Raw genomic sequence first — 144,179 nt, forward strand, 5'->3', positions numbered from 1 at the left:
CTGTTTAAATGCAGGGCCAGGCAAGCCTAGCTCCACAGGAACATAACTAACTGCTTCCCCTTGAAGGAAAGAACACCATTAAAATTTCTAGGGCCCATCGGAACTGATTTTTAAACCAAAGTGAATTAAAATAACAAATTGAATCAAGATATTAGGTCAGGGAAATCCATGCAGTGCCTGATCAGTGGGTTCTATCTTGAAATAGGCTGGTGGAACTGTGGGACTGGGCAATGTCCAATGCTGTGGAGATGCATCCAGAGGAGGGACACTATGAGAATTTCAGGGAGGGTTGGGCCACCCACACTGATTTTTGAACAGATCAAACCAAACCAGCAAACGTAATTAAAGAATAACATTACATTAAAATGGTGAGATCAAGAAATAAAAACAAAGATACCAAGCAGTACCTATTGCTCACAGAACATGATAAGTGGGTGTCCATCAGAAATGGTGGAAAAGGAAAATCAGAGGAGAGTGGTTATTAACCCTTCACTGAGGGTGTTCAGTGTGAAACTATTATTAATGAGACTAATCACACACTAAGTTGCATGTCAAAGAGATTTGCCTGTGTCAAAGCGAGTTATTCTAACCTTGTGTAGATTATTGGTGAGATCACATTTGGAATATTGTGCACAAATTTGGGTACCTGATTTTCAAAAGGGACACATGTGTTGGGGACGATTCAGAAAAGAGCAAAAAGGGTGATTCTGTGATTTATTCCCAGGTTATGAAAAGGACTCAGAGAAAAGGAGATTAAGAGGGAAGGTGATTCGGGTTTCCAAAGTACTCAAAGGAATGGATTACATGGATGCAAACTTAACTTGGACTATGAGCACAGGACAAGGGCACATGAATAACAAATCAACAAACCTCAAGCAAGACTTGAGTTAGGATTATTTTTTCCACGGTGGATGTGTAGAATTGACTCCCAGTAAGAATGGTTAGTGTTGTACGAATTATCATCTTTTTTCAAAGTATCATTATAAGTACAGATAAAGATGTTGGATTTCTTTGTGGAATATAAAGAAATAAAAGAACTTGCATTTATATAGCGCCTTTCACAACCCCAGAACATCCCAAATTCTTTACTGCCAATAAAGTACTTTTGAAGTGTAATCAGAGTCAATGTAGAAAACACAGCAGTCAATTTGCGCACAGCAAAGTTCCATAAACAGCAATGAGATAATGGCCAGATAATTTCTTTTTTAGAGATGTTGATTGAGGGATAAATATTGACCAGGATACTGGGGAGAACTCTCCTGCTCTTCTTCGAAATAGTGCCATGGGATCTTTTATGTCCACCTGAGAGGGTAGACAGTGCCTCAGTATAACATCTCATCTGAAAGTCAGCACCTCCAACAGTGCCGCACTCCCTCAGTATTGCACTGGAGTGTCTAAATTTTGAACTCAGATCTCTGGAGTGGGACTTGAACCCACAGCCTTCTGACTTAGAGTAACTACCATTGAGCCAAGGTCTTGACCTCTGGCATCATGCTAAGGAAAACAGCCAGTGAAATATCAATGTCAGCTGTGGCTCAGTTGGTAGCACCCTCACCTCTGAGTTAGCAATAGTTGTGGGTTCAAGTCCCACTCCAGGGACTTGAGCACATAAAGCTAGGCTAACACTCCAATGCAGTGCTGAGGGAGTGCTGCACTGTCTGAGGTGCTGTCTTCCAGATGGAATGTTAAACTGAGGCCCCGTCTGCTCTCTCAGGTGGATGTAAAAGATCCCATGGCACTATTTTGTAGAAGAGCAGGGGAGTTTTCCCCGGTGTCCTGGCCAATATTTATCCCTCGACCAGCATCACTAAAACAGATTATCTGGTCATTATCACATTGCTGTTTGTGGGAACTTGCTGTGCGCAGGTCATTATCACATTGCTGTTTGTGGGAACTTGCTGTGCGCAGGTCATTATCACATTGCTGTTTGTGGGAACTTGCTGTGCGCAAATTGGCTGCTGCGTTTCCCACATTACAGCAGTGACTACTCTCCAAAAGTACTTCATTGGCTGTAAAGCACTTTGAGACATCCGGTGGCCTGAAAGGCGCTTTATAAATGCAAGTCTTTCTTTTAAGATGTAAGGTCAGATAGACAGTCTGATATTTTCTATGGTGTGGAGATGCCGGAGTTGGACTGGGGTGGACAAATGTAAGAAGTCACACACAACACCAGGTTATAGTCCAACAGCTTTATTTGAAATCACAAGCTTTCGGAGCGCTGCTCCTTCTTCAGGTGAAGTGGGGAACACTTCAGCAGTCAAGGACATTCAGCCTCCGATCTTCGGGTAAGCATTCTCCAAGGTGGCCTTCGAGACACACGACAACGCAAAATCGTCGAGCAGAAACTGATAGCCAAGTTCCGCACTCATGAGGACGGCCTCAACCGAGATCTTGGGTTCATGTCACGCTACATGTAACCCCACCTGATGCAGGGTCATCCAGACTCGAGTCGACATTGGCTTGTTCTCTCTACACAGATGCGGCCGGACCTGCTGTGATTTCCAGCCAAAAAAAATGTTTTTTGTCTGTTTTTTTGTTTTTCATACAGACCCCAGCATCTGCAATATTTGACCCCTTGTGACCCCACCTCATTGTTCTTTGATGTAATGTTTCCCTGACTGACCTGTTTGGACACCATTCACACCTTTGACTGCTGTGATTATCTCTCTGCCGAGGTGCGATAAATGGCAGTTGGAAAGGTTACCTGTAAACATCTGACATGATTCTCTGACTATATAAGCTGTGTCTTTATGCATTTCTCCACTTCACCTGAAGAAGGAGCAGCGCTCGGAAAGCTTGTGATTTCAAATAAAGCTATTGGACTATAACCTGGTGTTGTGTGACTTCTTACATTTGATATTTTCTAGATTTACATTTGGGGACAGGGAGAGACTTTTCAAAGACTTTCCTCTGGAGATCTGAATTGGGTGTCCTTGACACAGGGATTTGTGAAAAGAATGAACTTGATAGGCAGTGATAGACAGTTATTAATAACATTGTACACTTTAAATTAATAAAGCCAAACAAAATAAGAAACCAGGAGACATTTAAAAAATCAAAATAGTGGACGGCCAAGAGATTGCTTGTGTGCGGAGTTAGTTTTGCTATTGTTCGTAACACGCCTTGACTTGCTGGAATACACGAACCAGGCGCTAAAATAAAACAAAAATACAACCTTATTATCAGTGCAGGCGATATTCTCCGCCCTGTCTTAATCTGTCACTAACTCAGAATTGTTAACTACTTGGATTTTGTATAAATGTACAGTTTACATGTAGTGGATGTAGTTATACTGACATCATTTGCAGGTAGGCGTTTACAAATGTTCGGGGTCAAGGTACCAGTAACACGGCTTTGCGATTTCATGCCACAAAGCAGCATTACTGATCAAACTTGAAAGGAACTACAAACTAAATACAACGTTAAAAAGAAAACCAGGAGCACTGGAAATCTGGAATGAAGTAAGTTCCAGTATCGGTAACATAGAACTTAAAGACTAGACAGATATTCTAGCGCTTCCTACATTACAACAGTGACTTCAAAAACACTTCATTAGTTGTAAAGTGCTCTGGGCCGTCCTGAGGTCGTAAAGGGTGCTATGGAAATACAAGTTCTTAACTTTTTTCTTACTTCCCGTTCATTTTTTTCAGCTTGGAAGGAGACACTGGTAGAAACATCCCCTCGGGAGATTAAATAGTTTGGTTTGAGTGTTCTGATGAAGTGTCACACCCCATATATTAGCCTGTAGTTGTTTTAATAATGGTTTTAGGGGGTGCTTGTGCTGCCCGCTCCCTACACACATTTTCCAGTTCTGATGATAGGTCATCGACCTGAAACGTTAACTCTGTTTCTCTCTCCACAGAGGCTGCCTGACCTGCTGAGTATTTCTGGCATTTTCTGTTTAAATTTCAGGTTTCCAGCACCCGCAGTATTTTGCCTTTGTATTAGTATTTAATCCCCTGCCACTTCTCTTCCAGGAATGCTCACCTTGAAGAAATTCTGCTCTTTCATCTGACGGGATTTCCCTGGGTCTCTTTTACCTTGTTTAAACCCTGTTACATCAGTAACGTTTTCCAGTTCTGATGAAAGGTCATCGACCTGAAACGTTATCTCTGTTTCTCTCTCCACAGATGCTGCCTGACCTGCTGAGTATTTCCAATATTTTCTGTCCCTATATACAGAGGGCACTGGTACTCCCCAAGTAAAGTTACTGGATGAACTGAACCCAGTGAGGGCTCCCGGGCTGCTCTCTCAGCGAATCAGTTAGAAGGCAGCGTCCCTAACACCCCACGGGACCCAGTTATTAAAACAACGATTGATTCTCTTTCAACCTCTAGCGATCTGCTGTACATCTCTAAAAAAAATCTCGTTTTATTTAAAAAAAATACATATTCAAACTTGATGTAAAAAAACTTGATGTTATCCAAGAATCAAAGACAGGCAAGTTATAGGGACAACCCCCAATCTGAGGCTCCTGGAAACTGTTTAACACAAACTGAACTCTCCAGAGCCCACGAGGCTTGAACCTCCTCTAGTTATTGACGATTATCTGAAAGTTCTCGGCCAGTTATCAGCCCACCCTGATTTATTGCATGAAATCACAAGCGGACTAATACACCATAGTCTGTCTGCACTGAGCAAAACTTTTCCAAGATTCTTGAGAAATGTAACTTCAAACAACTTTTATTTTTAATGGACCCATTTCACGAATAACCGCGATGAGTTCTCTCCTCAATAGTGGCTGTGCTGAAAAAATTAACCTGTTTCAAAATATGCTTAACAGAATTAAGGGAAGTGAGTCAAATGGTGTCTCCGTGTGATCATTCCCTCAAGTGCAACCACCACCGATAGCTGTAAATACCTTTACTGTAGAAGGAGAGGAATTCACTACTGGGCACTGGCAGACCCGACACGGGCAGAATAAAACACAATAGACACATACCTGAGGAGAGGTGACAGATGAAAGTGATCAAAGTAAGATTCAGCGAGCGTGCCTGTTTCGAGCACACACTCTAGATTTAAAGTTACAGCTTTCTGTACTTCAGCTACGCGAATGAAAGAGTTTCTTTTGAACTGATCGTGCATGAATATTCTAATGATACTCTGCTCCAACAGAGAAATGACCCGTTTGTGCTGACCCACCTGAAAGTCTTTTTTTTTACTTAAGTTGTAACTAATGGGCTTGCTGTTTAATTTCGTTGTGCATTTTAACGTTGTACGACAACCGCCGGCAAAGGATGCTGCCTGTTCGGTTACTCTCGACTTTCGAGCTCAGTGCCGGTTCTCGACGTGCGATTTGTGTTTTGCTGCGTGTTTTGATGGAAGCGGATCATTGGGATTCCAGTCTAAAACGCACCGTTTAAAAATAGTCATCGCGGGGAAGCAGAAATGCGACAGAACGTTTAATTTCTCCAACAACAAAAAAACAAAGGGCGTTCTTGATTTTTTTTTTCGCATTTGAATTTATAGCTCATAACTTTTTTTTGAAGATGCTGCGTGTTATAAACGAGAGCTGTAAAAATGATCTAAAGGACGTGAGATATTACTAAACGCCAATATTTATTGCCAGTCCTTCATTTTTTTGTGTATTGATTAAAGTAATCAGGATTTTTTTTTTTAAAAAGGAAGCCGAGATAAGAGAATTTCAGCATATCATTAAGGATAACATGCAGTTAATTTTGCATGAATGTAATCGTGCCTGTAATGAAGTGTTAATTTGCATGAGATACCGAGCCCAGTACAAGAGGACAAAAATCACTAATTAGGATTGCCGAGTGTCTTGTAAGCTTCAAGCACTGTTTCAAGTGCTGGGGTGATGCAGAAACGCTTTTATGCAAATCTGTGGCAGGACATTACAATTTGAATTTTTATAAAATAAATGATTATGTTAATATATATAATATAGAGAGAAAAATGATCATTCAGATATTAGTGGGGGTTTTCGCGTTTAATTAAAATAGGGAACGCACTAAATTCAAATCGATCTCTAGTTTAAATTCAAATGCTAAAAAGAGAAGTATGAGGCCGAGGAGCGATTGGGAGGAAAAGGTCTTTCACTGATGAGGGTAAATACTCTGCTAAATGCGCACTCCTTTATTAAGATCAGCACCGGGAAGGAGATGCGTGTTAACGTGCGATGTGACACAGTCAAAATGGGTTTTAGTTACTTATCTGCACTTGAACACGTCCTTATGAAGCCAAACCCGCAAAAAAAGAAACTGCGGTTATATATTAAATATATAAACTAACACATGAAAGTGTTAAGCACTGTAGCAAAAATTGCAAAAAAAAAGACATTTAAAAAACTTTGCGATTGTTGCAGAATTTTAACAAAAAAGATCTTGAATTTGTCAGATGTCAATAAAACCACTCGACTATCCTGAATTCTGTTGTGTGCAACTAATTTTAACATCAAATGCAACAATCAGAGACTAAAGGTTAGACGGCAGAGGAGAAGGAGAGGGAGATGGTCCGGGATGAGGGAGCGGGGATCTCTTATAATGTTCCTGATATCACAAACAGAGATCAAAAATCATCAGTTATGTAAGGCCTCGAAGATTCTTTTTAAAATAGGCAATTATATAACTGTAGCTATTTACAGGGCTGGTCTGTGCACAGCGAGCCGAGTATAACTCTGAATTGCAAGTTGTCCAGTGTCCTTAAAATTATACGGTGGAAGGCTGTGTGACTATTCCTAATCCTCCAGACTTAGCTCTGTTTATTATGTACAAAGGCTCCGTATACCGTGTTAATATGAAATAAAGGCACTCTATATGTAATGGTAATAGTGGATGGGAGATGGGGGGTTTGTGCCAAATGTGAGATCTTTGAGTCTAAAATATTACTCTATACGTCGTGTGAGTCTCCCAACCCACCACGACCTCATATTCTTCTCTAGGTGTCTGACTCGAATGACAAAATAGCTTATTTTTCACTACATAGCTGGGAAATGTAGTGACTGATAATAGAGATTTCTCTTTCATTTTTTACGCTTGACTTAGTTATTGTTGCTTTTCTCTTCCCGTGATTCCTTCAGAGGATTAACTCTGACTTCACCACCATTCGCGGTCAAAGTGCCCCAACTCCAGATGACAATTGACGTGGATCAAGGGATTGCTAAGAACTGATTTGTGCCAGCCAACTCATCAAGTAGGCTGTTTGAGGCGCATAATAAAGGCGTTTTTGGTGAAACGTATTCAGTGGAAAAAAAAGGGATCCGCGCAAATTGCCTCTAACGTTTTAAAAAGTAACGCTCAGTTTTCAATAGCTTTTTTTTTCCTGACGGATTACAATTCTGGGAGTTGGGAAGTGGAGCAAAAGTGCCAGTGTTTTCAGTACACAGAGACTACAGTCATATACTTCATCTGCTTGGGAATTAGATAGATAGATAATTAATACATGATATTTAGCGATGGAAAAATAGCTAAACAAAAAGAAATGAATAAGTAGGTAATGGGGTATAAGGGGAATCGACAGTGACTTTCACGGTCTGAAGAGTTTTTATTGTGTTAAATATACTGAGTGCAGATTTTAAAAAGTAAGTAATCACCTTTCATTTTTATTGCCAGTTTATTTGTGGACACTCGTAGGGGCCTCGAGTGAAAAGTTGTTGAGGGATGAAGTTTTTTTTTTATTACCTAATCAAAGTTAATCTTCCCTAAGTGCGTGCTGTCTGCCTGCTCAGTAAACTGGGTGGTTCTCTGGGGGTTCAGACAGGGGGATAATTAACAAACACGCAGCCGAGAGAAGCGCACAAAGGCGGCTTTGACTTCCTCGCTGCTGGTCGCCTCAAAGATGGTAGCACATCTACTGCTCGCCCAGCTTGTGTCGGTCATTCCCACACCCCACCCCCTTGAGAAAAAAAAGACACACAGGAGTGAGTGGGAGACGTCTTGTTTCATAACACGACACGAAACGGACTTGCTTCAACTCTGCTAAACTGAGAATCAAACCTTGCTGACAAACTCTGCTAGTCGGTGACGTGGTGGGGGCGGGAGGCGGGGGGGGGGGGTGAAAAAGTGTAGCGCGCCACACTCTGGCCCACAGCAACACAGACTTTAGCAGCTTGCAGATCAAACTAATCAAACTTGTCAGCACAGCGCCGAACGTTATTACTGCAGTTCAACCCCCAACTCTCCAACCACCCCCGCCTCTCTCTTCCACACACAGATACACAAGTCATTCGCGGTTCATTCTGCAGACTCCTGGAGGTAGCCCTCTTCCAATTAGTACTTGCCTAAGCAGCTAGCGCAGTTTGCCAGAGCACCTTCGAGGTGGCGCATCGGTTTGCACTTTCGTGAAATTGCTCTTTAAATAACTGTTTACCTCCTTGTTAGTGGCCAAGTCTCAACCTTTGAAGAACAACGAGCTCGCATTTTTTTGCGTCAGGGCTCATTCACTCGGGTTCTTTGGTAGGACTTTCTTCTTTTCAATTCTCAGTGTGTTACACCAATTAAAGGACGACGTGCTGTAAATGTAATGGGCTGAGGGGTGATTGTTTTTGACAAGCAACAAAACACATAGATCCACCCATCAGATTAGGCGATTCAAGGGAGGTTCATGCTGGTCAATTGCTTGAATGGTTCATGAACTGTAATTCTGGGACTCGTGTGAAAAGGTCTCTTTGAAAAGGGAACGCGCAGCATCTGCAGGGAATGAGTCTAGCAATGGTCCTGGCTTGTCATTAGGAAAATAGATACCATCCACCTCGTTTCATGATACTAAACACACAACTGCTAGAGATGACTTTCTGAAGAAGAAAAAACGTACCTGGATTTTAGTCACTTTAATCTTCAAATAGTAATCATTGAGTCGCATTTCAACACAAACGCCTTTTAAATGTCTTAAAGTTGCGGTAATGTGACTTTTCCTGAAAACCCGCGGCCGAGGTCTGAGACCTTCAACAAAAGACTGGCCTTTAAATATCCGCTTAGCAATTATTAACTTCCCTACCGCTTCCTTCCAGTTGTTTTGAATCATTCTAAATTATTAGAGCATATTTTTGTCTTGGATTAGATGGCGGCTATAAATTCTGGACTGCTCAGATGTGGAGTTGTCACTTAAGGGGTTTCAAGTGTAAGAGAGCGAGAGACTGCCTGAGGTTTCAAAGTGGGTTCGATACCCCCATTGTCCCTCATACTTTTAATCACGCTACAGCATATTGGACTTTAATAAATCATATCAGTCTCATAGTCAGCGAGAGTAAATTATACCGAAACATATGTATAAGCCACATAAAGACAACATCACAATAACCCCATTTCCTTCGCTTTATTGTACTTATTCCAGTATGTTAGAAACATAGTCAAACACTGCAAACTATGAATACATAGAGACAGGTTGCTAGCAAGCCAATCAGTCATTCATTCGTCTAGGACTGGAATGGCATTTTAAACAATGTGCAGTGTGATCATGTTTTGTAGAATGACCATGTTTTTCATACCTTTTTAAAAAGCAAATACCAGCATAACAATATCGTTTAGGAATAATAAAAGGCTGGAAAGCCAAAGTGACTTAATATTTGTGTATATGTGCCTACATTGGTGTGTGTATATAACCCTACACACGCACACATGCTTATGAGTAACATTGATTGATCATTTCAGTCGTTTTAAATGTAATTTGTACCATTGAGATCGATGCATTTTGATGCATGGTGACGGAATTCATATCTGTTTTATACTATAGACTTATAGGTGTGATGCTCATCGTTTCGTTCATATTCAGTTTTGACACCTTTTACGTGAAGATATGTCTTTCTATGCAACCTGAATTCCGCTGTCTATTCCTAAATTTCTCAAAAAGTAATTCATTCTGTCCCAGCGTCTCAAAACTGCTCATTTCCTTCAATCTTTCCCTTCTGGCACAATATGCTAAACTTGGCGTTGTCTTGCCAACTCTTGTCACCATAGGTAGCATCCTGCGCCGTGGGCTTTGTCTTTTCACCTCGGATTCTCAATTTAAAAACCTGAACTTATATTAATCTAAACTGAAGTTAACTGAATCTTGCTGCCGGCCTGTGTGACATTAATGCCTGTAGACCACATGTCACTCGCTTAAGATAGACAGAATATTTATTCACGAAGACTCTAATTGAGTGATTATGACGCCTGGTACGCTGCGCACACTGGGCTAACACTGATGTACAAAGCCTGGTGTTTACTAGTCCATGTCTATTGTTGCATTTGGAGGTACTTTCGATGTAATAATAACTCTTTCAAATGTTTTAATTGAGTGTAGACAGACACTAATGAGAATTCAACAAACGCAGCATAGGTAACAACTGTGTTTGGTGCGATTGCTGAATGTGTCCTATCAAGGGACGGGGAAGGGGAGGGGGAATGGACAGAATGCAGAGCATTGCCGCAAAATAAATAAATAACTCAGAGTACGCGCGTGTCAACAATGCGCCAAGGGAGGCAACCTTCCACTTGGAGCAATTAAAAATCAGTCCTTACAATTTCCAATCTGAACCAAGCCTCTTAGAAACGCTTCATGCCCTCTGTTTCTATGATTCAATGGTCGCCACAAGTGTACAAACTGGAACTGCAGAAGTGGAGGCGCGGGTCACCTCCCCGGTGTGAATCCTGAGAGCTACAATATTGATTAATACTTCACTTTATCAATTTGTAAATGAATTAAATGGAAAAAATATACCATTACACCAATCTATGAACTGTTGCCTGTGAATGCTCCGCTCCTGTAGTTACTATAGTTGCAATGTCAGATGCAATGGCCATAACATAAATGTTGGTGTTTGTCACATAATGAGTTTTAATTGGCGTGGGGACGCTTTTATGATTTAACAAATCAGGGAGTATTGATATAAATATAAAATGTAGCGCCCCATCAGTACGAGAACATAACAGAATCGGTGAGTTAATTAGACACAAGCAATTAAACTATATTTCTTCCCTTCGGTTTTCAGTACTGAAAGAATGTTTTCCTGCCTTTTCGCATTAAAAACAGCCGAGGTCCGTTGAGAAGGAAGGAGTCCAACAAGCTGTGCCTGAGAACCGTAATGTTAACTTTCAATGGTCTGCCAGTTTACCGGGGCTGCGTCTCTCCCCACAGGTTCAGTCGATTACATCATGGACAAAGTATGCTTGGATGCCTTGAGAATCAAAGCCGTGACAATTGTCGGCTATTTAATTCGACTGTATTCCTTGCAACTCATACTCACCGATTTTGAACAGGGGGGAAACTCTCCCCTCCTCAGTTTAACTAAACGACATTATTGTCGAGACGGGGCTGATCAAACCGTTGACCGCCGACCGCAGGTTTTTCTACACTACAATAAAGCCACCTTAACGATTTTCCTAATTAATAGATAACATCTTCCACTAGATGAGAGCTGATGTATTCTGCTCCAGCTTATTCTTTGTTAACCTCCTAATTAACTTTCGGAGGTCACTCAGGTCTCCCCAACCTAAAAGTGAAGGGAGGCTTTGTGCTACGAGTTGTAAACTTACTCTTTTTTTTGGCCCGAACGAGAGATTAAGCACAAAAAGACTCAATTTAGGCCTGATTGTGTCTGCACACAGCATATGCATTTCTGCCAGGATCATAAACCCATTTTATGTTCACTATTCTTCGTCAGTAATTGCGGTTTTAGAGAGGAGTGAGTTGCCTTACTCCTCTGCATTATTTTGAAATGACCGCAAACACATGTGGAATGCTTTATATTAATTGTAGTAAAGGTCAATCAATAGTTTCGCTAAATGAACTGGGTAAAGTAATGTTACAAGCCGCCATATTCAGTGACGGGATTCCTGAAATTGTTCTGTGCCGAACCCAAAATTGTACAAGTAACACGTAACAGAGGATTGCGAATATAAAGAAAGCTGCCAGGCCCAGGTTCAAACTGCAAACTGCAGTTTAGGAGCGTTCTCCCTCTAGTGATGAATGAAATCTAGCATTTGGCTGTACAGTACACCGCTTTTCATGTGATTTGCAGCAAATCCTTTGCACTTTCCGTGTGCCAGTACATTCCTGCACTTGTGTCTGTAAGAAAAGGCGATTTTCTCACACTCATTAGAGACGTACCTAGACGCAAGGGAGAGTCAAGCTCCGAGCCTGTCCGCCACTCCGACAAGTCACCTCATAGAGCAAAAACACGGGGATGATTTTGAAAAGAAATTGACTTTTGTTTCGAGTTTGTGAAAACTCGGAATCAGGCCGGGGACAATGGGACTCCCCGTGGTGCTGAATGACTGGAGCCATCTCGAATCAGTCAGCCAAGGCACCAATTAATCCGCTCTTTGTGAGCTCCGAGCCAGCTCGGCCACAGCCACCACACTGCATTCGGCCATTGTTCAGACCTTCATGTGGCGGGATTTATCCATTTCAACAGGAAAGTTTTGTCTAAAATAGTTCGAGCGGAAGTTTCTCACTGACAATTTGCCCCAAATAGATAGATTTGCCGTGGCCCGACCTGCAGCAGGTTCGGCAACAGTGTTGTGCTATATTGCAGAGGTAAACCTGAGTTCTGTTTTTTAATTTTCTAATTTAGCGTACTGGCACCTTTAAGGTGTTAGTGCTGGCGGCAATGTATTATTAAAGGGGAGTGGCCCTTGTAGCTGGTTTATCAAACTGAACGGCCTCCTCGGACTGTCACCTGTAACCTTATGGTAACCCTATTGTACCGTCTCCATTTAGTTTTAACAGCTGTTGCAATGCTAAAACGTATCGTAAAATCATAAAAGGCTACAGACATTTAATATTACAGTATTGCTATTATATACTGTAATTAATTTTATTAAATATTATTATTATTAGCGCCGTTCGTTGTTAAACACAGTAACTCTCTTCCTAGGGAGCTGGTATGAAATGTCTCTTCGGGGTCAAGTTGGTTCCAAGGTATAACACAACAACAACTTAGATTTGTATAGCGCCTATAACGTAGTAAAACGTCCCAAGGCGCTTCACAGGAGTATTATAAGGCAAAAAAAAATGTACACCGAGCCACATAAGGAGAAATTAGGGCCGATGACCAAAAGCTTGGTCAAAGAGGTAGGCCTGCCAATGGGAGAACATTCCAACGCCTACTGGAAAATCCAATGCTTGAGCGAAGCAAAGTCACCCTATTCCAGGGAGCCCTGGATTATCGATCAGCTCGACTGGTCCTGCCGCTGTGACTGGGTTCTTCCTACTTCGTGCCTTGTTAAACCCGCAAACCAATGTTCTAAGGCGTCGGGTGATCCTGGCGGGAAACGTTGCGGTGCTCAATGTCCCCAAACTGCATGCTTGGAGCTTGTTAAACTCCAGCATTGCCCTGCCGACACTTGCGGCCCCGAAGGCTTTCCTGTTACCAATTTGTTCTTGCATTCTTTAGCCTTAAGTAAGGACAACATGGAGAAAATGTTCACTCCCTATTGGGCAAACAAGAAGTAACTGTGTGGATTCCCCAGTAGTTGGGTTTGGAGATCGTTAAGCATGTTAATAGTTTCTTTACGTATCCGAAACTTTACAAATATGGTGTAAATGACCCAAGGTAAGTTACTTGACTTTTACATGAAAACTAAAGAAACACTTGGTACTATCTCATTAAGTGTAACCATGAAAACTGCCACTGTCACTTTAAGAAATCATTGAATTTGTATCCTTGCACTGAGTTTCAATTGGTTGTAGGTAAATGTAAATCAATCACATAATGCAACCCAGAGCAAAAACCCCGAGATGGATTTCACTGAGCGATATTACTCCCTGTACAAAAGGCTATAAAAGAAAGACATATTTGCATTTATATAACGCCTTTCACATTTCAGAAAGTCCCAAAGTGATTTGCTGCCAATGAAGTATTTTTTAAAGTGTAGTCACTGTTGTAATGTAGGAAACACGGCAAAGTGCCCACAGCAAGATCATACAAGATCACACATTGTGATAATGATCAGATAATCTGTTTTGTTAGAAATGTTTGTTGAGCAATGAATATTGGCCAGGATACTGGAGAGAACTCTCCTGCTCTTCTTCCAAATAGTGGCATGGGATTTTTATATCCACCTGAGAAAGCAGACGGGCCTCGGTTTAATGTCTCACGCAAAAGATGGCACCTCCGACAGTGCGGCACTCCCTCAGCACTGCACTGGAGTGTCAGCCGAGATGTTGTGCTCAATATCGGAAAAAAACTATCAGGGTAAATGTATTAGGGAGGAAGGTGAGTGTGTGTGTTACAAAGATCGATGTTAAATTAATTGATTACAACGTAAATGTGGAATTTTCTTCTAAATAGATGGAGTTGAGATATCATTTGAAAATAAAACTGAAATTGCTCTTCAACCGCACTGGATTGATGTTTGAAGTAAGATAAAAACTGGTCACCAGGACAATACATTTCAGATATGTGGTATTTTGAAGATCTAATATATTTTCATTTGCAGCAATAAAACCAGCATTTCTTGCTCGAGTTTTTTCAAGACAAACCTTGGATTCGGTTAATTTATTGACCGAAGTTATTGCGCTCTTTACCTGGACGAGGAGAATGTAAGATCGGCGCGGGTGGGTACTAGCCTCTGCAGATTGCGGCATCTTGCTGTCCATGTCAAGGTGCTAAGGGTGTCACTGGAAATGCAATAGCTGGAACTGAGGCAAGGAATACACTGTGGAGAGCATATTTCACATCAAATTCGTATAATTTGCACTACAGGTAGGCCTGTTTGTTTTTAATCAATGAGACACAACAATGAAACCTCTTAGATTTGGTCAAGATAGATAGATCGATAGTTAAACAGATGGCCAGTCAAATACATACTGATTTTCTGCAATGACTTTTAAAATACGCTATAATGTAACAATCCAGCTCTCCCTGTCGATCTAACTCGGCATTCTGCGTTGTCAATGAAATCCGCACCAATAGTTGCTTAACTTTTCTTTGTGAAGAAATTGAGTTTCATGTATTGATTTTATAACATTATAGGGTTCAGTTATGATTGACCCTACATTCAGTATAGTACCGTGCTGTAAGACTTTCCGTTTCTGTTACAGATTTGCTCTAAAAACTTCCAACTATTCGATAGATTTCGTCCCAAAATCAGCGCGTGCGTGTTTGTTAAGGGATTGGAGACACCATTTCAAATTTTCAGTTATTAAATGTCTTCATCGCCCAATAAGTATTACTTTCTGGTCCCTTCAGCAAATCAGCTCAATAGTTTGAAAGTGTTGGAAAGTTAAAAACTTTTTTTCTGCACTGTTACAGTTTATGATCAAACGCGATGATTAACCTGGTGAAGACTACCATTCCCCAACACTGTGCAGACACCAGCATGTTTTTTGTCATGACCTAATATTTCATTTAATGCTGAATATTCTGAAGGCCGGTGAAAAATTTGAAGAGCCCAAGGAAAGAAAGTTCAGAATAAATTATTTAGTGACAACGAAAATTCCCAGAATTATTTCAGAAGTGTTGCTTTAAAAAGATGTCAGATTTCGCAAGGGGTGCTTTGCAAAAAATAAATAAAACGATGCACTTGGTCATATTTTATGTGTGTGTGTAGTTTTCGTCTGCGCGCTGTTCAGCCTAATGTGTTGCTGCTTTAAAGCACCATGAACAATCGGAGTGATAGCATAATTTGAAGTCCAGGATTACAGAGGAACATCATGATAGCATAACCTCACTGCTCTGCACTCAAATTTCCAAAATGGCATTAAACTATCTTCATAATGTGGGATTTTCGCAGGTCACGTGACAGGTGATGCTCGATGGGGGCGGGGGGTGACTGGCTGCCACTGCATTACTCGAAGGAGATTTATGTCACTAATAGAGCAAGAGAGATAACCGAGATCACCTAAAGGGGATCACAGTCAAACTCCTCGATAGATTTGGACAAGAGGATTTGCGCCAAAGCCAAGCACGTCAGTCTAACCGTGACCGATGTTACAGCGCAGTCCACTGCGGCAGAGCCGCGGGTCCCTGCTCGTTATGTCGTTAGTAACTGTAGCAGATTAAAGGTGTTGAAACTTTTAGTAAGATTTGCGGCGCCCCGGGCCAAAACATTCCCAAGAACGAACAAGAACAATACCCTGAGCCTTTAATCGTGAGTAGACGATCGAGTGATAGCTCAGGAAAACGTATCGAAACACACAGCTCCATCAGATAGGCTCGCAACCTCTTGCCTCACAGGTTATCACCACTCGGAGGGGTTGATTCGACTTTAATTTCAACATGAAGAGCTGGGCAAACTCTAGCGGGGGGAGGGGGGGGGGGGGTCTTGCCCCCACAGCAGTTTCTGCATCATTTGAAATCGGCAGTAGATCATTTACCGAGGGATTGATGACCTTTTCATATTGCATTAAATTAATGAACAGTTTATAATAACCGTTATATTGTTATTTTCATTGCTACCACACTATACAACAAAAAGAGATGTTTAGGTATTAGTAGCACATTACAAAGTCACTGCATTTGGCTCTATGATTCTATGGAGACCATCCAAGACTTGACTTCCTGCATTGCACGGCGTCTGGCAAAACATTCAGAAGTTTCTGCTCCAGTTTTGTTATTGTAGTTGTCAGTCTTGGTGATAGCAGCCTCTGGCTGGAGAAACCCCTCAATAATATACGTTAAAATCGCGGGAAGGGACTGCGAGGTGTAATCATGATACTTTCTGCTAAGGTTCACCCATAAGTAACAAGCAAATATATAATTGTACACATCTATATACATTTCTACTCACCGGGTTGAGGTCTATAGCCAAGAGCTGTAGCTTTAAATGACATTTTATTGATAGGAAATCATTCTGCCAGTTTTATTGCTGAGGACGGTGTAGGAAGCAGTACGTGTGCCTGCTCCTGTTCTCGCTCCAGTTTCAGGGACATGGTCAGTGTGCCTGAAGCAAAAGAGAAACATTTTACTGGGGAGATTCTTTTTTCTATTTGGAGTAGATGACAAAGCAACAGCTTCCCCCTCCCATTCCCTTCTCCCACCCCACCAAACTCCCCCCCCCCCCCCCCCCCGCCATCCCAAAAAAAGTCTTCTTGTAACTTTAAAGCCTCGGGAAAGCTCAGAAATGCCATTGGCATCTTAAAAGCTGAAGAGTGCTGACGTAACAGTCTAATGGGGTGAAAGAACAGGCAGTGAGATGCACCATGGAGACTGGGGAAGGAAGTTTGTACCCGCGCTGATCGCTCGCATCCCGTGTCTGTGTGAAAGCACTGGTGTTCTAACCCAGATCCAGGAGCGCACAGTCACTAGACATCGTCCGAATGCTTAAAAAACAAATCACAATAATTTGGTTCACGTTACCGGAAGCTGCTTGCAACTTGTTCCTTTCTGTCCCGATCAAATCGAAAGTCAGGACTCTATTTTTTTTTGATCCGCTGACAGCTCTGAGGATCGGAACTTCCAAAGGCTTGATGTATGACGGATGGACCTGGTGAATCAACCCTTCCTACTTTACAAGAGAGAGAGAGAGCGAGAGCTGGCCACCTATGGACGTCACCGGCTGAAGGCTGACTGGTGGGAAAGCGCCTGATATTATTAGAAGTTACCGTTCGGCTTGTTGTGAGCGGAGAGCCGCCGGTGATCAGCGGAAAGAGAGTTACCGGATTCACTGTGTGCACGTTGTTGGACCAGCTACCGCCTCATGATACAGCCTGATATAAAATAAAGGACATCCCAGCCATTCTTAGATCAAGGACCGCAAGAATGAGCAAGCCCGCCGGATCAACAAGTGGGTGATGTGTATCAATATGGATTTGTTTGGTGATTTCAGCCTCTGGCGGGAGAAACGGCTCAATAATATGTTAAAATTGCGGGTACGGGAAAGGGAGTGTGTGTGTGCTAGATTTAATTGCGGTACTTTCTCCTAAGGCTGTCCATTAGTCACAAGCAAATGATCATCATGTTTATTGCTGCATTTTGCGATCGAAGTGCAGGTTGAGAATTTTGTTCTCGCCGGGCCTTCAATTAAATTAATTCACTTCTGGGCCAGTTTTAAGCCAGACAATTGCGACCGGCAGCACAGGGTGTGGTGAGGTGAAATACACGGCGGCTCAATCGCTAAGGTTTTATTTGGTGGTTGGGGTGGGGTGGGGGGATTGGTTCCAAGTTTGCGGATCCCAGTTTTTGGCCGCTAACATTATATCGCTTTTACCAATTCTATTCGCAGCTTAGGCCGTTTTGTAGACGGGTACGTGGTTAACAGATAGAAGTTCGGATTCCAGTTAGCGAGGCCCAGGATCCGGGTAGTGTTACAAAAGTTTTTCTCTCTCTCTCTTTTAGCTCTGATAACACTTTTTGAAGAGAGTAGGCGTGTTTAGAACCTGTTGGATTTCTTCCTTCACAACAGCAAAGTTGAATTGGGAGATTCCCGATCTAAAATAAGACCGGCGGTTCTACCAGCAATCGGTTATTGTCTTCTGTTACATCTCAAACGCATGGGTCGATGTTTACCTTGCGAGTCTTGCCTAGTGTGTATTCACCATTTCAGAATGATTCAGTATTCTCAGTTCAACGTCCATCTACAAATCCAGATTCTCCAGCTACATGGCCGGAGCAATCAATACATAGGTATATATACGTGTACAGAATATGTCGAGGTTTACTACTGAAACCACACATACTTTATTTAGGATAATACATACACACTTCTCCATTCGCTTGTCATGGTAATGAAGCATTGTTCAGTGGTATTTCTCATTTCTTAAACTAGAATGCAGTGACCTGATTAGGAGATTCTACCATTGTACAATACTGATTCCCTTTATTTAACACTTTTTGTTTCTAAATCCAGACTTTGCAGGCCATATCTGCCGGTTAATATCATTGAAGGGAGCGAGTAACAATTTCACATTTTCCCTAATTCTAAATATGCTCTCAGTACTGAAGGATTTGAAGTAAGGGTAAAATGTAGTCCAAAAATCGCGGTCAAAACCAAACCGCAGACAAATGGCCTCTATAAGGAAATCATTATTAAGCTTAACTGCACTTGGATGAGATCAATCAAAATGCCATGTAGGGAAACGCTAAAATAATTCGAGGTGTTACTGAGGGATTTACAATGAAGCCCATCGAGCATCCCATAGAGTAAAGTTATGACTCTATGAAAGTATTTTATCCTCTACATAATGCACACAAACTCAAAAAGTCAAAGCTTTAAAGAGCAGAACCGTTGCTAATAATGAAAGATGTGGCATTGCAACTAGATTATAAAAGACACATTCATAAATCGACATCAGCATTGAGGTTGAGATGGAAATGAACGCATTTACAAATGTCAATGGTAAATAAGAAAATTGTCCCCCTATACCGTATATATCTGGATACAGTGGGTTTGAAAACAGGGTTAACCCTAATAGAATTCAGTATCATAAAGAAAGAAAACTTATAGATTAAATACAGGGAATGTAAATAAAGAAGAAATAGAGATATTCGTGATTAGAAGAGAGAGTTAGATAGATAGATGAATAGAAAATTGTATTGAAACAGATGAAAAACTAACAGATAACGAAACGACCTTATTGTCTCCAGTTCCCCAAGTTTTGTATATATTCCCATTGTTGGAGCTATTTCATCCTTCACACATATACTAAGAGAAACATACTACAATAAAAAGGCGAAGTCTAATTGGTGCTTCAGAATTGATTTTATTTCAGCAAATGTAAGTTAGTGTAACGAGATGATTAATTTGAAATGTTAACTTTAGAACTGGACAATACAGCAAGAGACCACACTCTTGCCAAACTGAGATGTACTCGGAAAAGCGATTGCTCCAGTGGAGTCCATTATTGTGTTATGTAATTTATGTTTTTTTTGTGTGTAGGGGTTTTCACTCCCCACTTTCTATGACTTAATGTAATTATTTCCAGTGGTTTTTATTGCTTAGCTGTGATTTGCTAAGTGCTTCTATCCAGAGTCAGTGAGTTTGTGTTTTTTTGGTCTGATGGGCTGTGGCGACACAAGTGAGCTTTTTCGAACTCTGCCGGTTAGTTTATGTGAAGCACAAACAAGGGCGCTGTATGGGTGGCAATAGAAACCGACTCGTCCCCCCAACAATCACTTTCCTTGAATCAAAGATAACTTCTTTCAACGGCTTATAACGTTGATGGTAATTACAGTAATAGAATATGCCATATACTTTTAAGTAATTATTACACACAATAAGTGTCAAATGACCCCCTACTGACAGAAGTTAAAGGCATGTTTCCTAGTGAATAAAATCCTGTTTCTTTTTAGTCTACACATGTCAAGACTAAAGCAGTCGATCACCTGATTAGACATTTGCTTTGCTAATAATGTTGCTAGGTGAGCCTGCAAATGTCCTTTTTCTTTCAAAATCGCTCTCCTCGTCTGGAATTGATTTAAGTTATATTCCTAACGCCTGCGGTATTATAACCGAGAAGTTCAGAAACGAAAAGATGGGGTGCTGGAAATGATGCGTTATGAGTTGGAATGGAATCGAAAAAGCGTATTGGTTCCGCCAGACGCAGTATTACATAGTATTGAAATAAGGGGATTCATAAATAATTTCCATCGCTTGTAAGTTTTACATCGAGCTTTTCTGTAATGAGAATTTTTTAAAGGCTTTTTAATGGGTTAGTTTGAGCACAGATGCACGGTTACTTACATTTATTTCTATATACGCAAAAGAGACACTGAATAGTGAGTAATAACTTAACATGCTTGGAATTATTTCATTTAAAAATATTCAATATGGAATTGCTATCTGTTCTTCATAACATTGTTCGCGTGAATTTGCAGTGTTACATCCAGTTTTGAGCACCAAATAAGCAAAGTCTTTTGCAGATTAAAGTTACTTTTCCCCGAGAAACCATTTACATATATCTAAAGAAAGGAAAATATTAAACTTGGTGAAGTTACGAACAAACGAGCAATAACATCGATAAATTACGGCAATGAATGCGCCGAGTGTCAATCAGATCTTTTATTTTCAACATTAAAAAGTTAACGTGTGGGCTGGGCTTGCCAATGTTAACTGAAATTGACGCCACACGATTGGACCTTTTCCCTGTATGTCGATTGCTTTTCCCTGGATGCATGCTGGCATTTCCGAATTCCCATGCTACCGTTTTTGACGGGTCACTGGTAAATCAATGGGCAGGTGGGAATATGTTCACATAATTACACATTTACCAAATTATTTCATTTCCACTAGACACTGACGTTTATCCAGATATCCGACAGAATAACTGTTTAAATGTGGCTTGATGTTCTATACCTTTCCTGTCCTGGCTCATTGTGCTACTTTTGAATTCCCATCTTTGGAGAAGGTTTTAATCCCCCACACTATAGTCCTGTTTTTCTTCAGCTCTTGTATAAAGCAGCTGTCGGGACTCATTTAAAAAAAGTCATGACAGCTTGTCCTCATTGGGAGCAGTCAACGAGTTCAATGGGACATCATTAACTCAACACTTTCTCCCCAATGTCCCGTCTCGTAGTTTGGCCATCCCAGACATTGTTGTAGCTTCTGCTGTCTGTACAGATCCAGTCTCCCGAAGTCCCAACCTTTACATTCCCATGGTCTGCGAACGCAACCTGCGATAGAAAAGTTCACACAGTCGCACCGTGCTGAGCAACAGCCCCTAAAGGTGCGACAAGGACCCAATGCAATGATGCACATTATAGGACTGCAGACAGTTCGACTAATGAGGCTTTTCCAGCGTTATCGACGATAGACTAGTTTTTAATATCAACTGTCTACTCTGGCAAATGACCTAATTATTGCTAACTTGAAGATTCTCGGTGCAAAATTCAATTTACAACGGAATTTGTTTTCCGCGTCAAGAAATCACCGTTGTTTTTCCCTCGTCTTTTATGTCACTTTTTTCCTGCCAGAAAAGAATATTATTTTGTAATTGTTCTGGGGATGTGGCAAGACCATATTTATCGCCATTCCTATTTTCCCAGAGAGGCCGCGGCCGAGCCTTCTCCTTGAAACTCTACTGTCCTTGTGGCGACGGTGCTCCCACCCATGTAGTTAGACCCTTAAAGACCCTCCACCTTTAGCCTGAAGTCAGTATATTCGCCTCCACTTTCACATTTTTTCGTCTGCATTTCCCAATCAATAGACGATGGCCCCCGAAGTAACATCTTGACACACTGAAGTGACGTGGTCGGCGAATTGTGTCCAGTGTTTCAAATGAAGGAACACAAACGAGTGTTAAAACGAATCTTCTAAAATAGGTGCATGTTTCTATCTTTCCCGATGCAAACCTGTCCAGCGACCAGTTTAAAATGCGCTTTTCTTTTTATATTTTTAAGCTTTTTAAGAGCCAAAGCTGGGATTCGTTTCTGACTCTTTTAAAGTGGCATAAAAGTATAACGTTACTTTTCAGCACTTTCTGCAAGCTTATTTTCAACAACTTGTTTTTAAAGGTCACAAGTTGATTGATAGAACACAAGGAACTGCTGTCAAACTCAATATGATTATCCCGTCAGTGAATGGTTCTTGTTTTTGGTCAGAAAGTAAATCGATTCCATTTAAAAAAAATGAAAATCTTTTAATTTTTCTGCAAGATGATTTATCCTTCGGTCCGCTTCAGATGTTGACATTTACACTGGTGTCTGCAAACCGCTCCTAGTTATGCTGGTTTAACCCACTTGCAGCCATGTTTATACAATCTCCTCCGAGTACAATGTCTGAAGGAATCTCATTGCCGCAAATCTCCCGGTTTGATACTAATTAATCCTGATTGATTACTAATGTTACATGCAATGTGGCTGAAAGTACCTCTTTGTTATTACAGGTCCCGACCTATTGCATATGAAATGATTTCGATGGGTTTAAAATGATAAGATGTCAGAAAGCAGTGTTTTAGCTGACAAACCAGACCTGGTGTTAGTTACCTCACGTCATTCTTAATCGGAGCGGCTTGCTTGTGTATTTCACTTCTTTCCTTGTGGGAAGATACGTTTGTGGTTGTAGGAATCCGAATATTAGACAGCTATTGTATTACGAAACATCACAAAGTGCTTCAATATTCTATCTGGAGGCTCATCGCTCCATGACTTGTAAAACTTTATTTTCAGATTCCGCGGTTTTGATATTTATTTCGTTATTCCCAATGGGACCCTGAACCCGTGCTCAATGGTGTTACTGATCTGTGACTTTTTTTTGAGATACTTGCGAGGCCGGTCGACGAGAGCTTTATATTATAAAACTTAAACCGACCAATTTGGCTTTTTAAAGGTCGCATTTTGGATATTCCGTGCAAGGTGTGTGGGGACCGCAGTTCTGGTAAACATTATGGAGTTTATGCTTGTGACGGCTGCTCGGGGTTTTTCAAGCGCAGTATTCGCCGGAACAGAACCTACGTCTGCAAATCAGGCAACCAGGTACAAACCAGCCCCTGCGAGCTCTGACTCCACAGCGTTACCTTCCACACCCTGTGCTTGGGGTGCAGTCAAGCACGGGGAAGAATCAGGATCCATTAAAAAAAAGTGTTTTGTTTCTCTTTCGAAAGGAGACCATTTAACGTCACTTCAAAAAGTAAAGGGACATCTATTCCTATTTATTTGTGTGTTAGGCTTTAATCATTGTCACCAAGCACCCTATAGAACGCGTGCCTGAGCCCAGTTATTACCTGGTTCAGGTGACTGAGGTATCCAGAAACTCTGATTTGGAGTGATTATTAATCCGGATTCTAGCAGCGATAGAACAAACTGTCCTAAATTATTTCAATGTCTTTTTTTGAAAAATTGTTGAGTTAATCTTCGGTTAAGACAGGACGGTGGCGCCACTTCCTATTGGTTACTAAGTGGGGTGGTAGTTTTTGGGGTCGGTGATCTTTCTTGCTCTGTTGCCTGGCCTCTATGTAAATCGGTTGTGAGACGGGCGGGGAATGTGGGATCGCTCCACGCCTCCCCTGAACAGGAGCGACGCTGCAAGAATCCCAAAAGTTTGAACAAGTTTGATAGGACTCACTTACCTTTCAGACTATTATAGCACTTGACTATGGTCAGTCCATAAACCGCATTCATAAGTTATGTGTATATAATGTGTACCCGTGTATATTTTCTATATATATAGAATTATGGGATCACAGAAATGTACGGCACAGAAAGAGGCCATTCGGCCCATCCTGTCCGTGCCGGCCGAAAAAGAACTATCCCGCCTAATCCCACTTTCCAGATCTTGGTCCATAGCCCTGTAGGTTACGGCACTTCAAGTGCATATCCAAGTACTTTTTAAAATGCACTGAGGGTTTCTGCTTCTACCACCCTTTCAGGCAGTGAGTTCCAGACCCCCACCACCCTCTGGGTGAAAAAAGTTCTCCTCAACTCCCCTCTAATCCTATATATATCTTGCATATGTAACTATTCATGTTTCAAGGGAATTACAGGCAGTTTGTTTCTAGTTGACCTGTCAGTCATAAGTATAACATTTACACGTTCACCTTCCTTAAAACAATTATCTGTGATAGTACCTTGAAGTTGTAAAACATTTTTGTAACTAGCGAAGCACTTACATCTATACAATGAATATAAACATGTGATTTAAAATGAAATATGTTTGATCTGTGTGAGGTATTGTGCGGTTCATTATTTTGTTTTTATCTTTTAAAGGGGGGCTGTCCTGTAGACAAGACTCACAGAAATCAATGCAGAGCCTGCCGGCTGAAAAAGTGTCTTGAAGTTAATATGAACAAAGACGGTAAGATTTTTTATGTCATATTCCAGTCCCGCCACTCGCCCCACCTGCCTGAGTTTGTTTGAAGTCTTTGTGTGTGTGTGTGAAATGAAACAGATTAAAAGACAACCTTCCTTTTAAATATTGTGCCCCTCGCCAAACATAGCTCACATCCAGAAAATGCATCTTTTATTTTGTCCCAGGTCGAAAACACGCCCTTTAGAACCTTATTTAGAACAAACAAGATCAATATCCCTTTAGTGAATCAGAAGGCACGTCAGTGGACCACGTGCCTCAGAACACTGTCCGGTCACCGAATCAACTCGATCCCTTCCCAACCCTGCTATCACTGCCTTATTCTGTCTTATTTTCTTCCTGGGAGCCCTGCATTGCACACTTTTTTTTTTACAATAACGGAAATTCTATCATTGCTCGGTCATTTTTTAATTAAAAAATAATTGCAAATTCCAACTTTTATCTGAAAACAACTATTATGTCATGTTAAGTAGAAACAGAAAACTCCTCACAAAACAGCCCGCAGATTATTAAACAGATTATTAAACAGATTATCTGGTCATTTGTTTCGTTGCTATTTGCGGGCACTTTGCTGTGTGCAAATTGCCTGTCCGTTTCCCTACATTACAACAGTGACTACACTTCTTACGTACTTCACTGGCTGTAAAGCGCTTTGGGACGTCCTGAAGACCTGAAGGGAGGCTACAGAAATGCAAGTCATTTCTCTCATACACGCAGACAGACACGCACACGCAACGCAACGCAATCTATACATTCTGTTACAGCCCCCTTATAATACAGAATTTAAGGATTTGGAATTACGACGTGGCACATTAAGTCTCCTTAAGATCAACTTTACATTGATTTTAATGGATTTCTTTCACAAGTAAGCAATCTTGTTGCGATTGAGGTTGGAATGTCATTCTTGTGAGTTTCAATCTCTTTGTTCAACTGGACAAGGTGGAAGTAATTCTAAAAATCGGCATGAATGTATTTCTGCACACAGTCCAGGTGTCATTTAAAGATGGGAATGGTTAATATACTCTTGCAAACATAATTTCTAATCAAATTGTTCTGCGTGGAAAACCGTAATGTGCTGTTGCACTATCGTTTTGGAATAGATTACAAATATATTAGAAACTATAACATTTTTTTCGGAGTGCTCTGCCCCAACCCCCTCCGGATATTTTTTTAAGTTAGGCAGGAGGGGTTCTGTGTTAACATTATAATATTGAAAAGTAAGTGTCAGTAGTTTAAACTTGGTTTGGAACCAAGCTGGAGTTATTCTGCATCCCTTGCCAAGCCCTGGCACTTTCTGCGTTCTTTGATATCTCCGCTGTCTTCATCTCTCTGTCTCTCTCCCTCACACACACACACATGTTCAAAGTACCCTCATTTCTTTTGGTTTTGGTGCCCGATGTCTGACCGAATTCTTAAATTATACTGGACGGCCGTCGTTCTGTGGTCGCTGTTCACCTGAAACCGCTGTGCACGGGCATCAAGTGGATAGTATACACCGAGGAAGTGTATGATACAGGTGGTTGGAAATATTCATGTCTTTATTCCATCCACCACCTATTTCGCTTGCTACAAACACTTCAGATGAAGCCGAAGACCAGTCACATCCCGACCCGTGATTGTTCGCTCAGCTGACGAGTCCACGATTCAACCTCCCAGCTACACGGATTGAAATTGTTAACTGTATATTTTCAGGCTGTTTCTCTTATATAATATTTATTTATTTACGGGATGTAGACATCGCTGGCAAGGCCAGCATTTATTGCCCCTTGAGAAGGTGGTGGTGAGCCGCCGCCTTGAACCGCTGCAGTCCATCGTAGCAGAACTCTTTTGATATGACAGATTGTTTGCTAGGCCATTTCAGAGGGTAGTTCAGAGTCAACCTCATTGCTGTGGGTCTGGAGTCACATATCGGCCAGACCAGGTAAGGATGGCAGGTTTCCTCCCCTAAAGGGCATTAGTGAACCAGATGGGATTTTACAACAATCTGGTAGTTTCATGGTCACCATTCCAGATTTATTTATTTAACTGAATTATAAATTCCTCAACTGCCGTGATGGGATTTGAACTCACGTCTCTGGATAATTAGTCCAGGCCTCTGGATCACTAGCCCAGTAACATTACCACTATGCTACCGTACCGTAATTAACGCCAAATGAGCAGCTTGCTAAGATTTAATTGGACGAGTACATGGAGACACTTGCAAACATCTCAAGTTAAAATACGGATGGGTGTCACTTAATTGGTGTTTCGTTTCTATGATTAAGACAACTGGTATGATATATGCAGCAGCCAGCGGATGACATTCACTGCTCATAATAGAAGCACAATGGTGTGGGAGATTCGGCTATTTTGGTACTGCAGATGTTTAGAAACATCTCATCTGCTTCTCGTATCGACGGAATGTTCATTCAATTGGATCTTAGGAATAACCTGCGCTTTCATTGCATTCGGTTTAACAGTTAAATCGGACGATCGTCAACCACACTAGCATTTCGTGGCTGCTTGTTAGACGAGTATTATTAGAGTAGAGTTTGTCATTGTCGTTTGCTAAATCTAAACTGAGCGATATATCTGAATGGTAACTGCGAGGGGCAGCAGAATATTTGGCCAAGTGTTAGGAACTTCCTATGTCTATAAATCGCAAATAACGATTGGATTTCACATCTAATTTTAAAGGTGTGCCTGGTTTAATGCTGCAACAATTAAGTTTCCAGTTCTGGACCAATTTATTTTTATTACCTGGTTTTGTTTGTCGCACCAAATGAGGAGACAGCAAACCACGAGGTTTAGTGCCGGAACCGAACATAAATGGTATGGTGAATAGAACTAAGGGGTAGCTCGTTCAATAAAACCAGCACAAACCTGATGGGCCGAATCTAGTGCTGCAAAATCTAGGATTCTCTGGTGAAATACCACTTTGTTTCTGCCATGGCGACATTCCCTTTTAATCTCACCCAATTACCAGGGACGTACAGATAGTAAAGGTTACTTAAAGAGGGAGAATCACCTCCCATCAATATTCCCTTTAAAAAAAATCGGATTTGATTTGTGCGAATTGTGACAGAGGTGTGTTGGGAGTTGAACTGGCGCCGGTTTATGTACACTCATTAATCGAGGATATTTCCTTGACCTTGGCACAGCCCTGAAAGCTGGGAGGTTTACCCTGATGATAAGAGGGTGTCTTTATAAACTCACGCCCCTTTTCAACTTTTCCGGTTTACTCCAGCTTAATTTTCCACAAAACCACCAAGACCAGGTTTAGACTAAAGAACTTAAGCTTCGCCAGTCTTTCCTCATAGCTCATTCCCTTTACAGTTGGGATCATTCTTACTGGTGTTTTTTGCATCCTTTCCAAAGCATATATGCACATTTTAAAGTGTGCTGAGCAAAACTGTACAAAGTACTCCAAAGATGGTGTGATCAGTGCATTATAACCATTACATATCTGCAATTCCACTGCCAACATTCTACATGCTTCTTCACATTGGCTAATTATTAAAAGTGATGAGTGTACTGTTAGTCCCAGGTGCAGTTAAAAGTCTCACTCTAATAATCCTTCTTCCTTCACTTCTACTTACATTGCTCACTTCATCACCCAATAGGGAGTATTTTGCCATTCTCCAGTTAGTGCCCAAATTAACAATTGATCAATTCATCAACTGCATCCCACATCCCTTCAGCCCTCGCTATTTTAGTGTAATCTGCTACTTTATTGAATTCACAATTATTTTCTGCATCCAGACATTTATGCAGCTAAGAATCAACAAGGGTCAAAGAACTGACCCAATTGACACTCCAACCAGCATCTCTCCCCCTGTCCGAGACTATGGCAGTCATGAGCAGTCCCTGTTTCCTATTTATTATCCAATGTTTCATCTAGTGCAAGTTTCTACCATAGAATCCCCTGTTTTTAGTTTTATTAGAAGCTTTTCATCTGGAACCTTGTCAAAGGTGTTCTGAAAATCCAAGTGAACATAAGAAATAGGAGCAGGAGTTGGCCATATGACCCCTTGAGCCTGCTCCTCTATTCAATAAAATCATGGCTGATCTTCTACATCAACTCCACTTTCCTGCACTATCCCCAAATCTCTTGATTCCCTTAGTGCCCAAAAATCTATTGATCTCAGTCTTGAATCGACTGAGCATCCACAGCCCTCTGGGTTGGAGAATTCCAATGATTCACAACTCTCTGAGTGAAGAAATATCTCCACATCTCAATCCGAAATGGCCGACCCCTTAGCCTGAGGCTATGACCCCTAGTTCTAGACTCGCCAGCCAGGGGAAACAGCCTCTCCGCATCTACCTTGTCAAGCCCTCTAAGAATTTTATACATTTCAATGAGATCACCACTCATTCTTCTGAACTCAAGAGAATAGAGGCCCGTTCTACTCAATCTCTTCTCATAGGAAGGCAAATAACCTTTATTGCAAGGGGGTTGCAATTTACTTTAAAGAAAGAACTTTCATTTACATAGTACCTTTCAAAACCTCTGTCATCCCAAAGTGCTTTAAAGCCAATTAAGTACTTTTGGAGTGTAGTCACTGATGCAATGTAGAAAACATGGCAGTCAATTTGTGCCCAGCAAGGTCCCAAAACCAGCAATGTGATAATGACCAGATAATTTGTTTCAGTTATGTTGGCTGAGGGCTAAGTATTGTCCAGAACACAGGGGAGAACTCATTATCTCATTGCTGTATGTGGGAGCCTGCTGTGGGCAGATTGGCTGATCCACTTCCTACATTACAACAGTGACTGCACCTCAAAAATTACTTCATTGGCTGTGAAGCACTTTGGGACATCCTGGGGTCATGAAAGGCGCTATAGAAATGGAAGTTTGATCTATCTGAACACCCCTGCTCTTCTTCAAATAGTGCTATGGGATCTTTTATGTCCAAGGGAGAGGGTAGACGGGAGACGAGGCCTCAGTTTAATGGCTCATCTGAAAAACAGCACCTCGGACAGTGTAGCATCAGGCTAGATTTTGTGGTCAAGTCTCTGGAGTGGGACTTGAACCCATAACCTCTTGACTCAGAGTTGAGTATGCTACCACTGAGCCAAGGCTGACGCCTATTTGTAGCACCCTCGATGAATTGGAAAAGATTTGACTTGTAGCTTCTTAAACCTTCCAAATAGATGGTGACATTTTTTTGTAATTTGCTATTCTGGCACAGGCACGATGGGCCGAATGCCTGAATGGCCTTCTTCAGTGCTTATCATTCTATGATTAGGTACCCTTCTAGACTAATCCTTAAAATAGTTTTTATTATCCTACCCTTTGCTTATCTTAGGCTAATGGTACTGTAACTGCTGAGGTCAGATATGTCCCTATTTTTAAAAATAGGTATTACCATAGGTTCCTGTGGAACCTCTCCTGTACCCAATGATTTATTCATGACAACAGTTAGTGCCCCACAAATTTCTCCCCTCTTCTTCAGCACCCTAGGATATATACTATCTGTTATTCTTAAATTTCCTTAACCTAAGGTAGCAAACGACTCGGAGAATGAATGATCAGATCACTAAATAAAAATACACCTGATTCATTTTATTTTGCCTCCTCCCATGCCTTGTTCTGATGTGTTTTCCTCATAGCTGTGCAACATGAAAGGGGTCCAAGGACATCGACGATAAGGAAGCAGGTAGCCCTGTATTTCCGGGGCCACAAGGAAGTAAATGGAGGTGTCACCCCATACCCAGCAGCTGCTTTACCCGGACCAGCTTTCTTCACTGCTGTCACCCAGTTAGAAACGCATAACATCGATCTGACTGCTGGATCCGATCGTCAGTCGTTGGTGGGTTTACCACAGCCAACTCCAAAGGTAAATGATCGCTTCTGCCTTTGGACACCAAATTGCTGCTTTCGGATCGCAACAAAGAAAATCAGTGAACAAGTGAGGAAATTGATGCAATTAGTCATTTCTCCACCGATGAGTCAATACGGCCAGATTCCTGAGACAGGAAGGGTCGGTGGTGCCCATACAGAATAGTTCTCTGGCTATTTAGGCAAAAATTATTTGTGCCAGTCTTATCTTAAGGGAATCCAGTTTTAACTTAAATATTAATAGTTGCAGAACTCAAAATATTTGTCCTACCCAATCATAGCTAAAGCTTGCATTCTGATCAGATTTTCTTTTCAATGAGATTATGATATAATTAGCAAACACACGATACCCACACATGTATATAGACACACAGACATACCCATGATACCCATACACATATATAGACACACACATGATAGCCAGAAACATATATAGACACACAGACACACATGATAGCCACACACATATGTAGACACACAGACAATACCCACACTTATATGTAGATACATATAGACACATGCACACACATATGAAGTGCTTTTCCACTGGAAGGGTGGATGTAAATCATAGGTTCATAGAATTATAGAATCATCGAAGTAATCATGAAAGGAATCGGCAGCAGAGGCAGCAGCAGAGGATAAAGAGCGTGGGGCCGCCGAATTCCAAAAGAACAGCAAAAGCAAGGAGTGACGTCACAGGACTGCAGGTAGGTGATTAGTGAGTGAGTAATAGTGTTTTATTCTCTCTAACATAACTAGATAAACTAATTAATATAACTATAGATAATCGTGTGAATAAAGACTTTAACTAAGAGAGTGAGAGAAGCAGCTGAAGATAAGGGTAGGTCCGACTTTTAAGACTCTTAGGGGGAGAAATTCGGCTGCACCCCCTTTGGGGTGCTAACTTCGCTGGGGCACTACTTTTAGCGCCCCAAAAAAGTTAGCACCTCTGCACCATAAATTAAGTGGTAGCACCCCAAGCAGGAGGCGGGGCGCTACTGGAAGCGCTCCCTATCCTTCCTGGGGCGCTACCATTCAATATCGCGGCGCTACATGCAACAGCGCCACACGCATCAGCACATAGGCCTCCCTCCCCTGATTAAAGGGGAGGGGCCTAGCGCAGCGCACACCGGGGCCCTGCTGGAGCACCAGGGAGCGGGGTGCCGGGAAAACAGCCCGGCACTCAAGAGGAGTGGCGGGCTGACCGATCGCAGCCGAAACCCCGCATGAGGAAGCGAAAGGGGGCAGGTGCTGGCAGGCAGCCCAAAAAAAATGGCTGCCTGGCACCTGCCCTTTAATTTGTGCTGCCACAGCCACAAAAACACCCCCCCGACCCTGTCGGACATATCGTATGGGGGTGCAGTTGAAGTCTACGGCCGGGGCATGAGCGGGGTGCTGCGAACGGCGATGATGTCATCACTGGAGGCACAGCACCGAAAACTGCTGCCAGCTACCGCTGCCACTAACCTCCCACTGAATTTCATGGGAGGTGTTAGTGGCACTGTGCCCAGGCGTTAGGGGGGGCACTAACAGGAGGCGCAAAGCAACCCAATTTTTCCCCCTTAGTCTTAAGTTTATTTCTGTAAGTTAGTTAACAGTCTATTAAATAGAGGCAGGGCAAGGCAGCTCAGTCCCACGGAATACACATCCTGTGCCATGTGGGACATCCAGGATGCTTCCCATGTCCTGGACAACCACGTGTGCAGGAGGTGTCGTCAGCTGGAGGAGCTTGAGCTCCAGGTTTCAGAGCTTGAGCGGCAGCTGGCGTCACTGCGGTGCATCCGCGAGGCTGAGAGCTAAGTGGATAGCATGTTTCAGGAGGTGGTCACCCCACCGCTAAGGAGTGTGCAGGCAGAGAGGGAATGGCTGACCACCAGACAGAAGAGGAGGACCGGACAGGTAGTGCAGGAGTCCCCTGGGTGCATCTTGCTCTCCAACCAGTATTCTGTTCTGAATACTGGTGAGAGTGATGGTTCCTCTGGGGAGAACAGCCAGAGCTAAGTCCGTGGCACCGCTGGTGGCTCAGCTGTACGGCGGGGGGGGGGGGGGGGTGGAGGAAGAAGAGTGGGAGAGCAATAGTGGTAGGAGATTCAATAGTTATGGGAGCAGACAGGCATTTCTGCAGCTGCAGATGTGACTCCAGGATGGTATGTTGCATCTCTGGTGCCAGGGTTAAGGATGTCTCTGAGTGGCTGCAGAACATTCTGAGGGGGGAGAGTGAACAGCCAGAGGTCGTGGTCCATATTGGTGCCAACAGCATTGGTAGAAAGATGGATGAGGTCCTGCAGGCAGATTTTAGGGAGCTAGGAAAGAGATTAAAAAGCAGGACCTCAAAGGTACTCCCGGTGCTTCGCGCGAGTGAGTACAGAAATAGGAGGATAGAGCAGATGAATGTCTCGCTGGAGAGATGGTGCAGGAGGGAGGGCTTCAGATTTCTGGGGCATTGGGCCAGTTCTGGGGGAGGTGGGACCTGCACAGGCCAGAAGGGTAGCACCTCAACAGGGCCGGAACCCATATCTTCATGGGGAGATTTGCGCGTGCTTTTGGGGAGGGTTTAAACTAATTTGGCAGGGGGATGGGCACCAGGGTGTAACATTAGAAAGGGGAAATAAAGCGCTGAAAGGATTGGGAGAGGCAGAGAGCACTAAAGTAAGAAATGGTAAGGTATTAGGTGGGTTCAAACTAAGAGGGAATACAGGATGGTCTAAGATGGGTTTACAGTGTATCTATGTAAATGCATGAAGGGTAGTAAACAAGGTAAGTGAGCTGCAGGCACAAATAGCCACATGGGAATATGATGTCATGGCAATAACTGAGACCTGGCTCAAAAAAGGGCAGGATTAGGTATTAAATATTCCTGGTTATAAGGTGTTCAGAAAAGATAGGGAAGGAAAGATAGGAGGTGGGCTGGCAGTATTGGTTAAGGAGAATGTTACAGTGCTGGAGAGGGAGGATGTCCTGGAGGGGTCAAGGAGAGAATCTATATGGCCAGAGTTAAGAAATAATAGAGGTCCCATTACACTAGTGGTGTATTCTATAGACCACCAAATAGAGGGAAAGATATGGAGGAGCAAATTTGCAGAGAAATTACAGAGTAGTTTATAGCAAGAACTATAGAGTAGTAATAATGGGGGACTTCAACTATCCTAATATAGACTGGGATCATAATAGTGTAAAGGGAAGAGAAGGGGAAGAATTTCTGAAATGTGTTCAGGAGAACATTCTTGATCAGTATGTTTCCAGCCCGGTGAGGGAGGAGGCATTGCTGGATCTGGTTCTGGGGAATGAGGTAGGTCAAGTGGAGCAAGTGTCAGGAGATGAACATTTAGGGAACAGTGATCATAGTATCATAAGGTTTAGATTAGCTTTGGAAAAGGACAGGGAACAATCTCGAGTAAAAATGTTTAACTGGGGCAAGGGCAATTTCAGTGGGATGAGAATGGATCTGGAGCAGATAAACTGGAATCAAAGATTAGCAGGCAAAACTGTAATGGAACAATGGGCTGCCTTTAAAGAGGAAATAGTTCAGGTACAGTTGAGGTACATTCCCACTAGGTGGAATGGCAGGGCAACTAAAGTCAGGGCTCCCTGGATGAGGAAACAGATAAAGAGTATGATGAAGCAGAAAAAGAGCGTGTATGACAGATGTCAGGTTGCAAATACATCTGAGAATCAGGTTATATATAGAAAGGTCAGAGGAGAAGTGAAAAAGAAAATAAGAGGGGCAAAGAGAGGGTATGAGAATAGAATGGCAGTCAACATAAAAGATAATCCAAAATAGTTCTATAGGCATATATATATTAAAAGGGTAGTAAGAGGAGGGGTCAGGCCGATTAGGGAGCAAAAAGGAGATCTATGCATGGAGGCAGAGGCTATAGCTGAGGTACTAAATGAATACTTTGCATCTGTCTTCACCAAGGAAGAGGAGGAGAGTGATAGACTTCAGGAAGACATAGACAGGCTGGTGAAATGGGCGGACATGTGGCAGATGAAATTTAATGCAGAAAAGTGTGAAGTGATGCATTTTGGTAGAAAAATGAGTAGAGGACATATAAACTAAATGGTACAATCCTGAAGGGGGTGCAGGAACAGAGAGACCTGGGAGTATGTATGCACAAATCATTGAAGGTGACAGAGTAGCTTGAGAAAGCAGTTAAAAAGGCTTACAGGATCCTGGGCTTCATAAATAGAGGTATAGTGATGAACCTGTATAAAACATTGTTTCGGCCTCAGCTGGAGTAGTGTGTCCAATTCTGGGCACCGCACGTTAGGAAGGATGTGAAGGCCTTAGAAAAGGTGCAGAAAAGATTTACGAGAATGATTCCAGGAATGGAGGACTTCAGTTACGTTGATAGACTGGAGAAGCTGGAGTTGTTCTCATTGGAGCAGAGAAGATTACGAGGAGATTTGATAGAGGTGTTCAAAATCATGAGGGGTCTGGACAGAGTAGATAGAGAGAAACAGTTCCCATTGGCAGAAGGGTCGAGAACCAGAGGACACAGATTTAAGGTGTTTGGCAAAAGAACCAAAGGCGACGTAAGAAAACACTTTTTTACGCAGCGAGTGGTTAAGATCTGGAATGCACTTCCTGAAAGGGTGGTGGAGGCAGACTCAATCTTATCTTTCAAAAGGAAGTTGGATAAGTATCTGAAGGAAAAAATGTTGCAGGGCTATGGGGAAAGGGCGGGGGAGTGGGACTAGCTGAGGTGCTCTTGCAGAGAGCCAGCAGGGGCTCGATGGGCTGAATAGCCTTCTTCCATGCTGTAACCATTCTATGATTCTATACATAGATGGACATGCACATATGTACATGCAATGCATACACACACACAGAAACACGCTCACATACAGCTATGCAGTTACACACACACAGAATACACATGCACATAGCTGCAAGTACTTATATACACACACACATGAGCATGCAGATACCCTTACACACATAATGGGCCAGAATTTACTGTAGGTGACGAATGAACGGAACCCGTCATTCGTTAGACTTGCCCTTGCCCGTTTAATTTCCATGAGCTTTGGCACGGCAAATTGTGTTAGTGGGAGAGTGATACAACGCGGTGCCCTCTACAGAGCCCTTGGGACCTGTGTGAAGAAGCAAGCAACTGTGTGTCTCCTCAACCAATCAGATTGAGGAATTGCTAATGAGCAGCACAGAGTCTGAACCAGGAAGTGTCAGCTTGAATATTGAAATCAATGTCAAATCAGGTACAGAGAGCAAAATAAAGAGAGGGAAAGAAATATTGGATTAAGAGAGAAAAAAGAGACAGAAAGTTTTTTAATCTCCAACAATTAAAAGCTGAAGGAATGAGACTCCACACTTTTAAAAGTTAATTTTCAGTGGCAGATGATTATTTGGCAGTAATTAAGACTTACCACACCATTAAAGAGACTGAAATGGACAAGCCCTAACCAATGTTCCCTCTAATTGTTTTTCCTGCGCGGGCCCTTTAAATTTGCCGCGCGGTATCTCTTCCAGCGGCAGCATTGGTGAGCGGCCTGCGCGGGACCGCGTGGTTGCTGGCCGCGCGCACCTTAGGTTGGGAACACTGGCCCGATCTATCTGTGGCCAGTTTAGTTCATATCTACCATGCAAGTACAGGAACTTCACGCCATTCAATACATTTGAGTGCGGAGCCAGACGACGAGATGCCGTTTTCGTGCAGTTTATGGAGGAGCGGCGTATCTTGGACAGTAACATCCGGATTTTCGCATTTAGCCACGCGTCTGCACTCGCCTGAAGTTGCTGTCCGATTTGCGCCTCTCTAACGGTGAGCGTTGTTGTCCTCAATGTTATTTTTACAGTAAATTCTGGCCCATAGTCACACACACAAATATAGTCACAAGCACACAGACAGTCAGTCACACAAATATAGTCACAAGCACACAGATAGTCACACACAAATATAGTCACATGTACACAGATAGTCAGTCACATACATATAGTCACAAGCTTACATATAGTCACACACAAATATAGTCACATGTACACAGATAGTCACACACACAAATATAGTCACATGTACACAGATAGTCACACACACAAATATAGTCACATGTACACAGATAGTCAGTCACACACATATAGTCACAAGCTTACATATAGTCACACACAAATATAGTCACATGCACACAGATAGTCACACACACAAATATAGTCACATGTACACAGATAGTCAGTCACACACATATAGTCACAAGCTTACATATAGTCACACACAAATATAGTCACAAGCACACAGATAGTCACACACACAAATATAGTCACAAGCACACAGATAGTCACACACAAATATAGTCACAAGCTTACATATAGTCACACACAAATATAGTCACAAGCTTACATATAGTCACACACAAATGTAGTCACATGTACACAGATAGTCACACACACAAATATAGTCACAAGCTTACATATAGTCACACACACATATACATACACAGAGACCAATTGACATAATTATATTTGTTTGTGGACATTTTCTATAATACAAGAAGGACGATGGCAATAGTTTATACCAGCAAATGTCTATTGTTGCTTGCTATACCCCGAGGCTGAACCCACGCTAACCCCATGTGAAAAGATTATCAGTTGACTAATCCGTCATCGGAATATGGAAGCGCGGTAGTTTTCTTTTCCCTTTGTGGCGTTGTGTTGCAAACCAGCTCCCATTGATTCGAGCACAATATATCTGACTACAGTAAAATGCTGATTGACTCCAGTGCAACACGATCCCATCAACTGAAAACGATCCCAGTTAACGGGGCCAAAAACTAGCCACCACCTTTAACTCCAACAATGATATCATAATTCCGTTCTCAGACTCAACCCGCATATGTACAGTTTAAAAAGAACACGAAGCACTTTAAGTTATGTAAATATATAATTGTTGCCTTATTTAAAAAAACCAGATCGCGTTCTGCAAGCACAGGCATGTTGCTTGCTTGCAACGGTCCATTACGGCGCTTGTATCAATTTACTTCAAGCAGTTTTTAGTACAGCTATTGCACATTGACGGCAAACCATTATCTCGCTCTTCTTGGCTGTGTCAACATGGGGAGGGGGGGGGGGGAAATGACCACATGGTCTCAACCCCTATGAGGAGTGGGCTGATGCTCTGTTTCCGTTCTGACAATGCACCTCCCCTCAGCAAATTCACCCCGACCCTACTAACGAAAATCCGCTTTCAAAGCTCACGGAGCGCTCTGTAGGTCAGTGGCTCCCTGCAGCTTCAGGGGACCCGAACGCAAACGATTGCTGAGCAATCCAGCGGCGTTCATCTGGAACAGAATTTGAATAAAGACGGGCAAATGGTGTGTGCTCTAAGCTGGTTTGGAGAGAGCTCGATTAACTGCTGCTGCAGTAGTTTTTGTGTGTCTTAGAATGATCTATTTAATATCTCGCCAATTGTTACTTGATTAAAGCATATAAGACATTTGGGTGAGCGTGGGCTTTGGCGGTACTGGAAAACGGGCGATAGTGAATCGGTCGCCAGTTTTACACCCGGCCAGATTTTCTTTTGATTGACGTCCTTATCGCCCGTTTTGCGCTACCGCCGAAGACCGAATTCACCCTCCAAATTGGTATCAAGCTGCCCTCTTGACAATCTTACTCTAGTACAAGAACTTGTAATAGGAGGCTTATGACAAATGTAAGGTTCACAATACAGTAGAGAACCAAGCTGAATATAGAAAGTACAGAGGAAATCTAAAAAAAGGGGAATAAGAGTAAAGTGAGAGTATGAGAATAGATTAGAAGCTAACTTAAAAGAGAACCCAAAAGTATTTTGAAAGCATATAAATAGTAAAAGGCTAGACAAAGGAAGGTTGGGGCTGATCAGGGGCAAACAGGAAATCTTCTTGTGCAAGCAGAGGGCATGGCTGAGGTACTAAATTAATACATTGCATCTTAGAATCATAGAGGAGCCAGTAGCAATATTGGATGGATTAAACATAGATAAAGTAAAACGGTTGGCCCTCCTCAAAGTAGAATAGTCACCTGGTCTGGAGGGGATGCGCCCTAGGTTACTGAGGGAAGTAAGGATGGAAATTACAGCTGATTGATCCAATCCTCCTTAGCTATGGGCCGTGGAGCCAGAGGACTGTGGATTGCAAATGTTACACCCCTTTTCAAAAAGGGGGAGAGGGATACACCTGGCAACTATAGGCCAGTCAGCCTAACGTCGTTGGTAAGGAAACTTTTAATAATCCAGGACAAAATTACTTGGCATTTGGAAAAGAATGGTCTAATAAATAAAAGTCAGCACAGATTTGTTAAAGGCAAATCATGTTTGACTAACTTGATTGAGTTATTTGATGATGTAACAGAGAGGGTTGATATGGGTAATTCGATTCATGTTTTGTATATGGACTTTCAAAAGGTGTTTGATTAAGTACTACATAATAGACTTGTTAGCAAAATTAAAGGGCACAGGATTAAAGGGACAGTGGCAGCATGGATACGTGGGAAATTGACAAAGGGATAGAAAGCAGAAAGTAGTGGTGAACAGTTGTTTTTCAGACTGGAGGGAAGTATACTGTGGTGTTCCCGGGGTCAGTGTTAGGACCACTGCTCTTTTTGATATATATTAATGACCTGGACTTGGCTATACAGGGCATAATTTCAAGTTTTGCAGATGATACAAAACTCAGAATGTAGTGAACAATAAGGAGGGTAGTAACAGACTTCAGGAGGACATAGACAGACTGGTGAAATGGGCAGACACATGGCAGATGAAATTTAATGCAGAGAAGTGATACATTATAGTAGGAAGAATGAGGAGAGGCAGTATAAACTAAATGGTACAATTTTAAAGGGGGTGCAGGAACAGAGATACCTGGGGTGTATGTACACAAATCTTTGAAGGTGGCAGGACAACTTGAGAAGGTGGTTTAAAAAAGCATATGAGGTCCTTGGCTTTATAAATAGAGGCATAGAGCACAAAAGCAAGGAAGTTATAAAACACTGGTTAGGCCTCAGTTGGAGCATTGTGTTCAATTCTGGGCACCACACTTCAGGGAGGTCTTGGAGAGGATGCAGAAGAGATTTACTAGAGTGGTACCAGGGATGAGGGACTTCAGTTATGTGGAGAGACTGGAGAAGCTGGGGTTGTTCTCCTTAGAGCAGAAAAGGTTAAGAGAAGATTTGATAGAGGTGTAAAAAAGGAGAAATAACAACAGAGAATGCTGGAAAAACTCAGCAGGTCAGGCAACATCCGTGGAGAGAAATCTGAGTTGACGTTTCGGGTCGAAACCCTTTTTCAAAACTGGAAAGGAAATAAAATAGATCGAAGGCAGGGCTGCGATCGAACAAAAGAAGTAAAAGAGACATTAAAAGGTATTCAAAACCAGACGAGATGGTAATAGGCCAGTGGAGACAAAAGACAGCTGAGATTAGGTGTGAAGTGTACTGGCAGGATAGGAGACAGCTGCCAGGTGGGAGAGAGAAACAAAAGGAAAGGGGGGTGGGAGGAAGGAGGACCCAAAACAAAGGGGTGGAAAAAATTATAAGTAAAAAAGTAATAGGGGCCGAGGTTATGATCTGAAATTGTTGAACTCGATATTGAGTCCGGAAGGCTGCAAAGTGCCTAATCGGAAGATGAGGTGCTGTTCCTTGAGTTTACGTTGAGCTTCCGTGGAACAATGCAAGAGGCCAAGGACGGTGAGGTCCGAGTGGGAATGGAGCAGTGAATTAAAATGACAGGCGACCGGAAGCTCGGGGTCACCCTTACGGACTGAACGGAGGTGTTCCGCAAAGTGGTCACCCAATCTGTGTTTGGTCTCCCCAATGTAGAGGAGACCGCATCGTGAGCAGCGAATACAGTATACTAGTTTGCAAGAAGTACAAGTAAATCACTGTTTCACCTGGAAGGGGTGTTTGGGGCCCTGGACAGTGGGAAGGGGGGAGGTATAGGGGCAGGTGTTACATCTCCTGCACTTGCACGGGAAGGTGCCAGGCAAAGAGGAAGGGCTGTTGGGGGTGATAGAGGAGTGGACTAGGGTGTCTCAGAGGGAGCGGTCCCTACGGAATGCTGAAAGGTGAGGGGAGAGGAAGATGCGTTTGGTGGTAGGATCACTTTGGAGGTAGCGGAAATGGTGGAGGATGATCCGTTGAATGTGGAGGCTGGTGGGGTGAAAGGTGAGGACAAGGGGAACCCTAGCGTGGTTCCAGGAGGGAGGGGCAGGGGTGAGGGCAGAAGTGCGGGAGATAGAACGGACACGGTCGAGGGCCGTGTCAACCACGGTAGGTAGTCCACTCCTCTATCACCCCCAACAGCCCTTCCCCTTCGCCTGGCACCTTCCCGTGCAAGTGCAGCAGATGTAACACCTGCCCCTATACCTCCCCCCTTCCCGCTGTCCAGGGCCCCAAACACCCTTTCCAAGTGAAACAGCGATTTACTTGTACTTCTTGCAATCTAGTATACTGTATTCGCTGCTCACGATGCGGTCTCCTCTACATTGGGGAGACCAAACGCAGATTGGGTGACCGCTTTGCGGAACACCTCCGTTCAGTCCGTAAGGGTGACCCCAAGCTTCCAGTCGCCTGTCATTTTAATTCACCGCTCCATTCCCACTCGGACCTCACCGTCCTTGGCCTCTTGCATTGTTCCACGGAAGCTCAACGTAAACTCGAGGAACAGCACCTCATCTTCCGATTAGGCACTTTGGAGCCTTCCGGACTCAATATCGAGTTCAACAATTTCAGATCATAACCTCGGCCCCTATTACTTTTTTACTTATATTCTTTTCCACCCCTTTGTTTTGGGTCCTCCTTCCCCCCCCCCTTTCCTTATTTTTCTCTCTCCCACCTGGCAGCTGTCTCCTATCCTGCCAGTACACTTCACACCTAATCTCAGCTGTCTTTTGTCTCCACTGGCCTATTACCATCTCGTCTGGTTTTGAATACCTTTTAATGTCTCTTTTACTTCTTTTGTTCGATTGCAGCCCTGCCTTCGATCTATTTTATTTCCTTTCTAGTTTTGAAAAAGGTTTTCGACCCGATACGTCAACTCAAATTTCTCTCCACGGATGTTGCCTGACCTGCTGAGTTTTTCCAGCATTTTCTGTTGTTATTTCGGATTTCCAGCATCTGCAGTATTTTGCTATTGTAAAAAAGGAGAAACTGTTTCCAGTGGCAGAAGGGTCGGTAACCAGAGGACACAGATTTAAGGTGATTGGCAAAAGAACCAGAGGCGACATGAGGAAACATTTTTTTACACAGTGAGTTATGATGATCTAGAATGCCTTGCCTGTAGGGGTGGTGGAAGCAAATTCAATAGTAACTTTCAAAAAAGAATTGGATAAATACTTGAAGGGAAAAATTTTACAGGGCTATGGGAAAAGAGCAGGTGAGTGGGATTAATTAGATAGCTCTACCACAGGCACAGGCACAATGGGCCGTATTGGTCACCTTCTGTGCTGTACCATTCTATGATCCTATGATTTATATAATGCCTTTAACATAATTAAAAGACCTAAGGCGCTCAGACAAAAATTCTCACTGAGGCAAAAAAGGAGACATTAGGACAGGTGACCAAAAGTTTGGACGAAGAGGTAGGTTATAAGGAGGGTCTTAAAGGAGGAGAGAGAGGGGTGGAGAGATTCAGGGAGGGAATTCCAGAGTTTGGGGCCTAGACAGCTGAAGACACGGCTGCCAATGATGGGGTGAAGGAAGTGAGGGATGCACAAGAGGCCAGCATTGGAGGAACAGAGTTCTCGGAGGGTTGTAAGAGGTTACAGAGATAGGGAGGAGCGAGGTCAGGAGGACGAGAATCTTAAACTCGAGATGCTCTGGACGGGGAGCCAATGTAAGTCAGCAAGCACGGGGGTGATGAGTGAACGGGACTTTCTGCGAGTTAGGATAGGGGCAGCTTTAGTATAATATCCAATTCATAAATAAAGATTTCAGTCGGTAAATGGATGATAATGGCGCAAATCTGTTTATATTGGCACAATCCTTTCAATGAGTACCTTGCACCACAAATATGCTGCACTGCTCTGCCAATTCCCATCTGAACAGGACATGACACTGTGACCTTTTTCCGCAGTACCCTCACGAGGTTAACGGCGCACCCATGTACCTGTACGAAGTGGCGACTGAGTCGGTCTGTGAATCCGCCGCGAGGCTTCTCTTCATGAGCATCAAATGGGCCAAGAGTGTGCCCGCCTTTTCCACACTTCCGTTCCAGGATCAGGTTAGTGGAGTCAATTGTCGCCTAACCCCCCTCACCCCCACCTCCCTCCCTCACCCCCACCTCCCTCTTCCACACACAAACATCTGACTCTAGCTTTAAGAAGTCATAACCGATTACACCGCCAATTGCTCCTGGTGAAGACAGAGGCATGCGGCTGTGACAATGAAAAGCGGAGGGCGGCTGAGCAAATTACTCAGATCAAAATCTAAATGAAGATGCTTTCATATATTCATTAAACGGGTTACTCTTCTGTAGGAGGACATCTGTGTCCCTTTCGTCAGTAAATATACAGCTACAAAGGAACTAGTCTGGGAGTCAGAGTTCAAGCTCACCGAATAATAGGAAGGAATTACAACTTTTAATATCGACATAATTTTCAGCGAGGTTGAGACGGGAAGCCTGATATATAGTCCCCTGCCACCAAGGGAAGGGCGAAAATAAATAGTTCATTGAAAAAGGTTCTTATTATTTTAATTTCCGGCGTTTATTGAAGAAGTACATTCCAATTGAAAAAATAAATCTATTTTTAAACGAACACAGGGTTCCTTGTATTGGTCTCCCCTGTTGTGTCTGAGACCGATGCCGACAAGCCACCTGCTCCCAGGTCTTGGTGAATGTTGGAATGAGAACACGCCAGCTCCCCCCGGTTTTACCTGCACCGTGAAGAATGTGTCGAGCCCGTGTCCAGTGCCTCCCACAGCAGTGGGGTTGGGCTCAACAGATCACTGTTCCTGGAGACCACAACTCAGCCGCCACACACTGGCGCTCCGACACTTTACCACACCCACCATGCAATTCCCATGTGGAAATGGGAAGGGATGGAAAGTTAAGTGCTACAAAAGCCCCCTCAGCCATGACTTCCACACACTAATTTCAGCTTAACTTCGATTCTCGGAGAATGGACTTTTAAGATAATCATATTTTACTAACAAGTATTTTTGTAATCCTTTAGTTCGGATTAAGACTGCATATTAAGTGGTTTATTTATTTTTTAAAAAGAGGTGGGTGGAGAATTCCAATTCATGGGTTCTGTTCTGGGGCACTAGTGTTGAATTACACACAGCTGGAGTTATCGCTCCCCAAGACATACCGGAGAAAGGAGCGGAGCGAAGAGGCCAGAGAGCGGATCGGATGTGAACCGGTGAGAGATTGTGGAAACACGGGAGGGAGGGGGGAGGACGGGGGAACCAGGAAATCCGGGGAGACCGAGAAGAAACTTGAGACCCCACAGGATGGCCGTGTACACAGTAACACCGCCTGAAAATCATCGCACCGTTCACAGCGGGGAGAAACCGTACTGTTGAGGTCGCTGGAAATCAACAGGCTCTGAGACTTTTGTTACAGCAAAGGCAGCGTTCCTACATTTACAACAGGCGCTCCACCGATTGACAGAAAATAGGAACAGCAGTGGGCCATTCAGCCCTTCGAGCCTGTACCGCCATTCAGTGAGATCATGTCTGACCTGGATCTTAACTTCACCCACCTGCTTTGACTCCAAATCCTTTCCTAACCCTGTCTAACAAAAAGCTATCGATCTCAGATTTAAATTATTAATTTAATTGGCAAAAGAACCAGAGGTGAGATGAGATTGGGAAAGGTCGGCCGTTGAGGCCGAATCACCGACAGAAAGTAAGTTTCCAGAACCGATTTAACTCGAGGTGGGGGTGGGGAGAGAATAAAATAAAATACAAACCTGAGAGACAAAACTGCATCTTCACTGAGGACAGGGCGGTGGTTTGTGGCAACACGGCTCTGCTGACCCGGCCCGGGGCGCCCAGCCGGCGCAGAGAGGTGGAAGCTACGAAGAAAGTTCTGGAAGACCTTAATTTTAATGTCGTGGAAATGACAGATGAGACAGCAACTCTCGATGGCAGTGATATCCTGTTCACAGTTGCTATTGTGATGGAGGCCATGATGACCCGCTGTAGCATGGCGGCCGGCAGCTCCTCGGCGGGAGGCTCAGAGGTCGAACCGGTAGGAGGGGAGGCGGCCAGCGGACTGAGGGCGGGAAAAGCAGGCCCTGGAAAGTCAGACACCGCGGGAGGCTCGGAGGTCAGACCGGGTGGAAGGAGAGCCAGGGAGAAGCAGGCCCCGGGATGTCGTTACCACGGCGGCTGAAGATTGTCGGGCAGGAGTGCGGGAAAGGCGGATCGAGGTGAGAGCAGACCCTATTGTGATGGCACCGATGAAGACGGCTGCCATCCTTGCGGGCTCCGTGCGTACCAGGAGTGTCCTTTGCTGCTTGGTGCACTCAGCTCGTTAAGAAAAAAGCATTTCACTGACTGGATTTCACTTGTTGTATTTGGTTATGTGACAAATAAAATTGGAATTGAAATTGAAATTGAAAGATGTCCAGTGGGCCATCCAGAGAAACAGGCCGCTGTTCACTTACACAGGGACCAGAGAGATTTGGGGAGAGGTGGAAATCAGATAACCATTTAAAAACATAGGATTCACTCTAGAGAAACGCGTTTAAAATCACATTCAAGTTTGTGCGTTTAAACCAGCATTCCAACAAGCAGCAACATTTAACCGGGAATTTCCAAAAATAATCCAGTCGTTCATGATTTTTGTCTCACTCTAGCTAATTCTTTTGGAAGACGCCTGGAGGGAACTCTTTGTTTTGGGAATAGCGCAGTGGGCCATTCCAATCGATTCCAGTACTTTGCTAGCTGTATCTGGTGAGTTGCAGCATGCTTTTTAATAAGGTAATAATTAAAATTAAAAGATGGCATCTATTTGTCATTCTAGATAAGTGGCATTTAAGTTGGTGAAATCGTCTCAATACACTTGTTTCAAACTTATTTAACATTCTACAAGTCAAAGGTAGTAATCTCTGGATTACTCCCAGTGCCACGCGCTAGTGAGTATAGAAATAGGAGGATAGAGCAGATGAATGCGTGGCTGGAGAGATGGTGCAGGAGGGAGGGCTTTAGATTCCTGGGGCATGGGACCAGTTCTGGGGGAGGTGGGACCTGTACAGGCCGGAGGGGTTGCAATTCAACAGGGCCGGAACCAATATCCTCGCGGGGAGGTTTGTTAGTGCTGTTGGGGAGGGTTTAAACTAATTTGGCAGGGGGATGGGCACCAAGATGTAACATTAGAAAGGGGAAATAAAGTACTCAAAGGATTGGGAGAGACAGAGAGCATTAAAGTAAGAAATAGTACGGTATTGGGGAGGGGGTCAAATTAAAAGAGAATACAGGATGGTCTAAGATGGAGTTACAGTGTATCTATGTAAACACACGAAGCATAGTAAACAAGGTAAGTGAGCTGTAGGCACAAATAGCCACATGGGAATAAGATGTTGTGGCAATAACTGAGACCTGGCTCAAAAAAGGGCAGGATTGGGTATTAAATATTCCTGGTTATAATGTGTTCAGGAAAGATAGGGAAGGAAAGATCGGAGGTGGTGTGACAGTATTGGTTAAGGAGAATGTTACAGTGCTGGAGAGGGAGGATGTCCTGGAGGGGTCAAGAGCAGAATCTATATGGCTAGAGTTAAGAAATAATAGAGGTGCCATTACACTACTAGGTGTATTCTATAGACCACCAAATAGTGGGAAAGATATGGAGGAGCAAATTTGCAGAGAAATTACAAAGAGGTGCAAGAACTATAGAGTAGTAATAATGGGGGACTTCAACTATTCTAATATAGACTGGGATAGTAATAATGTTAAGGGCAGAGAAAGGGAAGAATTTCTGAAGTGTGTTCAGGAGAACTTTCTTAATCAGTATGTTTCCGGCCCGACGAGGGAAGAGGCATTGCTGGATCTGGTTCTGGGGATGAGGTAGGTCAAGTGGAGCAAGTGCCATTAGGTGAACATTTAGGGAACAGTGATCATAGTATCTTAAGGTTTAGATTAGCTATGGAAAAGGACAGGGCGTAATCTAGAGTCAAAATGTTTAACTGGGGGAAGGCCAATTTCAGTGGGATGAGAATGGATCTGTCCTGGGTAAACTGGAATCAAAGATTGACAGGCAAAACTGTAATGGAACAATGGGCTGCCTTTAAAGAGGAAATAGTTCAGGTACAGTTAAGGTACATTCCCACTAGGTGGAAAGGCAGGACGACTAAAGTCCGGGCTCCCTGGATGATGAAAGAGATAGAGAATATGAAGCAGAAAAAGAGCATGTATGACAGATGTTAGGTTGCAAATATATCTGAGAAACAGGTTATATGTAGAAAGTTCAGAGGAGAAGTGAAAAAGAAAATAAGAGGGGCAAAGGGAGGGCATGAGAATAGAATGACAGCCAACATAAAAGGTAATCCAAAAGTCTTCTTTAGGCATATAAATAGTAAAAGGGTAGTAAGAGGAGGGGTGGGGCTGATTAGGGATCAAAAAGGAAACCTATGCATGGAAGCAGAAGGCATGGCTGAGATGCTAAATGAGTGCTTTACATCTGTCTTCACCAAGGAAGATGATGGTGTCATAGACATAGTAAAGGAGGAGGTAGTGGAGATACTTGATAGGATTAAAAATTGATAAATCATAGAATCGTAGAAATTTACAGCATGGAAGGAGGCCATTTCAGCCCATCGTGTCTGCACCAGCCGACAAAGAGCTATCCAGCCTAATCCCATTTTCCAGTTCTTGGTCCATAGCCCTGTAGGTTACGGCAGTTCAAGTGCACATCCAAGCACTTTTCAAATGTGGTGAGGGTTTCTGCCTCTACCACCCTTTCAGGCAGTAGGTTCCAGACCCCAATCGCCATCTGGGTGAAGCAATTTCCCCTCAAATCCCCTCTAAACCTCCTACCAATTACTTTAAATCTATGCGCCCTGGTTGTTGACCCCTCTGCTAAGGGAAATAGGTCCTTCCTATCCACTCTATCTAGGCCCCTCATAATTTTATACACCTCAATAAGGTCTCCACACAGCCTCCTCTGTTCCAAAGAAAACAACCCCAGCCTATCCAATCTTTCCTCATAGCTAAAATTCTCCAGTCCAGGCAACATCCTCATAAATCTCCTCTGTACCCTCCCTAGTGCAATGACATCTTTCCTGTAATGTGGTGACCAAACTGCACGCAATACTCTAGCTGTGGCCTAACTAGTGTTTTATACAGTTCAAGCATAACCTCCCTGCTCTTGTATTCTATGCCTTGGCTAATAAAGGCAAGTATTCTGTATGCCTTCTTAACCACCTTATCTACTTGGCCTGCTATCTTCAGGGATCTGTGGACCTGCACTCCAAGGTCCCTTTGTTCCGCTACACTTCTCAGTGTCCTACCATTTAATGTGTATTTCCATGCCTTGTTAGCCCTCCCCAAATGCATTACATCACAATTCTCTGGATTAAATTCCATTTGCCTCTGTTCTGCCCACCTGACCAGTTCATTGATATCTTCCTGCAGTCTACAGCTTTCTTCTTCATTATCAACCACACAGCTGATTTTAGTATCATCGGCAAACTTCTTAATCATACTCCCTACATTCAAGTCTAAATCATTGATATATACCACAAAAAGCCCACAAAAGTGGAACCCCACTGGAAACAGCCTTCCAGTAACAAAAACATCCACCAACCATTATCCTTTGCTTCCTGCCTCTGAGCTAATTTTGGATCCAACTTGCCACTTTGCCCTGGATCCCATGGACTTTTACTTTCGTGACCAGTCTGCCATGTGGGACCTTATCAAAAATCTTGCTAAAATCCATATACATTACATCAAATGCACTACCCTCATCGACCCTCCTTGTTACCTCCCCAAAAAATTCAATCAAGTTAGTCAGACACGACCTTCCCTTAACAAATCCATGCTGACTATCCTTGATTAATCCGTGTCTTTCTAAATGAAGATTTATCCTGTCCCTCAGAACATTTTCCAATAATTTCCCACCACCGAGGTTAGGCTTACTGGCCTGTAATTACTTGGTCTATCCCTTTCTCCCATTTTAAACAAAGGTACAATGTTAGCAGTCCTCCAGTCCTCTGGCACCACACCTGTAGCCAAAGAAGATCAGAAAATGATGCTCAGAGCCTCTGCTATTTCTTCTTTTGCTTCTCTTAACAGTCTGGGATACATTTGATCCGGGCCTGGGGATTTATCCACTTTCAAAGCTGCTAAGCCCCTTCATACTTCCTCTCTCGCTATGTTTATTTCATCTAATATTTCACACTCCTCTTCCCTAATTGCAATGTCTGCATCGTCCCTCTCTTTTGTGAAAACAGATGCAAAGTATTCATTAAGAACCATATCCACGTCTTCCACCTCCACACACAGATTATCTTTATGGTCTCTAATAGGCCCTACTCTTTCTTTAGTCATCCCCTTTGCTTAATGTATTTATAAAACATCTTTGGGTTTTCCTTGATTTTACTATAGTACATACCCAGCAGTGTGATCGCCCCTTTTTTGTTCTTCAATTCAACCCATATGGCCTCATTTGATGATCCTTCTAATATATCACCCCTCCTCACAGCTGTAATTGTTTCTTTAATCAATACTGCGACCCCCACTCCTTTTTTACCCCCTCTCTATCCCATCTGAAAACCCTGTAACCAGGAATGTTGAGCTGCCATACCTGCCCTTCTTTCAGCCATGTCTCAGTAATAGCTATAATATCATGCTCCCAAGTGTCTATCTGTGCTCTCAGCTCATCTGCCTTATTCTTTATACTTCCTGCATTGAAGTATATACCATTTAGCACTGCCAAACTCCCTTGTTGTCTATTTTCTAGCCCTTGCTTCCTCTGTCTTCCAAATTCACTTTCTACTTTTCTGCTTTCTAATTTCAGCTTTGCTTCTCTCCCTTCTGAATCTATTGTCAGATTCCCATCCCCCAACAGCACTAGCAACCCAGCGCCCCCACCCCCCCCCCCCCCCCCAGCGAGGATATTGGTCCCGGCACTGTTGAGGTGTAACCCGTCCGGCTTGTACAGGTCCCACCTCCCCCAGAAACAGTCCCAATGCCTCAGGAATCTAAAACTCTCCCACCTGCACCATCTCTCCAGCCATGCATTCATCTGCTCTATCCTCCTATTTCTGTATTCACTAGCACGTGGCACCGGGAGTAATCCAGAGATTACCTAAAGAGGAGGTATTTGAAAGGCTGGCTGTACTTAAAGTAGATAAGTCACCAGGAGCGGATGGGATGCATCCTAGGATGCTGAGGGAATTGAGGGAGGAAATCGCAGAGGTGGCCATAATAGCCCAATCCTCCTGAGATACGGGGGTGGTGCCAGATGACTGGAGAATTGCAAATGTTACACCATTGTTTAAAAAAGGGTGTAAAGATAAACCCAGCAACTACTGGCCAGTCAGTTTGACCTCGGTAGTGGGAAAGCTTTTAGAAACAGTAATCAGGGACAAAGTTAACAGTCACTTGGACAAGTGTGGATTAATTAAGGAAAGCCAGCATGGATTTGTTGAAGGCAAATCATGTTTATCTAACTTGGTTGAGTTCTTTGATGAAGTAACAGAGTGGGTTGATGAGGGTAATGCAGTTGATATTGTGTACATGGATTTCCAAAAGGCGTTCGACAAAGTGCCACATAATAGGCTTGCCAACAAAGTTGAAGCCCATGGAATAACAGGGGCGGTGGCAGCATGGATACGGAATTGGCTAAGTGACAGGAAACAGAGAGTAGTGGTGAATGGTTGTTTTTCAGACTGGAGGAAGGTATACAGTGGTGTTCCCCAGGGGTCAGTACTGGGGCCACTGCTTTTCTTAATATATATTAATGACTTAGACTTGGGTGTACAGGGCACAATTTCAAAATTTGCAGATGACACAAAACTTGGAAGTGTAGTGAACAGTGAGGAGGGGAGTGATAGACTTCAGGAAGACATAGCCAGGCTGGTGAAATGGGCAGACACATGGCAGATGAAATTTAACACAGAAAATTGTGGGTGAAAGAATGAGGATAGGGCATATAAACTAAATGGTACATCCTGAAGGGGTTGCACGAACAGAGAGACCTGGGGGTATGTGTGCACAAATCGTTGAAGGTGGCAGAGCAGGTTGAGAAAGTAGTTAAAAAGACTTACAGGATCCTGGGCTTCATGAATACAGACATAGAGTACAAAAGTGTGGAAATTATGATGAACCTGTATGAAACACTGGTTCTGTCCCAACTGGAGTATTGTGTCCAATTTTGGGCACCACACTTTAGGAAGGATGTGAAGGCCTTAGGGAGGGTGCAGAAAAGATTTATGAGAATGATTCCAGGAATGAGGGGCTTCAGTTACGTTGATAGACTGGAGAAGCTGGGGTTGATCTCCTTGGAGCGGAGAAGATTGAGAGGAGATTTGATAGAGGTGTTCAAAATCATGAGGGTTCTGGACAGAGTAAATAGAGAGAAACTGTTCCCATTGGCAGAAGGGTCGAGAACCAGAGGACACAGATTTAAGGTGATTGGCCAAAGAACCAAAGGCGATGTAAGAGAAAACTTTTTTACACAGCGAGTGGTTAGGATCTGGAATGCACTGCCTGAAAGGGTGGTGGAGGCAGATTCAATCACTGCTTTCAAAGGGGAGTTGGATAAGTACCTGAAGGAAAGAAATTTGCAGGACTACAGGGAAAGGGGGGGGGGCTGAAGTGCTCTTGCAGAGAGCAGGCACAGGCTGGACGGGCCGAATGGCCTCCTTCTGTGCTGTAACCATTCTATGATTATATGATTAAAAGGAGGTACAATATATACATCAACGGAATCTTCCATTGCACAGTTAGACACTCGGTGCGAGTTTGTGTCGACATTCCTCCCGTGCAGGGAGATTTCTCGGATTCCCAGTCTTATAAATCAACTGTTACGGACTTTAGACTTTTTTCCAATGAGAACGATATGAGGAACTTGGCTGAATTAATTTCTGGTCGGGTGTCCCGATCTACACGCTTTGGCCATACAATTCCTCTGTGTCTGTCAATCCCGCGGCACACTGTATAATGGGGTGGACTGTCAGCATGCTCCCAGACTGTGCTTGAGCTCCTGTTGGAAAACAACTCCTGGTGAAGGGAGACGCCACCGACTTCAAGCTCTTGGCTTGTCTGCTGGGAGTAAGTCGCTGCCTCGAATGGTGGGGGGGGAACGGTTCTGAGTTTTAGACAACTCTCCGTCAACGGCACAAGAAATACATTAATTGCGCAGGTATATATATATTATTTTTGCGCTGTCTCCACCCTTTCGGTTACATATGGTGTAAAGATGCACCCACGTACACCGACCTGATTCCCAGGTGACGGCAGATATGAGCTCCAACTTTGTTCGACCCCGTTAACTTCACTTGTGGAAATTCCCAAGTTGTACAATGTATGCTGAGTAAATAGTTGCCTTGATGACTCACAACATTCACGACAAGTATGGATCATGTGTACCCACTCGGACAGTGTCGGGTGTCTGATGATCCATGCGGGACTGTTCTCAGATCAGTTACCCCCTCCGGTGTGGGTTTGTAAACGCGCGAAGCTAGCGAGAGAGGTGCAGCGTCTTTTCCCCCGGGAACAGTTAGCGTGCTACTTAATGGCAAAGATGAAATCTCACCGAGTACAAGTATTGGTTACTTACATTGTGCAAATTTATTCGGCGCTGTTCAGTTCTTTCAAGACTTCATCATGAATTTAAAAAAAGGGTAATTCTTGAGTTTTTGTTAAAATCACAGGCGGTGCTGTTAATTTTGAAGCTTTGTTTTACAACCCTGGGATCGTTGTAGATCGCTGAAATAGATTTGGAGGCTGGAGATCAGCGTGTGTCCCTGCGGGCTATCTTCATTCCGTGAAATCCGACATTCGACAAACACATCCAGCCCCCGCCGCCTGATTTCAAGAATTCGGCCGACACAGTTGGACAGTAAACTTGCAGATTTAGTGACTCGCTGCGTTTCTCTCGTTTTTTTTTTCAAGGAATGAACAGTGACAACACCGACTCCCAGAAGTTGAACAAAATCATTGCGGAGATCCACGCTTTGCAGGAGGTGGTGGCGCGGTTCCGGCAGCTCCGTGTTGACGCCACTGAATTCGCCTGCTTGAAATGCATCGTGACTTTTAAAGCCGGTCAGTCAGCAGCCTGTTCCTCGGCGCCAACTTTCAGCCAGACCTTGTCATTCATATGATCGCCTTGAGGGCGGATTCTCATTTTAAACCCGCGAGCAACATTGCAGCGGGTTTCCAGTGTGCGGGATTTTTGGGATCGGGACCAGTATTTTTCACATTCGGACTTATTTTGGGACAAGGGCTGGGGTTTTTCGACTGAGCGTGTGGTCTTTGGCACTGGGACTCGCTTTAGGGGCTGGGATGGCAACTCGATTTAGGATTGGGATCTTTAACACTGGGACTGACTTGTGACAATGGGGTCTTTGGACATAGATTGGGATCTTTGACACGGGAACTCGTTTTGGGATTGGTGTTTTTGGTACTGGGACTCGCTTTGAGAAAAGGATTGGGGTCTGAGGACACCCAGCTCTACCTCACTACCTCTTCTCTCGACCCCTCCAAGGTGTCTAAATTGTCAGACTGCTTGTCCGACATACAGTTCTGGATGAGCAAAAATTTTCTCCAATTAAATATTGGGAAAACCGAAGCCATTGTTTTTGGACCCACCACAAACTCCGTTCCCTAACCACTGACTCCATCCCTCTCCCTAACATCTGTCTGAGGCTGAACCACACTGTTCACAACCCTGGTGTCATATTTGATCCTGAAATGAGCTTCCGACCACATATCCACAGCATAACAAAGACCGCCTATTTCCACCTCCGTAAAATCGCCCGTCTCCGCCCTTGCCTCAGCTCATCCGCTGCTGAAACCCTCACCCATGCCTTTGTTACCTCTAGACTTGACTATTCCAATGCACTCCTGGCTGGCCTCCCACATTCCACCCTACGTAAACTTGAGGTCATCCAAAACTCGGCTGCCCGTGTCCTAACTCGCACCAAGTCCCGTTCACCCATCACCCCTGTGCTCGCTGACCTACATTGGCTCCCGGTTAAGCAGCGCCTCGATTTGAAAATTCTCATCCTTGTTTTCAAATCCCTCCATGGCCTCGCCCCTCCCTATCTCTGTAATCTCCTTCATCCCCACAACCCCCTGAGATATCTGCGCTCCTCTAATTCTGCCCTCTTGAGCATCCCTGATTATAATCGCTCAACCTTTTGTGGCCGTGCCTTCTGTTGCCTAGGCCCTAAGCTCTGGAATTCCCTGCCTAAACCTCCCAGCCTTGCTATTTCTTTCTCCTCCTTTAAAACGCTCCTTAAAACCTACCTCTTTGACCAAGCTTTTGGTCACCTGCCCTAATTTATCCTTATGTGGCTCGGTGTCAAATTTTTTGCCTTAAAATATTTCTGTGTAGCGCCTTGGGACGTTTTACTATGTTAAAGGTGCTATATAAATACATGTTGTTGTTGTCTTTGGGTTGAGGTTGGGATCTTGGGACACAGGAATGGTTTTGGAATTGGGGTCTGGTACTGGGGCTCGCTTTGATTCTGGGATAAAAATCACACCCTGAGCGTCAGATCCTCGAACTGGAGGAACAGTGAAAGCACAAACTGTAAAACCCCTGGTGCTCATACTGATTTCATAATGGTTTAAGCCAGCCTTGGTCCTCAATAAACGTGTTGGGCTCCAAGGCTTCGGTTAATGGGCCGCGACTGAATTACGAGGCTCAGTCGCTCCACTTTGAACCCAGTACTACTACCTTGAATGGCTGATGTAGATTAGAGGAACAGCTATAATTTTACAATTAGGTGGTTACACCAGATAATTGCGCCAGGAGTAGTGGAGTGTTTCGCTGTGATGCCTCCTTCGTATCTGTGACTCGGGCATTGAGCCATTACATGTTCCATGGTCTGTTCTGGGTGACCATAGTCGCACACTGGAGAGTTTTTAATTCCCCATTTGTGCAACAGGTAACCGCATCTGCCATGGTTGGTGCGGCTGCGGTACAGGGTTGCTCATAGGCTTCGCGGAAGATCGACGCAGGGGATCTTCCGCCTCACGTTAGTTGTTGGTTTGTGAGTTCTTGTGAACTCCATTCGGCTTTTCAAGCATCATCAGGGTTGAAGTGGCAATGTCGAAGGTTAAGCGCGTGGGTCCAAAATGGGCGTGGGGCGTTGTTGAGATCTGGTGGATGAGGAGACGTTAGTTTTCCATCATGTGTTGGACTTCCCGGAGTGTTGTGGCATCGCGGCGAATGGGCGGGCAGCGATGCGCGATAGCGTGGGCGGCCAGGGCATTGGGGTCGCCTTCAGGATTCCAGTGATGAACGGCATTGAAGCGTTCAGTTGGACATCAACAAGTCGAGTGCGGCTACTTCTGGTCCATACCGAGCACAGTGCTCAGCTACAGAGTACACAAAGGCCTTCGCTGATGTCCGTGAACCCCGTGCAATACCCAGAGCACAAAAAACCTCTTACTTACACAGCAAAACACCCTCAAACTGTCAAAGCTAAGAACAGACAAGTAATTAACACGGGCCCTGTGGAGTACATTTATATCAGATTCACATAGTTGAGCTTAGTATCAAAAGACTTGGCGCAGTCTTCACACATTGAAAACAGATTGACCTGTATCTCTCCAATATTAGCAGGTTCGTGGGTTCCATTTGGAATGGTGCAGGTAAACTGTACGTTTTCCTCGGTTGAAATCAGTTTTGGCAAACTACTGATGTTAGAAAAACGCTCTATAACTTCCAAAAATAAAAGGTGCTGGAAGTGTACCGCAGACATTTCGCATGTGTACCGCCTTTTTTTTGGACAAAATCCAGCGATGGAAAACTGATTTTTGTTCCCGCTGTTCGGGTTCAATCCTGATAAATGAGATGTCTCTCTCTCCTCCCCGTCAAAACAAAAATAGGGATGTCTGGTTGAAATCAGATGGGCGGCCAATCCTGGTCAAACCTTTGATAACTTCAGCTTAACTTTAGTAGTTCCAAAGTCTGGTTCACGGTATCGCGTTTTCCATCTGTTTTTCAATCAGAATAAGCAATGTGCTTCCATTCTGTTTTCGAAAGTTTACACAGGTGTGTAACTAGGTTTACAATTTCTTCCCCGAGAAGATTTACACGCGAATTATTTCCTGTGTTTCTTTAACGACACATTTTAAAAAAAAATCCCGCTGTAAGTTCACGAAGCCTTCAGACAGAACACTTCACCGCAGAGATAAGATCGCAGGTTACAGTCTTATTGAGATTGATACCAATTCGGTTTTCACGTGAAATTAAGAGCAGATTTGTTATTAAGTGCGTGCCGTAGCTTACTCTGACGCAGGGTCTGTTTTTCCCCTTTGTTGCTAGTTCCTACTCAGAGTGGCTCAGAGCTGAGAAATTTCCGCAATGCTTCAGCAATCGCAGCTCTGCAGGACGAGGCGCAGCTCACTCTCAATAGCTACATCCACACCAGGTAAGGGAGGGCCGGCTCGCGCACGATTTGCACCCACGCTGGAATAAATGCTTAACGCATCTGGGGCAGGATGGTGCAACATGTTTATTTCAAGGTTGATTCACTCCAGATGACCTTCAGATTTGCTTTTCTGCGCAAGTGATCGCACCATAAAATCCCCAATTTATGGCAAATATAACTGAAAAATGTGCTCACTTTTTACACTGTGCTCAAAAAACATCCGTCAAGCGTCCTGCTCCTGTGCTTACATTCGAATGCTTGTTTCTGATAAGTCCCATTCCTCTTCAAGGGCGAGCTTTCAAGAATCACTAAGCACATAAATCTCTAAAGGTGGCAGGACAAATTATTAAAGCTGTTTAAAAAAAAAAGTGCACCGGACCCGTGTCTTTATAAATAGAGACATAGAGTACAAAAGCCAGGGTACCTTTATAAATCACTGATTAGACCTCAGCTGGAGTAAGAAAAGAAAGACTTGCATTTATACAGCGCCTTTAACGACCACCGGACGTCTCAAAGTGCTTTACAGCCAATTAAGTACTTTTTTTTTGAAGTGTAGACACTGTTGTAATGTGGGAAACACAGCAGCCAATTTGCGCACAGCGAAGTCCCACAAACAGCAATGTGATAATGACCAGATAATCTGTTTTTGTTATGTTGGTTGAGGGATAAATATTGGCCAGGACACCGGGAGAACTCCAATACAAAAAGAAAATACTGCAGATGCTGGAAATCTGAAATAAAAACAAAATGCTGGAGATATTCAGCAGGTCAGGCGTCATCTGTGAAGAGAGAAACAGAGTTAACATTTCAGGTCGATGACCTTTCATCAGTTCTGTTTTTATACCAGGGATAAGTCCCCTGCTCTTCTTCAAAATAATGCCATGGGATCTTTTAGGTCCACCTGAAAGAGCAGACAGGACCTCGGTTTAACATCTCATCTGAAAGACAGTGCAGCTCTCCCTCAGCACTGCACTGGAGTATCAGCCTAGCTTTATGTGCTCAAGTCCCTGGAGTGGGCCTTGAACCCACAACCTTCTGACTCAGAGGCAAGTGTGCAACCAACTGAGCCACAGTATTGGCCCAGAACTTGGTGCCGGGGGCTTGCCGCGCGTGCAAGCCCCCGATGTGCACTTACCCGGCGCGCCGACATCTGAAACATGGCCTGCAGTGGATTTCCTGTCAGTGGCCTGGTTCTGATGTAGGCGCGCTGTGCAAACCTGACCCAGCGGCGTAGTTAGTGCGATGTGCCGGCTGGGATCAGGTGAGCACTGTTCAGCCAATCGGGGAGGGGAAACTTCATTCATAAGTTTGAGAGTAAGAACTGTCAAACTCATGAAAAGTACGGCACCCCAAAACACTACTTAAACTTTAAATAACATTTTAAAAACATCCCAATAATTAAATTAACTATGAATAACTTTAAAAAACTATTTTAAACAATTAATAAAATTTTTGAAAAAAGTAATTTTTTAATAAATCGGGTCTAAAACGACACTTACCTTACTGTAAAGTCCTTAAAAACAATAAAGCTGTGGAAAAAATGTAATAATTTTAAGTTAAAGACCACTTACTTTCAAGAATGAAGTCCTTGCGTCTCCTTTTTACATTCGTAAAAAGGAGAGGCCCTTACACACGCGCAAACCTGTCAAAAAACAGGAATTCCATTGCGCACGCGCTGCCTGTCAATCCGTATGCGTTCCGCCCCTTAACCCCTTGGGTCAGAGGACAGGAAATGCCGGTTTTCCCCGCATGCACTGTGCATGCTGAAAAACGGCAATTCCTCTGGGCCCACGCGTGAGTACCCCGTCCGTACTCACGCGTTGGGACCCGAATTTCTGGCCCATTATGTTCAATTCTGGGCACCAGACTTTAGAAAGGATGCCGAGGCCTTGGCGAGGATGCGGAGGCGATTTACCAGAATGGTACCAGGGATGAGGGAATTCAGTTCACAGAATCACAGAATCACAGAATCTACAGTGCAGATAGAGGCCATTTCGGCCCATCGAGCCTGCACCGACACATATCCCACCCTATCCCCGTAACCCCACGTATTTAATCCCCTAACACTAAGGGTCAATTTATCATAGCCAAATCAACCTAACCTGCACATCTTTGGACTGTGGGAGGAAACCGGAGCACCCGGAGGAAACCCACGCAGACACGGGGAGAATGTGCAAACTCCACACAGACAATCGCCCGAGGCCAGATTTGAACCCGGGTCCCTGGTGCTGTGAGGCAACAGTGCTAATGGGGAGTTATATGGGGAGACTAAAGAAGCTGGGATTGTTCTCCTTCGAGCAGAGACTGTTAAGGGGAGATTTAAAGAGGTGTTCAAAATTATGAGGGGTTTTAATAGAGTAGATAGGGAGAAACTGTTTCCATGGGCAGGAGGGTCGGCAACCTCTACAGATTTGAGATAATTTGGAAAAAAGGTCAGGGGGGAGATGAGGAGAATTTTTTAATTTAATGAGTTGTTATGATCTGGAATGCACTGCCTGAAAGGGAAGTGGAAGCAGATTCAATAGTAACTTTCAAAAATGAAGTGGATAAATACTTCAACAACTACAACAACTTGCATTTATGTAGTGCCCTTAACATAGTAAAATGTCCCAAGGCACTTCACAGGTATGTTATCAAAGAAAATTTGACACCGAGCCACATAAGGGGATATTAGGGCAGATGACTTAAAAAGAAAAAAATAGAGGTCTGCGGGGAAAGAGTAGGGGAGTGGGACTAATTGGATAGCTCTTACAAAGAGCCAGCACTGGCATGATGGGCCGACTGGCTTCCTGCTGTGCTGTATCATTCTATGATTCCTTGTATGAGTCTATATAGTGATGTTGTGCTTGCAGTGATTTCATCACTACCACACAGCCCGTACACACTCGTAGGCATCGGAAAATACGGCCCATTATAACTAATAGTGAGCAGTGACTTCAGGCTTTGGCCACAATTTTTCAATCCTCCTTAAATAAGTCCTCGGGATGGATATATTGGCCTTGGTGGGGGTACAGCACAGATTCACCAGAATGTTTTCGAAGCTTGAAGAGTTAAATTATGATGACAGGTTGTATAAACTTGGCTTCTATATCCTTGAGATTTGAAGGTTGAGAGGTGATCTGATTGAGATCTTTAAAATGATAAAGCAATTCAATGGAGTAGATATTATTTTCTCTGATGGGAGACTCGAGAAGAAGGCGGCATAATCTTCAAATTAGAGCTGGCCGCTCTGGAGTAAAATCAGGAAGCACTTTTTCACTCAAAGAATAGTGGAAATCTGGAACTCTTTCCCCCAAAAAACTGTGGATGCTGGGTCAATTTACATTTTCAGGACTGCGATTGTTAGATTTTTGTGAGGTAAGGGTATCAAGGGATACTGAACAAAGGCAGATAACTAGAATCATAGAGTCATAGAATGGTTACAGCACAGAAGGAGGCCATTTGGCCCCTGCCGGCTCGCTGCAAGAGCACTTCAGCTAGTCACAATCCCCCACTCTTTCCCCATAGCCCTGCAAATTTATTTCCTTCAGTTACCTATCCAATTCCCTTTTGAAAGCTACAATTGTGCCTCCACCACCCTTTCAGGCAGTGCATTCCAGATCCTAACCACTCGCTGCTTAAAAAATGTTTTCCTCATGTCGCCTTTGGTTCTTCTGCCAAACACCTTAAATCTGTGTCCTCTGGTTCTCGACCCTTCTGCCAATGGGAACAGTTTCTCTCTATCAACTCTGTCTAGACCCCTCATGATTTTGAACACTTCTATCAAATCTCCTCTCAACCTTCTCTGCACTAAGGAGAACAACCCTAGCTTCTCCAGTCTATCCAAGTAACTGAAGTCCCTCATCCCTGGAACCATTCTTGTAAATCTTTTCTGCACCCTCTCTAAGGCCTTCACATCCTTCCTAAAGTGCAGTGCCCAGAGTTGGACACAATACTCCAGTTGAGGTCAAACCAGTGTTTTATAAAGGTTCATCATAACTTCCTTGCTTTTGTACTCCATGCCTCTATTTATGAAGCCCAGGATCCTGTATGCTTTTTAAACTGCTTTCTCAACCTGTCCTGCCACCCCCATGTCTCTCTGTTCATGCACCCCCTTTAGAATTGTACTTTTTATTTTATATTGCCTCGCCTCATTCTTCCTATCAAAATGTAACACTTTGCACTTTTCTGCATTAAATTTCATCTACCACGTGTCCTCCCATTCCACCAGCCTGTCTATGTCTTCCTGAAGTCTATCACTATCCTCCTCACTGTTCACTATACTTCCAAGTTTTGTGTCATCTGCAAATTTTGAAATTGTGCCCTGTACACCCAAGTCTATGTCATTAATATATATCAAGAAAATCAGTGGTCCTAGTACCGACCCCTGGGGAACACCACTGTATACCTTCCTCCGGTCCAAAAAACAACTGGTCACCACTACTCTCTGTTTCCTGCCACTTAGCCAATTTTGTATCCATGCTGCCACTGTCCCTTTTATTCCATGGGCTTCAACTTTGCTGGCAAGCCTATTATGTGGCATTTTATCAAACGTCTTTTGGAAGTCCATGTACACCACTTCAACCGCATTGCACTCATCAACCGTTACCTCATCAGCTGCTGTCCGAAAAAATGGGAGCAGTGGTAATGATCTGAAATTGTTGAACTCAATGTTGAGTTTGGAAGGCTGTTGAGTTTTCCTTGTAGATTTTGGCTGCATCTCCTAGGTCCTTGGTCCACCATTAGTTTAATGTTATCTATGAGTTAACTAGCTTGAGTTGAGACTACAATTCTAAGTTGCTTATGTGCACCAACAATAGGAGAAATCCTAACATGGATTGTTGGGCATCCCGCTGAATACATCCCCTCTATGCCCCCCACCCCGCCCCCTACATTGAGACCTATCTTCCTTTATGACCACCCTCTGCTTCATTCTCTTGAGCCACTTACCAATCCAGATATATGTCTTACTCTTGATATCTACTGACCTTAATTTGTAAAGGAGCTTTACTTTACCAAAGGTTTTGGGGAAGTTCAGGTACATTACATGGTATGGCTGCTCTCGTCAACTTGTGATTTCAGTTCCTCAAAGATTCTATGAAGTTGCTAGTCAAGTTCTGAAGCGAAACAATCAATGTGTCCAAGCGAAGATTTAAAGGCAGTGCTATAAGTAAACACATTATTGATACAGCATTTAAATACATTGTTTTTCTTCAATTCATACCTCTGAGTCCGGATTTTAATTCAGCCCAGAACAATGGGATGACAATCTTCTTTGGCAGTAAAAGGCCTTACATGAAATGAGTTTAGGTTATCTCAGCCCAGTTCTTACTGATTTGGCAGATTCCACCAGGAAAGTGCCACAATTCATCATAAATTGTCAGTCTCGCTGCAGTGAGGTGGGAAGTGGAAATGTCACATTGATGGAGTAAGTTTTAAGGTTTACAGCAAGTGGGATTGTTAGGGACAACGTACAGGAATTTGCCCTTAAATCTAAGCTGGCCAATAAAAAGCCGAAGGATAAGGGGTAAGCCATTTAGGACAGAGATGAGGAGGAATTTCTTCACCCAGAGAGTGGTGAACCTGTGGAATTCTCTACCACAGAAGGCAGTAGAGGCCAATTCATTAAATATATTCAAGAAGGAGTTAGATATATTTCTTAAGGTTAAAGGGATCAAGGGGTATGGGGAGAAGGCAGGGACAGGGTACTGAATTTGGATGATCAGCCATGATCGCATTGAATGGCGGAGCAGGCTCGAGGGGCCGAATGGCCTACTCCTGCTCCTATCTTCTATGTTTCTATGTTTAAAAGGTGGGAGTGATTGATGCTGATAATTGCTGAAAGAGGGGAAGGAAAATGCTTTATTCCCAACTCTATATCCTTAGCGTGGAGAAAATAATTTGAACATTTTCTCTAGTTTAAAAAATATATTTTCTTTTCTGCTCTTTTAGGTCGTTCCAACCCGCCCCCCGTTTAGCGTTACTCTTTAACGCGGTAGCAGACGGTACACATGGGTTGGCTCCCTCCAGACATCTCTGGCAAAGAACCTTCAGCCGGTACCTATTGTGGTTCGCCCCAGTGAGGTCTGCCACTGCCCAACTGGGCAATTGTGGGCACAAACCTGCGTCTTATAACTCGGCGACGAGGCAGGACAGGAGACCAAGCCTCCACCGCCATGCCCCACTGTCATTCCCACAATCAGTGCGGCGCTTCTTTCGACACCGCACGGTGCGGCCGGTATTCTCCGCGTTCAAAATGCTAACAGGTCTCTTTCTTCTGTACATTCCAGGTACCCAACACAGCCGTGCCGTTTTGGCAAGTTACTTTTACTTCTGCCAGCTTTACGCTCGGTGAATCCCTCCACTATTGAAGAAGTGTTCTTCAAGAAAACCATTGGGAACGTCCCTATCACAAGACTATTGTCAGACATGTACAAATCCAGCGATATTTAACTCGAAAACTTTCCATACAGATAACCAACTTTACCGGTATTATAAGTGAAACTTTCTTATGCTTGTGCATTATGCTGGACTAACAGAATTCGTGGCTATCACTGTTAAAAGATGTTCCATACACCTATATAAAATGTGGCCCGGGGTTGTTGATATTTGTGTAGCACTCCATTCGCACCTGAAACTTGCCTGTCATTTAAAATGATTTCTGTTTGAAGTTCACCCTGATTAGTGAGTTCAGTCCTGAATGATTCTTTTTATTTTCTTTTTTTTTTTTAAAAACTAGAAGGTTGGCGCACCCGACATTTCTCTGTGAGCACATTAGGGAGTGAGGTTTTCCTACCGCTAGCGGTGCACGGATTGTTAAAATCGGTATCAGATCCTCGGGTGATCGGTGACCTGTCGCACTGCCCATCTGATCTGCGCTTCGGTCTGAACGGAATCACAAAGGCGGCCGTGGGTGCCTTCAATGTGGCAAAACTGAACACGTCCCACACGATGTGTTTCCAATGCAGTAGTACATGCCAAATCACAAGGTGGCCTTCAGAACAGATGCTGCAGTTCTGTAATGGTGAACCCCACGCTGTAAGGAAGCAGCAGCTTAGTCTATACGTGAAAAGGTCCCCCTGCATGGTTGTACGGTAGTGCTGTCCCCCAGTACACTTACTCTTGCAATTATTAGTAGGTCGTTTTAATTTTCCTTTCTTTTTAACATCTCAAAGATGCTTTGCAGAAGTGGGTGTTTGCCCAACACGTGTAAATTAGACAAACCAAATGTGAAGTGTGAAATGAAGGATCCAGCCGGCTGGTTGCTGTTCAGTGGCTTAGTGCTGAAACCAAAGGGGATGACAGCTCGACTCTCGATGGGCAAACCGCGAGAACAAATCCTGCAGCCAGGTCCGGAAGCCCTGAGGTCAATTCTGCAGCTCTCCGACAAGATGGAAAGACTTTCATTCTGGGCAGAGGTCCCATTGGAGAACGTTCGGCTAATCACAGACTCCTTTAGAAGTGCCTTTAAAAAAATTTCTTAAGGTATTTGGCTAAACTACCAGAACAGTTGGAACTCGGTAGGGAAGGAGATCCCACTTTTAGCCAGGGACACCGAGGCGCCGTTTATCGGGAAAGTTCATGTCATCTTTCAGCGAGGAGCCTGGAGTAAATGAATTACTTCTCAAATAGCACTGAGGAAATCAGCACTTGGATATTTTTTTTCTAACAGAACGTATGTTGAGTCGTTCTGCTGTATAAAGATCAAATGTAACGGAGTTGTCAAAGCCAGGACTCTTGTAATTCATTTGGAATAGAGTTTAATTATACAATTAAATATCAATGTTCAGAAGTGGTAATGGATGCCATGTTAAATTACTGAAACTACCAATAACTCGGAGTCAGAAGACTGCTTTCTACTCCACTTTTCTGCAGGTATATTTTTGACATATGTTTAATACCAATATATGTTTCTTTCTGGATACTATAAGAACGTGTTATTATCTAAATAATTTGGTGTGAATCCTAAAGTTACAACAATGAAAACCGTGTACTGAGTGTACAATTGGCCGACATGAATTAGTGATTCTCTGCACAGGTTCTGGTTTCATGTCTGACGACAGATTCGGCACAAATACTGCTCAGAATTACTTCTGCTGCACCACAGCCTGAACCAACACTTTCCATGTAAGTCAATGGCGCACTATATGATATGACCAAATGTTCTATACCTTTACTATTTGCTCGATTCATGGTGTCGTTCCCTTAAGGTTCGACTTCTGCAATATTTTCCTTGCGAGCTTCCTTATAGAGTGTTCTCCGTCTCCAAAACACCACCAAATCCTGTCCGCACTAAATCTCACTCGCCCATCATCCCTGTCCTAGTTAATCTGCATTGGCTCCTTTGCCCCATAATACACCAAAATCAAAATCCTTGTCCTAGTTTGCAAATTCCTCAACAGCCTCACATAACCTACCTCTGAAACTTCCTCCGGTCCTAAGTCCCAGCCCAGATCCTAAGGTCCTTTGACTCTGGCCTTTATATCCCCCTTCTGGTGCTCTTTGCTTGGCGGCATCGTTTTCAGCCATCTTGACCCACCTTCTGGAACTCCCTCCGTAAGCTTCCTTGCTTCTTCTCTAATGAGGTGTCTGGCTTCAGTGGTAGCACTCTCTTTTCTGAGTTAGAAGATTGTGGGTTCAAATCCCACTCCAGAGACTTGAGCGCAAGATCTAGACTGACACTGTAGTGCAGGATTACATCATTACACAGTTTTTACAGCACAGAAATAGGCCATTCGGTCCAACAGGTCCATGCTGGTGTTTATGCTCCACATGAGCCTCCTCCAACCCTTCTTTTTCTAATCTTATCAGCATATCCTTCTATTCTTTTCTCCCTCATGTGTGAATCTAGCTTCCCCTTAAATGCATCTATGCTATTCACCTCAACTACTCCCTGTGGTAGCAAGCTCCACATCCTAACCATTCTCTGGATAAAGAAGTTTCTCCTGAACTTCCTATTGGATTTATTAGTGACTATCTTATTTATGGCCCCTAGTTCTGGTCTCCCCCGCAAGTGGAAACATCTCTATATTGACCCTATCAAACCCTTTCATAATCTTAAAGGCCTCTATCAGGTCACCCTTTAGTCTTCTCTTTTCTAGAGAAAAGAGCCCCAGCCTGTTCAATCTTTCCTGATAGGTATAACCTCTCAGTTCTTGTGTCATTCTAGTAAATCTTATTTGCACCTTCTCCAGTGCCTCTATGCCCCTTTTATAATATAGATACCAGAACTGTGCACAGTGCTCCAAGTGTACAGCCTGACCACGGTTCTATATAAGTTTAACATAATTTTGCCACTTTTCAATTCCATCCCTCTGGAATTGAATCCCAGTGCTTTATTTGCTTTTTAAAATGTCCTTATAAACCTGCGTTGCTACTTTTAGTAATTTGTGTATCTGTGCACACAGATCCCTGTGCTCCTCTACCTCATTTAGACACTTATTTTCCAAGGAGTAGGTGGCCTCTTTATTCTTCCTACCAAAATATACCACATCACATTGTCTATATTGAAATTCATTTGCCAGTTACATCCCCATTTTGCAAGTTTATTAACATCTTCATGTATTTTATCACAGTCCTCCTCTGTATTAACTATACCCCCCAATTTGGTGTCTGCAAATTTTGAAATTGTACTTCTGATTCCCTAGTCCAAATTGTTTATGTAAAAGCAGAGTATTTTTTAAATGGTGAGAGATTGGGAAATGTCGGTATTCAGAGGGACCTGGGTGTCCTTGTACACAAATCACTGAAAGTTAACATGCAGGTACAGCAAGCAATTAGGAAAGCAAATGGTATGTTGGCCTTTATTACAAGAGGATTTGAGTATAAGAGTAAAGACGCCTTACTGCAATTATATAGGGTCCTGGTGAGACAACACCTGGAGTATTGTGTGCTGTTTTGGTCTCCTTACCTAAGATAGGATATTTTTTTTAAATTATTTGTTTATTGGATGTGGGCATCACTGGCAAGGCCAGTATTTATTGCCCATCCCTAATTACCCTTGAGAAGGTGGTGGTGAGCCATCTTCTTGAACCGCTGCAGTCCGTGTGGTGAAGGTACTCCCACAGTGCTGATGGGGAGGGAGTTCCAGGATTTTGACCCAGCGACGATGAAGAATCAGCGATATACTTCTAAGTCAGGATGATGTGTGACTTGGAGGGGAACTTGGAGGTGGTGGTGTTCCCATGTGCCTGCTGCCCTTGTCCTTCTAGGTGGAAGAGGTCGCTGGTTTGGGAGGTGCTGCCAAAGAAGCCTTGGTGAGTTGCTGCAGTGCATCTTGTAGATGGTACACACTGCAGCCACGGTACACCGGCAGTGGAGGGAGTGAATGTTTAAGGTGGTGGATGGGGTGCCAATCAAGTGGGCTGCTTTGTCTTGGATGGTGTCGAGCTTCTTGAGTGTTGTTGGAGCTGCACTCATCCAGGCAAGTGGAGAGTATTCCATCACACTCCTGACTTGTCCCTTGTAGATGGTGGGAAGGCTTTGGGGAGTCAGGAGGTGAGACACTCGCTGCAGAACACCCAGCCTCTGACCTGCTCTTGTTGCCACACTATTTGTGTGGCTGGTCCAGTTAAGTTTCTGGTCAATGGTAACCCCTAGGATGTTGATGGTAGGGGATTCAGCAATGGTAATGCCGTTGAATGTCGAGTGGTGGTTAGACATTCACTTGTTGGAGATAGTCATTGGCTGGCACTTCTGTGATGCGAATGTTACCTGCCACTTATCAGCCCAAGCCTGAACATCATCATGGTCATGTTGCAGGTGGGCATGGACTGCTTCATTATCTGAGGAGTTGTGAATGGTGCTGAACACGGTGCAGTCATCAGCAAACATCCCCATTTCTGTCCTTATGTTGGAGGGAAGGTCATTGATGAAGCAGCTGAAGATGGTTTGGCCTAGGACACTGCCCTGAGGAACTCCTGCAGCGATGTCCTGGGGCTGTGATGATTGACCTTCAACCACCACAACCATCTTCCTTTGTGCTAGGTATGACTCCAGCCAGTGGAGCATTTTCCCCCTGATTCCCATTGACTTCAGTTTTACTAGGGCTCCTTGATGCCACACTTGGTCAAATGCTGCCTTGATGTCAAGGGCAGTCACTCTCACCTCACCTCTGGAATTCAGTTCCTTTGTCCATGTTTGGACCAAGGCTGTAATGAGGTTGGGAGCCGAGTGGTCTTGGCAGAACCCAAACTGGGCATCTGTGAGCAAGTGCCACTTGATAGCACTGTCGATGACACCTTCCATCACTTTGCTGATGCTTAAGAGTAGACTGATGGGGCGGTAATTGGTCGGGTTGGATTTGTCCTGTTTTTTGTGGACAGGACATACCTGGGCAGTTTTCCACATTGTCGGATAGATGCCAGTGTTGTAGCTGTACTGGAACAGCTTGGCTCGAGGCGCGGCTAGTTCTGGAGCACAAGTCTTCAGCACAATGGCTGGGATGTTGTCGGGGCCCATAGCCTTTGCTGTATCCAGTGCACTCAGGCATTTCTTGATGTCACGTGGAATGAATCAAATTGGCTGAAGACTGGCTTCTATGATGGTGGGGACCTCAGGAGTAGGCTGATATGAATCAATCACTCGGCACTTCTGGCTGAAGATGGTTGCAAATGCTTCAGCCTTGTCTTTTGCACTCACATGCTGGGCTCAACCATCATTGAGGATGGGGATATTCATGGAGCCTCCTCTTCCCGTTAGTTGTTTAATGGTCCACCGCCATTCACGACTGGATGTGGCAGGACTGCAGAGCTTTGTTCTGATCTGTTGATTGTGGGATCGCTTAGCCCTGTCTATAGTATGCTGCTTCCATTTTTTAGCATGCATGTAGTCCTGTGTTGCAGCTTCCCCAGGATGGCGCCTCATTTTTAGGTACGCCTGGTGCTGCTCCCGGCATGCTTTTCCACACACCTTATTGAACCAGGGTTGGTCCCCTGGCTTGACGATAATGGTAGAGTGAGGGATATGCCAGGCCATGTGGTTACAGATTGTAGTGGAATACAATTCTGCTGCTACTGGTGACCCACAGCGCCTCATGGATGCCCAGTAGTGCCACACAACACGATGGAGGGTGTCCTCAGTGTGAAGATGGGACTTCGTCTTCCACAATTACTGTGCGGTGGTCACTGCCACCAATACTATCCTGGACAAGTAGATTGGTGAGGACGAGGTCAAGTAGGTTTTCCCCTCATGTTGGTTCTCTCACCAGCTGTCACAGGCCCAGACTAGCAGTTATGTCTTTCAGGGCTCGGCCAGTAGTGGAGCTATCCGAGCCTCTCTTGGTGATGGATATTGAAGTCCCCCACCCAGAGTACATTCTGTGCCCTTGCTCCTCTCAGTGCTTCTTCCAAGTGGTGTTCAACATGGAGGAGTACTGATTAATCAGGTGAGGGAGGGCAGTAGGTAGTAATCAGCAGGGTTCCTTGCCTATGCTTGACCTGAAGCCATGAGACTTCATGGGGTCCAGAGTCAATGTTAAGGACTCCCAGGTCCACTCCTTCCCTGACTAAATACCACTGTGCCACCAACCCCTGGTGGGTCTGTCTTGCCGGTGGGACAGGACACACCCAGGGATGGTAATGGAGGAATCTGGGACATTGGCTGAAAGGTATGATTCTGTCAGGCTATTGCTTGACTAGTCTGTGGGACAGGTCTCCCAGTTTTGGCATAAGTCCCAAGATGTTGATGAGGAGGACTTTGCACGGTCGACTGGGCCAGGTGTGCCATTGCCATGTCTGTAGCCAGTGCCGAGGTTGATGCTGGGTGTTCCGTCCGGTTTCATTCTTTTGATTGTTTTTCGTAGCAGTTTGTTACAACTGAACGGCTTGCTAGGCCATTTCAGAGGGCAGTTAAGAGTCAACCACATTGCTGTGGGTCTGGAGTCACATATAGGCCCAACCAGGTAAGGACGGCAGATTTCCTTTAGTGAACCAAATGGGTTTTTACAAGAATCCGATAGTTTCCTGATTACCATTACTGATACTAGTAATTATTCCAGATTAAATTCCCCAGCTGCAGTGGTGGGATTTGAACTCATGCCTTTGGATTATTAGTCCAGGCCTCTGGATTACTAGCCCAGTGACATTACCATTACGCTACTGTTCCCATACTTGCCATATTGGCTGCCATGTTTCATACATTACAACAGTGACAGCACTTCAAAAGTACCTCATTGGCTGTAAAGCACTTCGGGACATCTTGAGGTTGTGAAAGGCGCTATGTAAATATTTGCCATAGAGGGAGTGCACCAGACTGGTTCCTCGGATGGGGGGATTGTCCTATATGGAGAGATTAAGTACATAAAAACATAAGAAATAGGAGCAGGAGAAGACCATTCCACCCCTCAAGCCTGCTCCACCATTCAATAAGATCATGGCTGATCTTCTACCTCATCTCCACTTTCCTGCACTATCCCCATATCCCTTTAATCCCTTAATATTCAGACTAGGCCTATGTTCTCTAGATTTAGAATAAGAGGTGATCTCATTGAAACATACAAAATTCTTTCAGGGCTTAACAGGGTAGATGCAGGGAGGATGTTTCCCCTCGCTGGGGAGTCTCGAACCAGGGGTCACAGTCTCAGAATAAGGGGTTGGCCATTTAGGACTGAGATGTGGAGAAATTTCTTCACAGTGGGTGGTGAATCTTTGGAATTCTCTACCCCAGAGAGCTATGGAGGCTCAGTCGTTGAGTATATTCAAGACAGAGATCGATAGATTTTTGAATATTAAGGGCATCAAGGGATATGGGGATAGTGCAGGAAAGTGGAGATGAGGTAGATGATCAGCCATGATCTCATTAAATGGTGGAGCAGCAGGCTCGATGGGCCAAATGGCCGACACTCCTGCTCCTATTTCTTATGTTCTTATGTTCTTAAATGGTGAACAACAGTGGTCCCAGCACCGACCCTTGTGGAACACCACTTTCCACCTTTTGCTAGTCTTAGTAACTACCTTTACCCCCTACTCTCTGTTTTCTGTTTTGTAGCCACTCTGCTACTTGTTCCCCGACTCCACATGCTCTGACCTTAGTCATGGGTCTACTATGCGGTACCTTATCGAAGGCCTTTTATCTAAGCCCCGAGAGAGCACTGAGAGAGTTGGGGGGGGGGGGGGAGTGGTGCAGTCTTTACAATGAGATGTTAAACGAGGCAAAGATCTCATGGCATTATTTCAAAGAAGAGCAGGCGTGTACTCCCCTGTATCCTGAACCATATTTATCCCTCATCCATCATCACTAAAAACAGATTATCTGGTCATCGTGGCATTGCTGTTTGTGGAATCTTGCTGTGCACAAATTGGCTGCCATGTTTCCCACATTACAACAGTGACTGCACTTGAAAAGTACTTCATTGGCTGTAAAGCGCTTCGGGACGTCTTGAGGTCGTGAAATGCGCTATGTAAATGCAAGTCTTTCTTTTTAGTCTTTAAAAACCTTCCTCAAACCTCCCTTTTTGACTGTGCCTTGGGCCAACACTCCTAAATCCGCTACCACTCTTAGTCTCTTTTCTGTGTGAAGTGCCTTAAGACGTTTTATTATGTTAAAAGAACCATACAAATGCAAATTGTTGTTAAACATCATGGCTAAGAAGGCCACAACATGTTTTGAATGTTGAACTTTTATTTCTTTTGATCGGTATTTAAATTGTAAAACCAATTATACACTTCATTAATTACCCACGTCGTCACCTTGGAATATTAAGATCGTTCTTTCTTTTAGAAACGGAGTCGTCTTTAAAACCAAGCAAGAGTTGAACCAATTACTCTCTTGCTATCTTAAAGTGATTCGTCATCTCTTGTAAGAAACTTACTCAAAACAAGAGGGTTTAGTTGTGACCAAGAATCAGATCATTAATATACAATACAACCTCCTCTCCATCCAGTAAGATTTAAAACATCTTGAAGAGAGGACGGGAGTTGAAAAGCTACCGCTGTCACCAAATGCACAGTGCACAGCAAAGAAAGGTTAGATTCAAGTCTTGCAATTACGTGGAATCCTTGCGAGTATTGCATATCATATTTAGAAAATCAGTGGGGTCCGCTGCATTGCAAACATTGCAAATGATTAAATGTTTGTGATAAATACACAAACTCCTCAAACTTTATTCTCTCAATTCGGAACATCAGAATCCACCATGTCTTGTAATAAAGAGCATAAAATATACCCAAATCTTTACTTTTTAACCAAACATTGATAAAAGGCTCGGCTACTTCCTGAGGTCTGCCCAGAGGCACCAAAAAACTTTTTTTTAAATACAAAATAAATTATATACACAGCTAGTAGATAACTGTAACAGTGAATGGTAAGATAAGTCAGTCTCCTCTATCTCTCGTCCCCAGGTTCACTCTCATTTTAAGACGTTACCTGAACCGCTTCTTACCGTCTTAATATCTCGAAACCCACTCCAAAGAAAGTTGAAGAAAAGTCGTCAACTTTTGTTTCATGTTCAAGCACAAATTGAAACCAAGTCCTGGATAATAAAATGAAAACTCGCTGTTTCAAAAAATAACAATTTAATATGCAGAACCCTCGATACTCTGCTCTTAATACCAATTAATTTGTTATTTAATCCACACAACAAAGTTAACATGTTGGAAAGTAAATGTTTCTCTATAAATGTTGTAGACAGAATCGTTACAGCCGATTTTTGTAACTTGTACCTTCAGAGGCAGCTGTAAGATGAAGGCAAGTGTTTTTCAACACGAAAGGGAGGGAGAGATAGATGGGAGGATCATCCCATATCGCTCTAGCTGTCTAGCACACTTATCAAATTATTCAAGTGCATATGTAATCAGTAAAATGTTTGTTCTTGACCAGCGGGAAGACACCTAAAAGGGTTGGTGGAAGATGAAAAATGGATGGAAATTTGTAATCAGTTAACATATGTTTATAGTATGTCATTTTTTGATCGCCCAAGTACAATTTGAAAATGACCTCGAGTTGCTGCCCCTTCAGAAAATCGCGCCTCAAGCATAGAATCATAGAATGGTTACAGCACAGAAAGGAAGTCAGCCATTCAGCCGTTCTGGCCCGTGCTGGCTCTCTGCAAGACTCTCAGCTAATCCCATTCTCCTGTCCTTTCCCCTAGCCCTGCAAAAAAAATTCCTTCAGGTGCTTAATCCAATTCCCTTTTGAAAGCCACGACTAAATCTGCCTCCACCACCCTGTCAGGCAGTGCATTTCAGATCATAACCACTCGCTGCAAAAAAGTTTTTCCTCATGTCGCCTTTGGTTCTTCTGCCAAACACCTTAAATCTGTGCCCTCTGGTTCTTGACCTTTCTGCCAATGGGAACAGTTTCTCTCTATCTATCTGTCTAGATCCCTCATGATTTTGAACACCTCTATCAAATCTCCTCTCAACCTTCTCTGCACTAAGGAGAACAACCCTAGCTTCTCCAGTCTATCCACTTAACTGAAGTTCCTCATCCCTGGAACCATTCTTGTAAATCTTTTCTGCACCCTCTCTAAGGCCTTCACATCCTTCCTAAAGTGCGGAGAAGCATCCGGGAAGGCACCGAACCCCTTGAGTCTCTTCGACGGGAGCAAGCGGAAGCCAAGCGCAGGCAGCGCAAGGAGCGCACGTCAACCCAAGCACCCCACCCACCCGCCCCTTCAACCACCATCTGCCCCACCTGTGATAGAGACTGTAGGTCCCGCATTGGATTCATCAGTCACCTGTGAACCCATTTTTAATGTGGAAGCAAGTCACTCTCGGCTCCGAGGGACTGCCTAAGAAGAAGAAAGTGCGGTGCCCAGAATTGAACACAATACTCCAGTTGAGGCCAAACCAGTGTTTTATAAAGGTTCATCATAACTTCCTTGCTTTTGTACTCTATGGGCTGGATTTTGATACTGGGGCGGGCTGGGGTCATGTAATCCGCATTTCGTGTTAGCCACCCGATTCTAAATCAATGTGGGAAAATGATGCCATTTTAACTTAATTGGCCAATTGAGTTCCAACGTGTGGGAACCCATGGCCAATGAAGTTTTCCAGTCTGAAAGTCGCCTCTGATGATGTCATCATTGCTGCTGCATTTAAGGTCTGCAACAAGCCTTGCTTCTTCTGTAGAGTGCCAAGCTTTTGCCCTTGCATGTTAGAGGCACCTGCAGGAAGAATGGCCAGCCAGAGACCTAGGTCTGCACCCCGCTTTGATGATGTTGCCCTGCAGGCTTTAGTAGAGGGAGCAAGAGCAAATAAAGAGGTGCTCTTCCCTTCTTCAGGGAGGAAGAAGCCTCCCTAGCAAACCAAGGCTGTGTGGATCCAGGTGGCAGAGGAGGTCAAATCTTTGTCAATAACCCGCAGAACCTGGCTTCAGTGCAGGAAGAGGTTTCATGACCTTCTGCGCACTGGAAAAGTGAATATGAATTTCCCATCACCCTCAATCTGATCCCCATTGCCTCTACTCACCAGCACCAGATAGCAATCACTTCCTCCACATCCCACTTGACACTGACATCCATGCACCCTTAACCATTCCCTCTCTCTCTATGGTCACATTCACCTAACTATTCGACTATGCAGCCCTCACACTCCCTATCACTGCAATTACAACTTACAACACACAGGGAGGGCCCTTGGACTTGCCACCTCACTCCATCTTTGTCTCGTTCTAAGCATCTATGCTATGGATTCTCTACACTCACTCCTTCATTCTCACTCAAACTCCAATTGTCTCCCTCATTGCAGGAAAAGAGAGCTCACAATAAGAGGGAAAGAGTGAGGACAGGAGGAGGGCCACCCTCAGTAGCCCAGCTCACCATCTGGGAGGAGGCGGTCCTGGAGATCGTGGGAGTGGAGGAAGATTCCCAAGTGGGGGACGGACAGACGGGCGTATCACAGCAAGCTGATGATAGAATAGTTTTCCATCTCTCTCAATGACATTGCATGAGTCGCTGATAATGATTCTGAAGCTCTAACAGATGGACTTATGATCATCTGCAATATGCAATGTGCATGTAACCTTGGCCTCACATCTCCAACTCTTTCCTTTATTCCCCCACAGGACCATCGCAAGCACCCATCCCCATTATCCAGGAGGAAGAGCATGAGCCTCAAGACTCCTCAGAGGAAGATGCAACTTCTGAGGGCGCAGCGTCAGCAGAATTCGTAGTTGTGGCGTGTGTCATTTCGCAAATGGGACTTCCACATTGAGGGCTTAGGATTACTTGCAATTGTCAGTATGGTGGTCAAATTGCTAGGAATCCGTTGGTTCTTGGCCATTGTCGATGCTCAGGTAAGAAGTTGCGAGGCAAAAGTGCTTGATTGGCTAGGCTAAGCAAATCTGGCCAAGATGAGTGCGTTCCTTGCATCCCGGGCAGCAATGTTCTCATGTACTGCTGCCGCTGGTTGAAGGACCTCTGCAAGATGTTCGTTTTTGCTCTCCTCCTCCTCCTCCTCATCTGAGAAGGATATGTGACGAGCCACTTGGTCCTCAGGAATCTGTAAGCCACAACGCTGTGCCATGTTGTGAAGTGCACAGCAAACCACGACGATTCTGGAGACCCTGGCTGCGGAGTACTGCAGGGCTCCACCTGATCTATCCAGGCATCTGAAGCGCATCTTCAGCAAACTGATGGTTTGCTCGATTATGGCTCTGGTGGACATGTGGCCTGGAGTTGGAGCTCTCCTCAGTTTTGTTGGATGGGCTCCTCAATGGCGTCATTAACCACGTCTTCAGGGGATAGCCCTTGTCTCCAAGTAGCCATCTGTTAAGTTGGCCTGGCGGACTGAATAGTGGAGGCACACTAGACTGGCGTAGTATGAAGGAATCATGGCAACTGCCGGGGTACTTGGCACAAACATGCAAAATTTCCTTCTTGTGGTCACATACCAGCTGAACGTTGAGGGAGTGGAAGCCCTTGCGGTTGACAAAAATACCTGGATTGTGATGGGGTGCCTTAAGGGCCATGTGTGTGCAGTCAACGATGCCCTGCACCCTTGGAAAGCCTGCCAGATTAGCTAATCCAACCGCACGCGCCGTGACACTTGCTTGATCCTTGGTGAAATGGATGTGATTGTGCACGATGACAAAGAGGGCATCGGTTACCTGCGTGATACAAGTGTGTGCAGCCGCCTGGGAGATGCCGCTTATGTCTGCTGCTGATCCCTGGAATGAGCCTGAGGCAAAAAAGTTGAGTGTGATGGTGACTTTGACGGCCACTGGTAAGGGTTGTCCACCTGGTCCTCTGGGCTCTAGGTCTTGTTGCAGCATTGCGCAGGTGTCACCCACTACCTCTCGCGAAAGTCGGAGCCGCCTTTGGCACTACTGCTCAGACATGTTGAGGTAGCTGACCCTGTGTCTGTAGACCCTATTTGGGGGGTATCTCCTGTGCCGACGGACTTCCATGCACTGGGCCCTTCTGGCCTGTGCAGCTTCAGATGGGTGAGCAGCAGCTTGGCGCTCCTGTTGTTGCTGCTGCTGTTGGTGCTGCTGTTGTTCATGGTTCTGCTGGTGCCGCGGCTGGTCTCTGTCCCCAGACCTGAGACAACAAAGTCCTGCCACCTGCAAATGATGGCTGATCAAAATCTCCTATTTAATGGTTGAGCTGCAGCTTATAGTCAGCAATCCAATTGTGCTACCGCCAGGTTTCACCGTCGTGTTTCAGAACAGGCATGCTTCATGTGGGAAAAGGGTTAAAATCAAAAAGCCCTATCAAAATGGCATTATAGAGGCAATTTAGTGCTTGTTAAGGGCCTTAACAGCCTATCCCGCCTCTTGGAGGCGGGACGGAGACGGGACCAATAGACACGGTTTAATGAAAATTGCATGGAGGCGGGGTTGGGCCCGCCCGCCAGTTTTTGCAATATTAACACCCCACACGCCTCCAATCCCGCCTCAACGGCCCGATGAAATTTGAGCCCCATGCCTCTATTTTTAAAATCCAGGATCCCATATGGTTTTTTAACTGCTATCTCAACCTGCCCTGCCACCTTTAATGATTTGTGCACATATACCCCCAGGTCTCTCTGTTCATGCATCCCCTTTAGAACTGTCTCTCCTCGTTCTACCTACCAAAATGTACTTCAAACTTTTCTGTGTTAAATTTCATCTGCCCCGTGTCCTCCCATTTCATCAGCCTTTCTATGTCCTCTTGAAGTCTATCACTATCCTCTTCACTGTTCACTATACCTCCAAGTTTTGTGTCATCTGCAAATTTTGAAATTGTGCCCTGTACACCCAAGTCCAAGTCATTAATATATATCAAGAAAAGCAGTGGTCCTAGGACCGACCCCTGGGGAACACCACTGTATACCTTCCTCCAGTCCAAAAAACAACCATTCACCACTACTCTCTGTTTCCTGTCACTTAGCCAATTTCGTATCCATGCTGCCACTGTCCCTTTTATTCCATGGGCTTCAACTTTGCTGGCAAGTCTATTATTACCCATCCCCTATATTGGCTGGGTAGAGAGACACTACAAGTGGAGACCTGACTTTTCTGGTGATTCCTACAACACATGAATATACACCATCACAATCAATTCTCAGTTATGCATTTACCTTAGGTCTTCTTTGGTAAATGCAACAAGTGTTATTTGTTCTGTTTGCACAATAAGAAAATTAATCGTGCACATAAAACAAATATTTTCTTTCAATAGAAGAAATGCGAGGAGCTGAATAAATCCTCAGCATTGTTTATCTTGAGAAAATTGACTTCATACAATCCTAGCGAAACAAGGAACAGGAAACTTTCTGGTATCCGGCACGGACGGGACCGACGTGGTGCCGGTTCAGCAACAATTCCGGATAACCGAACGCTATAGTGAAAGATACGGACCTTAGAGCTCCGTATGAAGCAACAAACCCTGCTTCAGAAGAACGTATGCAAGTTGTAAGCATCTCTGTAGCTTAGCAACAGCTGTAACCAAACCCTTGCCTTCCTCAATTTGTTGCTGTGCAAGTAATAAAAGTTATAAAAGTTAGCTGAAACCGACTCCTGAATTTTGCCGGTTAACTGACTTTTCCGGTTATTTTGGGGGCTGGTTAATCGAAAGTTTCCTGTACAGTGGGTCTACTATCAATGCGTGAAGTTCACTGCTCCTGTGTACCGACACAAGGGCCAGTAACCTCATGGTTTGTACGCAAAAAGATAAAGATCAGAAGAACCAAAGTGTTCAAAATATACCTGTCCGTTTGCTGAGAGCTAAACTGAAGACCCATATTGGCATAATCTGAGGAAAAGGTGTACTTTCTGAGCACCTTTTAAAAACAGGATGTCACAGGATGTTCCTCCGTGGCGACACTTACTATGGGTGTGTAAGGATTGCAATATCTGAAAACTAGAGGAAGTGGGAGTTAGGCACTGCTTGTTGGCATTTGTTAACATGAAAGGATTGCTGGCACAGCAAACCATACAGGACTAATAGGGTTCTCCAGGCACCAATGCATAGATCACTTCCATTTGACGCTGTAAACTTCGTGCATGAAGCCTTCCTGGTGGCCAGCAGGAAGGTTATGACTGATTATGGAATCCCAGCCACTCCAAGGCAGCCCTTTCCGAGAGACTGGCGGTCAGGTGGAAGCCCTGTAAGTCGCTGTATCCGTTTATCATCTACCTGCAGTGTGATTGCCCCTTTTTTGTTCTTCAGTTCAACCCATATGACCTCATTTGATGATCCTTCTAACATATCATCCCTCCTCACAGCTGTAATTCTTTCTTTCACCAATATTGTGACCCCCCTCCTTTTTTATCCCCCTCTCTATCTCGTCTGAAAACCCTGTAACCAGGAATGTTGAGCGGCGATTCCTGCCCTACTTTCAGCTAGGTTTCAGTAATAGCAATTATATCATACTTCCACATGTCTATCTGTGCCCTCAGCTCATCTGCCTTATTCACTAGGCTCCTTGCATTGAAGTATATACCATTAAACACTGCCAAACCTCTTTTTTTGTCTATTTTGTAGCCTATGTTTCCTCTGCTTTCCAAACTCACTCACTAATTTACTGCCTTCGATTTCCAGCTTTGCTTTTGTCCCTTCTACACTCAGGTTCCCATCCCCCTGCCAAGTTAGTTTAAACTCTCCCCAACAGCACTAGCAAACCCTCCCACAAGGACATTGGTCCCAACCCTGTTGAGGTGTAACCCGTCCGGTTGTACAGGTCCCACCTCCCCCAGAACGGGTCCCAAAGCCTCAAGAATCTAAAGGCCTCCTTTCTGCACCATCTCTCCAGCCATGCATTCATCTACACTATCCTCCTATTTCTGTACTCATTAGCGCGTGGCACCGGGAGTAATTCGGAGATTACTACCTTTGAAGTCCTGCTTATTAATCTCTTTCCTAGCTCCCTAAAATCTGCCTGCAGAACCAATCCCTCTTTCTACCTATGTCATTGGTACCGATATGCACCATGACCTCTGGCTGTTCATCCTCCCCCCTCAGAATGTCCTCTGGAAAGAATGGTCACTGGAAAAAATGAACTTTTGCATTAAAATAGTGCACTTTGGTTAAATTAAAAAAATGTTATAATCAGATTTCCAATCTAAAAAAATGGGAAAAATAAGGGATATTTGAATTTATCTGCATTCAACTGAAACTAAACCTTCAGTTCCTCACACTCTGGGCTGGATTTTCCTGGGGGTCAGCGGGCAGGATGGGTGGTGGGTCATGTGGGAAATTTGATTCTTTTGACAGCAGCTTGGGACCCCGCCACAACGCGACTTTCCCAATGTTGGGTCTCTCAGCGTTGAGCAGACCTGACAGGTAGCGGAGGGCGACCCAATTAAACTCATTAGCATCTAGCTGACAGATCATTAACAGGCTTTTTTAACTTACCTTTTCACTTTAACTTCATGGCCACAGGAACCATGCTGTTCGGGGACCACGGTTGTCAACCTGAGGTGGGAGATCAGTGGCCGTTGCTCCAGCTGATTACTTGATGGCTTCAAATGTACAGTAAAAGCTCTCACCTGACAGATCATCACTTTCCTCAGCCACAAGTTGTTTCTCAGTCCATTTCCACAACAAATTCTGCAGGCTTTCCACTTTCCACTCTCCATCCACTCTTACCTCATTGGAAGAACTCTCTCACCATTGACTGAATGCTTCTGTCATCTCTACTTCACCTGCCATCTATTCCATCAACATGGGTGCCCTTTTACTGTTTCACCTTGCTCCTCAGAATCCGACCATGATCAGCCCCAACACCAGCAACACCAGGTACACCAGCAGCACCAACAACACCACCACCAACCTTCTCCGCAACCACCTGATGCTGCACAGGGCAGAGGGCATCAATACCTGACCACATTGCTGCCCTGGAGCGGCATCACCATGGCCAGATTTACTTCATTTTATCCTGTACACCCTGGCTGCCACATGATGCGCCCGGTTGGCACCACCCCACACCAACACTATAAAGCATCCCTACAATGTCCAAGCCACTCCTTTCACACTCACCACCATTGCAGGGGGTACCGTTATGTCTCACCATTCACTGCAACTCACTAAGCCACTTGCAAAGGTGCACACAAATCTGTCCAGGCACAGAAAGTGTTGAAAATAAAGGCTTCAATGTTCAAAAGCATATTAACAGAAACTTTATATGAACATTGGATAAAACACCCAAGTGTCTACCCTTGTGTGTTGTTAGTTGGTATGATTGCACTAGGATGAGGGTGAGTGTGAGGGGTGGCTAGTGAGATGGGGATGTGATAATATAGATAGAGAGGGATGGGTGGAGGTGCAAGGTAAGTTGGTGTGAGTAAGGATGTGCAGGAGTAGGGTAGGGAAGGCAGTGTGATGGCAATGTGATGAGAGGCACAGCAGGATGAAGGTGAATGTGGCTTTGTACTAACGTTTTGTGATCTAATGAGATCATTGAAAGGTTTGCGCCACTGCACCCAGGTCCTCCTGATGCCATCCCTGCTTGTGTCCTCCTGTGCAATGTGCAACCAGGCTGTTCTGGTCTCCTGGGGAGATGTCTTCTGCCGATCGGAAGGGAAGAGGACCTCCCTGCATGCTCTGACTCCTTCCAGAAGCATATGGAAGGAGTCATGGGAGAACCTGGGTGCAGCCCTGCACTTCTGTGCAGTCATTGTCAGTGTTTGCAGCACTTCAATGCTGTAGAACACTGACAGCACAAATGTTAAAAGAAAGTTGGCCATGGTCCCTTGAAGGAAACCGGCTGAATGACGTCACCAGGCCCGCTTCCTCTAATTGGACCAAGAAATGCGCTGGGCAGCAATGGAAAATCATTTTCCAGAGCGGGATGGAGCCCCCGATGTCGCCTGCCCCAGACCCACCGAGGTAAGGAAAATCTCGGCCTCTTACTCAGCAATCACTCGCCCCTCCCCCCTCAGAGGCACTTTCTCCCTGTAATGCTTCTTCCATTCCTTCAGCTTGCAAAGGCTTGATCACCCCACTACCCATCCAACAACTGATCTTACATGGCCAAAGGAACAGGCACGGTGCTGCAGGCAGGAATTCCTGATTGATCGGGTAGTCCACTGTCAGCAGGAGGCAGCAGCATCAGGTTAAAGCTGTAGCCAAACAGTGGGAAAATCAGTGAGGAAAGCAGTCAGCAAAGTAGCAGTGATTTCCATCCACAGCCTTTGCAGCTGCCATTTGCCACCACAGGGCACAAAAAGTGCACAGATTTTCTTACAGTACCTGTCTAAGCCTTGCTTTTGCAAATAAAAGCACTTAGTGTGTTTTTTTAGAATGAGGGTGGCATTTTATGCAGATTTATAGCAGTAGGGAAGTTTTTAACTTATATGCTCCATTGCTAGAAACAGCATGCGAAGAGTTTAAAAACACAGGGTCAAAGAGAACAGAAAAAAAGCCAAAATAGTGCACTTATAATGCAGAGCCACAAGCTGGAAAAATGAATGCTTTAACCTCACATGTCAGCAAATCAGGCGGGTCTGTGGTTCCTAAGTAAACACAGTTAGAGATTATAGTTAGAGAAAAAGTGAGCTGTGTCTGTTATTTTACATAGACAAATGTAAATATATCTCGCTGTGTACTGTCCATATCTTATGTAAATAAACCAAAGTTAGTTCAAAGTCTTTATTACAACTCAGTCAAATGCTCACCCAGGCCATTGTCTTTGCAGAGTGGAAAATTCACGTGAAGATGTATTCCAGTAACTGGCCATTGTTTTCGGTCCCCGCCACAAACTCCATTCGTTAGCCACCGACTCCATCCCTCTCCCTAACATCCAACTGAGGCTGAACCACACTGTTCACAACATTGGTGTGATATTTGACCCTGAAATGAGCTTCCGACCACACACCCACAGCATAACTAAGACCGCCTATTTCCACCTCCGTAACATCACCCGTTTCCAGCCTTGCCTCAGCTCATCTGCTGCTGAACCCCTCATCCATGCCTTTATTGCTTCTAGACTTGACTATTCCAATGCACTCCTGGCTGGCCTCCCACGTTCTACCCTACGTAAACTTGAGATCATCCAAAACTCGGCTGTCCGTGTTCTAACTCACACCAAGTCCCATTCATCCATCACCCCTGTGCTCGCTGACCTAAATTGGCTCCCGGTTAAGCAACGCCTTGATTTCAAAATTCTCATCCTTCTTTTCAAATCCCTCCATGGCCTCGCCTCTCCCTATCTCTGTAATTTCCTCCAGCCCCACAACCACCCCCAGCCCCCACACCCGAGATATCTGCGCTCCTCTAATTCTGCCCTCTTGAGCATCCCTGATTATAACCGCTCAACCATTGATGGCCGTACCTTCAGCTGCCTAGGTCACAAGCTATGGCATTGCTTGCCTAAACCTCTCCACCTCTCTTTCATCCTTTAAGACGCTCCTTAAAACCTACCTCTTTGACCAAGCTTTTGGTCATCTGCCCTAATTTCTCCTTATGTGGCTCAGTGTCAAATTTTTTGTCTTAAAATACTCCTGTGCAGCGCCTTGGGACATTTTACAACATTAAAGGTGCTATATAAATAAAAGTTGTTGTTATCTGCAAATTAAGGGCTTTCTACTACAATCATTGGGGCCACACTATCGTCTATCTATTGGATAGAAAAAGTTAAACTCCAGAATGTAGGGAACGTGAGGCCTGCTTTCAAGAGTGATGTTGAACCTGAGAAAATATCTGGCATTAAAAACTCAAAATGCTATGCCAACAGCATAGACACCAAGGGAGGGATAAAGCAGATGCAGACCCTAGAACCTAAGAGATAGAAATGGAGTTATCCACAGGGGGGTTACCAAAATAATACATTGTCTGCACACACTATACGTGACCAAATTTTGTTTTGAGTTTATCAAAAAGTATTCTTTAAAGCTATAGTTAGAACTAAAGCTTTTGATGGTGTTTATTCAACCAGCCACCATGGGATACAATCCAGTAAGAAACAAACACTTAAAAAGAACAAAATTGCATTGATACAGCACCTGATCACTTCCTCAGGACATCCTAAAATGCTGATCAACAGATTGCTTTCGAAGTGCAGTCACTGTTATGAATTCAGGTCTGCCAATGTATACCTTCTTGGGTTCAGTGCCATCAATTGCTCTTTTTAAGTGGTTTGAATGTCTTCCTTTTATGAGAGTTGATTCACACTGCCCTAAATCTAGATGTATGGCCGCAAGACCCAGGGACTAACCCTTTGTGATCTAGACCATATAGCAGTGTCTTTTGCACTTGCATTTCCTCAATCTCCCAAAAGCCAGACAGAGGTTTAACTAAGCAACGCGAAGCTTAGTTTGAATCATTAAGATACTTTATTCCACAGCAAGATGAAACATCCAGACCAATAATTATGATCAGTCACTTAATTCAAATTGGTATAACTTATATTTGTCGAAGAATACAAAATGAAGAAGTGATGCAACTCAGGTGGGTCATATTACACAAACAGAATATCCCTCCCTGCAGTCTCCTGGCTTTTCAACTTTCCTGCAGCACTTTGGTGACTGATTGCCTGTGCAGCATTCTTCTTCCAAAACTCAGACTGACTTCTTTGGTGTCTGTTTCTTAAAAGCCTGACTCCAATGTAAGCTTTTAGACAAAACTGACTAACCCTCTGTGCCCCTCTCCCATTAGCCAATAAGCTCTGTTTAATTCGCTCAATTTTATGCCCTTGGAATCCACAAAAGTCAGTCAGTAATTCATTAATAATTTTTTGGGTCAAAAATTGCTGGGATGTCGTGAGATTAGAATGAGACATTAACAGCGCTCACCATTATTAATTCATTAAAAAATCCAGGAAGTTGCAAAAAGATATGCCACGAGGTCTGATTTGCGCCACTCCGCCATTAGCGTCACCAGAGCAAATAAAGGTTTGTTCTCAGCGTGAGGCTCCCCACTGAACTTAATGGCGATCGTGAAAGTGATGACATTACGATGTTACATACATACATAGGATATACTGCACAGAAACAGGCCATTCGACCCAACCAGTCCATGCCGGCGTTTATGCTCCACACGAGCATCCTCCCATCTTTCCTCATCTAACTCTATCAGCATAACCCTCTATTCCCTTCTCCCTCATATGCTTGTCTAGCCTCCCCTCAAATGCATCTATACTATTCACTTCAACCACTCCCTGTGGTAGCAAGTTCCACATTCTCACCACTCTTTGGGTAAAGAAGTTTCTTTTGAATTCCCTATTGGATTTTTTGGTGACTATCTTATATTGATGACCTCTAGTTATGCTCTTTCCCACAAGTGGAAACTGTTAGATCCGTGTGTTAATGGAGACACGGAATGCAGGAGTTGATTTAACAAGTGTTTACTGAACAAAGTCTGGAGGTGAACTAACTACACAAGTCGCTATACAGGCTTATATACCCAAGTGGTCACTACTGGTACTACAGTACACAGGGGCTTCAAAAACATAGTTCCTCTTAAAGGTACATACACTACAATTCCTCCCCTTTTAGATACATAGTACATAACATTTTAAGTAATCATTAAATAACATTTTTACAAGAACAATAATCTACACATTTGCTGAAGTTAATCAATTGCAAATTCAGTCTCTCTGGAGGCTTCCTGACTCGGTCCGGATAACACCTCGGTGGTGTAGTAGGTTTCGGTGGTGTAGTACGTTCCTTTGGCAAGGTCGATTCGGCTTCAATGCCACTGTCGGGTTCATCTGGTTCCAGTATCACCGGATCGGAGGTAGATACTATGGGTATCTCTGCTTCATCACTAGGCGTATAGAGTTGTGGTGTAGGTTGTCCTTTTTCGGATGACTCTATGATCTGGTCAGCATGGCGCCTTATTATGCTTTCTCCAATGTCCACGGTATACATCAGCGGTCCTAGTCGTGTGCAAATAGTTCCAGGCTGCCATTTCTCGGTACGGTAGTCCCGGGCCAAAACTGGTTGACCTATCTGGAAGGTTCTAGTTGGCCTTTCATTCATGCTTTGAAATTGCCGGTTCTCTACGTCCCTTCTGATGTTTGGCTTGACCAAATCCAGCCGGCATCTTAGTCTTCTATTGAAAAACATCATGGCGGGGGTTTGGTTTGTAACCACATGTGTTGCATTCCTGTACACAAACAAGAAGTTATCTACCTTATGTTGTAGATTTATGTCTTCATTACGCATGGCCTTTATGGCCTTCTTGAAGGTCTGGACAAACCTTTCAGCTAATCCATTGGTGGCAGGATGGTATGGGGCGGACGTGTAGTGCTTAACCCCATTGTTTTTTAAGAACTTCCTGAATTCCTCGGATACAAATTGCGGTCCATTATCAGAACAGATCTGTTCAGGCAGCCCACTCCTGGCGAATATGGTCCTTAATACTGTGATGGTTTTTTCCATGGTGTTGGAGGACATCTTTATTACCTCCGGCCACTTGGAGTGTGCATCCACCGCGATTAAGAACATTGAGTCCATAAATGGACCAGCAAAGTCGATATGTACCCTTTGCCATGGAGATGAGGGCCACTCCCATGGATGTAGAGGGGCTTGTGGTGGGGCGTTTTGGACCTTCTGGCATCCTAGACAGCTCTTGGTCATTTCTTCGATGTCTCCATCGATACCTGACCACCACACAAACGCTCTGTCTAAGTTCTTCATTTTCACTCCACCCAGATGCCCCTCGTGAAGCTCCTTTAGCACTTTATCCTTGAGTTTGGGTGGAATCACCACTCTGGATCCACACATCAAGGTTCCTCGGCACACTGACAGCTGTTCACTTCTTTGCGAGAATGCTGGCAACAGTGGTTCGCCATGTGCTGGCCATCCCTTCACCGTTAAATCGTAGACTCGTGAGAGAGTCGGGTCATTTCTCGTTTCCTTTTCAATGGTAGAATTTGTCACCGGTAGACATTCCACTATGGTCGAGTGGAACATCTCCACTGGGTCCACTGTAGGCGCCTCTTCTACCGTTGGCCACGGTAGGCGCGATAACCCGTCAGCATTCCCATGCTGTTTTGTTCCTTTGTATTCTATGTCATATTGGTGTGCCCTTAGGAAAAGGGATCACCTCTGTAGCCTTTGCGCTGTCATAATGGGAACGCCCTTTTTAGGGTTGAATACGGAGACGAGGGGTTGATGGTCAGTCAACAAGGTAAATTTTTGTCCGTGTAGGTAATGGTTGAATTTCTTCACCCCCCACACCAGGCTGAGTGCCTCCCTGTCGACCTGGGCATAGTTACGCTCAGCTGAGTTCAATGAGCGTGACGCAAAAGCTATCGGCCGCTCCGAGCCATCAGGGAATCTATGCGATAATACCGCTCCCACGCCGTAAGGGGATGCATCGCACGCCAGTCTGATTGGCAGTGATGGGTTGTAATGAGCCAACACTTCCCTGGACGTGATCAAGCCTTTGCATTTATGGAAGGCACGTTTACAGTCTTCGCTCCATTTCCAAATTACTCCCGTTTGTAGCAGTGCGTTAAGAGGGTGCAGAACCGTTGACAAGTTCGGTAAAAATTTATGATAGTAATTTATTAATCCCAGGAACGACCTTAATTGTGAGACATTTTCAGGCGCGGGGGCTTTTACGACCGCTTCAATTTTTTCAGGTGACTTATGCAACCCTTCTTCATTAATGACATGGCCACAATATGATATTTGTTTCTGGAAAAATTCGCACTTGGGGCGATTTGCTCGTAGGCCCCGTTCTCTCAGCCGCATGAGCACCTGCTCCAAGTTGGCAAGGTGCTTGTTGTCGTTTTCTCCTGTTACAAGGATGTCGTCTAGGTAGCATTGAGTCCCCGGAATCCCTTGCAGGACTTGCTCCATAGCTCTTTGCCAGATAGCCGGAGCTGATGCCACTCCGAAAACCAGTCGATTGTACTGGTACAGGCCTTTGTGTGTGTTTATCGTGAGATACTTTTTCGAGGCCTCCTCAACCTCCATCTGTAGATATGCCTGTGCTAAGTCAATTTTGGTGAAACGTGTCCCTCCGGATAGTGAGGCAAAAATATCTTCTATCCTCGGAAGAGGATACTGTACCGTGTGAAGAACCAGGTTTACAGTCACCTTGAAGTCCCCACAGATGTGAATTTTTCTCTGTTCTTCAGATTTATCATTATTCAACGTTTTCTTCATGACCGGGACGATGGGTGTTGCCCACTCGCTCCAATCTAACTTAGATAACACGCCTGCTTTTTCCAAATTCTCCAGCTCTGCCTCGACGGCTGGACGAATTGCGTATGGCACCGGCCTTGCCTTAAAAAACTTGGGAATTGCCGCATCTTCCACTTTTATTGAGGCGGTGGCGCCTTTCAGGGTTCCTAGTTCCTGTTGAAACACTTCTTTGGTGTTAGCCAAGATTTCTTTTAATCGTCCAGGTATGACATCATCATCATTTTTTTTCTTACTGGTCACCGTCAGTGCCTGAATGGAGTGCCAGTCTAAACGTATCTTTCTCATCCATTCACGTCCCAACAACGGTGGACCACCATCTTGCAGAACGTATAAATGCAACTTCTGTATTTCCTTGCCGTTGTATACAACAGGCACCCTTATTTTCCCTCTGGGGTATACTTTCTGCCCCGTATATGTCTTCAAGATAATGGATGTGTCTTTCAAAGGTATATGCGGAAATAGCCGCTCGTAATCCCGTCGACTCATGACGGTCAGAGCTGATCCTGTATCTAGCTCCATTTTGACTGAGGACCCCGCTATCGTGAGGGTAACCCAAATGGTCTGGTAATCTTCTTTGGCAATTACATTATGTAATTTGAGACAGCTTAGTCTCTTGTTTCCGGAGTCGCTATCACTCTTCTGGTCTGCGGAGCTACTGTCCGTCATCATTTGTACCTTTCTGTACTTTTCCTTATTGACCTTTTTACTGTCAGTGGATTTTTTTCCAGATCTGCATACACGTGCAATGTGTCCCATCTTTCCGCATTGCCTGCATGCTTTGTCCTTGAACCAGCAGTCCTTCTGGTCATGGGTGGATCTGCCGCAGCGATAACATCTCTCGAAACCCCGTGTCATTTCATGGGTGCCGAAGTCCTGTGGCTTTTGCTGTATCTCTGCAGCTCCTCTTGCTGCTGCTTCGTATGATACAGCCACACTGAAAGCCTTGTCCAGTGTCAAATCTGTCTCAGAAAGTAGTCTTTTCTGTATTCCTTCGCTTAGGAGACCGCAGACAAATTTGTCTCGCAGAGAATTTGCCAGTCCTGCCCCGAATTGGCAGTGCTTTGACAGCTTTTGTAATTCGGTGAGGTAACCAGCGTTACTTTCATTCTTGTGCTGATTCCTCCTGAAGAATTTGAATCATTCCGCTATCAGCAGCGGTGTTGGGTTTAAGTGCTCCTGTAAGGTATCAACAATCTCCTTAAAATTCTTGTCCATCGGTTTGGCTGGAGTGATCAAGTTTCATAACAGCCCGTATGTCTTTGCGCCCATCAGATTTAGAAGTACCGATGCCTTTTTATCATCTGTTACTTCATTCGCCTTGCAATATACCTCCACTCTTTCCACATATGTGGTCCAATCCTCTATATCACTATCGAAAGCAGTAATATTGCCAGTCTTCGGCATCCTGAAAATCAAAAATGGCGCCTCCCGCGCTTTTCCTTCTTCCCCGCCGAGTGAAGATGGCGCCTCCTATGCTTTCCCGCCGCTGCCGCTGCTGCCAACGCTGTTCTCTGCGGTTCCCGTTGCGACCTGCAGCTTTTCGCGGTATTTCTATTTTTAAATTTTTTTTTACATATAACTTTTAAATAGTTTCTCCATTACTTGGAGAACCGTTCCCATCGTGGAGCGGATCCTCTGGGACTTTCCCCTCCCTCTGCTCGGTCCGGCCGCCTCCTGAGTGTTCCACCCTCTGTCTCTCTTTGCTTCTGCTTTCCGACTCGCTGCCCGGCCCCGCTGCAGAGCCACCCGATCGAGCCCCAGCCCGCCGCAGCCCAGGCAGGATCAGTGCACTACCTGCCACCAGCCCCTTTAGCAGGTGAAACCACAGTTTTTTTTTCTTGCTTCAACCTTCGTCTGAGGAATCGATCTCCTTGAGGTGCTGCCAAATTGCAGGTAAGTTCGTTTCTAACTCGTCGCCACTGTTAGGTCCGTGTGTTAATGGAGACACGGAATGCAGGAGTTGATTTAACAAGTGTTTACTGAACAAAGTCTGGAGGTGAACTAACTACACAAGACGCTATACAGGCTTATATACCCGAGTGGTTACTACTGGTACTACAGTACACAAGGGCTTCAAAAACATAGTTCCTCTTAAAGGTACATACACTACAGAAACATTCTCTCTGTATCCACTCTATCAAAACCTTGCATAATTTTAAAAACCTCCATTAGGTCACCCCTCAGTCTTCTTTCAAGAGAAAAGTGACCCAGCCTGTTCATCCTTTCCGGATATATGTACCTTTGCATTTCTGGTATCATTCTTGTAAATCTTCTCTGCACCATCTCCAGTGCCTCTATGTCCTTTTTACGATATGGCAACCAGAACTGCACGCAGTACTCCAAGTGTGGTCTAACCAAGGTTCGATGCAGGTTTAGCATAAATTCCCTACTATTCAATTCTATCCCTCTAGGAAAAACCCTAGTGCTTGGTTTGCTTTTTTATGGCCTTGCTAACCTGTATCACAACTTTGTGATTTGTGTATTTACACTCCGAGATCCCTTTGTTCCTCTACCCCACCTAGACAGGTTAGGTTGATTGGCTATGATAAATTGACCCTTAGTGTTAGGGGGATTAAATACGTGGGGTAACGGGGATAGGGTGGGATATGTGTTGGTGTAGGGGTTACGGGGATCGGGTGGGATATGTGTCGGTGCAGGCTCGATGGGCCGAAATGGCCTCTATCTGCACTGTGGGGTTTCTGTGATTCTGTGTGACTCGCACCCTCCAAGTGATAAATAACCTCCCTATTCTTCCTACCAAAAGTAATACCTCACATATCTGTGTTAAACTTCATTTGCCAATTATATGCCCATTCTACAAGTTTATTAATGCCCTCCTGTAACTTGAAGCCCTCCTCAGTATTGACTATCCCCCCAATTTAGATTGTGTTTTTGATTCCCAAGCCTAAATCGCGAATGTAAATTGTGAACAGCAGTGATCCGAGCACTGATCTTTGTGGAGCACCACTACCCACCTTGTTAGTATGAATTATTCCCACCACAGCCATTTCAGGCTGATAATGTTTTAGAATCCCTGTTAATTTATGGTCCAGACATAACACTCAACCATGGAGGCCTATAACGGGACCAATGAAGCTGTGGCGTCTTAGTCCAGCAGTTAATGAATTATTCCTAGAAGTTTGCTATTCTATTTATCTATCGTGGCAGGTTTTTTTTGTGGCAGGCTTGCCAGCCACACTATTAGTGCCAGAAGGCAATAATTTTCAGGATGCAAAGTTGGCCCGAGACTCAGCAGAGGCCCACTTATTCAAATTAGATAGATTTCTTTCAGAAAATATTTTGTTTTACAGTATGAGAAATTCTTGGCATGTAGAAAGTGCAACTTGAGGAAAAAGGTGACAATGCTCTCCACCATTGAGGATTGGCTCGAGTCTAGGCCTGTCATAGACTATTTGATAGCAATTGATTGCTATGATTGGTCAACTACTCCATTATCATTGCGTCTGGTGACTACCAGGATGGTGAAAGGCAAACTAGATGGTTTGTGCCTGCTGCTGTTCTTCTCCCACATGGCAGCTGTCTTTCATTCTGCCAGCAATTTATATTTCATCTAGAAACATCCTTTGTTTCTTAACCTGCCCCATTTTTATCTCCTTTTGCCTTGAATATCTCTACTTCTCCTGCCTTCTATCCTATCCCAGCCCTTCCCTTTTGTTCTTTCATCCCCTCCATTTCCCAACCCCTACACTTGCTTAAAAATCTGTTCCATTTCCTTCTTTTCCCCCCCCCCCCCGTTCTGACGAAAGGTCATCGACCGGAAGTGTTAACTCGGTTTCTCTCTTCACATGCTGCTTGGCCTGCTGAGTACCTCCAGCATTTTCTGTTTTTATTTTAGATTGACCTTGGTCTTTTTTCAATCGCGCAATTCTTATGTTCCTATAAAAACAGTACGCCACGCAGTGTTGCTGATGGACACGGTCAGTGGTTCTATGCCACAGGGGTTAAGGAGATTTGTACACATCACCCATATAGTGGCCATTCACTCATTAACTCACCAAGGACCAATCCAACAATTCCCAAACACTACTAGATTACAATGTCCTTTTCTTCTGCTTTATATTTTTTTCTTGCTTTTCTCTTAATCCATCTTTTCTTACCCTCTCTCCATTCCCATCTCTAATTTGACTCCAATTCACCCCATTTCCTTCTCCATCCTTTCCTTTTATTGATTAAAGAAATAACGCATGAGCTCCCAGACATGGCGTAATGTCAATGGTAATCAGAGTCAACAGCATGCACCGTTGCACTGCTGTTTGGCCTAAATACAGCAACTTCTTAAATCAGACAGTCGTGAAACAGACAAAAATCTCAAGCTTCAAAAAAAGACACTACAGCTTAGTTAAAAATGTATTTAATAGTTAAAAATGTATTTAAGAAGTTACATTTCCAATCACTGAAGAGCTGCCGTGGCTCTAGCTGGTGACGATGCCGTCACTTCAACTGTTGATCCGTTGTGGTGCATTCACATTTGAAAACGAGCAAAGGCTGAAGCATAGAAACATAGAAGGTAGGAGCAGGAGTAGGCCATTCAGCCCCATGAGTCTGTTCTGCCATTTAATAAAATCATGGGTGATCATGCAAATTCCCTACCCTGTCCCTGCTTTCACCCCATATCCCTTCAGCCTTCTGAACTATACCCAACTCCTCCTTCAATATATTTAATGAATTGGCCTCAACTGCCTTCTGTGGTAAAGAAGGCCACAGGTTCACCACTCTCTGGGTGAAGAAATTCCTCATCAGTCCTAAATGGCTTACCCCTTATCCTTACACTGGGACCCCTGGTTCTGGACTCCCCCGCCATCAGGAACAGCTTGCATCTACTCTGGTGCACAAGGACACCCAGGTCTTGTTGCACTTCCTCTTTTCCCAATCTATTGCCATTCAGATAATAATCTGTCTTCCTGTTTTTGCCAGCAAAGTGGATAACCGTGCATTTATCCACATTATACCGCATGTGCTATGCATCTGCCCAATCACCCGACCTGTCCAAATCATACTGAGTTTCTCTGCATCCTCCTCCCAGCACAGACACCCACCCAGCTGTGTCGGCTGCAAACTTGGAGATATTACATCTAGTCCTTGTCTAGATCATTTTTATAGTGAATAGCTGGGGTCCTAGCACCAATCCCTGTGGTACCCCACTAGTCACCGTGGAAAAAGACCTGTTTATTCCAACTCTCTGCTTCCTGTCTGCCAACCAGTTCTCCAAGACCGTACCTTACCCCTAATCCCGTGTGCTTTAACTTTGCACGTTATCTCTTATGCAGGACCTTGTCTAAAGCCTTCTGAAAGTCCAAATACACCACATCCACTGTTTCTCCCTCATCTATTCTACTAGTTACATACTCAAAAAATGCCAGTAGATTAGTCAAGCATGATTTACCTTTTGTAAATCCATGTTGACTTTGTCCAATCCTGTCACTTGTTTTCCAAGTGCGCTGCTATTACATCTTTTATAATGGACTCTAGCATTTTCCCCACTACCGATGTCAGGCTTACCGGTCTATAATTCCCCATTTTCTCTACCACCTTTTTTAAATAGTGGGGTTACATTAACTATCCTCCAATCCATAGGAACTGTTGCAAAGGCTATAGAATTTTGGAAGATGACCAGCAATGCATCTACTATTTCTAGGGCCACTTCCTTAAGTACCCTAGGATGTAGATTATCAGGCCCTGGGGATTTATCAGCCTTCAATTTCCCTAACACCATTTCCCTACAAATACTGATTTCATTCAGTTCCTCCTTCTCATTAGACCCTATTCTCCTTGACATCTCTGGGAGGTTATTTGTGTCCTCCTTTGTGAAGACAGAACCAAAGTGTGTATTTAATTGGTCAGCCATTTCTTTGTTCCCCATTATAAAATTCCCCTGATACTGTCTGCAAGGGACCTACATTTGATTTCACCAATTTTTTCTCTTCACATATCTATAGATAAGTTTTTACAGTCAGTTTTTATGTTCCCTGCAAGCTTACTCATTCTATTTCCCCCCCTCTTAATGAATTCCTTTGTCCTCCTTTGTTGAATCCTAAACTGCTCCCAATCCTCAGGTTTGCTGCTTTTTCTGGTCAAATTATATGTCCTCTCCTTGGATCTTATGCTATCCCTAATTTCCCTCGTTAGCCACGGTTGAGTCACCTTTTTTGTTTTATTTTTATGCCAAACAGGGATGAACACATTCTGTAGTTCATCCATGCGATCTTTAAATGTTTGCCATTGCCTATCCACCGTCAACCCTTTATGTACCCCAATCCATCCCAACCAACTCATGCCTCATACCATTGTAGTTTCCTTTATTTAAATTCAGGACCCTAGTCTAAGTCAACTACTTCACTCTCCATTTTAAATGAAGAATTCTATCATATTATGATCGCTCCTCCCAAAGGGGGCTCACACAACACGATTGCTAATTAATCCTCATTACATAATACCCAGTCTAAGATGGCCTGATCTCTAGTTGGTTCCTCAACATATTGGTCCAGAAAATCATCCCGTATGCACTCTAGGAATTCCTCCTCCACAGTATTGTTACTAATTTGGTTAGCCCAATCTATATGTAGATTAAAGTCTCCCATGATAACTGCTGTGCCCTTATTGCACACATCTAATTTCCCATTTAATGCTATCCCCAACCTCAGCATTACTGTTTAGTGGGAGTTGTATACAGACCAATGTTTTCTGCCCCTTGGTATTTCTCAGCTCTACCCATACAGATTCCAGAGCTAATATCCTTCCTTACTAGTGTGTTAATCTCCTCTTTAACCAGCAATGCTACCCCACCTCCTTTTTTCCCCTGTACTTCCCGAATATTAAATACCCCTGGATGTTGAATTCCCAGACTTGGTTATCCTGGAGCCATGTCTCCGTAATTCCAATTATATCATACAATTTAATCTGTGTGCAGCTAATTCATCCACTTTATTACAAATGCTCCTTGCATTAAGACAAAGCCTTCAGGCTTGATTTTTTTAAAAACATAGTCCTTTTAGAATTATTTACTGTGGCCCCATTTGATTTACACCCTTGATTTCTCTGCCTTCCACTTTTGTTTTTCTCCTGTCTTGTGTTTCTATCCTTGCTTCCCTTTCCTCGGTCTCCCTGCACAGGTTCCCAACCCCCTGCCATTTTAATTTAGACCCTCCCCAACAGCACTAGCAAACACTCCCCTAGGACATCAGTTCCTGTCCCGCCCAAGTGCAAACCGTCCAGTTTGTACTGGTCCCACCTCCCCCAGAACTGGTTTCACTGTCCCAGGAATTTGAATGCCTCCCCCTTGCACCATTCTTCTAGCCATGTATTCAGCTGAAATATCCTATTTCTACTGACTAGCACATGGCACTGGTAACATTGAGATTACTACCTTTGAGGTCCTTTAATTTACCTAACTCCCTCTATTCAGCTTTGAGAGCCTCATCCTTTTTTACCTGTATCATTGGTATCTATGCACCACGACAACTGTCTGTTCACCCTCCCCCTGCAGAACGCCCTGCAGCCACTCCAAGACGTCCTTGACCCTTGCACCAAGGAGGCAACATACCATCCTGGAGTCGTTTGCGGCCAGAGAAACGCCCTTCTATTCCCTTTACAATAGAATCCCCTATCACTATAGCTCTCCTGCTTTTTTCCCCCCTCATGACCTGTGCAGCAGGACCACTCATGGTGCCAGAAGTTGGCTGCTGCTGCCTTCGCCCGATAAGCCATCCCCCTCCATATCCGCAGTGGCATATCTGTTTGAAAGGGGAATGGCCACAGGAGACCCCTGCACTACCTGCCTATGGCTACTACTTTGCCTGGTGGTCACCCATTCCCTTCCTGCCTGTGCAGCCTTTACCTGCGGTGTGACCAACTCCCTAAAACGTGTTATCCATGATGTGCTCAGCAAGTTGGTGAGGGCACACTAGACAGAGATGAGATTTACGGTGCACATCACCAATCACACTGTTGCTGGGATGTTTGGGGGGGGGGGGGGGGGTGGAGGGAAAGAAACAAGGTAAAATAAATTGGGGTCAATGTGGGGAAAGAAAAATTGAAAAAAAATTATTCAAAACTACACCGACAAAAAACAAAAAATCAAAATTACCTCCCAAGGGGTACCTAGGCTTTAAATACTTAGTCACCCTCTTGTCAATATCTAAACAATAGCGTTTTGTTTGGTAATGCTGCTTTTAAATGTACAACTTTGTGTTAGGCAGCACCTTGTCGCGCAGCCAACATCATAATACCAGGTCTGAAAACCACCATATCTTATGAATACCAAGCACAATATCAATTAATTACTCACTCATTCAGCTCCTTGTTAGCTACAAAAAACTCAAAAATGACTAAATGTGAAAAAGAGAGCATCCATGAATTTAATTTCACATTGCAAGAAAATCGATTCTCTCTCAACTATGTACTGCAGTATATTTAGATAAAGGGTAATACATTTACACAGGCCTGGTGTACATTTAACGATATACTTCCCCTGCATAAAGATGTCAGGCCAGCAACGATAAATTAATATTCAGCTAATAGCCCTCAACTACTTCAGTAGCTGCAGCTTGCACTCAATGTAGCAACAGGAATTGAGTTGCATACATAGACTTCCATCACAGTGCATGATTTTGAAAACCTAAGCAAAACAGAACCACTTTTAACCAAGGTTAAAACATTAAAAAGTTTATAATACCCAGCAGGTGCAATGAACCACTTCACTGTGCCAGAATTATACTACAGCCAATGTGAAACGATGTACAGTGTGCTGCAGAGTCCGATCACTAACTTATACCAAATTATATTGATGCTTTGCATTGATGTGCAACCAACATGCTTTACATAAAACCAAACACCAAGAGTGACATTGAAAAGACGCTGGGATGTGATGGAGGGGTTTACGCTGTTGCTGGCCAATTCTGATCCAGCAGTATGGTGTGTATTCAAACGAAAAAGTGTTCCATTTCCACACACCAACATCCCTTACTTGGAGGAGCACAAAAAGGCAGTTAGTGCAATGGGTTAATCAAATATCTGGGCTTAGAATCAAGTCAGAGATAAAAGTAGTCTCCTTTCTGCTGACTTAAAGTAGTTTGACAAGTCTCGGTCTAGATCCTAGTCGGCACAAAAATGCTCAACATTTAGCATGAGCTGCAGTCTCCAACAGATGGATGGGAAGTGTTACATTGATGCTATTGGAGGATGCTGTTCAGAGGCAGGGGCAGAAAAGGGTTTTACTCTGGCATTGGGTATGCTACCAACACACGATGCAGGCACTGGATACTGAAGGAACGTCTCATTTACCAGAACCAACATCCCTCCTCAAACATCTTTTCCTCCTCCTACCCTAAAAAAATAGCAACATTTTTGCATTCAATAAGCAAAAAGATAGGATAGTTGAGTTAACACTGGAAAAACTCAGGCGGCCAGGCAACATCCGTGGAGAAAGTCAACATTTCAGATCGAAATCCTTCTTCTGGTTCTGTAGAAGGGTTTCAACTCAAAACATTGACTGTTTCTCTCTCCACAGATGTTGCCTGGCCTGCTGAGTTTTTCCCCCCAGTGTTGTGTTATTTTGGATTTCCAGCATCTGCAGTATTTTGCTATCGAGATAGGATAGTTGGTTCTTCCACACTGAAAATTTTAAACTAGCATTTAAATGCTGAGCAGCACACAACTGGAGAGCTAATTGAGCAATTGTACCAGCTCATACAAGTAGTCAAAAATGGTTATTATTTATCAGCAGCTTGAAGCTAGGGTTAGAGACAGACTCCACAATATGGCACTCCAAAAGCCATGGGAGGATTAGTCATTGCAACAATCCAGGCTCATGGGCAACATTGCTTCTCATTCAGTTAATGAGAGTTTGGCTTTGGTTAAAAGCACTTGCTATTGGGCAGGGTACACAAGAGGAAGAGGGCAAGTTATAGCTTACTGGATATTTAGCGATCAGGATTCTATTTAAAAACTTCAATGCAGTGATCAATTACAGCTACCTTAGCTCAACTAAAAAAGTCCAATGGGACCAAGGAAAGGATTCCCTGAATCAAGCATCTGCTCTCACCAGAAGCCAAACCCACTGCTCTCCATTTTCTATCCATTAATCAGAAAGTGACATTAATATTCTCAGCTGTGGTTAGGTAGATGACAATACATCAGCAACATCCATTGAAAATTAGATCATGTTCAACACAAACTTCAAAAATTTGAGTTCCAAGCTAGAGTTTTTTTGGGTGCTGGATCCATGTTGAGCTACGAACACTGGCGTTCACTCATATCTCCATCTTCTACCAAGTTCCCAGTTAGATTTTCTGATAGAAAGGCAAACCAAGCTTAAGTCAAGATCACTTACACAGCCTTCCAAATGGACTTGTAGTTGCACATTTACAGGCCAAGATTCAAGTGGGGAGAAGAGGAAAGAGAAGGGAATATGGGAGAACTTTGATCTTGACCTATGTGATTATGCTTGCAAATCAAAAGGAATACTGATGTTACATCATATGGTCTCATTTGCTTAGAGTACATGACATTTAAAATAAAACAAAGTTCACCTTCAGCTAAGGCACATTATTTACAATGCAGATCTGTGCTGCAGTTTTTAAATGTCCCTAGGACTGATGAGCCAAGACTACCAGTGCTTACATGAATAACTGATGCCTGGTAGGTAGAAACAATGTGCAGAGCAGACCAGTAGCTTTGCCCAGTGCCCGATAAGCATTATTCATACCACTTCTGTTCTGAAGGACACTAGATCTGTTATAAAGTTAGTTAATTGTGCTTGTTTAAGGAGGTAGGATAGACCCATAGGGGTTTTGTAGTAAAAGGAAGCCATTTGTCAGTCATGCCAGTGTTGGCACTTTGCCAGAGGAATCCAAAATTAATCTCACTGCTTTTAAGTACGGTTAATGTGAAAGTATGGCAGGCTACATGTAAATGGACACACCAGAGTCATGAAGTAGCATAACAAGTAGAGGCGTTTTGCTTGGAATTCAGTGATTGAAATCCCACGTACACTGGCAGCAACTAGACATTTTAAAGATTATTCAGAGTAGAACATACATGGAATGAGAACAGATAACAAACAGGAGAGGAATACAACTATAAAATAAAATGGACCAGACAGCACAATAAACAGAATCCAAGTTTGCATCAGTATTTTAGAGTTTAGCTTTTTGCACCCAAAAAACAATTCTGAATCCAATTATCACAATTGCAAGAATGACCAATTCTAGCATGTTTAGTGCTTCAGCTGGATCAAGAATGGTGTTTGGCAAGGATTGTTTTCCCTTCCATATTAATATCTCAATAGCCCCATTGCTCCTTAATTAGGAACAAGTGCCAGTACATAAAACTTTAAACAGGATATTCCTTTCCAAGCCAATGTAAAATATGGTTCATACTATGCATAAAATAATTTAGTATGACACTGATGAATCACCATTGACCATTGCGATCAGAGATAATACAGCTTTGACTATAATGCAGGATTTTAACAGACTGGTCCCATTATAGTATTGATACACATATGCTCTCAAATACCAGGTTCAAATTAAAAATCACATTAGATTAAAAAGGTTTCATTGCTATGGTTCCAAGTTTATAAAAAGCCCTCCCAACAAAAGCCATCAACATCACCCATAATGCAAGACAACTTAGTAGGCCTACTTTATATGCTAATTGTCCAACTATTTTGAACTTAGTCAATTGCTGTGCTGTATATTATATAAAGAAACTGGTATGCCAATGATTGCAATCCATTTAATTTTAGGGTGCAAGTTACAATGGTACTTCTGGGCTCCAAAACATGACATCAAGCCCCATCTTCTTACCACAATGTTTGCTGCTGATAAACTTGTTGGAATACAGCACTGAACTCTAATAGAAGACCACCATGTGCAGTCATGTCAGATTCAAGAGTTTAAAATAAGCAATTTCAATGCTACTACACTCCAGAAGCAGTTGAATGGTTGACTAGTTCAACATCTCCAAAGAGAACATGCAAGTACTGTACAAATACTGAGTCTAGGTTGTAAATACAAGTGTTTTTAAAATTGTGCCTTTTACATTCTCAGGCCATCCTAAAGTACTTCTGAAGTGCAGTTACTTGTGTAGACACAAACAGCAGCCAATTTGAACAGAGCAAGGTCTCCACTTACAACTGTGCACAGTGACCAGTTAATCAGCTTTGTTGGTTGAAAAATAAAATATTGGCCAAGGCATGAGAACTCCCCTGCTGCTCTGCCAATGGTGCTCTTATGTTCACCTGAACACGTGGAGAGAAGGCCTATGTTGAACATCTCATCCCACAAGACACATCTGACAATGCAGCAGTCACAGTACTGCGCTGAAGTGCTAATCTAAATTATGCTTTTTTTTAAAAAAATGACAGTTTTTATTTTCATTCTAGCAGTTTGGCCATTAATCTACACTGCAAGGAGGAACTTGGCAGCTACATTCAAAGGATTTTTACCCTTTAGCTGAAAGGTGTAGATTAAAAGCCAAGTAGATGTTTTGATCAAAATAAACTATTAGAAAAAAAAACAGGATTTCTTTGAACTGAACAGCAGAGCAAAAGGATTGTTAGAAGACTGAAGATATTACAAAGCATGAGTAACATATCCACAAAGTTTGCACAAAATATCATTTATCAACATTTTCTTATATGGACTTTATTTGAAAACATTCCAACTTCACAGGAGGATCAGTCTTAGTGTTCGATAAACTGAAAGTATATTGAGACTTGGCTACTAGGAAGAGTTTAGTACAAAAAACTTGTATTAAGGGAACAAATTTGATGAAGAAACTTCCATTAAACAGGCCCTACTTCTCAATTACTACAACAGCCATAGGTACAGATGCAGTATATAATGTGGGTGGGCTGTACTAGTTTGGGGAGTGGGGGGGGGGGGGGGGGGGGGGAAGAATGGAAACTATACAGCAATGACTCAATTGAACTGGCCAACTCGAAGGAATATTCCAGAAACTTACATAAGAGGAAAATATGTTCAATTTGGCTACTGATGGCCTCAAATGAGCTGTCAAGTCTTTCACCATCAATATACCATGCACTTTTCAAAAACAAAGACATCTTGCCAAATATGGTCAATCAGCTAGATTTTCTTAATTTACAAAGCACGTGCATTATAAAAATATTCTTTCACAACTGATGAAGCATCAGATAAAATTGTTAGAAATGCTGTACTCATACCACAGGTTCATCTGACAGTAATTTCTGCCAAGTGAAACATCTGGGCACAAAGAACAAAGAGGAATATTACATCAGCATATTTCTTTACTCAAAATGTAAGGCTTCAGAACGAATGTTAAGCAAAAAAGTTATATAAAGCCAAATTACAGTAGCCAGCTCTAATCCCGAATGCAGATCTTTCTTGCTTGTGATCTGCACCTGAGATGAAGTTCCGTTTTCAGAAACATCAGTAAGCAGAAAGAGGTGTACTGAGGATTAGCCAAAACCAGCAATTTCAATTGGTCATGGAAGGATTTCTTGGACAGATCAGTGTTTTAGTCCATTCACACTGTTTGTGCATGTTTCACTTTAGCTGGTGTGTAGTTTTTGTCTACGATTTCCTCTTGCAGGAACATATGAAGACAGCGTTCATTCTGTGCCAAGGGATGCCCAGCAACTCTGAAATGTAAAAAATATTAGCCATTAAAGAGAGTGACCTGTTGCACTACCACTAGTTCCCAACAAATTAAACATGGTGCTAGAAATTATTTTTTAATTTTAAAAAGGCTCTTAGAGTGCCAAAACTGCAAGTACATGTAGCTAGAAATTAAGATTTCTCAAGTTACAATATAAATTCATGGTTCAGTTGAAAGCACACATGGAAGCTCCAGAGCAATCCCCAATGCCTAGGTTTCAAATGCAACCACGATTGTGGGACAATAAACCATGCTTGTATTTTATTGGTTCCTTCCAACAGATGTCATGTACCAAGTGTGGGATTAAATCACGATTCGATAAAACGGAGCGTGAACAGATAAACAATGAAAATCACAGCAGGGCAGACTGGAGCCCCTTTCCTCTCTTCCCTCCCCCAAAAACAGTCAAAGGGGAAGTTATATTCGAGTTCACATACTCAACCAAAAAGGAGCACTTGAAAGTTGACACCTTTCAAATCTTTGGATTTGCAAGAATGCTGGCAACTGGTATTGACAAATATGTCAAGGAATTAAACCCCTCACTAACTCTAGGTTTACTGCCTAGCTTATGCCTCGGGTGGGTGATGCCCATATTTGGCTTGCCAGTCTTGCATCACACTGTTTAACTGGAATATGCATTTACCGCATCACCCTCAATTAGGATACCCACAAGCTACTGAATGAATGAACGAACTTTCTTGCCAAATCAAAATGTCAGACATCAAATCATGCACTAAATTAAGAGTTCAAAATCTTAAATCAATGTTTAAACATTGTGTACAAATAATTGATAAATAGTTGGATGGCCATCTAGTAATTTGAAGAGGTTATAAATACAGTTCTGTGCATCACCATAATTCAGCATCAACTGGATTGCAGATTTTCAAATTACAGTCAAGATCAGGGTCCGAAGCTACCATCAACTGGTAAAATTAAATTAGGACCAACAGCATTAGCTGGCCAGTCTATGTGCGGGTGGTTAGCAATGCCCAGAATTTATGTGACCTTATCCAGTCAAGCGGCTGAACTGACTGCTTGGATTTCACGACATCAAGAGATTAACCTCTCGGTAGAGGAGTTATCCATTCCTCACTGCTTCCCTGCCATAGCCTAACCCCCTGTTGACTTTATCTGGGCTAGCTGTCTTAAATCTCACCTGCCTGATGTCAGCAAACATACATTTAAGTGATCATCACTGCCTGCAACTGGCTGGTATAGCTGTAGACTGCTATACCCTTCTCTTGTCATAGACATGCTTTGGCACTTGTAAAAGTACCTACCCACATGTGTTAGATAAAGATTACTACATAAGGAAGAATAAAAAGTAGTTAGAAAGCCTGACTAAGAAGGGAGGGAGGAAAAAAAGGTGGGGGGGGGGGGGGAAATGTCTGTTGTAATGTAGGAAATATCTAAGGAAACTCAGGCATGCCAGAAGGGTGCATCTCTTAATAACAATCACTTCCAACAGCCATGCAAGTGCCCATGAAGAAGTCCAAGTTAATGAGGCATGGATGCCTTGGCAAGCACAACTACTTCTACTACCTTAACTTCTCAACAAAAAGTTCCTAGTTAGGTCCAGATAAGACAGGACATCTGAGTTGTCGCTGGGTATATGTCCTTGCAGCTGGTTCCATCACCAGTAAGGAATGGTTTGTTTAGATATACATCATGGTTTTTATTTAGTTTGTCCCTTGGATTCCCCAACATTCATGTCAACTACCGATTGCATTTTGTGACTCTTAATGACATCTTTCAGGCAATTTAACAACATACAATGCATTTTCCTTACAGGTCTGCCTGTCCCCAGGAAATGTGAAAGTGCCATTTTCAGTCTGCTGCTTTAAAGGCCCTAAACTTCTCATTTCTCCCTCCTGCTCGGTACATTTGCTTACCACCCTATAAAAGTGCTCGCATGTCCCTCAATTAATTTTGCCTTTATTTTACAATGCTTTCATTCAGTTGTTTAATTCTATAATGTTTCACTAGCATTTTCTTGAAGAGCATTAGGAATTGGAGGCCAAGCACTGAAGATAAAAAACAGACAAGGTTAGAGACCCAAGCATGCTTCACATGCACTGGTTGGCTCTCCCTCTTTGGCCAATACTGCTCAGGGACCAGAGTCCTTGCAACAAATCAGACTGCCCTCTCCCAACTGGCAATGCCCATCTTTGAGAAGCTTCTGTTTGGTCCAGTGGTGCAATAACAAAATTAATGCTAAAGTGTTAAGGAGCACTGAGCGTAAACTTCCAGGGAGTTTTCAATTAGAAATGGTTGTGAAAATCCTGTCTAAAATTTGAGTCCAATGTTTTGACATTTTGCCTGATAAAAATAACAGACTTAACATGCATTTTGGGAGGGACCATGTAAAATAGAAAAGTTAGAAATTTGGACATACCTATTCACAAAAATTCCCTTTTTCTTTTCCCAATTCTGAACCACAATTTAGTAGTATGGATTCTTAAAATCATATACTTTCCGTTACATGCTCAAATGCAGGAATTAATATGCTTTCGCTCAGTTCTCAATTTGTTGAGTTTTTATTATTCAGAACGATAGCCATGCCACATTTACACATGAAACAGATGGCAACAACAGCAATCACAAATAATTGCAGGTATAACTTTTTATTGTTCACTTTAAACGAAGACCACCTTAGACCAAAAATAAGTACGTGAGTGGGAAAAAAAGCACAAGACTGATTTTTAAAAAAAGGAACACATAATTTTAATGGCAATTTACATAAATTATGCATGGAAAACACAACAAAATTAAAACTCAGCTAGACCCCTTCGTGCCCTCAGCCTCATACTGGAATCATTCTGAAAGTAATCATCATTAAAAAAAATTATCCTGCATGAGTAAAACACTGCATGTCAATGTTATTTTCCATTCTTAACTTGTACAACTTGTTTTTGGACTGCTGCTTTCCATCATTTTTATACCAATTAAGACAAACTTATAAACCACATTACATAAAATTTGAAAAAGCAACTGAACTTGAACATTTTCCTTTGATATATTTACTACTAGACATGAAATGCAAAAGCCATGGAAGGAGAGAAGCTTTACTCACTTGTTAATAAATTGTTCAAGTCCTTGTCTTCTTTCTTCTATAAAACTGTCATCGAAGATTCCATCGTCCCCTCTAAAAGGCAGCTGGCGAAATAGTGCTTTGCCAGGCAATGGTGGCACCACAACCTAGAAAGGGGGAAAAAAAGCTTAGCATGAAGCATTCACAAGTGCATTGCACAAACCGTTTCCAGTCAAGGTAATTAATGAATTGCGTATCCAAGTCTATTTTGTCATTGAGTACCAACAGATTTTGCAGCATCACCTTCCCCAAAAACAGCTTGGTTGCTTTACTTTTGCTTCAGCCACAGGTGATTGTGCACAATAGAACAGCACGGAAGGCAGCCATTTGGCCCAGCGAGCCCATGCTGGCTCTGCAAGAGCACTTCAGCTAGTCAAACTCCCCTGCAGCCCTGCAAATTTCTTTCCTTCAGGTACTTATCCAATTCCCTTTTGAAAGCAGTGACTGAAACTGCCTCCACCACCCTTTCAGGAAGTGCATTCCAGATCTTAACCACTCGCTGTATTAAAAAATTCTTGCATCACCTTTGGTTCTTTTGCCAATCACCTTAAATCTGCACCCTCTGGTTCCTGACCCTTGTGCCAATGGGAAGAGTTTCTCTCTATCTACTCTGTCCAGACCCCTCAGGATTTTGAACACCTATCAAATCTCCTCACAATCTTCTCTGCTTCAAGGAAAACAACCCCAGCTTCCCCAGTCTATCAATGTAACTGAAGTCCCTCATTCCTGGAATCATTGTAAATCTTTTCTGCACCCTCTCCAAAGCCTTCACATCCTTCCTAAAGTGTGGTGCCCAGAATTGGACACAGTACTCCAGTTGGGGCCAAACCAGTGTTTTGTACAGGTTCATAATTTCTACTTTTGTACTCGATACCTCTTTTTATGAAGCCCTGGATCCAGTGAGCTTTAACTGCTTTCTCAACCTGCTCTGCCACCTTCAACGATTTGTGCACATATACACCCTCTTCAGGGTTGTACCACTTAGTTTATATGTCTGCTCTTCATTCTACCAAAATGGATCACTTCACACTTTTCTGCATTAAATTTCATCTGCCATGTGTCCACCCATTTCACCAGCCTATGTCTTCCTGAAGTCTATCGTTCTCCTCCCCACACTTCCAGGTTTTGGCTCATCTGCAAATTTTGAAATTGCACCACAAAGTCATTAATATACAAAAAAAGCAGTGGTCCTAGAACAGAGCCCTGGGGAACACCACTGTACATCTTTCCCTAGTCCGAAAAACAACCACACATCACTACTCGGTTTCCTGTCACTTAGCCAATTCAGGATCATGCTGCCACTGCCCCTTTTATTCCATGTGCTTCAACTTTGGTGGCAAGCCGATTATGTGGCACTTTTTCAAAGGCCTTTTGGAAATCCATGTACACTACGTCAACTGCATTACCCTCAAAAGAACATAAGAACTAGGAGCAGGAGCAGGCCATTCTGCCCCTCGAGCCTGCTCCACCATTCAATATTATGGCTGATCTGATCTTGGCCTCAACTGCACTTTCCCACCCACTCCCCATAGCTCAAAAATCTGTCTTTCTCCACCTTGAATATTTTCAACAACTCCACCTCCACAGCTCTCTGGGGTAGAGAATTCCAAAGATTCACAACCTTCAGAAGAAATTCCTCATCAGTCTTAAATGAGCGACCCCTTATCCTGAAACTATGCCCCCTAGTTCAAGATTTCTCCCCCCCTGGGTTTATCTTTACACCTTTTTTGAACAATGGTGTAACATTTGCAATTCTCCAGTCCTCTGGCAGCATCCCCATATCGAAGGAAGATTGAAATATTATTGCCAGTACTTCTGCAATTTCCTCCCTTAACATCCTAAGATGCATCCCATCTGCTCCTGGTCATTTATTGACTAAGTAGTCAGCCTTTTTAATACTTCCTCTATCAATTTTTATCCCATCAAGTCTCTCCACTACCTCCTCCTTTACTTGTCTATGGCAGCATCTTCTTCCTCGGTGAAGACACAAGTACTCGTTTAGTACCTCCGCCATACCCTCTGCCTCCATGCAGCAGTCTCCTTGTTGGTCTCTAAAGTCAGCCCCACCCTTTTTATTTATATGCCTATAGAAGACTTTTAAATTACCTTGTCACCTACTCTTTGGCCCCTCTTATTTTCTTTTTCGCCTCTTCTGACCTTTCTATATATAGCCCGATTCTCAGATGTATTTGCAACCTGACATCTGTTATACACACTCTTCTTCTGCTTCATCGCATTCTCTTGAGATCCAGGGAGCCCTGACTTTAGTTGCCTTGTCTTCCCTAGTGGGAATCTACTTCAACTGTACCGGAAATATTTCCTCTTTAAAAAGGCAGCCCATTGTTCCATTACAGTTTTGCCTGCCAATCTTCAATTCCAGTTTACCCAGGCCAGATGCATACTCATTCCACTGAAATTGGCCTTCTCCCAGTTAAACATTTTGACTTGAGATTGCTCCCTGTCCTTTTCCATAGTTAATCTAAACCTTATGATCACTGTTCCCTAAATGTTCACCTCTTGACACTTGCCTTACCTCATTCCCCAGAACCAGATCCAGCGATACTTCCTCCCTCATCGGGCCAGAAACACACTGATCAAGAAAGTTCTCCTAATCACATTTCAGAAATTCTTCCCCTTCTCTGCCCTAACACTATTATGATCCCAGTCTATTAGAATAGTTGAAGTCCCCCATTACTATAATTTCTCTGCAAATTTGCTCCTCCATATCTTTCCCACTATTTGGTCTATAGAATACACCTAGTAGTGTAATGGCACCTCTTATTTAACTCTAACTGTATAGATTCTGTCCTCCCTCTCCAGCACTAACATTGTCCTTGATCAATACTGCCACAACACCTCCAATCTTCCTGAACACTTCATAACCAGGAATATTTAATACCCAATCCTGCCCTTTGAGCCAGGTCACAGCTTTGCAACAGGTGACATTAATCAGAAGAAATGGGAAATCAGCATTTGAAAGTTGCTTACTTGCGTTCCACAACAATGATCCAGTCAAATCAACAGTGGCAACAGATAGTCAAAGCAGTATTGGGGATTACGCTGCACAAGTCCAAATGATGGTAATGCTTAGTCACACTTAGCAACAATAAAGCAGTTTCACTTTATGCCAACCAGGATGGGAAAGTTATGCCTACATTTAAGAAAAGTTTGAATTGAATTTTGACCATCATAGTGGTAGTGACATTTCACTGGATATTATTCTGGGAATGGAAAATTTTTGGAATACAGTACACTGTTCATCCATTTGTGATCTCCTACACTGGAATAGAAGCATCAAGTACAGATACCAGACAGCACAAAGCTCATCTAGAAAGTGTATTGCACCACTGCATTGACAAATGCTGTTAAGCAAAATTTTAACTTGAATAGGAAGTTTAATATGAATCAAGGAATTAAACAAAGCAGTAGTTCCAGTGGACTTATTGGAAACTAATTTGCAGTTATCCAAGTTCACCTGAGGAGACAGTTATTTGGCCTAATTAGCTCATCCAAGTAGAACACGACACTACCCTTCCCATCACACCCAGTCATTTGAAGTACTGCCTCCAATACCAAACCCAAAAGGTCATTACAGGCATTAAAAGAGTCCTAAAATGATCCAATTTAAAAATATTCAATATGTAGAAATTTATACAGACATGGGTTTAAAAAACCCAGGTTTAATTTCCCCCTTTCATGTCTATCGAAGCTCCCAAAAGTCTAACTTCATCTTTCCTGTTAACCTAATTTTCTCAGTTTAAAAAAGGATACCAAGATGAAGGCACAAAAATGTGAAAGCGCACTTTCTCCCCCCCCCCGGTCTTACTTCATTAGTCATCAACCCCTCATCCTTGTATTTGAAATTAAGTGGACAATCATTTTATCCACTATAACTTTGGATGTTAACCAAGTGATTGAGCATCTTTCACCATAGGTGATGGCAATCTAGTTAGGGCAAAGCAGGGCTGAACATATTTGGAAATGCAAAACCTGACCAAGTATCTGACAGAGAAAAAATGTTACAAGCTTGATGGCTGAGCAAGTTTATCCAGTGATCAAGTGTCAAGGATGTTCTTGCCATGGAAGAAGTGCAGCAAAGATTCACCAGGCTGATACCTGGGATGGCAGGAATGACGTATGAGGAGAGATTGGGTCAATTGGGCTTGTACTTGCTGGAGTTTAGAAGAATGAGGGGATCTCATTGAAACTTATAAAATTCTGACAGGACTAGACAGACTAGATGCAGGAAGGATGTTCCTGATGGTCAGGGAGTCCAGAACCAGGGGTCACAGTCTAAGGATAAGGGGTAAGCCATTTAGTACTGAGATGGAGGAATTTCTTCACCCAGAGAGTGGTGAACCTGTGGAATTCTCTACCAAAGGTGGCAGTGGAGACCAATTCATTAAATATATTCAAGGAGTTAGATATATTTCTTAAGGCTAAGGGGATCAAGGGATTTGGGGAGAAGGCAGGGACAGGATACAGAATTTGGATGATCAGCCATGATCTCATTGAAGGGCAGAGCAGGCTCAAGGGGCCAAATGGCCTACTCCTGCTCCTATCTTCTATGTTTCTGTTTCACACAGGCCAGAAGGTCCCAGGTTTGATCAGTCTGTTGTGTCAGTTGACCAAAAGCAAGGACAGTGGTAAAATAGGTACAAGTACACCAGGAGGGATTCCTACTCTAGCACCACCTGGTCAGAAACTTGCATGTTGCATAAGGACAGGGTCAGACTTAAAGTGTAATCAACTGTTGATTGCATCACTAAGTTCATATGAATGACGAGATAGACCTGTAGAATGGTATCCCAGCAAGGAAGCAGCAGCTGAGCGGGTAGACGACAAGAAAAAGTGCAGCTAAGTACAGCACTAAAGTTTATTGCATATGCTAATCTTTAATGGAAACATTAATCCAAAAAACTATCATAATGTTAGTTTTTGATTAACAATCTGAACTGGAATAAAATATTACATGCATTGGAATTGAATTCTAGGAGATAGTCAAAATACACAATAGTAAATTAACTCCTATTTGCTAGTTTCTTTTACAAGACAGTAGTTTCCACAACTTAAAAAAATATTTAAGATTGCTGCTCAGTATAACCCTGCTAGAAGCAGCTAACTACATTACTGCCCAGTATTCTGCCAGAAACAAATAGTTACACATGAATCTAGTCAAAGCTCAGGCTGAGACTTGATTAAAAACTGAAAAATTTAAATGTAAAAGAAAAAGTACATTTAATCATGTGAAATGTAATTTTGACTTTTCAGTGAAAACCTTATTTTCAGTTCAAGGAAGGCAAAGGGGAGGGAAAAATAGACTAAAGTTGAAAAAGATTAAATTAGTTCATACAAACCATAAAAGTTGAAATTTAAATTTACAGTGGGAAAAGTTGTTGACAAAGAAAGTGCAACTAAAATGAGAAATAAGGTTTGTAGACAGGAAATGTGCAGTCAAGCTATATAGATCTCTCAACTTACAGGACATTTCATCCTACCACATTACAGTTTGCTCAATTGCAAGTTCAGTTTGCTATTATGGTACCCTCAACACAAGTACGTTCACAAGCAACTGTACTCACATTAGAGTAACAGTTCAATTTAATTTTTGGCCCAATTTTGGAAGGGACTGGTTAAGAACCTCCAGGAGGAAGTAGTCTCACCACTTAATTGCGACACTGATTTTAATACAAAGTGTTCAGGGGCTGTGTTTCATCTGCTGGAATAAATATTGTGCATGCACTCTTACCCCCTTCCCATAAATATTTACCATCAGAGTAGAGCTGTGCATGCATATACATCTGTTAAATCTAGGGAATCCCAATTGTAACCAGGCAGTATATTAAAAAAGATCAGTAGCTACAGTATTACTGCACCTTCAGTTAATACTCATGGGCTGGGAAAAGTAACCCGAATGCAGAACACTTCTCCCTTTTCTTAGTCACCACCTTGAAAATGTGCACATGTCCAGCTTAACTTGTGGTTTTGCACTTCAAAATAGCACTTTTATTGGCACAGCAAAAGTCTACCCCACGGTGGATTTTAAAGTTAATAGTTACTGGATTCATTAGAGAAATAGCAATTGAAATTACTGTTCTATAAAAAAGGATTAAACAAGGGAGGCAGTTATGTTTTAACCAAATATCAGCATTAAAATTAGGTATAATTTAGCTGACTAGAATTCAGAAATTTCCCCACAACACATGGTTTGACTGGGAAATCTCAATTACAGTTTCATTATAGGTTTGGAAGTTTTTTTTTGGCTTGTCTAATTCAAAGTGGCATATCTTGAATGGCAGTTTAACAAAATGTATTCAATTTTAAGAGTGGCAAGTCAAAATAAAACCCATTACAGTACAAAAGCAAATGTTACTCGTATACTGGGGCCTTCAATTCTATTATCTGGGCGTAAAAGTACCTTACTCCTTTTGGCCGGGGTGGGGGGCAGTGCAGCGCTGCTGGATACAAAACCAAGTGTGGCTGGAGAACCAAGTGCATCACAATAGCTGACAATTCAACTATTCACCCAAACAGTATAAAGTTGCTCTATCCCAAAACTGTAAGAGAAAAAAACTGGCCTTTACCTTACTTTCCCTTTCAAGTTCATTTCTCAGCCACTCAAAGTCACTATATCTTCTTCTGACAGAAGATTCCTTCAGCTTGAATATTGGGAGATTAGTCTGAAAAATAAAGATTCAAATTATTCTAAGTGCAACAAAAATGCCTTATTTTCTGCTACAGAAGCTTAAAATGATGCGGTCAGCAAGAGACCGAATTATCTCCTTTGGTAACATTCCAAAAAGTCAGCTAACCATGTACAGGAAACTGTTATCCGGAGGCTAACTGTCCAGAACGCTCGAGCCACCGGCAAAAATCAGGTGCCGTTGGTTAGGTTTTTTTTCCCCTCGTTGCTTTTTTCCCCCTCAGTCAAGCTCTGCTGAAGTTGTTGCTAAGCTAGAGACACTTGGACTGTTTAGAAGCTGTTGGTTTGTTGACCGATAGAGCTCAGAAGCTTCTGTATCTTTCAACATTAGCGCTGGTGTCCAGCAGTTTTGAGGGAATGGCAACAGCTCGGTCCCGTCAGTGCCGGATAGCAGAGTTTCCTGTACTGCCGAAAATAGTTGCCAGAGTGCATTTTGGAAGATGCACATGGCTGTTTTTAAACAATTGCACTGGCATCAAAAATGTCATTAAGAATGGGTGATCACTTTTCTAGTTTCAACAAAACTCAACTCCACATTTTCCCCATCTCCCTTTCCTCCATTCCATCTGAGATTTAGATGCAAGTGAATATCTATCAAATATTCTCTTAGGCAGTCCCTCAGAACAGAGGAGGACTTGCTTCCCATTAAAAATGAGTTCTCAGGTGACTGATGAGTCCAATGCAGGACCTACAGTCTGTCACAGGTGGGGCAGTGGTCATAGATATCCATTAAATGCACTCTAGGGTTAGACAGACAAGGTGGACCAATCCAAGTCAGTGGTACAAATCTTGCAGTGTTCCCCTTTAGATATTTTCCTGCACCTTCCAGCTCTAATATAATTCACTGTAACTCACTGGAAGTGCAAGTAGATAACAGCGTGGCAAGGGCACTGGAACCTTAGAAAATGGGGTCCAACAGATTAACCAATGAGATTTAAGGATCGAGAAAGAAACAGGAACAATGGGGGAGGGTGAATTAGTCAAATCACAGAAAGGAAAGAATGGATTTGAGAGAAAAATATTTTTTTTTTAAATCTAAGAACAAATGACTACATGCAGGAATGAGTCTCAGTTTAAACTTTCATTTTCTGGGCTGGCGAGATCGATTGGCATTGTATTAACAATTATGAAATCATTAAGAGGATACTTATGCTGTTAATTATGAGCCCCAACTTTCTGTAGCATGTTTAATGGAAAATCCACCAAGTTCTTAAAAATAATGGGGAGGCCAAAGGCGAGATGCTGTTTGTGCAAGGCAAATTGACCAACAAGTTGGAGATTCACAACTCATGGCATATCATTTCTTTGCCTGAACTACCAATACATTCCAGCTCCTTGCAGGTAGACTGCTCTGCAACAAGATGGGGGACAGGACAAATCCCAATTGCCAAAAGCAGCCCGACTCAAGGTTTAGATAAGCTACTCCAAATAATCTTGGACTGCTATGTAAACTAGTTCGACAATGCCATTATATCTACTGTTCAACCATCTTACTTCACCTAGATCAAGATGAGCAATTAAACATTCTAATAACTTTCCAGCACAACCATGTCAATTTTGCCAACAAGTCTTATAGCATCAATCCAGTTAACTGTATAAATATTGGAGCTTACTGCCTAAAGTCAGCCATTTAACATTGTAAAGATGTTGCCATCCCAATTTAAAGCAAGGGTTTAAAATTGTAGACATACTAGTCACCAATGCCATCACGTGGTTGTAGGTTTTTGCACTTGGGTGTAAAAAAAGTATGTGCCTGACAACTTCATCTTTCAGCTCACTGAATCATTTCTCTGAATTCTCAACTGTTACCTGTACATTGCTTTTGTAACATTGCTCATGTAAAGGATAAACAGTACAGACTGGTTGGACAGAATGGCCTGTTTCCATGTTGCAATCTCTGAAAAAAATCACAACATTTGTGCTTAGCCTTATACAAAATGTTTACTGCACTGGAAATATAATATCAAGAATTTAAACTAAACTTCAGTCATCTAGTTCTCTTCCTTAAAACCATGATCAAATCCACTAGAGTTAAGGCAGTGGGAGGGAAGAAGAAAGGGAGGAAGGAGACATCAAGCTATCTGTATCCATATGCCTATTTTTCAAAGGCTACAGTCTCATGTGTAATAAAAAATTGATCAAAGTGACATAAAACAGGCCATTCAGCCTAACCAATCCAGGTTTATTTTTAATGGCTTGATCAAACCAGAGGTGCTGCCTTTCACATCCCATGAACCTGTAACCTCAAATTACTCTGCTCTCCACACCATCAAACCTAGTGTGTAATTACTGCCATTTTTAAAACCTTACCTCCCATGTACCAAATTGAATTCCAACTACCACTTTAGTCCATTCCTCCATTTTATTAATACCCCTTTGCAGCTTATTTTAGTTTCTTTGGCATCTGCAAATTTCACCACTCCTGCTAGGCCTACATCCAAATCATTGACAGTGGGGAAAAAAGGGGTCAGATACCAACCCTGTGGGGCACCACCAACTTTCAAATGTCCTTAATGCCTACTGCTCTCTCCCTTCCAATCATTTTTTTTTTTTTTTTAATATATAAATAAACCCAGTTTGCTATCCTTCCCCTAATTCCAGGTCTCAATCTTCTAATAATCTCCCATGTAGTACCTTGTTAAAGGTTTTCCTAAAGTCCATGTGCATGGCATTTCCCAAATTTACCATGTTTGTTGCCTCCTCAAATTCTATGATGCTTGTCAAGCAGGATTGTTCCTTTTGAACCCCATGCTGGTTACTTCTTGACATTACTATGTCTTGAGTAAATAGTAAGACTCAAATATTCCCTACCACAGCATTAGGTTAACTGGCCTGTAATTACCTGGTTTAGCTTAGTCTCCCTTTTCAAAAATGGGTACTGCATTGGCCACTCTGTCCTCCAGCACACATCCATATTGAATAGAGCCTTGTAATATAATTTCTAGGGCCTAAGCAATTTCCTCCCTCATCCCAGGATGTTTCCCATTACACTAGCACATGGCCTTTTCAGCCCAGCTAACTACTGAAATTCTTTTGAATAAACTCAACCACAAGTCAATATTTAAGTGTTTGACAATCTCAAGTGTCAAAATAACCTGGAATGGCCCAATAGGAAAATCAAATCAATTTTCCACTCAGGAGCTGGTCATTTGGTCCATCATTCCTAGGATAGTACCGACTATTGAGCCATCTACTTTAATCCCATTTTTCATGCCTGGCTCCCATTGTTCATTTAATTCTTTCTTTGGAGTAATAATTGACTGCTTCAATAACCTAATGAATTCTGTATTCTAAAAACCCCTTAGATGGAAATAAATTAACTCCCTTTTATAGTTCTAAGCCTAATCCTAAATTTATGTTCATCAATTCAACTAGTGGAAATACTCAAAAGTTCCCTCAAAAGCAATACCACTGGTCCTTAAATCATATCAGCTCCAGTGAATAGGAGGTTTTGCAAGTACATCATAGATTTGTTAGGATGAGAGGACATACTATGTTGCATCTTTCCACAGCTTCAACATCCTTTCTGTAATAGATACATAAAATTGCACAGTAGTGACCTCAGAATCCCATTTACAATTATGGCTTTTGACATCAGCAATCTTCCTTTAAAAAAAGATATGTATCTGCAATTCCAGATCAGACATTTATACAACACCTCAGGATATTGCAAAGCACTTCACATTCAATTATTTGCTTTTGGTGTGCAGTCACTTCTGTAGGCAAACAGCAGCCAATTGGCACACCAAGATCCTGTACACAGCAAAAAAAAAATGAAGTGACCGTTAATCCATTTTGGTAGGATTATTGGAGATTATTGCCCAAGACAAATCGGGGAATGGGATATCATGTCCACCCAACGGCAGTTGCGCATTGGTTTTAACATTTCATCCGAAGATAGGTAATATTTCATTTTCTCCATAAATTTTCTAAACTACTTTTGAACTTCAAGTAATGCTTTAACTTTTCTGAATGCTAATTTGGGAAGCTGGCCCTCAGTACCTGGGTAAACAATGATAGAGATCATATCCCAAGCCATGAAGACAAATCAGTTATTAGCATGGAGTGACTTATGGTATCATCAATCTCTGATGAGAAATTCAGCTCTCGTCAAGCTAGAACAACCAGAAAAGATCTTGTAGATTATGCAAGGCTTTGATTAACTATACTCAACTTTTTAAACTATGTTTAAAAAGAATGCAAATCTGATTAAGTTACTGAACTTGTACTGGTTCCTATAATAATCAATATTGTCTGAGTTTGATCTGACAGCTTCAACATAACTGAGCATTAATTTTCTCCTGAAACTTCGAACCGGAAGCTGCTCCAATACCAGTGAGCAAATTAAAAAATCAGTTATTTTAACACATTTAACCAATTTACTGCCAATTGTCTGAAAGTCAGCTCTGACCAGAAGGGTCTTGCTACATTCATGGATTCCTGTTGACAGCAGCTTTCTTCACACAGTAATGAAACTCTCCCATTTAAGACAGCAAGCAGTTAATTTGCACCAATTGGACTCTGGATTAGAGCTATCCAATTTCAGCCACTAGCTTTTTACCTGAACTTGCCCTTCCTCACCTTAAAACACCATCAGGTCTTTGTGAATCTTAAATACATTGAACAAAACCTTTACAACACTGATTACGTAAAAATGGAACTCTGCATTTTAAATACCCTCTCTCAAATTACAAAGAGATTAGCTTCTATTTTACTTGGTGTAAAGATCAACCTAGCAAAAAAGCCTAGCCTGAGAGACTTTACCTGTGGGCACGGAAGTCTATAAAAAAAAGTTAATCCCTGGAACAGATCATGGTTACAGGTACAATGTTTGACTGGAGAGGATAATCCATATTAATTTGCCTTTAAAATTTCCTTTTTGAACTTCTGACACCTCTCACTCATTCTTTGTTCACCCACCGACAGGAAAAAAAAGGCTGAAGACATGTACTCTATTGTAGAAGTGCAATAGCTTCACTTGTGCTCTAGCTTCACGGCACTAATCTTTAGCTGACCTAGCTTTTTAAAAATGCTGTTTAGAAATCTAACATTCAGGGCCCCTGATGGTTGAGCAACCATCCAGTGAGCAACAAAGCATACATGAAATGTCTCAGGTTCAATCCCTAGTATGTGCAGAGCTGAACTAAAAATGGATCATAGCCAGCATGGCAATTATGGTTGCTACAAGTGGTCTCAATGCCCCCTTGGTTAGAAAAAGCCAAAATCCATTCCTACCCTACCCAGAAAAATCCTGCTAGAAAAGGTGCATAGGAACCTCAGTGGAGGACTGAAGCAGCTGTACGGTCTAGTTGAACAGCCTAAATCACTTCAGTGAGACAGGAAGGAGAGGGGCAACCATGGAAATATACCACACATGGAATCAAAGGATTTGCAAAAAATGTAATGGTTAGCATCCCCATACTACACTGGCTAATTAAAAACTGAGATTTACTATTTAACACATTTACTATATGTGTTTACTTTGGAAGAAAGAAAATTATTGTTCCAGATTCAATGTTCCTTCCTTTTCTACTTGCTAAAATTTCACATTCAACACATCCCCAAAAAAAGTAAGTGTTAATGATGAACATGGTCTTTACAACTTGCAATTGAAAGCATTTTCGACAAAGTGGAAAGGTGGAATATCAGCTTGTGGAGACCAAGTTTAAAACAGTGATCAGATGACAGAAATAAAGGCAAGACTTGGGTGGCTTGACTTTGATAGCAAACACTTACACTATTTCCAGAAAACACAACACCAATAGATTTATTTATTTATTTATTTTTAGTGATGACCAACCGATTTTAGTTCCGAGACAGGTTACTGAACAAACGGCTAAAGATCTGCAACTTCTGTCAAGAGTATAAAAGTTCTGATGTAGAGTTCTTGTTCTCCCAAACATAACTCAAGTTTATAACTTCCACAAACACATCGTCACCTCCCATAAACTGTACTGATGGGTTACAATTTTGATGTGAAAGAAAGAGCGCATACACCATAGATTAAGTTTACCACAATATTTTGGACTGGTGATGTGAACTGCTCATCACTTTCTGCTGCCCATTTTTGAAAAATTATGCCAAGTTCATTGGCCAAGAGTTTCTGCTTTGAGTGCAAATTGCATGCAAAAGGAACTAGTTTTGCAAAGGGCATTTTTTGCTCAAGTAGCCATTCATTTGCACAGATACATGCAAAATCTTCCTTGAAGCAGTGTAATTAGGTAGAATGTATTTTAATATTGTATTAAAAATATTCCTTGATATTGAAGTGGCAATGTGCAGCTGAAAATGGGTCTCAAAAAAATGCATTTTTAACTAGTGCTGAGAGTGACCAGATTTTAAGTAACAAAGTGACCAAAAAACCATTTACAAGTTATATTGGTGTATAGTCAGTTTATGCAAATAAAGAAAATATTTAAAAGCTTTTAAAAAAAAAGTGCCCATTAGTTCTCGAGCCTGAAAAAAATTGAGCCTCTTCGAAGGCCTGCAAACGAGCACAATTAGCAGCAACTTGCCATGGTGACGACTTCCATCTGGGGGTGTGGCCAGTTTTCTGGGCAGGGTTGGAGCAAAAGATCATGGGAAACTTCATTTGCACTTGAAATTTATCGATTTTTGTGCTGGTTTGGCAACTTGCACTGGAAATACCAGGCCAGTGCGTTCAGGTTAAAGCTACGCATAAGAAACTTGGGCAAAAGCAGAAACACAAGAAACTAGCAGCACAATATTTAACTTACTACATAAAACTGAAATCAAGTGCTGAATTTTTAAAAGCCCAGTTGATGTTTCATGAGACAAGAGTTCATAAATTACACAAAAAAAGCCTCTTTGGACACCTCAACATGGAAACAGTCAAACAGGGAAGTGTTGCTAAAAAGGAGAAACTTCAAGCCCCAGAGATTGCCACTAAGGCCTCAATACACAGAATCAGGAAATTACATTTCTACTGCTCAATTAGATAATGAACAAACTGCAGTCTACTAATTTACTTCAGATAGCTGGTCTAAAACAGACATTTTAAATAGTGTCTGCAAATTTGTATACATTTCAAAAACATGGACTAGTCAAACAAATTTAACCAGATTAGCTCTGGGCTGTACTGCCAACACAATAGCTAGCTGGCTGCCTCTGCACAAAAAAACTAAGCTAAGCTATCTCTACACAGCAGTGTCATATTCTCCTATCTGACAGAGGAACATCAACAGTTTCAACCAAAGCCAACATTTGAAATTTTGATCTTTATTCCAAGTCATCAAAAACAATTAAACAAATTCTGCTGAGGCATGACAAGAGCTTTGCCCTTTTCAGTTACATCCAAAACATTAAAACTTCTCCTAGATTAACTGACAGTGCTTCCATTATGTGCCATTATCTTTCTAACCATACACCTAGCTTACAACATTTAGACAAGAGGGGTCCAGATAAGAGGAAACCAGGTTAGTCACTCAATATCAACCACAGCAATTCTCTAGGTTGGAAGTATTTAAATCACCACGGTAAAAGACATCAATACAGGGCACAGAGGAACTTTGTTAGCTCTTGATAGGACTGGTGCAGAGAAAAGCTGCCTCAATTCATAGCAAACTTTAAAACAGCACCTCCTATTGGATTCTAAAATGGAACTCAGACCCCAGAGCAATCCAACCCAATAGTGGTGGTAACTAGTATAATTAAGAGCAAAACTCCCAAAATAGTATGTGCTGGTGTGCATTTGCAACACAGAAGAGACAGGTTAGTATCTCAGGTCAGACCACTCCTTCAGAGCACCGTTACCTCTTGACAAGAGCTCTGATGTCAAAATGCAAATACTACAAATTTCTCCTTCCAAGAAAAATGATAGAGGGGGATTATTTAAATAGGCACTTTATATATGCTATCCCAGCAGCTGAAGTATTCTGGATAGTCAGTTACCAAAATAGTCAGTACATAAACACCACTCCCAGTGTGACAGATTAGAGACATGTCCTGTTTCATACAAGAATCTACTGTATAGAGGAATCTAACTCTAGTATTGTAACAATTCTTTGTGATCTTGTGCTAGGAAAGTATTTTGTGGGCTTTGAAGGCAGGGACAGTGCTCAAGGCACAAGCAGTCAACAGCTCCCAAAGAAAAAAAAAATTGGTTACTTGCAGAGGAAATAGTTTAAGTAGATGCCTTTTCTAATAAACAAATGAGATACTGGGTTGCCCCAGTGTCATTGAACAGAAACCAAACAAAAAAAAGTGCCCCTTTTTAGGAGGGGCACAACTAATAGGGAACTAATCTATAAAAAAGTTGTTTAGGATGAAACTGATCATAATTTCCAAATGGTAGATTCTAAACTCACCCAAGTGGCTATACATGAACAGGCTATTAATTGCCTGTCTGCAGATGTCAGCTGGGGGGGGGGGTGGGGGGGGGAAAAGGGAGAAGAGAAGGGGAGAGAGAAAAAAAAAGTGACTGACAGTACCCATTAAAAGCAAGAAACATCCCACAGTACTTCACAAATGATAGAAATCAATTAGAGTTCCCTGCATTTAAGTATTTGTGCATGGTGCCCCAGTGGCTGAAGAAAAATCAAGTGTCATTATGGCAGTGTTGTCTTACATCACAGAACCACGTAGTAGCCTTAAAAAAAGAGTGGCGAGTTCTGAAGGTACAGCAAGAGTGAAATAAAAATCTGAGACAGAGTCCTTGCTCAACAGTTCCTTTTTGCTTTAAGGTCTAATGGAGAGGTGACCAAGAATGCTGCAAAGCATCTCATGTAAAGCTCAAGGATGCATGGCCCAAATTATAAACATTATACAGCAGCAATCTGCTAAAGCTTTAGAATAGCTTTGACGTACTGAACAGCTAGTCAAGTAACTTGTGTCAAGAGTAAAATGCATCCAAGAGCACCAATTACGACAACTCTAGCCCCTACAGCAAGTTCTCTTGCTGAAGGCAGCCCAATAGTAAACATACTAGCCTGTTTCCCCCCCCCCCCCCAAATCAGAGGCTTCCTGCTCCTGGGCCTCTCCAAACTCAATGCGCAGGGCCCACGTATCCCAGAGGCACGTGCGGTTCGCAAGCATCCCTGGGACCATGTGGAGCCAATAGGAGAAGAGAATCCCCTTCATATATTTGAAAGGCTTATCTATCACGTGGATGAAGGGAGATCACCCAAAAACCGCAAAATAAATTCTCATTTTTTTTTAAAAAGTTCAAATTACTGGTAAATATTTTAAACAAATTTAATTTTGAAAAAGTTTAAGGGCTAAAAATAAAAAATTTATATAAAGTATTTCTAAATGTGAAAAATGTTTTATTTTTTTCAACTCTTATGCTGGTAGAAGCAGGCCTGACACCTGCTTTTACTAGGCGTAAGATTTCTAAGGGTTTTCTGCAGGCAGGGGTTCGCCAGAAAGTAGAGCTATCCACCTGCAGAGGCCCTTCTCCAGGGCAGGCGTCCGAACTGTCAAGAGCATTGACAGATTGAAACTGCTGCTTTTCAGCGCAGGCCCGAAACCGGCATTTCCTATGTCCCTACGGGTGTGTACACAGCCGGTAGGCATCAGAATATATGGCCCACTATTGCAACTCAAAATCCCATACTGTAGCAATGTGCAGACCTGGGCTGTTCAAACAGAAGCCATCAAATGCTAGAATGACATAACAATCTTAAGTCCTTGGATAGTTTGTTCATCTACTAAATTACTAAAAGTTAAAAAAAATTTAACTGTACAGGTCATCATCATAGCTTTTTGTAAAAATAAAAAAGCAGTAACTTTCATACTCAGATTTGAAAATGGAGAGACACCTGGCCAACATACCATGTCATCTGTCCCTCAAATTTTGAAATGGTTGATAAGCCTCCTTAAAAAAATCAAATATCTAATGGCAATGGTACTTCATGAAAACATTCAAAGTTAAAGTGTACCCAAAACTTTTACATAAAGAAAAAAGTTTATGCATGCGTAATACCGTTAGACACCCATTTAAAAATCTATACCATTGTATACTTCAAAATACAGAATTGCTTGACATCAACCTCCACCAGGTGATGCACTAGATGAACAAATGCAGCATGTGCTTCTTCCCTTTATCCTGAAAACCTTCAATTGAAGTGAATGCTATTATTTCTGCATTTTGTACAGCAGCTTTGTTTGACCTGCTTCAAAATATTCTACATCTGCACTTAGAAAAAAATTTCATCTTTTTCAATAGGCACTCCAAGAAAGTGCCATTTTCATAGTCCAAGACAGCATTATAGAACAAGTGGCAAGCCTACAAAACATGAATCAAGTGGAGCTCTTGCATCACAGTAGCACATCAAGTACACAAGCTCTTGTGCCACAGCAACACATTTTTGTCTATTAAATTCAGTGCATAGGTAAACTTGATCTTACTGAATCATTGTTCATTACTGTAGCTGTAGGATCAAGGAAAAGACAATTTGACTGCTGAAACAGCCTTGTTACAAAAGGCAGTGAAGATGAGGTCTGTGCCAGTGATCACAGCAATGCACTTGCATAGTCTACTGAAAATGAGGAGCAAAACCAACATTACAAAATCTTGCCAATAAAAAAGTTTTCCTTCAAATGGCATTTTAATTTTTTTTATGCAATTATAATGTTGCAGTATCAGATGCACTGCTGAGCAACTAATTACTCTGCTGGGAGGTGCATTTCTGTAAAAGAAATTGCACCAGTTCAACAGTCTAAATGTTTTGAATACTACAGCAAGTGTCAAATTTAATACTTACACAAGAGTGCTGCATTCAAAATATTTCATGTATATAACTATCGAGTTAAAAGACTTGCACTTTCCACAATCTCAGGACATCCCAAAGCACTTTACAAAACTTCAAAGTACATAACTGACTAATGTAGGAAATACAGCAGCCAATTTGCACACAGCAAGGTCTCACGCAGAAATGTGATAATGACCAGATAATCGGTTTGCAATCTTGATTGAATGATAATTAGCTAGGACACCACCACTGCTCTTCAAATTAGTGCCATGAGATCTTTTACATCCACCTGAGGGGGCAAACAGGGGCTCAAACAAAATAGAAAATACTCAGGCAGGAGAGAATGAATTTCTGACACTGTTGGACAGTTCCCAATGTCCAAGTAGAACAGATTTTTCATGGTGAAAGCTCAGACAAACTGTTTAATCTCTCCCCAAAGTTTTCCAGCAAATCATGGACAGCTGCATAGCAGGCAGAAAATCTTGCTCTTCTATTTGCTGAAGTGACTAGTCAGCATATTGGATCAATTAAAACTGAATGTTTACAGCAGCATCTATTGCATCTTTCAAAAAAATCAGCTGCTATCCGAGTGCAAGGGTCTCTGAATAGAGAGCAGCAACTGCTGTGCACTTCTGATCTTAACTCAGATTTTCAGCATTGTAAGGAAGCCAGAGTTTCGACTAATCATGGCAGATGTTCCAGTTGTGCTTAGGCTTAGCTCAAACCTTTCGATTACCAGTTTTGCAGCAGTCAAAATGACAACCACATGTTCCTGCAAGTGCCAACAGTGGAGTTCAATATTGCAGGATTCATCCAGTACATTCTTACAGCAATCTGTCCAATGACTCAAATGTAGCTCTCAATATTGTCTGCAGAATTTAACTTTTAATGTTTCATTCATAGCTCTCCAGCAAAATGTCCATGAGTCACTACAATCTCATCACCATAATTTTTTTAATCTCCAGAATTCAAGCAGTTTTGTAACTGGCTAAAGTTAAAGTTCCAAAAATGAGTGAAATTTGATAGGAGATTTGATGGTGGCGTTTAAAATCACAAGGGGTCTAGACAGATAGAGAAACCATTCCCATTGGCAAAAGGGTCAAGAATCAGGACACAGATTTAAGTTGATTGGCAGAAGAACCAAAGGTTACAGGAGGAAAACCTTTAAGCAGTGCGTGGTTAGGATCTGGAATGCACTGCCTGAAAGGGTGATGGAGGCAGATTCAATTGTGGCTTTTGAAAAAGGAATTGGCTAAGTACCTAAAAGAAAAAAGTTTGCTGGGCTATATTTTGGTGGGGGGGGGGGGGGGGGCGGGGAAGGGTGGAGGAGTGGGACAAGCTGAAGTGCTCATGGAGAGCCAGCACAGGCTTGATGGGCCAAATGGCCTTGTGCATTCTATGAAATTGTTTGTTTAAGGGTTGTGAGTGGATTACAGGCAACAGAATTTATGCACTCTGGCTAACAAATTGGAAAGTCAAACTTCAGAATGCACATGACTAAAATGTTTGCAAATTATCCAATTTACAGTATTCAAGATTTTTGTGCAGAAAGAGTGGCTCGCCACTTTCCACAAGAGCAAAATTAATTGCATTGTGAAATTGTCATCCAATCTTGCCCCTTTTTGACTTGAGGTTCCACTGGAGCTTCAGTCAGCTCTCAAAGTAGGATTCACAGAAATGTCATTGTTTCCTGCTTTGTTGTGACAAATGGTTCAATTTGCAAATCTATTAAATTCTCTATTTTACTTTTATCAATGCGCCAGATCCACCACTGCTCTATTGAGAAAGCTGCTTGCCCGTGGCCAGTAAGTTTCCTGCTGGAACAGCTTGTTGCTGGCTGTGGTTGCTTTCTTCTACTGGCCTAGAGTAGTTGTCGTGACTGGTAGAGCCAACCACCGACACGTCCCCCTCCATATAATGCTGCTGGTGTTTCCATGGTGCCACGGGCGTTTCCCACCCACGTTACACATTTTAGTAGACAACCAATAAGCAGTAACCAAGGAAGTATACCATTCACAATCAAAAAGCACACTGCTTTTTCTCTTAGCAAACACACAAGGTTAAAAGTTACATGAATACATTAAATGATAGATCACATGCTTGGTGACTCATTTGTTTACTAAATCAGAAATACAATTTGCCACAATTGTATTCCCAATTTACCACACAAGGCTAGTTATTAATGTATTGGACAACACTGCCCTAGAAGTCTACAAAAGCCCAGAGTAATACTGCCCCAACTGATACCTCTTACTGGGATGCACCAAAAAGTGTCTAACCCATTGCTGCATGTTAGCTGGTCAAATATCAGATGAGAAGTAGCCAGTCCCTCTCAAACCTCATTACAAAGTGGCTTTGTAATAATTTAAAGCTGCTTTCACTCAACTTGTGTATTAATATACTAAATAAATGTACCACTACACAGTCCTATTCAATTTTCTTTTCTGTTCAAGTAGTATTGTAAATTGCTGATTTGTTTAAAACAAAGGTTTGCTCATCATCTCACTCCCTAAAGAATTTGCAAATACAATAGAGTACAAAAGTACAGCAAGCAAAGACCATAATTTTTAATCTACATTTGTTCAATTTCTAAGTGAAATAGCTTCTTTCCATTTGCAAAGAAATAATTACCAGCAATACAAGCTTATTATCCTCATCCTCAGTATTGATACAATTATGTAACAGTCCTGTTATGAAGTCCTCCATTTTGCCAAATACTATAATCAGAAATAACAAAATGGAAATACTCAGCAGGCCAGGCAGCATCTGTGGAGAGAGAAACAGTTAACGTTTCAGGTCTGGGACCCTTCAGGGCTGTGGATGCTCAGTTTGAGTATATTCAAGGCTGAGCGATAGATTTTCAGACTCTAAGGAAATCAAGGGATATGGAGATCAGGTGGGAAAGTGAAGTTGAGGCAGAAGATCAGCCATGATCTTATTTAATGGCAGAGCAGGCCCGATGGGTCGTATGGCCTACTCCTGCTCCTATTTATGTTCTTATGTTTCGATAATGTGATAACGATCAGATAATCTATTTTAGTGATGTTGGTACACTAATGACAGTGCACACTGCAGCACAGGTTACAAATCAGTGAATTACCAGGCCACAGGCTTCAAATTAAAGTCAATTATAATACAACTATTATATATTAAATTGAATACATGAGGCATGCATTTATTTGAAAACTCATACCTGCAGTACCCATGTAGGTGATGCTGTGCGCTATTTTTAATGTTAAATACCTCACAATAAATTATATAGTTACAGTTTATTACTCAAACTGCACAATCTGGCCACCCATAAAATGGCTCAATATTTTGAAAAATCATCAGCTGCTGTTCTCTGCCCCTTCCCTGCAGCCAATATAATAATGGCAAAAAATGAAAAATATTTACATTATAGTTATCACATCTTAGAATGCCTTAGTTTTCAATTGAAGGACCGTCAAAAACCTGGGGTTTAACTTGACTTTTGCCCAGAGCAGTGACTGAGCAGAGTTTAGATCATGTAATCTGGTCATAAGCAACATAAGAACATGAGAAATAGGAGCAGGAGTCTGCCATTTGAGCCTGCTCCGCCATTCAACAAGATCATAGCTGGTTTTCTGCCTCAACTCCATTCACTGGCCCTATCCCTTGATGCCCTAGTCAGAAATCTATCTACTTCTGTTTTGAATATATCCAATGACTGAGCCTCCACAGCCCTCCAGGGTAGAGAATTCCAAGATTCACCACCCTCTGAAGAAATTTCTTCTCATCTCAGTCCTGAATGGCCTACCCTTTATTCTGAGGCTGTGACCCCTGGTTCTAGACCCCAGCCAAAGGAAACATTCTCCCAGCATCCACCCCATCAAGCCCTGTAATAAGTTTTTATGCTTCAATGAGATCCCCTCAGAGAATACAGGCCTAGTTTACTCCATCTCTTCTCATACGACAGTCCCGCCATCCCAGGAATCAATCTCGTGAACCTTCGTTGCACTCCCTCTATGGCAAGTATATCCTTCCTTAGGCAAGGAGACCAACATTGTACACAGTACTCCAGGTGTGGTCTCACCAAGGCCCTATATAATTGGAGTAAGACTTCTTTACTCCTGCACTCAAATCCTCTTGTAATGAAGGCCAGCATACCATTTGCCTTTCTAATGGCTTGCTGCACCTGCACATTCACTTTCAGTGACTCGTGTACAAGGACACCCAGGTCCTTTTGAGCATCTGCATTCCTCAATCTCTCACCATTTAGGAAATACTCTGCCTTTGTTTTTTCTACCAAAGTGGATAACTTCACATTTATCCATATTATATTCCATCTGCCATGTTCTCGCCCACCTCACAGCTGGTCGAGATCCCCTTGAAGCCTCTTCACAACTGACAGCCACCTAGCTTTGTCATCAGATTTGGAAATGTTACATTTAGTCCCCTCATCCAAATCATTGATATGGATTGTGAATAGTTGGGGCCCAAGCACCGATCCTTGCGGTACCCCACTAGTCACAGCCTGCCATCCTGAAAGAGACCTGTTTATCCCTACTGTTTTCTGTCTGTCTGTTAACCAATTCTCAATCCATGAGTATTACCCCCAATTCTGTTCACCAAACTCGTGTGGGACCTTATCAAAGGCCTTCTGAAAATCCAAATACACATCTACTAGTTCCCCTTTGTCTACTCCACTAGTTACATCTGCAAAGAATTCCAATAGGTTTGTCAAACAGGACTTCCCTTTCACAACTCCATGTTGACTCTGCCCAATCTTATTAGTTTCAAAGTGCACAGTTATTGCATCCTTTATAATGGATTCCAGCATTTTCCACATAGGTGAGGCTAACAGGTCTGTAGTTCCCAGTTTTCTCTCCCTCCTTTCTATAACAGGGTTACATTTGCTATCCTGCAGGAACCGTTCCAGAATCTATAGAATATTGGAAGATTACAACCAATGCGTCCACTATCCCAATGGCCACCTCTTTCAAAACCCTAGGATGTAGGTCATCCCATTAATTTTGCTAGTGTCTCGCTCTCAAAAAAACTTAATTTTGAAAATACAGGACAAAGACCAAAAGCTTTCAAGAAGTTGAGATATAAAAAGGCTGCATGTGAAAAAATATAAATTATACATCTGCTGTAGCTTTTGGAGTTCTAGAACCCAAGGTGTATTAAGCTGGGGGGGGGGGGGGGGGGGGGGGGGGGGGTTAAGCAGGAGAGGTAGTAAACTGGTTGAAGATAGTGGCCACAACACATTCTTAGGGTAAAATCAAGCAGGAGAGTATAGAAGGTTAAGGCGAGGTGATTGACAGTGGAGCAAGGGGAAAAGGAGGATAGAGATAGTTGATAGGAGTGAGTGAGTGATAGGAAAGGGAATTGGGTAGTCAGAAGGTGAAGGGCCATTGGTTTGCATGCATAAGCATTGGCTGAAAAGTCTCCACAATGAACACAGAAAATATTGTGGCATCTCTGGCTTCACTGCCAAGTAGACAAGCATGGTCAGCTCATGATTAACTAGCACCAATACATACATGTACATCTGAAACATAAGATGCAAATCCAGAAGAAAAAAAGATACAGAATCTTAGACAAGTTTACAAAGTAAAGTATTTTGAGGTAGCACCAAGCTCATTTTATACTAATCAGATCTATACCAGCACTACCAGACCCACAAGTCTCCTCATGCAGTTGCTGCAACCCAAAGATCAAAGCGAGACCAGTTACCAGGAATGCCCTGCTTCTGTATTTTCCAGGCTGCCCGCATTAGCGAATCTCAGCAGATTTACAACTGACTGCACATTGGGTACAGGCAGTCGTAATTCAGGATTCAATGGGGAAAAAAAGGCTTTTGTCAACAAGGATGCAGAGTAGCAAAGCTGGTTTTCAGAAGGTATATTTAATATAGTTCTGCATACAAGGTTTGCAGAATTGGCAAGTTTACCAGCTGAAAAATGGATTAAAAATAGAAAGCAGGTGGTGATAAATCAAAAAATGACAAGCAGCTGCAACGAATGAATGTCAATTCTGGCACTGTATTGAAAATCAACGTGCAATGCACTTCCAAAAAATATGTAGTTTGGTGCAGATGTGACCAAGCTAAGTGACCAGGTGCCAGTACAGAAAAATTGCATTCCAAGGGAGTTAGACAATTCATGTCAGATGGGCATTGTGGATTAATGCAAAAAAAAAACACAAGCACAACGTGCTCATCGTCAGCCACGGTTCAACTGGTAGCACTCTCCTCAGGCAGAAGGTCATGGGTTGAAGTCCCACTCCAGAGGGAGTGCTGCACTGTCGGAGGTGCCATCTTTCAGATGAGATGCTAAACAGAGGCCCTGTCTGCCCTCAAGTGGACATAAAAGATCCTATGGCACTATTTCAAAGAAGAGCAGGGGAGTTATCCCTGGTGTCCGAGCCAACATTTATCCTTCAATCAACATCACAAAAAAATTCTGGTCATCACATTGCTGCTTGTGGGAGTTTGCTGTGTGCAAATTGGCTACCACATTACAACAGTCACTACACTTCAAAAAAAGTACTTCATTTGCTGTAAAGTGCTTTGGGTGATCATGAAAGGTGCTATATAAATGTAACTTTCATTAACATAGGTACAACATTCAATCATGAGGCAGTTAGCAAAAAACAAGTTACAAATTGTGTCAAGTCATGTGGAACATTCTTGATGTAATTTCATACATCCTTCAAAAAGGACAGCCATGCAATTAAAAAAAAAGTCAAGGGCAAGGATATCTGAGGACTTAGAACCTAGAGTTAAGGAAAAGCAGAACCATTAACATTTTTTAAAAACAACATAATCTAGATCTTCAAACTGTTTACACAATCAAAACAACTCACTAAGATCACCAAGATCAAAGTTCTGTAGAAGGGTTCCAACCCGAAACGTTGACCATTTCTCTCTCCATGGATCTTGCCGGGCCTGCTGAGTTTTTCTAGCATTTTCAGTTGTTATTTTGGATTTCTAGCATCTGCAGTATTTTGCTATCCCATGAAGATCAACCTCAATTCAATTACAAAGACTTGGAAGCAAGCATTCAAGGCAAAAACCTCTGGCTCCTCCCTTATCCAACAGGAGAGCATGGAGCAGATATCCAGGAAAATGGCTAATTATGCTTTAATTTCTTCAAAGAATAAATACTTAGCTTAAAATTAGAATTAAGAGGTAGGCATTCATTTGAGATGTCTTGTCACCATCTACAATTCTATTGCTGCTGGAATCATGCAAGTGCAATCTGAAAAACACAGGTTGGAGGAATAATGTTGCGCTTGGATTTGCAATGCAGGCACAGCAGGATGCAAAACCAAGCCTCAAGCATCCCAGTTACAATTAAACTGCATAACCTCACAGTAATGTGTTTTTGTAATAAAATTGGAACCCAACATTTATAGTGCCTTTATTGCAGAAAAACCATCCCATACACTAGAGGCATAACCAAAATAAAAATAGACACCAAGTCAAGGAAGCAGATGTGAGAGTTGACAAAAAGCTTGATCAAAGAGGTGGGTTTAAAGGAAAACAAGGAGGTAGAGGCAGAGGGGTTCAACAGGAATTCCAGCACGTAGGGTCTAGGTGGCTGCAGGCTTGGCGGAGAGAGAGTGGGGGATGCACAAGGACAGAATCCGAGGAAAAATTCTTAAAGCGTTGTAGAGCCGCAATCTTCTCCAGTTAAACATTGGAAAGACCAATGCCACTGTCTTCAGCTCATGGCACCAACTCTACAGTTGCCATCAATTCAATCCCCTTCCCCAGTCACTGGCTCAGGCTGAACCTGTGTTCACAGCTGTGGCAACCTATTTGACCCAAGCTGAGCTTCCAACCCCATACCCTCTCCACCAGAAGCAGCCTATTCCAACCTCAGTAAACCTCTACCCGTCACTCTAAAACCCACATTAGGGAGTGTCACCCCACCAAGTAATACTTCTTGAATTGACCTCCATTTCCATGACATAAATGCAAGTGGTTATATTCAAGACAAATCTTTATCCAATGTCTTTTGAAAAGCCATATACACTACATCTACTGCATCTCCTTAATGCGTTCAGCACCTGACCATCTGGTCAGTCACCAAGATCTGGGCATGGCAGTGTTTGAGGTCACAATGTGAAGAGTCAAAAGCATCTCACTAGAACCATACAATGGCTTAGTGTCAAATTATCTGGACTGGTTTCATAAACTTTGCTTGTACGCGAGTTTAAAAAGGTTGAGGGGGTGCTCCAATCTAGGTGTTTAAAATGCAATGGTAAATAGAGAAACTATTTCCTCTGGTGGTGGAATCCAGAACAAAAGGGCTTAACCTTAAAATTACAGACAGAGGTCATTTAAGAGTGAAATCAAGAAGCACCTTTTCCACACAAGTGGAAGAACAACATAAGAAATAGGAGCAGGAGTAGGCCATTTAGCCCTTTGAGCCTGCTCTGCCATTCAATAAGATCATCTCTACTTACCTGAACTATCCCCATATCCCTTGATAGTCAAAAATCTATCAATCTCTGTCTTGAATATCTCAATGACAACCCCCTAGGGTAGAGAATGCCAAAGATTCACCATCCTAAGTGACCCCTGGTTCTAGACTCACTGGCCAGGGAAAACATCCTCCCTGCATCTACCCAGTCAAGCCCTATATGAATTTTGTATGTTTCAATGAGATCACCTCATTCTTCTAAACTCTGGAAAATATAGGCCTAGTCTACTCAATCTGTCCTCATAAGACAATCCCCCATCCTAGGAACCAGTCTGGTGAACCTTTGTTGCACTCCCTCAATGGCAAGTATATCCTTCCTTAGGTAAGGAGACCAAAACTCTACACAATACTCCAGGTGTGGTCTCACCAGCACCCTATATAATTACAGCAAGTCCTCTTTACTCATACACAAATCCTCTTGCAATAAAGACCAACATAACCATTTGCTTTCCTAATTGCTTATTGTACTTACAGGTTAACTTTCAGTGATAGTGTACAAGGACACCCAGGTCCCTCTGAACACCAACATTTCCCAATCTCACCATTTAAAAACACTACTTTTCTATTTTTCCTACCAAAGTAGATAACTTCACATTTCTCCACATTATATTCCATTTGCCATGTTCTTGCCCACTCAGTTTGTCTATATATCCCCATGAAGCCTCCTTGCATCCTCCTCAACTTACATTCCCACCTAGCTTTGTATCATCAGCAAACTTGGATATATTACATTTGGTCCCCTCATCCAAATCATTGATTTAGATTGTGAATAGCTGAGGCCCAAGCACTGAATCTTGCGGTGCCTCACTAGTTACAGCCTGCCAACCTGAAAATGACCTGTTTATTCCTACTCTTCTGTCTGTTAACTAGTCCTCAATCCATGCTAGCACATTACCCCAAATCCCATGAGCCCTAATTTTGTTTAATAACTGTGGCACCTTATCAAATGCCTTCTGAAAATCCAAAGACACCACATCCACTGGTTCCCCCTTATCTATTCTGCTAGTTATAACCTCAAAAAATTCTAACAGATTTGTCAAACAATATTTCCCTTTCATAAATCCATGCTGACTCTGCCCAATCCTGTTATTTTCCCAGTGTCCTGTTCCTGCAATCTTAATAGATTAATAATTTGGGAATTCAGATAAAATCTGCACACAGTTAAGGCTGTGGATATTGGATCATTTGAAGCTTGAGATATAGATTTTTTTTAAATTTTTTTATTAGGCAAGGGTATCAAGGGATATGGATCAGAGCTAGGTAAATGGATTTGAGGTACAGGTCTAACTGAATGGCAGAACAGGCTTGAGGGGTTGAATGGCCTACTCCTGTTTCTATGTTCAAACACCCCCCTCTGGCCTCAGACAAAAATAAATAAATCTTAAAAGCTTGGCTCAGAAGTTTTATTTGATGGCTTGACAAATGAAACCCATTTTTTATTCCCATTGCTCACCTCATTTGTACATTTTCTGTCACAGTACACTCTAGGTATTGTAGTTCCCCATGAACAGTCAAACTATTATGCATATCTTCAAATACAAAGCTTGCCCACAGGAGCTGGGAATCCCCAACTCAAGCCCGAGGCTTCAAAAAGAACATACAAACATTAAATGACCAAGCTGACAACACAATACTGCCCAGAATAAAATGGTGGCTGAAAACAGTACATGAAATTGGAGCAATTTGGTCAGTTTTCAGATAGCTGCTCATGAGCAAGTGATATTTTTTCAATACTAAGTGGGATTAGATTGCTTTTTCTGCTGACTACATATTTCTTATTGGCACTTTGCTACTTCTGATTGTAGATGCCAGCTAACTTAGATAAATATTTAGGTCAATAATTTGTCTTTTTGTATGTGATGGGAACAAGCATGAGGCTACAAATGTGCTAGATGTTTATTCTATAGGTTTCATGATTGTGCAGGATACCTGTTGCATGCAAGACCAACATCTACATCTTAAAGTTGACAATTTTAATACATCAGTCAAAACATTACAAAACAAATGGACATTAAGCTATTTGCTCAGACTTGCAAAACAAATTACTACTAGTGGGTAGCAATAAAACAGGCGAGTGGCAACATTGGTTATCACCCAACAGATACTGCAATGCATGATACACAGGAAAGACAAATTTATGTTGCAGGACAAACATTTAAAACTTTAGCCTAATTGCAGAAAAACACTTTATAGGAGGAAAATGAGCCAAGCCAATATGCTCCTTGTGCAATATTTTAATACAGGTACACTATCCCTTATCCAAAAGCCTTGGGACCAGCTGAGTTTTGGTTTTTGGATTTCAGAAGGTATTATTATAAGACTGGGAAATTTGTATTGAATATAAAATTGTAAAAGTTCAGGCTACCTCTTGCAACTGTTCCGTGTCTCATTCCCCTTCCTGCTTCTCTGGAAAGCCGGATATCGGCTGACTCCTACTAAGCTGGCCCGCAAATCAGGTCGGGGGGGGGGGGGGGTGGCGTGGAGAAAATAATATCAGACGGGCCACTGTATTGTTGGGTTCACTCTCCCGGTACCTCCTTCACACTGCCCGGCTCGGCCTGCAATCTCCTACCCAGGAGGGAACTCGGTGACCCTCTGCCCTGCTCAGCGCAAGTTGTGCGCCACTCTGGTCATGTCGTGCGCACAACTTACGCCGGTTTTTAGAGGTTTTCGGAAGTTCGGATAAAGGATAGTCTAATTGTACTTGAAAAATTGTTCCCACTTCTACCACCAGTGACAGCTGCTACATTGGAGTTCAAAGTAGTCTCTGAATACAACCCACATTTGGAAAGTCAAATCTAACGTAGCTAGTGCTTAGTATTTAAAAAACAGTTCAGTCAATGCTACAAAAGTTGCATACGTCAACCAATACACTTCACAGAAGTATTTGTGACATCACAAGAGATAACCGAGTACTTCTCAATACCACTATATAGGGTTAATTTGTTCATCCAACATACAAAAAAAGGTAGTGGGAAACAAAATCCACTTATGGCACTAACCACAGCTGCTTCTGCGTCATCTGTCAAACCTTTTATGGGATGTAAAGCCATTTCCTGTAACTTACAAAATCTAACTCCTTAATCATAAATATGTAACTTCTGTGCTACTCCCCTCCTTGGAGCAGACAAAATTAAATTAAGCACTTGAAAGTTCAGAAGTAACAATGGAAGCAGACCAAAAATAGCAACTGCAGCCCAAAGTGCTGAGTTTGCTGTGAACAGGAAATACAGGAATGTATCTTGAGATCAGGAATTAAATATTTTACCAAAGTTGATTATTAAACAGATCAGCTATTAAAATAATGTTTAACCCTCGCCAGACAGTGCAAGTTTAGAACTAGAATTTCACAATGGTCCCTTAAAAAACTGTAACACTGGTAGTTTGAAGTTTTAGCATTACAATCATTTTAGTAGATTTAATGCCAACAGCATCAGGAAATTGAGCTCATTAGCAAGGGAACTCACAAGTGGTTTCCCCCTAATGGCAGGGACACAAATTTCTCTATAGTCTTCATTCTTTTAACAGTTTACTTGCCACATAATAAGATCACAGATCAAATAGCAGAATGCTTCCCACCACAAAATGAAATGGTCATTTCCCCTTAAAAAGTATTAGATATTTAAAACATTGTCAGAGTGATTGCTTACAAAGTATCCCGAATAACCATCTTCAGCCATAATTGCCGAATGGATCTCTGTCTGGGCCTCCTCCTGAGGTTACCAACTTAGGACGCCAGTCTTCAGCCAATTCGATTTGTTCCACATGATAACAGCTAAGTGCACTGGACACAAAGGCTATGGGTCCTGACAATATCGCAGCTTAAACATTCACTCCCTCCACCACTGGCATTCCGTGGCTGCAGTGTGTACCATCTACAAGATGCACTGCAGCAACTCGCCAAGGCTTCTTGGACATCACCTCCCAAACCCACAACCTCTACCACCTCAAAAGACAAGGGCAGTAGGCGCATGGGAACACCACCACCTCCAAGTCACACACCATCCGGACTTCAAAATAGTGCTGTTCCTTCATCATCGCAGGGTCAAAGTCCTGGCACTCCCTCCCAACAGCATGGTACCTTCACCATACAAACTACAGCAGTTCAAGGCAGCAGCTCATGACCATTTTCTCAAGGGCAATAAATGTTGGCCTTGCCAGCAATGCCCACATCCTGTAAATGAATTAAAAAAAAAAAATTAAAAAAAAAAAAGTTGTAATGGTGAAAATGTGCTCCCCAACAGCTACAGCCATTAACCAAGCTCCTCCAGTACAGCTACATCACTGGTATCTACCAAACGTTGTAACCAAGAAGGCATGCCAACACCTGTTCTTCCTCAGGAGACTGAAGAAATTTGGAATGGCCCCCCAGATTCCCACCAACTTCTACCGGTGCACTAGAGAGTATCCTGTCCGGCTGCATCACTACCTGGTATGGCAACTGCACTGCCACAGACCACAAGGCTCTACAGATGGTAGTGAAAGCTGCACAACACTATAGGAATTAAACTACATGCTGTGCAGGATATCTACCCAGAGGTGTGCCCCCGGGGGGGGGGGGGCCCCGAGAATCATGAAAGACGCGAGTCACCCCAGCCACAACCTCTTCACCCTGCGCCTGTCCGGTAAGAGATACCGAAGCATACAGTCTCGTACCAACAAGTTTCAAAACAGCTTCTACCCCCAGGCCATAAGACTCATGAACGATTAATTTATTACTGTTTTATTTATTATTACTGTCTTTATTAGTATTTTTTATCAGTTATGCCATATTTATTCCAATGTTGGGAGGATTCGTAAAAAATCAACATTTCATTGTGCAGTACACACATCTGCTGCATATATGACAAATAAAATTGAATTGAACAATGTGGAAGATTCCCTAGATATGTCCTGGCCACAAAAAGCAGGACGAATCCAACCTGGCCAATTAACACCAACTTCCAATCACAAAGATTTCTCAGCAGTACTGGCAAGTGGCATTTACTCAATAACCTGCGCACCAATGTTCAGTTCGAGTTCCACCAGGACCACTTGGCTTCAAACCTCATTACAGCCTCCATCCAAACATGGACACGAGCTGAATTCCAGGGGAGGCAAGAGTGACTGCCCTTGACATCAAGTCAGCATTCGACCAAGTATGGTACCTAGTCAAACTAAAGTAAATGGGGATTAGGGGAAAAACCTCCCTAGTAGCTGGAGGCATACCTGACAAAGGAAGATGGTTATGGTGGTTGTTGTTGGCCAAACATCCCAGGTTATCACTGCAGGAGTTCCTCATGGCAGCAGCCGAGGCAATGTGCAACTCCAATTGCAATTGCTCAAACTATGAAGCAGTCCATGCCCTCATGCACCAAGACTTGGAGAACGTCCAGGCTTGGGATGATCAGTGGCAAGTAATGTTTGTGCCATACAAGTGACAGGCAATGAGTATCTCCAACAAGAGAGCCTGACTACCTCTGACATTCAATGGCATTACCATCACTACCAGTGTATGCATTATGGCTGCATTGTGTACTATCTACAGGATGTAATGCAGCACCTTCCATACTAGTAACCTCCACCACCTAGAAGGATAAAGGCTGGTGCATGGGAGCACCTGCTCCTCCAAGTTCCCCTTAAAGGTCATACACGCCATTCTATTCATGGCCGCTCAGCAAAATGCTGGAATCCATCCACTACTACCCCAAGAAAACAGCATTGTGGAGTATCATAACCACACAGACTGCAGCATTTCACTAAGTCTCATCAGCATCTACTCAGGGCGATGGCTTTGCCAGCAAATCCCACATCCCAAGAATGAAGATTTAAAAAAACATTAAGTGACACATATTGCTGCTCAAGACCATTGGGAGCATTGCTTACAGTTTGTGAAAATATTTATATGTATTCATGTCTTTTTTGACCTGCAGTGACTTATGTAGACAGACAAGCAGCCATTGTGTACCAGCAGTTTCTCAAACAGCCAAGATGAGAGCCAATCTCTGGAGGGAAAAAAATGCCTGAGCAGATAGGACCTAGTTTATTACAGCACTTGGAAGGACAGTCCCAGTCAAGGTTTCACTCTTGTACAGTACACCCAATTTGCACCAACCCCAGGTTTTTCCAATTGAGATGCAGGAGGCTTGTGCCGTTTCATGGCACAAGTCTCATTTAAGCATTCATTTTGGGCATATCCTCATTTCCCTCCCCTCCCTCCAAATATTCTGCAAAGTTGTGCCTTTTGGCACCATGCACTTTTTAAAAAAAAGGAGTAATGCAGACTCCTACGACCTGGAAGTAACTTTAAAATTATGCACGCTGACACGAGATTAGCCCAGGTTTTGACAATATTGGCATTGTACCATTGTTTGCTTCTTTGGATTGGATTCAATATTTATTGGTTCCTTTTGTTTGATTCCAGCTTTACTGCTGGACCCCACCATTCGAAGCACTTGCAGAGAGGCTAACCTGCAAAGCACTTTGCCCAGAGGCGGAGCTGCCTGCTTCTAGACATACAAATATGCTACTTCTTGGCACAAACAAGAGTGCCCAATTTCAAGCTGGACTACCAACAGGAAGTATAGATGCCCTGCTACAGATTCCTATAGGGAAGCAGGGGTTAAGATACTGATGACAGGAGGAAGAATTGAGGACTCTTAAGGTTATGGGGAAAGAATTGAAAGGCACACAAATGAACAGTAGATAGATATCATGTGAAAAAACTTAAAGGAATCATGCTGGCTACTGTAGAACAAGATGTTTAATATCTCCAGGTCTCAGAACAGTATTGGGAGGAAGTCTGCTGACTTGATACACACATTGCCCAGAGGTTTTGACTCCTAAATATATAAAATGATTGCCATTTGTCCATTACAAAAGGAAGCAGGTTTCATTAAATTTAGTTTACTGCAGAATGATCAATAGAGCTGTCACAATGCAACTTTCTACACTAGTCCAATGACTCCATATGGTAGCCAGATGACCCAGAAGCCTGAAATGTAAAGAACTACACCCATTCCAAACAGCAGTTTAAGCCTGAATCTTTTTGATGGGACCCATTATACAAATTCAAATATTGATCAACTGTAGTAGAGCAACCCAAAAGCTCAAGTCTCTACACCAAAAACAAACTGGATTTCTCCTAAAAGCCACAGAAAAATAAAAAGGAACTTGTGTTTATGTAGCACCTTTCACATCTTCAGGATAATCCCAAAACACTTGACATCTAAATTATTTTTGAAGTGTAGTCACAAGTTGGTCAATGCAGCAGCCAATTTGCACACAGCAAGATCCTATAAACAAGGTGATAAACTGTCAAATCTGTTTCTGATTGCATTGAATTAGAATAGAATTATCAGCACATGGCAAATAGAAAGGGACTTGGTGCAACTTTCAATGTAGAGTGAAATGTGAAGAGTGTGGGCATACATAACCACAACCGAGAAACAAATCTGGAGCAGTTGTGCAGAGGCTTTATAATGCCTTGGATCAGACTATATATTTGCAGTGCAGTGTGTAATTTTGATAGTCACCCTTCAAATTGGAAGAATCATCCCAACTGTAAAGCAGGATGAACTGCAGGGAAAGATTAAGCTCCACAATTTAGAAGGCTAAGAAAGACCAGAATATATACAATCAATAGGGTGAATCTCAGGAGCATGCAATGACAAGACCAGAGGATAGAGATTTCAAAAGTGTGTGAAGTAAAGTTTGCTTGAAGCACAATATTTAAAATAGTCAGTCATGGCAAGCAGTGAAGTCAGATGAAATGTGTTCCAAATGTAGTTCAATGTTTAATTGGGCGAGTTGGAGTAATACAAGCTTTTATGGACTCTTATCTGGATTATGTTTTTAAACCAAGTTTGTAGTGGATATATATTCACAGCATGAACCATGCCTCTTCACAAATTGGCAATCTTATCACAGAAAATATGACCCGAGAGCACTTTGCAGCAAAAGCATAAGTGTCCCACATTCAACATATAAACAACATTTAATAGCTGCCTTTTAGTTTGCTTAAGACATTGAAGATCCCCACCTCCTATTCCATCTGCTCCCACTCTGGCCAGAGCTAGGTCTGACTGCACTTCAACTATTCAACACTTGCTCTTAATTTCAGCTTCATCACAGGATGGGAAGGAACAAGTACATGCAGTGAAGTACAGTAATACAATTTCCTCATTAGGGAAACATGGAAAGTTTGTAGGGCAAGGCAGCTTCAGGAAACCTTGCTCACTATACAATACATTCAGATAGCATTGGCAGAAGGCTAAGAGCATGTAGTTTTTTGTCATATCATGCCCCAAGCAATTTCAAAGATACACAAGGGAAATTCCTAAAAATCAGTGCACCCAAGACTCCTGCCCATCTCAACCATTAAGAGAACAGTGCTCATTGTGTTTTACTAGCATAAAGCAATAGAACATAGGCCAGTCAATTTTTAAAATCCGATGGTGGAGGACCAGTTTGAAAATCAATGCTGTTAAAAGGACTCGGTGAAAACTACTGGCAGTACAAAGTTTGGGCGATACCTAACTTTCCATAGCCGAAAAAAATCTTGCTGGTAATCAGCTTTGCAGCTCACTTCAATTAAAAGGTTGTGGGTTCAAACCTCACTGCCATGAGCACAATAAAAGTGACTTCTGTACAGTACTCAGTGCTGCATGGTCAAGGGGCTGTGGAGGAAAGGGTAGGCAGCTTTAAGTTCCTCAGAGTCCACATTACGGAAGACCTCTTCTGGTCCCTCAATACCTCCTCTTTGGTTAAGGCCCAGCAGCGCCTATATTTCCTAAGGAGGCTGAAGGGATGCAACCTGTCACCCCAGATCCTCTCTAACTTTTACCACTGCACAAGAGAGCATCCTGACGAGCTGTATCACTGTGGTATGGCAGCTGTAGCTCCTATGACCGGAAAGCCCTGCAGCGGGTAGTCAAAACTGCCCAATGCATTACCGGCACCCAGCTACTGACCTTTCAGAACATCTACTAGAAACGCTGTCTACGGAGGTCATTGACCATTATCAAAGACCCTACCCACCCCAGCCACAGTTTGTTCGCCCCCGCCATCTGGGAGACGCTACAGATGCATTCGCACCCAAACGACCAGATTTAGGAACAGCTTCTTTCCCAGGGCTGTCATCCTACTGAACTCTGCTAATAAACTCTAAAGCCTGCACATGTGTCAATGCACTTTATTATGTTTATGTTACAAGCCAAATGTTAGTTAAATGTCTTAATCAAAATGTACACTCAGGAGCCACAAGCTTACATTTTGTTGTACTGCACTTGTGCACTAACAATGACAATAAAGTTTATTATTTTTTATTTTTATTATTATAAGTACAGTTTTTGTATGCAATGTTAAGCCTAAAAAGTCTACTGGCTCAAGTGGACAAAAGAACAGGGAATTCTCAGAGCACTCAATTTTATGTTGATATCTATTTGCAACACCAGATTTCCAAATGGTCCCTTTGAGGACAAGACAAACCAAGTTTGTCTAGAATGTGTAATTTGATCCTGCCTGCTGTAGACAACCCTGTTATGTGTAATTTGATCCAGTCTTGCCAGACTACAGAATGTGGAAGTCTAGTTTGCTTGAAGATCCTAATAGTATTCTGCTATTGTAATTATAGTTTTCCTTGGCTGGTAAAATAAAGAGTTTATACTCTAATTAGTGGGTTAGTTAATGTGTTGGACTTTTGGTTTTGTCCCCTTCTGGAAGTGATAAAAATTCTTCAATCCTGAATGAAGGGACTGTGGGTGTTTTGCTCATAAGTGCGGTTCCTAAGGTTTCCCCAGAGTTTGTAGCAGATCAGACTGCAGGCTCAGTTTGGAACCTTGTGTGGGAACCAAGTGCAGCGTGGCCAGAGCGCTGAGTGGATGCGCTCACAAACACATGGTTGGTAATGCCAGTGCTCAGGAGCTGCTCATGAACCCCAGGCTAGCGAGCAAGAGGCTGCAAAGCAAACAGGGCCCCTACACCACCAAACCTGGGATCCTCAGAAGTCACAAGATGGGCAAGCTCGATCGGGTGAGTGGGGCTTTAAACATTGGGGCCTGGCTGGGTTTCCGCCCTTTGCTTATTCTCGCCAGGTTTGGGTTTAAATAGGTTTTTGTTAATCTCCCAATCAGCCACCCTCCAGTTTCCCCCAACCAACTGATGCTCCATCTCCTGACCTCCCAAACACGTGCAGCATAAACAGGCCAAAACTTCAGCCTGGCGTCTTGTAGCCCCAGCTGCAGAGCTTCAGTCTGGTCTCCACACCCTACTGCTCAGGCCATCACCACTCCTGCCCCACAGATAGCTAGCGATGGACTGACAAGGACCCTCCGGTTCTGGTGGAGGCAGGACACTGTTTAGACCCCCCCCCCCCCCCCCAAACCACCATTACAGGCACATGCGCTGAAGGACGCAGAAGACCATGCAAATCATCACAGTACAATATTATCCCCTAATTCAACATCAAATAAAACAGATTAATCATTCACCTTATGAATATGGCACTTGGGTGTGCACAGTTGGCTGAAGTAATTCAGGACATCAGGCACTATGTAAATGTATTATTTCCACAAATGAAAAAAATGTGCCAGTGACTTATTCCCCTCTCCAAGAATGCCCAGTTTACTTTCCAGAGCACTAACATACAGGTCAAGTGACAGACCATTTTAGGTGAACTATCTACACAGTCCACCAAGTTACATCAAGTCTACAGCACAAAAACATACCAGTCGGCACAACTGGTCTACGCCAGTATTTATGACCCACACAAGAATCCTTCCATCCCTCTTCATCCAACTCCATCAGCACATTCTTCTATTCCTTTCTCCCTCATGTGCTTATCTAGCTCCCCCCTAAATACACGTATGCTATTTGTCTCAAGTAGTCCTTGCGGTAGCATGTCCCACATCCTTACTATTCTTTGGGTTAAGTAGTATCTCTCGAGTTCCCCGTTGGATTTATTAGCGACTAGCTAATATTTATGACCTCAGGTTTTGGACTCCCTACAAGTGGAAACATTTTCTCTACGTCGACCCTTTCATTATTTTAAAAGGCCTCCATTAGGTTACCGCTCAGTCTTATCTTTTCTAAAGAGCCTCAGCCTGTTCAGCCTTCCTTGATAAATAAATATAGCCTCACTTCTGGTATCGTCCTTGCGAATCCTTTTTGCACCTTCTCCAATGCTCCTATATCCTTTTTATATAATAGAGACCAGAACTGTTCACAGTACTTAAAGTGTGGTCTAACCAAGGTTCGATAAAAGTGTAATGCAACTTCTCTGCTTTTCAATTCTCTCCCTCTAGAAATGAAACCAGTGTTTGGTTTGCTTTTTTATGGCCTTATTAATTTGTGTTGCTTCTTTTAGTGATTTGTGCATCTGAACCCTGCAATCCCCTTGCCCCTCTACCCCATTCAGACTTATTATCCTAGCAGTATGTGGCCTCCTTATTCTACCAAAATCCACCACCTCACATTTAACTGTTGAAATTAATTTGGCAATTACATACCCATTCTGCAAGTTTATTAATATCTTCCTGGATTATAGATACATCTGTCAAATGTGGCAATTATTTTTAAATCATACTGCTACTATAAATCCACTTTCACATTGCAAGAAATTATTTTTTATTTCAACAGTAGCTGTACACTGCTCAATAGATAACTAGTTAGCAAGCAGGAGCAAGGTAAAGGACAAAATAAAAATCTATAGTTAAAAGAACAAAAAAATCTAGTTAAAGTATGTGAAAGGCAACTTCAAATAAAAGCATGGAAATACTCAGGTCATACAGCATCTGGAAGAGCATACAAGTTAATGTTCCAGGTACAAAAGGACCCATACTTGAACTTGTAACTTGTCTGTTCACAGATGGTGCCTGACCCAATATGCATTTCCAGCATTCTGTTTTTGCAGAGGAAGCCTGATGCAATAAGTTGCATTTTGAGCAGTTAAAGCACAAAGGGTCACATCTGAATGATAATCCATCATTCTCTTTCAGATGCTGATCTACCTGCAGTGAATTCCAGCATTGTTTTACTTTGGTCTCTAAACAACTGTACCACATGTAATCTAACTGCATGAGCTGTATTTATATAAACCCTCATTTGAAAGTGTTTCACTGAATTATTCTGAAATAGTGAGATTGCTATGTAGACAACCAATCCACACAGCAAGATCCCAGAGCAATAAAATAAATAACCAGGTGATATGCTCAAGTTAAGGACACCCTGTTCTTCAAAGAGTGCTATGGAGCCTTGAACTGCAAGAACAGGGCTCAACCAAAAGGGCAGCACCTTGGAAAATGCAACACTTAACCAGTACCATACATAACCATCTATTTGTGTTCAACTTCTGGAGAAATGTAATTTAATAAAGGCAACAATGAAACAGGTATCATTACATGTAATGATGCAGGTTTACTAGCAAGAGCAATTAAACTGGTCTCTCACCACCATGCAGTCTTGGTCTCAAGTTTTAACAAAGGTTCTCAACTGAGTTTGCAACTTAAATTTTGTTCAAAATGCTTTGGATTATTAGAGAGATAACAGGACATTAATTCATTTTTTCAAGGTTTAACAAAAAAAAAAGTGGTTCAGAATGTAGAAGCCACAATTTAGTTTGATTTCTGGGCATCAAGAGTGTCTGTTTAAAGACAGGATGTCAATCACTACCTTCTGTACTACACTGAGAATTTACACTTTATATAGCTCCATGCTGTTCACTGGCCTGGTTCCATCAAAAGTGCCTTAGCGTGCCCTAGTCTATGGCAGCAAAGCCACATCTTGACCACATGCCAAGATAGCCCAGAGAGTTTGTAGGGCCTGAACAAAATTTAGCAACGTTGGTTTTGATTGAGTCACGTCTATTAATTGCGAAGTGCACACTTTATAACACAAGTTCCAACAAGCCGCCAATTCCTGGCATCTCAAGCTCTCTACTCCACGGTTTTTTTTTTAAAAAGCAAACACAACGTGCACCGCACTCCAGTTCTTCCACGGTTAACACGTTTCAGTAAAAGTTCTTACTTCCTCTTTTTTTTGAAAAAGTTCTTGCACGGGATGGGCAACAAGTCTAATAAATCAACCACTCACTCCTGTAGCGAGTTAACGGCGCTTTAGTTTAACTGAGGAACATTGGCGGGCCGCGTTAACCTAGACTGTGGCCCTTTTAACACGTTGCACTCAGGGGGAGGGTCACTGGGACTCGGGGGTCACTGGGAGAACCGCCCGGCTCTTGAAGCTCTGCCACACACCCACCCACCCCACCCCACCCCACTCCTCCCTCATCGCCAATGAAAGCCTGAGCTCTCGGAGCCACGGACACCCGCAGAGGGGCAGGGAGGCCCCGGCAGCAGAAAGGAGCCAGCAATAGAGCGAGTGAGGGGGGAAAGCACGGCCATTTCCCCCCCCCTCGCAGTGGGGCCCACAACCACAGCCACACCCACCCTCCAGCCTCTCGCACCCAGCTGGCCTGCCGCTCCTCCTCACCTTAATCCGGACCTCGTAAGTGGTGAAGCGCTGCCTGCCCACCCCCATCGTCTGCGGGGTGCCCACGTCGATCTCCAGGAAGTTACTCGGGGGCCCGTAGGCGTCGTTGAGGTTCTGGGTTTGGCCAGCAGCCGCCTGGTGTCGGGCACAGCTTCGGCCATCTTGTTCGCTGTTCTGTCAGGCTTGCTGGTGGTGCCGCTGACGTTTCTTGTTATCGTCGATCAGCTGCTCGTCAAGCTGACACGCGAGCGGAGAGGCGGGTCTCCGCCGCGGGGATCCTTGGACTTGTAGTTCGACGCGGCGGGGTGACCTCCAGCTGCGTGGCGCGCCGGAAGCGATGGGTGGACTACAGTGTCCAGGGTGCCGCGCGGTCAGAGCAACGCCTGCTCTTCCCAACCAGGTGATGGACATTAAAGCTCCAGATATTAAACTGATAAAGGAGGCAACGAGGGCACTTATCAAGTATTTTAAATGTATGTATGTATGGAGTTTGTGTTTAAGGTTTATTTGACTTAACTGAAATACACATTTGCAAAGCATAATCAATGCCAAATAAAAACTGACATCAACTGACACCTTTAATCATGGTTTTTTGAAGAACATATAATAGATGTGATAAATGTCACTTATTATGAAATTGGTTTGCAATCTGTGCAACCTTTGCTGATCGTAAATGGCACTCCTAACCCTTCCCCATGTTGACAGCTCTGTAATAAATATAATAATCCGAATACATAACAGTGGATTATTATATCACTAATTGACACCAAACACATATTCATGCAAATACATGTGCTACCCGGAAACTTCTGTCCACAAGAAAAGGAAAACGATAATAGAAAAAGCTTATTTGGGTGCATGTAGTTAAACAGCCATACTTTATCTTATTATTTTTTTTTTTTATCTATCTATCTATCTATCTTCTATCTATCTATCTATCTATATATAAAGCGGTCGATCTGTCTGTCATTCCGTCTGTCTGTCTGTATTGTATAAACTCTAAAGTTATAGAGCGTACCTACACGTGTGTTACATCGAAAGAAAGCTTACGATTCCAGAACCGTCATAAGCGTATTTACGTTTCGGCCAGACAAAAATTGCGCCCGTGGTATCCAAAAAAGTTCAACATTCCGCTCATTATCCGCTCATTAGCATCGAGTTACGTCGAGGTCGACCAATCGTACGGTCGAGCGACCCGATGGTCGACCAATCGCTGCATGGCGGAGGCGGGTTCCTGGCGCTTGCAGGCGGGCCCTCCTAGAGTCGAGTGACGGGACGATTGACCAATCCTACGCTTCGGTGACCTGACGGTCCACCAATCGGTGCGTGTGTGGGCGGGCCTTATCGTTCTGAACTGAGGTGAGTCGCCGCCATCTTGATTCCAAACTTTTCATTTCTTTTTCCCCGCTTTCTGCGTCTTTAAAAAAAAAGTTGCTTTTTAAACACGTATTGTTTTTAAAAAAAGTTAATTACTTTCTAAATCTTTTATCTAATCTCATTAATTTTCCTACCTTTCCCCTGTTTTTGCAGGTAGGCGTCGAAGCCTGGGCGTCTGTTGCCAGCCATGCTGGACCCTAGGCAATTGTTTTGTGGCAAGCTCCTCCCACACCTCACCCCAC

At 42.9% G+C, this 144,179-nt stretch overlaps 2 protein-coding genes and 1 long non-coding RNA gene across 4 annotated transcripts; 1 reads left to right on the forward strand and 2 right to left on the reverse strand.

The window, feature by feature from the left end:
• Window positions 1–14,472: 14,472 nt before the first annotated feature.
• Window positions 14,473–17,327, reverse strand: LOC147112953 (uncharacterized). Its single transcript, XR_015079601.1, has 3 exons — window positions 17,240–17,327; window positions 16,671–16,823; window positions 14,473–14,597 (listed from the first exon to the last, which is right to left on the reverse strand). It is a non-coding gene; the product is annotated as an uncharacterized LOC147112953 (long non-coding RNA).
• Window positions 17,328–17,529: 202 nt separating this feature from the next.
• On the forward strand, window positions 17,530–63,751 carry nr2e1 (nuclear receptor subfamily 2, group E, member 1). Of its 2 annotated transcripts, XM_085997770.1 has the most exons (10): window positions 17,530–17,666; window positions 23,145–23,290; window positions 24,521–24,608; window positions 30,213–30,439; window positions 42,501–42,647; window positions 45,232–45,328; window positions 52,490–52,639; window positions 55,875–55,980; window positions 62,250–62,448; window positions 63,135–63,751. In XM_085997770.1, the coding sequence occupies exons 1-9, from the start codon at window positions 17,642–17,644 to the stop codon at window positions 62,410–62,412; spliced, it is 1,149 nt and encodes a 382-aa protein (XP_085853896.1). In that variant the 5' UTR covers window positions 17,530–17,641; the 3' UTR covers window positions 62,413–62,448; window positions 63,135–63,751. The 2 variants fall into 2 exon arrangements, with proteins under 2 accessions (XP_085853896.1, XP_085853895.1); XM_085997769.1 differs by having other exon boundaries at window positions 62,250–63,751.
• A 34,464-nt stretch (window positions 63,752–98,215) lies between these two features.
• Window positions 98,216–142,770, reverse strand: snx3 (sorting nexin 3). Its single transcript, XM_085997771.1, is given in 5 exon segments — window positions 98,216–100,117; window positions 103,208–103,332; window positions 109,810–109,905; window positions 142,561–142,676; window positions 142,679–142,770. Coding segments are annotated over 5 exon segments (495 nt in total). The 5' UTR covers window positions 142,722–142,770; the 3' UTR covers window positions 98,216–100,002.
• Window positions 142,771–144,179: the final 1,409 nt, after the last annotated feature.

This window comes from Somniosus microcephalus, chromosome 9, assembly GCF_052327205.1.
Source record: "Somniosus microcephalus isolate GS21.2 chromosome 9, FLI_Smic_1.0, whole genome shotgun sequence".
NCBI classification, from domain to species: Eukaryota; Metazoa; Chordata; class Chondrichthyes; order Squaliformes; family Somniosidae; genus Somniosus; species Somniosus microcephalus.

What these genes read in the sequence shown, in the direction of transcription:
- nr2e1 (XM_085997769.1), top strand. Translation starts at nt 17,642, where the DNA reads ATGAGCAAGCCCGCCGGATCAACAA. An exon ending in TACTTTGCTAGCTGTATCTG is followed by an intron (nt 45,329 to 52,489) that starts GTGAGTTGCAGC and finishes TTTTTTTTCAAG; the next exon opens with GAATGAACAGTGACAACACC. An exon ending in CATCGTGACTTTTAAAGCCG is followed by an intron (nt 52,640 to 55,874) that starts GTCAGTCAGCAG and finishes CTTTGTTGCTAG; the next exon opens with TTCCTACTCAGAGTGGCTCA.